At 40.6% G+C, this 122,458-nt stretch overlaps 6 protein-coding genes, 1 long non-coding RNA gene, 1 other non-coding gene and 1 pseudogene across 15 annotated transcripts; 6 read left to right on the forward strand and 3 right to left on the reverse strand.

Moving 5' to 3' along the window:
• Positions 1 to 28,970: 28,970 nt before the first annotated feature.
• crygmxl2 (crystallin, gamma MX, like 2) lies at positions 28,971 to 30,338 on the forward strand. Its single transcript, XM_084937610.1, has 3 exons — positions 28,971 to 28,979; positions 29,341 to 29,583; positions 30,063 to 30,338. Exons 1-3 carry the CDS (start codon positions 28,971 to 28,973, stop codon positions 30,336 to 30,338), a joined length of 528 nt encoding a protein of 175 aa, XP_084793736.1.
• Positions 30,339 to 30,427: 89 nt separating this feature from the next.
• Positions 30,428 to 32,979, forward strand: crygmx (crystallin, gamma MX). The gene is made up of 3 exons (XM_084938621.1): positions 30,428 to 30,443; positions 31,945 to 32,204; positions 32,421 to 32,979. The coding sequence occupies exons 1-3, from the start codon at positions 30,428 to 30,430 to the stop codon at positions 32,694 to 32,696; spliced, it is 552 nt and encodes a 183-aa protein (XP_084794747.1). The 3' UTR covers positions 32,697 to 32,979.
• A 3,209-nt stretch (positions 32,980 to 36,188) lies between these two features.
• aldh18a1 (aldehyde dehydrogenase 18 family, member A1) lies at positions 36,189 to 54,323 on the reverse strand. 3 transcript variants are annotated; one of them, XM_084937612.1, is made up of 18 exons: positions 54,228 to 54,323; positions 50,430 to 50,535; positions 48,213 to 48,364; positions 45,983 to 46,132; positions 45,459 to 45,563; positions 45,225 to 45,377; positions 43,974 to 44,064; positions 43,214 to 43,338; positions 42,646 to 42,790; positions 42,478 to 42,551; positions 42,254 to 42,353; positions 41,692 to 41,912; positions 41,200 to 41,337; positions 40,886 to 41,081; positions 40,684 to 40,805; positions 40,318 to 40,504; positions 38,489 to 38,584; positions 36,189 to 38,353 (listed from the first exon to the last, which is right to left on the reverse strand). In XM_084937612.1, exons 1-18 carry the CDS (start codon positions 54,321 to 54,323, stop codon positions 38,157 to 38,159), a joined length of 2,454 nt encoding a protein of 817 aa, XP_084793738.1. In that variant the 3' UTR covers positions 36,189 to 38,156. The 3 variants fall into 3 exon arrangements, with proteins under 3 accessions (XP_084793738.1, XP_084793737.1, XP_084793739.1); XM_084937611.1 differs by having other exon boundaries at positions 45,219 to 45,377; XM_084937613.1 differs by lacking the exon at positions 54,228 to 54,323 and adding an exon at positions 50,709 to 52,225 and having other exon boundaries at positions 45,219 to 45,377.
• On the forward strand, positions 54,283 to 56,758 carry pnmt (phenylethanolamine N-methyltransferase). Its single transcript, XM_084937614.1, has 3 exons — positions 54,283 to 54,457; positions 54,811 to 55,021; positions 55,437 to 56,758. Exons 1-3 carry the CDS (start codon positions 54,283 to 54,285, stop codon positions 55,873 to 55,875), a joined length of 825 nt encoding a protein of 274 aa, XP_084793740.1. The 3' UTR covers positions 55,876 to 56,758.
• A 2,729-nt stretch (positions 56,759 to 59,487) lies between these two features.
• Positions 59,488 to 71,115, reverse strand: LOC146381517 (protein phosphatase 1 regulatory subunit 1B-like). 4 transcript variants are annotated; one of them, XM_084937616.1, is made up of 6 exons: positions 71,025 to 71,112; positions 70,751 to 70,942; positions 63,926 to 64,009; positions 63,033 to 63,111; positions 60,812 to 60,931; positions 59,488 to 60,705 (listed from the first exon to the last, which is right to left on the reverse strand). In XM_084937616.1, exons 2-6 carry the CDS (start codon positions 70,844 to 70,846, stop codon positions 60,593 to 60,595), a joined length of 492 nt encoding a protein of 163 aa, XP_084793742.1. In that variant the 5' UTR covers positions 70,847 to 70,942; positions 71,025 to 71,112; the 3' UTR covers positions 59,488 to 60,592. The 4 variants fall into 4 exon arrangements, with proteins under 4 accessions (XP_084793742.1, XP_084793743.1, XP_084793741.1 ...); XM_084937617.1 differs by having other exon boundaries at positions 63,033 to 63,108; positions 70,751 to 71,115; XM_084937615.1 differs by having other exon boundaries at positions 70,751 to 71,111.
• trnal-aag (transfer RNA leucine (anticodon AAG)) lies at positions 61,818 to 61,899 on the reverse strand. Its single transcript has one exon. It is a non-coding gene; the product is annotated as a tRNA-Leu (tRNA).
• Positions 71,116 to 74,471: 3,356 nt separating the features above from the next.
• Positions 74,472 to 78,308, forward strand: LOC146381519 (neurogenic differentiation factor 2 pseudogene; annotated as a pseudogene). 2 transcript variants are annotated; one of them, XR_014801106.1, is made up of 2 exons: positions 74,472 to 74,804; positions 76,918 to 78,308. The product of XR_014801106.1 is annotated as a neurogenic differentiation factor 2 pseudogene, transcript variant X1 (transcript). The 2 variants fall into 2 exon arrangements; XR_014801107.1 differs by lacking the exon at positions 74,472 to 74,804 and adding an exon at positions 74,812 to 75,738.
• A 10,680-nt stretch (positions 78,309 to 88,988) lies between these two features.
• On the forward strand, positions 88,989 to 94,030 carry LOC146381520 (uncharacterized). Its single transcript, XR_014801108.1, has 2 exons — positions 88,989 to 89,794; positions 92,004 to 94,030. It is a non-coding gene; the product is annotated as an uncharacterized LOC146381520 (long non-coding RNA).
• An 8,757-nt stretch (positions 94,031 to 102,787) lies between these two features.
• On the forward strand, positions 102,788 to 114,278 carry med1 (mediator complex subunit 1). Its single transcript, XM_084937619.1, has 16 exons — positions 102,788 to 102,985; positions 104,617 to 104,723; positions 105,330 to 105,408; positions 105,490 to 105,544; positions 105,869 to 106,001; positions 106,324 to 106,352; positions 106,520 to 106,591; positions 106,902 to 106,976; positions 107,345 to 107,508; positions 107,596 to 107,707; positions 107,871 to 107,995; positions 108,103 to 108,230; positions 108,460 to 108,661; positions 108,763 to 108,858; positions 109,610 to 109,715; positions 109,799 to 114,278. Exons 1-16 carry the CDS (start codon positions 102,865 to 102,867, stop codon positions 113,619 to 113,621), a joined length of 5,427 nt encoding a protein of 1,808 aa, XP_084793745.1. The 5' UTR covers positions 102,788 to 102,864; the 3' UTR covers positions 113,622 to 114,278.
• Positions 114,279 to 122,458: the final 8,180 nt, after the last annotated feature.

Below are 122,458 nucleotides of genomic sequence, written 5' to 3' on the forward strand. Positions count from 1 at the left end.
ACCGACCATAAAAACAGTTACTGCTGCTCCTCCAGTTAATCCAGATGCTTTCCGGTGAAAGTTTTTGGAAACTGTCCTGGGGAATGGACACTGCAGATGTGAATTCTTAAAGCTGCTGGCTTCCAAAATGTGTATTTTCTTTTATTTAGTTGTTTTTTGTTACAACTACCCAGCTACTAATTGATGAACTGTCAAACTGAGAAGCTGGTATGACTATCTTAATATTGCTGGATTGTATTTCTTTTCCGAGAGACAGGCAGGTAATAAACTAAAGAGCAGGGCCAGCAAAAAAAGGAAAAAAAACATGTGAAATTCAAACTATGTGAGGAATCTGTTATGTGTGTCAAACTGCTGTTTAGGGACTTCATTTGGTTTCTCCGATCAGAACATGCGTTTCGTGGGATGAGGATCCTGCAGCTTTCTTAGAAAAAGGGAGAAAAAAAATATTTGCAAAGATTGTCCAACACCAAACACACATAACAAATTTAAGGTGGATTAATATTTTCTGGCAGAAAAAGAGATGCACTCTTTAATTAATCTGAGTGTCCAAAAAAAAAAAAAAAAAAAAAAAAAGCTAGGGGGGAAAAAAAGTGCATGGTATGAAATCAGTGAGGGCAGTAAGCAGAGTTGATAGGTCGCTGCTGTTTTTCAAACTGTGTTACACTGTCCCCTGCAGAAACATTAGCCACTGATAGTGGTTTTAGAGCAGCTAATGTGCTGATAACACATTACATTTGAAGGTTTCAGTGCTTTGAAACACTGGAGGGATGAGGTGTGGGAATCCAATCCATTAGATAAAGCCAACAGTAATAGGTATCCAGTATCAAAGGAATATAGTCTAAACTGCAGGGGCTTTGGATGCACTCATTGCTATTTATTGTTTTAAGTGGAGCTTTATGCACAGGAGGTGATATCAACACACTAACAAAACCCTTTCAACACCAGTGGGCTTTGAGTGACATCAAATGTGTCTATTAACCAACCTCTTGACAAGCCAAGGTGATTCATCTCTACTGTGCTGCCTGTGTGTGTGTGTGTGTGTGTGTGTGTGTGTGTGTGTGTGTGTGTGTGTGTGTGTGTGTGTGTGTGTGTGTGTGTGTGTGTGTGTGTGTGCACACATGCACGTGCGGATGTTCTCATCCCAGATACTGATTTGAATGTAGCCTAACAACAAACCGAAATCCCAACATTAACTATTTTAACAACTCGTTAGAAGTGATTTTCAAAGTCACTTTCTTTTTTCTTTTCAAATTCTACCCTCCAAAATTTGGACTTTTCTTCTAAACCGGTGCCGGATAAAAAACAAAAACAATGAAAAAAAAAATTTAAACACAAAATCCTAAAAAGACCAAACCTAATTTCTTCCCTTCAAAAGAACGGACTATGTGACTTGCTTAGTACAATAAATTGTTAAGACCGAATCTCTTTTGTGTATGGCTTTTGGTATATTAAAAAAAAAATTAAATAAAAATTAAAACAAAAGTTAACCATCATTCGCTGACAGCTCACCAGATTCCTGAAGCCTGGTGGCTAAACCCAATGCCATTCGGAAAAAACAACAAGAGGCCCTAAAATCAAAGTCCCCCTTCAGCTCAATCACTCTGGCTGCCTTTCCCAAACACTAATAATCACTTTCCTCCCTTCCTTTTTTCTCCCTTGTGTGAAACATCGCATTGCCTTTGATTGGGCTGTTTAAATGATTAGCACACCACCTCGGCTGGCAGTGGCACCGGGGAGAAGGGGAGCGCGAGCCCCCCGCTGAGTGTGCTGAGATGCACGGTGTAGAGATGAGGCATGGACCCCCTGTCACATCACAAGAAGATGGCGTCCAATAAAGGCTCACAATGGCCACAACTCTCCCGCAGTTTGTCTAGCTTACCTACATGTTTTCACTTAGTATTTGTTCCCTAGAGGCTTGTTTTCAATGTGTGTGTGTGTGTGTGTGTGTATGTGTGTGTGTGGTGGTGGTGGGGGGGGGGGGGGGGGGGGGGGGGGGGGGGGGAAGAGTATGTGTGTGATGCAAATATGGGTGCTGTGTATGGCTTCACATCTACCACCTAAGCGTAGTGTAAAATTTAATGTCCAAAGTAACAGATGCAAAAGACCAGAGAGAAACGAGGTATTTTTCAGCTGCAAAATAATCCCTGCTTTTACCTGATCTGACACTACACCAAAGTACAACATGAGGACAGTTTTCAAGGAGTTTATTCTACCCAGAATCCTCTGTACTGGCGAGCACAAAGGGTAACAACACCGTCATACAGCGCGCCTTTGTAGAGGAAAAATACACGGCCTTCATCTTTGACTACTTAACGTCTAAAAGGGGTGAATTGTGGTGACCGTTGGTATTCAGTGGCCATAGTTCCTGTGGGCAGACTGGAAAAACACAAGTGGGCAAACAACTGGAACAAGCAAAAAGATAAAAATTAAAATATGAAGCCACTGCCAGCGCCAGTTATTTTTTTCTTTCCCTCCTCACTTTGAGGACACAACTTTGGTCTCGATGCCCAGAGTCTTAAATGAATAGCATGGAGAGAGACTTTGATGTGACAATCATTCCCAAGTTAATTTGTCTTCAGTCACAAGCGCTCAGGGCATCTAGTGTGCAATCAGTAGAAAGACAAAGAATCACTATAGAAAAAGATGTTTTCCACATAATGTTCTCACTTTGATATGCTGGCTGATCAGTGCCTACCTAAAGGCGAGGATGAAAATTTAAGAAATCAAGACAATGCATCAGTCAGACACAATTATTATGCAATATGTAGCCATTCTTTAATGTCTCTCCTTTGCGTTTGTTCCTGGAAACACACACACACACACACATAATTCACACAAATACTCACGCGGATGCATCCAAAATTTTACACCATGTCTACACTATCTGAAAGGGAACAAGCTACATGTTGTCAGTGTCATCAAATTGTGCCTTTAACTGTTATGTTTCTAAGCGTTAATATTCAGGCAGTTTCTTTTTAGATAAATGTGTAAGACAAATATGGCTGAATCTAAAGACATTTAACTAGATCTCAGATGCAAATCGTGCACATAACTGCACAGAGTCAAATAAAACACCATGTGCAATGTGTTTGTTTAAAAAAACAAACACTTGGTAGTTAAAAAATGAATGGAAATGTGAGCTAGTTTAGATAAATTTTATCCTCACCTGCTATGAGCAAGCCAGTCTATTTCTTGTTTTCGCCTTAATGCACTGAATTGTTATTGAATATTGCAAATTCTTTAAATTATGCCTTTCATCATCTCAGTCCTCCAACACTTTTACTTGACTCTGCCTTTACTTTAGTTCATCATAGCAATTCACCAACTCGTTTTTCACAAAGAGTCCTTTTAAGAAGAATAAAGGGGTTGCCTTTTAATGCGCTTGCATGTGTACAGCTGCAGCCATGTGATCATGAACCATATCTGTAACTTTAACAATAATTTTGGGCTGCTGGGGTAGTTTATTTTTTATTTTTGCAGTTGGTTTGCTCATAGGGGGAAAAGCTTCTTCTACTCCTCTGTGGTATGAGAAGACGAGCAGTTTCAAAGAGCTCTGCGTTCCTTGTGCTCTTCTGCCACCCGGTGGCCACTGGGGAGAACAGAGAAAAATCTCCAAAGAGGTTTTGCCTGGAGAGGTTGATCATGTCTCATCCTGCATCAAAATCTCATGATTGCATCTTAGGAGATTCTTAGCCATCAGCCTGGAAGGCAAAAAATAAACCTCTCTTAACTCTCTTTTCTTCACATTCTTCTGTCTTCCCTTCTCTTTATGTCTTTGTCAGTGGCATGACAGCTGATACCCCTTTAAAGACTAAGACAATTAACTTTCTTGCGGGTGCAAAATAAGCAATAAGGGGCTTGCAGTAGGGGTGGGCTGGGACTCTTAAAGACAGAAAAGGAAGCTGTCTGTTTACCCACGTCATCATTAAAGTGACGACCAACACTCGCCCAATGGGCTCATCTGCATAATTGAATAGAGTTAAGAGTTTCACCAAAGCCCATGATTTCAGGCGCGCGCGTGTGTGTGTGGGGACTCTGGAGACTCAGTTTCTTCCTCTTGGTACAAACGTCATCATTAGACCTCCTTAGCCCAGCGCATAACAAAGAGTTAGCTCATTACTGACAAAAATATCTTTGCTAATGTCCCCCTCGCTTTGTCCGTTTCTCTTCTAATCTCTCTTGGCACAAGTGACGTCAAATTCATGATGATAACATGGAGGAGAGAGCGAGAGAGGGGAAAAAGAAGAGAAAAGAAACGTGCACAGAGGAACTGGAAGAGAAAAAGAAACAGCTTCAGTGACATGGCCACACTGTGTGTACAGAGATAGGCATGCCAAAATACAGAGAGAATAAAAAGAAATGAAAGAGCTTTCTTGCTGGCAATATTCCTGCCAACATCTGTCACAGGCAATGCTGGCTGTGTGAAGGTGTGTCTGTGCGCTATACACTATGTGTCTTCCATGTGTATGGCTGTGTATTTGCTCCTTAATGCGAACGGAATACATATTCATGTCGCGCGAGAGCGTGTACATCTGTGTACGTATCCAGCAAACGTGTGTTTACGTGATTCCATCTGAATGTCTGCAGGAGTATGCATTCACACGCATGGGTACTTGTGCATGTACCTCCAAAGCCTCCCCTCCTCATTTCCTGCATATTTTTGTATACGTGTGAGAACGAGAGACTGCAGTTTCTATGCGCGCGAGGCCGACCCATACATCCAAAGCTTCCTCATTTACCCCGTATTTGTAGGTGTGTGTCTGTGTGTGTAGGTTTTGCGCGTGGCGACGTGCATATGTGTGCGCACACTCCAGTATGCCATTAAGATGAGCTATGACAGCTGTAGCCTCTTCACCCTGCAGCCCTCCTTTCTGCTTCTCGAAATGTGCCTCCTGCTTGTCATAGAGGATCTTGGCCTCTCGCTACCACCACATATCAAACTGCTGAACAGAGGTGGAGAGAGTGCAGCAATATTTTACTCAAGTACAATCACTGCAACTTCAGGAAGTGGCCCTTTTGAATAGTGTCGCAAGGCTGGCTTCAGTCAGAGCTGAATGAGATGATAGAAAAGTGCTTTTAAATGAATCACGGACAAGTAGGCAGGAAAAAAAGGTTGTGTTACACTCAATATAGCTTTTCAAGGAAAATAAGAGATGAAATAAGTAGTTAATTTCTACCTTTGGTCTTGAGTGTATCTAACAGACGAGAGGGGCTAAGAGGGGAAGTGAGGAATGTTGATCGCGCACATCAGAAAATACAGATAAAAAAGTGCGCTATAAACGAAAGAAAAGGATCTCATGAGAAGCATTGGATTTGTTATTTAGCGGCGATGTGAAAACAACTTATCACACCTTTTCTAGCTCTGTCACAATACCTGCAGCCAAAGGAAAGAATTTTAAGGTCAGTTATCAAAGACGTCAGAACGTCTGCTAAGCCGTTACTCAGAAATGAGGTATAAATTCCACTGAGCAGGGAGACGTTAGAAAATGACAATTACAGCAAGGACGGTGGAATAACATCGGAAATTTTTAGGGCAGTAAATATCAAGCTTTCAAAACAACTTTTTTGTGTATTCTATCAAAACTACAAGCGAGTCTGGCACGGATTACAGTATCTCTGACCCTGGATAGCCTTTACTGGGCCAATTTTTAATTTGACTGGCCAGATCTTTTTGTCTGGACGTCCTTATTTGGCCTTATATCTGTTTGGTAGTGTTGGAGTAACAGGCACGCAGGTTATTCCTCATCAGGTCATGCATGTACCAACCTTAATGCCTCTACCTCCCTCTGGGTGCTGTTCCTGCCCAGTTTGATCCAGGATTTTTTATCCATTTGTACCTTGCTTCTGATGTCCTGAACATCAAGAAGGACTGACATACCTTCATCTTCTAGGGTAGCCAACTCTTCCCTGTTCAAGGTGCTTTACTACATGTGAGACTAACTGACCACGTGTTTTATTAGTAACATACTCTTTTCCTAGACCTGAGATTTAAAGTGCATCGCATAGTTTACCAGCTGTCTACAGTCAGCAGATTCGGTGGTAATTTAAATTTAGCGTTAGCGGAGGAGTTAGCATAAGCGGTGCAATGACGTTTTATCGAACTTAACTGGCTTTTACTGTCCCCTAATGGTCACTTTGCTAACTTCAGAACACTTACGTCAGTCTAGCAACACCTCAGCTGTTTGCTGTGCTCCTTTCTGATGTCTGGATAATCCGTGGGGATGATTGACATGAAGGTTTCTCTTACAGGTCATGAACCTAACAACCAAGCAGTGCCTAAAAAATGTGGAAAACAAATTTTACACTGTGGGCCACATGCAGCCCACTTTAATTTTGAATGGGCAGGTGTTCTGGGAATCCATCCTACCTGACAAACCATCCTACCCGTTGTTTCTACGCACGTGCACAACAAGAAATTCAGTGGCGAACCGTCCTACCTTTGTTAATGTGACGTACAAGCGTACTTTAACAGCTAGAATTCAGTGGCAAATCATCTTACCTTTGTTAATAAGAGCTACAAACATACTCTGACGGGTAAAATTACGTGCCAAACCATGCTACCTTTGTGAATGTGACCTACAAGCATACTTTAACGGGTAAAATGAAGTGGCAAACCATCCTGGCTTTATGAATGTGAGCTACAAGCATACTCTGATGGGCAAAGTTAAGTGGCAAACCGTCATACCTACTTACATTTGTGCTGGAATTACTCTGTGACAGCAGAAATGTATATAAACTACTTACGGTAGGACGTTTTGCCAAAGTAGGACGTTTTGTCAGAACACTGGACTAGTGAATTTGCCGGTTTGGGCTTAAATTGTAAGAAATAACTGTAAAATTACAGGAAAAGTTCTCCTGTAATTATAAAACACAAATATTTTGTTAATTCACAGAAAAATCTTTGTTTTTATTTTTACTGCAGTCATAAATTTCTATAGTTTATAATTAAAAAAAAAAAAAGTTTTTCTGTAATTGTTTAACTGTTACTTAATTACGTTGTTGTAGTATGAATGGCAATGGGAAAGGTCTTTATAAGAAGAAAAGAACAGTAAAAAGTCCAAAATTTATGCACTCACTTTTTCCAAAGCCGTCAAGTTAGTCTTTGTCTGGCCGATTCTAGCCCCCTGGGCCTTATGTTTGACACCCCTGCCTTAAACAGTGAAGAGAGATGAATGAAGAGCTGCACACCTCTCAAGTTTCAGTCACAAATACTTCAACCAAATCCAAGTTTTCTCTGTATCTATACACTTAGTCTCAGGATCACAGTTTCCAAACAAAGTTATCCTTCTTTTCTCTTCTACCTTGTTAGCTAGCACACATGAACTGTAACGTGAAGTAAATACATTTTTTAACTTGTGTATTTTAGCTAACATATTAACGGACTTTTCACAGTAAAGGGCATTTTTTTAAGTACTGTACTGCTTTCAGTAGCTAAATTAAATGCAAACAATGGCAGAATAACTGTCATACAATATAGTGAGACAATACCAAAAGCTAGCTTCCACAGCGAGTTTCTCTGAAAGTGCTTGGCAAAAAAGTTCAAAATTCACCACCTTCTCGCATAAATGAATGAACATAAAGAAGTAACAATTAACCATAACATGCTGCTAAGCTTATCGTGCTTTTTGTGCGGTAATTACCTTCAACAGGGGAAAACCAGAGAGGAGATGAGTGAAGAGATTACCACTGAGCGGAGATTCCTCCTACTGGAGCCCTAAGGCATTACCAATGGGTCAAAGCACAATCAAACCAGGTAAAACCCTGTATTAGCCATTTCTACTCTTTGAATTCTGGGTGCACACTTCTACAGCAGCACAGTCAAAGTAATTGTCAAGGTAACAGTAAAATTATGTTATAACATAAAAGGAACAAAATTATATATATATATATATATATATATATATATATATATATATATATATATATATATATATATACACATACATATATATATATACACACACACACACACACACACACACACACACACACACACACACACACACACACATATATATATTTATTTATCCACCACACATAAGTGAATAACAGAGAGCGGTTTTCAAACGCACGGTGCTTGACATGGATGATGCTGAAACTTTGTTTTTAACACTTCGCTTCACTTCAGCTCATCTTCATCTAGCACACAGACCAGGTGTACCGCATTTCTGTACACTGCATCCATCAATAGATGCTCTCTGCAGGTAGATGCAGGCACTGCCACCACTGAACAACAATTTCTCCCGTTCATTGCTGAATTTCTCCTTGATTCATCTGACAAATTTAACATAACTATAATTTGGAGCTGTTGAAGACAAGGTAATGATAACGTACATACTACCTCGGTTCAGCCATTTAAAAATGAAAACAAACAAACAAAAAACAAAACAAAATTCCAAAACAGCTGAGTTGCTCTTTTTTCATTATTATTAAAATAGCATATTTATAGGTAGAGGCCTGATCTACCTTCCATTTCATTTGGTGGAACTATAATGTTGTTTCCAAACTGTCATTAAATTCAAGAATAAGAAGAAAACGGGTTAAAGTTTACGCAGACTTTATATGACCCTATACTCTTTCAATCGGTGAATGAGTTCCATTTACCACATGGTTCACTCGATATACTGTCAGTATTTACTGTCAGGTTGAGTTCAGTTACTCTAAAAGTAAGTAACTGTAACTGGAAAACACCGTGCCTACAATGTTACACACTATTGAATGGCCTTAAAATGTTTATGCACACCGAGAAGCACATATCCAAGAAAGCTCTGGACATGTATTCACTGGAAAATAATAGATGCAGTTCTAGCAATCAATGGTAATAATGTTTTGATGATACCTGAGCATGTTAAGTTAATTTAAGCACTCTGTAATTTAACATCATTATTCTTTATAAACCTCTGTCACTGCGGTAAAATTTCAGCAGATTATAAAATTAATGTAATTACTGTTATTTCATTTATTGCAAACCCTTCTGCTGTTACAAATAGTAATCCCATATGTGAAGATCGAGCATGAACTCTAATCGATCATCATCGTTCACAAAGAGTCAATCAACACAGTGTTAAAATTAACATCTGATCCTGGTCACCAGATCAGGTTTTAAAAATCCACACTCGAGCCTTTCCATCTATAAAAGCAGCCTCCTTCAACCCCAACCTGATCTTCTACACCCGGGTCGCCCATCGCAGAGCTCTTCAGCTCCAGCCGAGGTCTCTCTCCTCTCAGCCATCTCTAGTAGACAGCTGAGCTTCAGCTCCTCCTCTAAATGTCCATCTAAAAAGAGCAGACCTGGTGATCGTCTGGTGTCCTCTCACCACACATCTCCCCTGTTCGAGAAAGCCTCAGTGCTTCCGCTGGGCTGATTGGCCGGCTCAGTGCAAGGACCAGATAGGATCTTTCTATTTGCCCAGCGGCAGGGCTGCCTCTCTATCAGCGCTACCTCTGGAGGGGGTTTATCTGGCCTGCTGATAACAATGTTTTCCCCTGCCTTGTTCCTCTCCCTGATGGTTTGTTACACTAGTAAATGGGAGTCAAGGCTGGGGCTGAGCTGCAGCAGCAGTCTGCAGTCCTACGCTACTCCTTGTAAACAAGATTGGCTCCGTTTGCTTTTACCGCTCAGTCATGTGTGTGTTTGTGTGTGTGTTTAAGAGAGAGAGAGAGGGAGATGGAGTGAACAAGAGATTAAAAGAGAAACTGTGAAGAAAAATCATCTTTTGCACAATAAACAGTTCTTCAACACCAACACAAATTAGCCTGGATTACAAATTTGTGAACAGACTTATAATTCATTCAGCATTATTTTTACACTCCTGCGCGGCGCAGTCTAAGTTCTGTTTTTGCTGCGCTGCTGCCAGTACATCTGTCGCTGGAGAGTCGCCAGCTTTACAAATCTGTGCAGAACAATATGCACCGGAGTTCACAGAAGCGGCACTAAATAGCGTCTGTGTCAGATGAAACCTTGGCCGGTGCAGGATATAGTACTTAGCAGAAGTGCACCAGAGTATAAGTTGTAGATCACTTTCCGAGCTTGGCTGGAGCAAAACCTTCAACATGCTTTTTCATTCATGGCGTGATGGGAAAAGCCTCGTGTTCTCTGCATGGCCGAAACATCTGTAAGCTGTTGCAGAAACAGAGCCCAGTGGAAAACATTTACCTAACAGAATACTAATTCTTTCAGGCCCTCGTGTCAACACTTCGTAAATAAACTTGCACATATGGTATTGTTTTCTTAAGGTTGGTCTGGGAGAACCATTCTGGCTGCTGTAATCTGCCACATCTACCCATGAGGTTTTCTGAATGTTGCTGCTAAGGTTCTTTTTTTTTACTATAAACTGTCTCTCATACTGTGAACACCTGTCTGCTGCTCACAGTTCCTTCATGGATTGTTCTTGCTAAGACTGATTTAGAGTAAATCATAATCCTGTCTCTAGATGTGAACATAGTGAGGGCAGTGCCCATATAAGATGATGAAATGCTTATAAATGTAATTAATTAATCAAAAGAAATCTACCTGCCACAACTTTTCCCTTTTTTCTTAAAATAAATGTTTAGCTACGCCACTGTTTTCTGTCCAGACGTGTATTATTTATATGTAAGAAAAGCTTTTGGTGTTAAAAAAAAAACAGTGCAAATTCTTTCAAACATGTGGGGTGCCAAAGAAGTCTTCACAGACTGCAAGAATGGCATCCAGCTAATGGCCTACCATCACCATCTCTGTTGTAGCACAGTTAAAACTCTGCTTTTATGTTCCCACAATGAGTATGTGCATTTCTCTTTGGGATGACTGTCCTAGATTTAAAGGCTTGTCAGACACCACTAGCCCTTTTATTTTTCCATAAACTTTTTTTAATCTTTTGCATTTTACACTGGGGGATTGTTTCTGCTGGGATACTGTTGCAACGGATTATACGAAAAATGTCCACAACTGGGAGTTAAAATAGAAGCCTCCTTCATCTTTGCCTTGCAGCATCTTTTGTTGTGATGCCTGTGTGCTGCAGCACTGGAGTGCAAAAGTATTAAAATACACACGAATTACAGAGCTGCAGGTTTAATGTCAGGCACTGCAACGCGAGTAATCGCTTTACTGAAGGCATCACCGTGCAGCTGATAGTGCTAACAGTTAACAGCCTTTCGGTAAATGTCATAATTAGTTGTGAATCTGCAGCTAATCAGCGCTCCTTGGGAGCCAACTAGGTCACTGTTTGTCTGAGATGGAAAATGGAGATATTCAGCGCTGACAAGTAATTCTGTGATTGTGTCAGCAGCTAAGATACATAATTCAGTGCATTTAAACTGGACCTGTCTGGTGAAGTGAGTAGCGCCTGTGTTGTTGCTTCAGTACATCTGTCTCCTCGTCACTTCGGGAGTCTGACATCTCTCTCAGCGCCGTGGCACAATGGAGGAAAGTGCACTTCCGTGGCGCAGGTAAAAACCCGCCAAGGGATAGAAGGCCCCCTCATGAATAAATGATTGTGACACGCAGCAATAATTTGCATCCGTGTAAAAGTGACGCATCAGCGCTTTTGTCTGCCAAGAAGTCTAGAGGTGTGTTTTTTATTTTATTATTTAATGGAAAATGGCTTTCATTAACAGTGGCAAAGCAAAAGGTGTTGACAGTGATGCACCGACTTGTCAAGCCGATCACAGCCTGTTTTTCAAGCCGATCACAGCCTCTGCCTTTTTTTCTCTAATTAGGCATATGCTGGAGGCATCATAACAAACACTGAAACAGGTTTGTCCTTGCCTAATCCGGGGAACTAATTTTTAAGGTTATTATGCAAATCGATACTGTTTACAAACATGAAAGCCGGCGTCCTATTTTTGATCTGCCACATCGGTTTTCGATGGCTTAAAGCCCGCCTCAGCAGGTGTCATGTCAATAACAACCAGCAATCGATCAGCGGCCGTCTGAGGGTGATTGGGACAGCAGGGCCTTGAGGTGTGGAGGGGGATTTTCATCAGCTAAAGGCTCAGGCACAGCCACACCATTACATTTTTTCTTTGTGGACACGCAGGCGACACTGTGGCCATTGTTATGTTAAAACAGCACAGATGTTTATGGGTTTGTGGGACTTTTCATTTCACTGTGGTGACTTAGGTCTAAGAAGGAATAACATCATTTTAGGGTCACACAATTACGACTCTATGATCAATACTAGCCCCATGGCCTCGCATAGTGCTTACACGGACAATAAGATCTAGTCCAAGGTCTCAGGAAGATTAAAACATGCATTTGTTTGCTTATAAAATAAAGATAAAATTACATAAAACCACATAAAAGTGTTAAAAAACAACATAAAACAATGCAAAACTGTGTTTTGGTGTGATATGACTTCAAATGATAAATATTCAAGCTAGCCTTGGTACTCTTGGCAGCTCTTCTGTGGAGTTATCAATATCACTGGCCCCTGTTTCTTAGTGAAATCTGAGATTGACTCTGTGATCCTGACCTCAGAGTTCAGCGAGGACTATACTCTCAGGTTCAGGACATCTACAGGTAGTTATTGCTTCACAAAATATGCATCTGTTTAGAAAAAACTGTCACCCAACTCCTTGCTCATAGGGGATCATATGATTGTTGGACTTTTCTCTGTATATATTATTGTAGGGTCTACCTTACACAATAAAGCACCTTGAGGCAACTATTGTTGTGATTTAGTGCTGTATAAATAAAATTGATTTGAATTGAAAACTAGGCTAAATTTGAAATATACATACAGCAACAAAAATGCTCCACCATATAGAAGAATGGTTTGTCCCATCAAGCAAATGTTAAATATTTTTAAAATTCCCAGACAGAATAGTCTTAATAAGGTTGAAAGGAAATTTAATGGCTTATATAATAGTCCCCATTTGATTTACCTAAAATCCTCTGTTCTTATTTGTATTTATGTTTAGATTTGAATGAAGAGGAGAAGGTGGATTTTTAAGTACCTTTTACAAAAGAAATAGAGAAAAGATATTTAAAGTCTGACTTAAAGGCTTTAAATAGTCCAAAATAGGAGACGGCACTTCTGAGATTATGGTCCATATGGTAATTGTTGAACCAGCACGAGACCTGGCTGTATGCCAGTGCTGTTTGCATTATTCTTTGCCCTTTGATGTATACCACATTAGCCATGTAATGCACTCGGAAAAGGTTTGAGGCAGGCATGGGAGTCAATCTACACTCAATTTACAACAAAACAAAAGCGCAAGTTGGGTTTGCAGCTGGTCTTTTTCTGAATTCTTGGACTTTACCTGTTGTCAATTGTCACATGTGACGACTAAACATCTTCCTCGGCTTTTTCGGTTCTGCGAAAAGAGCAGAGCTCCTTTTGATCTGTGGTGCACCACAATGTGCACCTGCCTGTCACATGAAGGGATCAACAATGTATATCCATGATCAACACACACTGCAAGCTGTGTTGGCCAACGCTCAGCCTCCACTTTCCCTGGATCATACGTACCAGCCTTTAGCCTTCAGAACTTCAAAGCTCTAAAGGCTAAAGAGAGATGTATTGTGTGTACTTCCTGCCTCCAACATGTTTGCCCTCCTTTCCCTTCAATAGGCCTCCAGTTGCTGAACGCATTTGGTAAATACATGTTGATAACTTTTTTTATTCAGCCTGGAAACAAAAGGTCCAAAATGGGTCATGTTTAACTGTTAGTTTATCCTTTATTTTAAATAATATATATTACTTTACTTGAATATGTTATTAAAAATTTGGCCTGAATCCTAATGTCAGTGTTTTATGAGTTGCAATATTGCTGCAGTAATCATGTCTTTTTACCTCTCTGCTATGAAATTACATTTTTAGTTGTAAAAACTACAGATCAGTTCCCAGGTTTTAGCCTTTTCCTTAACTTCGATGTCAGACATTTCCTTGTAATTTCAGTAGAGCTTTTCATTAAATCAACCAAAACTCTGCTTTTCTGAATTTTTAAACTGCAAGTTTTCAAACTGAAACAAGAGCACTTCTTCTTCTTCTTTTTTTTACCCCTGCCTTTCCTCTACATGCTCGGTCAAGTTCACATCTTTGGTTTTCCTCCTGTGATTTCAGTCTAGCCATTCATTTATCAAGTAATTTATTCATACATTTTTTTGAAGCATCGCTCAATAGCATCTGACCCTGGTGCCCCATCATCCAACTCTCCCTTCTGAGACAGAGCACAAGTGTTCCCTCAAGAGTGAGGGAATGCGGGTCAGAGGCGGCGTTTACTTGGGGAGGAAGGAGAGGGGGTGTGTGCACAATTTTCACATTGCGCCAGCGTTAAGCGGGTAATCATAATGTGATAGTGCTCTAGCTGCTGGGGTCATGTATGCTTATGAATGTTAAGGAGGACTGTTTTAAAGGCCTTCAAAATTACCCCTGATATCAAACACTGACCTTTTGTTGAGACTCCAACACACTATGATGATTAGAATTACAATGTGTGCAGTTTTTTTTGTTGTTGCCAAATTTCAAATCAGGGAACGCTACCCCCCCCCCCCCTCCAAACTTCCTTGTATTTATATAAAAAAACTGTACATAGAAACAGATATTGATATATAGCTAGGTAGACACCTACATAGCTAGAGGGATATGGATTTTAAACAATGTAACAAAAGTTGTAATAGTAGTTGGAAAGATATGCCCCATTAAACATCGACACATATTCACTGTCAACATGGGCATTTACCAGAAGTAACTAAATGATCTCTCATTTGACACGGAGTGTCGGTACCGTCGCGAGGTTACCAATTAAGCTCCATGTGTCTTGAAGGTTTTACTCAACAGATCAAAACTCATGCTGCTATGTTGCACTTTAAATTAAAATACAAAGAGATTTATAGATCTATTTATAATATTCCGCATCACCTTGTTTTCTTTTTTTTTTCCCTTCACAGTAATCCCGCCTTCAAGTGCTATGAAACTGGGGCTTGGAAGTTAGAATACACAAGACTTTGTCACCAATGAAAACTTTCAGTTAACTCGACGAAGCACACTTCCAAAGGAGTTCAGCTCTTATCAGAGAGCAGGATAATTGTTGAAACAGGTGTAGCTGTCGAAGTGTCAGCGTGCCGCTGTCTGTGTTCTGGTCCCTGAACCAACCTCTGCCTATGACTCCATCTCATAAGTCTTTCAGACAACCTTGGTGTGATTTCTTGACAAAAGCGCGCTCGCTCTCAAGGTGCACTCGAGAGCGATATAAAAAGGGACAAAGACAGAGCCTGAGAGAAGATAGGAGAAGAAATGGATTTCTTCTCTAATTATGCAAGAAAAAGAGACTTTGTGAAGATAAAGTTGGGTGACACAAGGGCATATTGAGGGACACACTCACTTTAGGAAGATTTTTCAAAGTGGGAGGCACAAATGGATGTTTGTGCTATAAGCTATTGCTGCTAATTGGTACAAACTTAATGAATGCAGGGTGCTGTGTGGAGACAGATGCTTTGTGCAATGTGGCAGATTTCAGTGGCTGCGCGTCTCTCTCCATCGCTGGAACATCAAGAAGAGGAGAACATTTGGCAGGTCACGAAATTATGCGAGGAAAAGGGGAAGCCCGGGAAAAAAAAATGTAAACAGTTGTTTATTTTTTCGTTAATTTATGGGTGACTGTGTGTATGTGTACATTTGTGTGCGTGCGCGCGTGTGCGCTGAGCGTGAGAGTTAGCAGTTCTCAAGCGCTTGTCTATTTGTTTGAGCCCATAGCTTTTGTTTTGGCTTTCTTGCCTTGCCAGCTCTGTGGCTCTCAATTAGCGTGCAAGCCTCAGGGACCTAATTAACCAGTTCAATTAATAAATAATTTTCTTAAAAATCCCATACAAGCCATTCTGACATTTGTCAGCCACTCAGGAGCTGCTGTGTGTGTGTCTGTGAGAGAGAAAGAGAGAGGAAAGGAGGGGAAAAAGGACAGAATGATTAGCTTGTTTGCAAGCTCTGCTTATCCCCCAGGTGGCTTGATGCAGGGGACAGTGCTGCGTGTGTGTGTTTGCATATGTGTGTGTGGCTGGATGGAGAGGGGCTTACTCACAGCGCTGGACCCCATAGCAGAGGAGGGCCCCCGTGACCTTTTATCGAGTGTCCAATCAATAATGTGCGAGCGTCCATCTCTTTGAGTTGCAGCCTGAGCCTGGGCTTCTGAAGGCCTGTGGCCAGCAGCAAAGCAGGATGGGAACAGGCTACACAGTGGGGCAAAAGAGTCCTTGGGGGGCCACGAGTGGAACAGAACCAACCGCCTCATGTCATTTACTCATAATGATGTCTTCCTTTGGTCGAAAAGGGAGGGGTGCATGGGATGGAGGAGGGGGCAGTGTCCCCCTCCTCCACTAGACACCGCAGATTCAGCCTCTCTCTTCCTTTGTCTGAATGGTGAAAGCATCCTCTTTGGTCTGTCACCGGGCTCTGTGATTAAGCAGCAGAAACAGACCCCGGCTTTTTTCACATTAGAATCCCATTTAGTGGTTCTTATCGCTGGCATCTATCCGGTCACATGTTGGGATGGAGTTATATTTCATTGTTTTGTGAACTGTAACGTATATTCCCTCGTGGGCACAATTGGACAGATGTGCTTGTTTAATTTGTAGCATTATCTCAAAACATCGACTTTACAGGATCCGGTTGTCACCGCCAAAGAGGCAGCGCTGATGGATCTGACTGTGTACCAGTGTTCATTAAACACACTCCAAACAGCCTTCAAACCGACTCTATTAGTGGCTGCCTCCAGAACAAGAGGCGCCTGAATGCAATTTTTGACCATGAAATGCTCTTTAAGCAGATGAACGAGACTTGAAAGATGAGCGGGACTTGAAGTTTCCTTTTTTTTCCCTTGAAAATGCCAGTGAGGAGTCAATCACTGGATATCAAAGCAGCGGGGACACGCACGCAGACACACACGCAAGAAAATCCAGTGATAATAAAACGTAAGGCTTCCCACACCCACTGAAGCCCGCTAAGATGGCCATCACAAGTATGAGCGTCGACACAAAGAGCGGACATTGGCCTTTCAGCGAGCAGCTAGCTGTCGCTCTGCATTAGCTGCAGGCATGCGACGACAGTTTGCGTGGAATCGAGATCCGGTTTTCCACGTAGCTGAGCAGGAAGAGACCAGAGACTTGTTCAAGATACTTGGCTGACCCACACTGCCTACAGCAGGCAACATATGGCTCCCTGGTCTGGCATTGCCTTGTTTATTATGTATGCTGCAATTTATTTCTGCACTGCTCTACTGAGAATACCCACACAAAATGAAGCTGCCTGACTAAGTGAGAACTATATTCTGGCAGCCAGATGAGATAAAAAAGTGAGTTAAATATACCAGCAGACAAATAACTATTAAAGTCTGCATGTTCATATTAAGCATCATCTGTGGTAGTCATTCCTTATCACAGCTGAGCTAGAGAGATTTCAGCCTATCGATCGGTAAAAGTAAGTGTGTGAAAAAGAGTATGAGTCAAAAGGGGATCTGAAGGTGGGCTGACAGATGCAATACACATGGAGGACCTAAAGATGGAGAGATCACGTTTGTTCTCTGTCAGGTTTGACCGAGGCCTTCTCTGCTCAGAGGTGACTGTTGCTCTTTCTGGTGCCCTCTAACACCCCCCTGGGATCCTTCCACTCAACTCCACTGCCTCCACTTTGATGCAAAAAAAAGAAGGGGGGTGGGGGGGGAGTTATTGTGTAAATATTTTGCTTGAGCATTTGAGCATCTTAATCTTCCATAAGGTGATCTTTGGAGTGGAGCAACATGGGGTGCTGATGTTCAGAGGAGCTCCCAGTTGTAGAAAGAAAGAGGGAGCGAAAGAGACAGAGAAGGGAGGGAGAGGAAGAAGAAGAAGGTCTGTGTACTTGCTGGAGTGCTGGGAGCTAGAGTTCACTACGGGGGCGTAAGTGTGTCAAGAAGAGCGCTTTTCCCCCATCCGCAAGCCCCGGGCCCTCTCCACAACATTAAAAAGCATAAACAGTCAATACTGAATGTAACTCAGAGAAAGAGCAAGAGAGGGAGCGTGGAAAAAAAAAGAAACAAGTACGAGAACGCAAGGGTGTTTCAAGCGTTACACAACATAGTGAGATCAGAGAAATGGAGGCTGGGCTATAGTGTATAGTTGCAAAGCTTTCTGATGGAGGAAGGGAGCCTCTCCAAGTGAATCATTCATTGCGGGCGGCAGGGGTGTAAATATGAAGGGGAGGGTTGAAGGAGAGCGGGATCAAGGAAATGCACACCTGGTGCAAGACAGGGGTCAGATTGGCCCTACACAAAAGGAAACGAAAGAGAAAAAGAGAATGAGTTGTTTGGCATACCTCTGTTTAGACAGCAGCAGTGCTTCTATCGGCGCGCTTGTGCAAAGCAGGACAGAATGGAGTAGGTAGAAGGTGCATATGGTGGTAGGCTGTCTGTGTCGATACACATGCTGAAAACACATGCTTTCTATGCCGATGAGAGGGAGGCTCGTCTTATTTATAAGGAAGAAAAAAAAAAGACTTTCAAACGTTCAACATTTTAGACTTCCAGTTTTGAGATGTGAGGGCTTGTTTATCTGTGGCACATTGTTCCTGCTCATAATCGCTCAAGAGTCTCAATCAGTCACTCCCTCTCTCTCCGTCTCTCACAAGTTTTTCAAACGACATCTCCCAAACACTCGACACCTGGCTGGCTGACTTCAGAGCCGAAATCAGCGGAGAAGTCTGTGTGTCTCTGTGTTTCTTTTTTTTAATCATCCATTCAGTCGCTCCTCACATGTTCAAGCCTATGCATTCGGGGAGATCTTCCTCTATAGACAGATCATAAAGACTCAGAGCTTACTGGAAAGCAGGTGTGGGCAGGTTGGTACGTGACGGTATTGAGGACATGTGAATTGTTTGTATGTTTGAGATTAAAACCAGCCTCTGTTTTTATTTTTTCTTTAATTAACTAAAATGCTCACCATTCATTTTTAGCCCTAAAAGGAGATCTAAACTGTGAATACTAAAGGACGTGTCAGGTGAGAATTATTTAACGGGAAACTGTTTCTTTAAAAATAAAAAGTGCATGTGGCATGTGTGTTTATTTTCAAGGTTCTCCAGTTTATAGAGAACTTATGAACCGCTGCTTTCCTCTTAAAAACCAAGGACATTGAGACCACATGCTGTTTTTTTGTTGTTTTATTTCTCCTTGAGAGAATGTTCTCCTGGTTTATGGCCAAACAAAAGTTGCTTGAGTGCAAAGTACTGTTTGAGCCACTTCCCCTGCCAGAGCAAGACTCCATATTTTAAACATTTGGAGGAGGAAACAATATCTATGAAAAGTGTGAAATTTGATTTCTACCCCATGGAATAGGCCGTTTCCTTCTGTTGTCAAACAGAATGACTAAACATGCTCATTCACATGCTCCCATGGTAGGACGTTATTAATTTATCACTTCAGAGTTATCTGTGCTCTGTCTCTCACATGCACGCACACACACACACACACACACACTTTCGTACACGTTTGCTTCTTGATGATTGACAATGTGATAAATTTTATTTGAATATGGCTAACATGAATTATGTAACCATAGAGACTGGTGGCTTTGTTGCTTCCCTCTTGCTCTTCGCTTTTCCTCCAAGATAACATACAGTTGATAATTTACAGTAGAACACATTCTGAAACTATAAAGAAAGATATAGCGACAATGCCCCGCAGAGAACAAAACAGAGTGCTTCAGTGCAACCAGCCGAGCTGATTGTGAGAGTTGCAGAGGAGAGGAGAGCCGAGGTTCATATTGTGGCAATGCTGCCATAAGATTAGGTAGTTGACACTTTGACACTGCTCTGATGGTAGCGATGAGGTCTCAGGGGAATGGGTTAGGCCAAGAGAAGAGAAAAAATAAACACAAATGAAAGGAGAAAAAAATCAGCACAGCACCCACGGTATCTGATGTTGATAGCTGTGGCGAAAGACAGTTTTTGAAAGGCTTGAGGGAAGTGACAATACAGTATGTTTTTTTCCTTGTTGATGCTCTTCCAGGCGGCTAACAAAAATACAAAAAAAAAAAGAAGAAGAAAAAGAACTCGTCTGATTGGTCTGAAAAGGCTGTCAAATGTCAAGCAGTTATCAAACAGAAGACTTGTTTTCTTTTAAAAAGATACCAGCAGAAGGAAAAGCCTAACCTTTCAGCAAGTGAGTGGAAGTCACTCAACCCATCATGTGCGGTACTCTATACAAGCAAAAGCCCTCGCTCTTTACAAGGCTTACACTTTCCCCTCTGATTCAAATCCATAGCTGCTGACACAAGTTGTCGATGGCTGAAATAAATGGAACTCTAAAAATACCCGGTTCTGGGGAATTATTTATCGGTAGCTCACAACCGAGCAAAAGAAAAAAGAGGCCAAACTAACATTCACGCACAAAAAAGGGAGTTTTCTGTAGATGTGGGCACATAAAATTAAGTAATTTTACAGTAAGTAACCCACCCAGAACTCGTGTTTTCCTTCACTTCACGGTCACATTTAGATCTCAGATTTCAAGGTCCTTACTGCAGGTCCTTGCTCTTCCGTCTCGTGTTTACATCTCAATAGGGCCCGTGCAGGATTTCACAGCACCGTCGACGACCCAGGCTGACAGAAACAGCTTGCTTAACACTGCACATACAGTTGTATTTCGGTGTTCCAGTTCCTGCAGCTGACGTTGTTCAACTCCCTTCACGCCGAGCCGCTCTTGCGTGAAAAGAGAGATGGGACGTTTTTTTTCTTTTTTTTGTCCTTGATTTTCAAAGCGCTGAGACTTGTTAATGCCCTCGTTTTTATGTAAACCACTGAATCAATCATCACCGCTCCATTGTACCGTTCAAACAAACTTCTGCACAACTTTCACACGAACCTGCGCTTCTGCTCTCATTATTTTTTGATTTTATTCGGAGGAAGTCTGCAGCTTTGTGCTCGCTGCACGGGGAGGTCAGAGATCAGGCTGGAGCTGGCAGCGATTCAGTGTCTTGCTCAAAGACACTCGAGCAGACTGGGTGCTCTGCTACTGTGGGCCCCGAGCTCAGCTACGCTGCCCTGCAACTCCAACACTGGCAGTTGATATGAATCTCAAAGACTGAATATTTTTATCCTAGACTTTTATTCTTGGGCTGTCTAGGGAGGCAGAGCGTAATCAGTGACTTTTATCTCAGAATAGGAAATTACAACATCCCTAGAAATGCTTAATCTGACCTGCAATTCAGCTACACAACAGCTCGAGTGAGGTAATTACCTAAGAAAGCAAACAGAAGCATCTTGTGTATCTGCCAAGTTTAAAAAAAGAATACTTTTTACTGGCGATGGAAATAGAGGTGAGGAAAATATCAGAGGTTTGTTGTCACACTCTTCTCCATCTATTAACTGGTGCATCACATCAGGTGAAGAGTTTTCTTCCTGAAGATGCTATTGTTAAGAATTGAGTTGACTCATATCCGTTATTCCAGTTATCAACACTCTAAAGAAAGAGGATTTTTGTATTCTTCCACCAGATCTTGGCACTATCGAGCTTTTATTTAAAAGGGAAAAAAACTACTGCAGACAAGGCCACAAGCATCACATCTTCAGTTTCAAACAAAGGTGAGTCCAGTACAAACTGTGTACTTTGGAATTTCTCTGCATTGAAGGGAGGTGAAAATGAACATTAATATGTACAGCTGGCTCTTTATATCACTCGTGCTGTGCTGCCTTTGGTGTCCTGTTGAGAGAGTGTCTAAGCAGTGTACCATCAATAGCAGGGAACAAACCCAGAGAAAATATCAAGTCTTTTTCCACAACTGCCTCCCTGCCTTGCTCTGCCTTAAGATTAATCTAATTTGGTCTTTATTGAGAAATGGGTAAGAGCAGTTTTGTTTTATTTATGTATGTTTTTTTTCCTCCTCTGCTCCTTTCCTTTGTTGCTTCTCCTCGGCTGCCTCTGACAAAAGACAACCAGCCTGCCAAGCCCGGTGTTGCTCTGGGACGGACCTGTCAATCACTCCTGACGGCACCCTGACAACATGTACGTTAAAATTTCAAACGGGACTCAAAGGCGGCGCGTGACAGCCGAGCCTTTGAAAGTGGCTGTAGCGCTCGGCGACAGCCAGAGGAGTACGGATGGAAAACAAACTAGAAAACAACAGTGCGGAGGGAAAAGAGAAATAGAGTCAGAGACTGAGAGGGAGAGGGGAGAGAGGAAAAAAACAAACCAAAAGTTAAAAGCAAAACAGTGAAGAATGTGGGTCTTGATGATGGGAACTGGCATTAGTTTCTCCCTTAGTGTATCATTGTTTTTTAATTTGGTTGAAACTCCCCTGAGTGGAGCTTTCGGTCTTCCAGGGACTGTGGCGAGGGCCCGTTCTCTCCGCAGTCCAGGGACAGCAGCATCTCTCTCCTGCTCCTCCGAGGCCTCACTCAGATCAAGTCAAGCCTCACGTGCGTCTCGCTGCTACCCTTCAACGCAAAACAACTGTGCACCGATCTTAATAATATTCTTGATTCCACCTCGCATACATGCGCTTCATGGCTGCAATTAATTCCCAGTAGGAAAGGGAAAAACCAGCAGTTTTCACAGAGATAGGTATAGAATTTATAACTCTAAAACCTATAGTCTTCAATACCAACTAGAAAACGGAGAACTCAATTTGGATTCTTTCCTTGCTATCCCAGAATGGTCAGGACAAAACACTTTTAAAGCAACATATCTGTGAAAACCTTTGCGGTTGCCATATGGAGTAAAATGCGCACGCACGAGCTTGAGGATGCACTTTTAAATGATCACCTGCCACAAAACAGAGAGAGAGAGCACCACCAGTCTCTTTACTGTGGCTAAATGAACAGTGTAAATGGTGTACGACACAAAAGGCCTGGGCTGTGCCAGACCCTATGGGAGAACTGCCATCTCTGCAGTCCTGCAGTTTGTGCACTGATCCTTCAGTCAGCATCCACATCTGCAGTTCAAAAACACACAGTGGCTTGAAACTGCTACAAAGCTAACTGTTCATTGTCTATCTGAGACTTTGTTTGACCATGCTGTGTGGGTGTGTGTGTGCACACAAGTGTGTGCCCGTCTAGTCAAAGTTTGTTTGAAACTAGCATTGTAAAACCAACTCTAGAGCGTGTGTGTTTGTGTGTACAGCGTGTGTGTTTGACTTCTACAAACAAGTGGACAAGCAGTGTGTGTGCTGAGGGACACAGGTCATGTCAGCCTGTTAGTGATTTTATAAAGTTCTCCCCTGGTGGAGCCATGTTGGACCACTGATAGGCGTCAGTACAGACACGAGTCGTGGCACTGACTTACACGGAGCCGTACCACATGAAATTGTGCCATTGTCTAACTCGTGTCTATATACATGTGAGTCCAAGCTTACCTACTAATGTATAGATGCAAGCAAACAAACACACATCGAAGCAGCTCTGAGATATGGCTGTTGTATAAAGGACTTAAAAACAGCCACCAGGCAGCCAGATAATGCTTTAGCTTCCAGTGCCCTCTAGTGCTTGGAGCTGATTGGCAAATATCTTCTGAAACTGGCCAACTATCAAGACAAACTGAGCCCCACTGAAAAGTCCCAGTATAACAGAAAAACAAATCTGTATGTGTCTATAGATTTAATAGTAAAGTTTGAAAATATGTAGTCTTTTAGTGGATTAGAACAAAGAAGCAGCTATTGGAAAATTCCTAATAAGTACACTGGCATTAATACAGGGAATAAAGCAGAGTTTTCAAATAACAATAAATATATGTATAAATATGTTCGCTGTGCAATAATATAAAATCTAATTATCACGTTTCAGGCAAACATCTGATTATTAATAGATTCAGATCATGAAGCAATCAATCGTTTAACTGGTTGTTAGTGTGTAAAATATTCTTAAACTTTAAAATAATCATTTCTTTCTTACTAAATTGCTGCTAATAATAAATATTTGTCTAAAAATGATTTGGAAATTTTAAATCAAAATCAGTTTAAAAAATATACAATGTTATTTAAACGAAAAAAGTCTGTTTCATCTGTTCACTTTGTGATATTGATCTAATTTTTTTAAAAATCACATAGCTTTTAATTTGTATTTACCTTTCTAAAAGGTCAGATTTGGGGCTTTTTTTTGGATTTGACATTAGAACATAAAATAATCAAAATAAGCTCTCACTTTCTTTTATATGTTAAGGTGGGAAAATCTTGAAATCAAATGAGCCAAAATCTTGTTTAGATTTCAGTAACTTAAATGCTTCTCAAAGCTGAGATGTAGGCAGTAACATAATAATACACATAAAATAAAAAGGCTTTATTAGCTATAACAGTTTGTTTAAACTGAGTGTAATAGAAGAGAGTCATCTAGGACTTTAGGTTATTTTAAACCATGGGCCCGTAAGCATACGCGTGAGTCGCGACAGAAAATAGACCCTGTTATTATGCTCTTTGTTGTCTATTATTCATGTGCTATGCGCGCACACACACACACACACACACACACACACACACACACACACACACACACACACACACACCAAAATACAAAAAAAAAATCTAAAAGAAGATTGGAGTGTCCGAAAAGGTAATGTTGTTTGCTTAATCATGAAACTCATAGTTTTATTGTTTTTCTTTATAGCTTTATTATAGAGTTAAATAGTTATAATACACTTAAATCTCACTTTTTGTCTTCAATTTCTTTATTCCTTCAAATGATTGAATTCCCTCACCTTTCCTCATTTTTGACACATTTGACATGTAAATATAGTCAATTATACTAAGGTCAGGTGGGCCAGTCACTTTACAGCAACTGGATCCTCCACGTGAAGATATTAACATAGTTTTATATATACTGCCTAATTTAATATAGTAATGACAGGGTTTAGTAAATGATATGCATGTATTTTTGTGCATGCATGACAAAGCTGGCAGAGGTGGGATTTGAGAGGCACCTCAAAGATATGATTATCCTGAGTGTCTCTGCCCAATAATGTTACCTGCTGGGACAGCAGCACTGCTGCTCTAAATAAATTGCAAGTGGCCTTGGGCAATAAGAGGAACCCTCCTTTGATCTGCCTGACTGCCAACGAGGAAAATGTGCAGGCAGTCAATCAAGCTCTTAAGGCTTTGCAACAATGAAGCTGACCCCACTTTATTATTTATTTTCTAAATTGATGTATTTCATTATCACAAGGTGTCGACTTGGTGGGGTAGCGGGGTGGAGGAGAGAGAGTGGGGGGGGGGGGGCAACATGATCAATAATTGATATGCGGTGTGAAAAAGCTGATTTGCTGCCTCTCCTCTGGTGCACTTGTCACTAGCTGTTGTCAGAACACATTTGCTTTGATGACAAATTTGAAGAAGTGAACAACAGCATCACATCTTATTATAAATTTAGTGAGTTGGTGAAAGGCATGGGGCCCTTCTCGCTGAGGCTCTGTTTGTTCAGGGCGCTCTGGAGGAATGACTACCAAGCTCTGAGGTGAGTTACAGTCTTGTAAGCAAAGAGATGAGAGGGGGGTTGAACTTTTTTGTCATGTGTCAGTAAACAGCGTGACTTGTTTGAAAGGCACCTGGATTACAGGGTGAAAAGTTGCTCTTTAAACCTTTAAAGCTCTGGGATACGGGAGACACGCCACGTCAAAAACAAAGTGTGAAGATGAGGAGTGAGAGCAACTAAAAGCCATCACATCCCAAAGTGCGTCTGCTGAGAGACGAAGGAGTCGTCCTGCTTTTCACAGAGTTTGGGTCATGGCGGAGCATCTCAAACTGATCTCGTCAAATAAAGAAAGATGCTCGGTTCGTTCGATCGACACAGATTTGTAAAAAAACAAACAAACAAAAAACAAATATACAGATAAGGGAAATCAAACACTGAAGAGTGCTGCGAATAACCTCTAAGCTTAAATTTAATGTGTAAGCACAACACAGAAAAGAAGATCTGACATAAAGGTTGCCCAGGTATGAGAAAACTGCCACAGTAGATAAAACAGAGGTCATAAAAAAGTCATAAAAAGGTATAAACCAACATTAACAGTTGTATCTTTCTAATCACCTGTGGGCCATCAGCATTGCACTAAAACAAAATCTTTATGGTGATTTCATTGCTAAGAGAAGTTCTTAATTAGCCTACATATATTTTTTTTAATTACATGTAGAGTCTGAAGATTTACTGCAAACTTTAAAACTAAATCCTGATGGAGAACAGTTCAACACAAAATCTCAGAGAAAGGAAAACAAACATATCAACAATTCAACATAATTGACAGCTGCATCCATTTGCTCATTCCAAGCCCCCGGCCCCTCCCTCCTCTCCTGCTTTTCCACTCTGTTCTTCCAACACCATTTCCTCTTTTAATTATCCCCCAGCAAAAAAGATGGAGCACATCAGACGCATCGCGGTAAATCCTGGCCCTGGCACGGGCTCACAGTGGCTTCTGCGTCTGGCAATCCCGATAGAGCCTGTGCGCTGGCAGTGACAAGACAGGGAGGATGCCTGGAGATTTTCTGACAGAAAGAATGGAGAGGATGATCTCTCAGCAAAAGAGAGGTCCTCATTCTACTCCCGGCATGGGAGGCTTTTTGGCAAGCGCTTTCCCATCATACCACATTTTCAGCACCAGATTAGCCAGTTCTCAGGAGCAAAACTCACATAGAACCCTTGTTTACACCTCAGTACATAGTGTTTTTGTAATGACTGCACACTGCACACAAGCACGGCTGCTCTCCTATCTCCACCAGCAACATTTTAGGGGTGACACTTATTGTATGTATCAGGGTCAGAGAGACTATGGTCTGGATTAAGGGAGTATGATTTGTTTCATACTGAAAGAAGTCTCCTCTGACCAAAAAAACTGTGTTTTACTGACTGAATTGCTCATTCAGATTCTAATTAGGTATCAGCAACACGAATGGGTTTTGCTTTGGGAAGCCGGATAGATGAAAAAGGTTGCAAGTTAACTAGTGTTGGGCTGCTATCTGTCAGAGTTTCTCCTCTATTCGTGGAGTGTGCATCAATCACTGAGGTCCCCAACTGACAGTCGTTCTGTGGGCTGATAGTGTCGTCATCTCCCATGCGATTACACAGATTGCGCAACAAGATCCTCGGACACAATGGAGCAGCGAATACAGCCCCCCCGTCTCCACCCCCATTCTGTTCCCCTCTACTTTCCTTTTCTTCCATCATTCTAAGATGAAGAGTGGAAAGCTCCGCAGCGGGTAGCTTTCTTCTCCTCCGGGGGGAACTAAGAAAGCAGGCAAGGGTCTCTGTGATGTTAGTTTCCCTTCAGGGTGGGGAGGAGATGTCTTGTAGCACAGCTAAAGATGATCATTTGAGAGCCCGTGAAACAAAGTGCCAAAGAGACATGGCGAGGTCCCGACTAATGAGTTAGGGTTAGCTGATGTTCCTCAATGATGAAAATGAGAACAATGACAGTAATGACAGTGGCAATCACTTTTTTCCCTCAGTTTAGACACTGTATTGCACCACAGTTACACGCTTCTCTCTGCAAATAGGTCAGGGGTCAGGCTTAGCTGTAGCCCAACTCAAAGACACCTCAGCACAAAAAAAGAATAAATTCTAGCAAATGCATCACGGTCTTAAAGCTTAAACGAGCGTTTGACGGAGTACAATTTCTTGCCCTCTTGCAGCTAAAAAGGCTTTACGTTTAATTAGCGTGATGAAAGAAATGATTAATCTGTGAACATATGAGAAAAATCTAAACATGTTTCTTATGCATTCCGATAAAAACCTTTCTCCCAAAGTAAACATTTGCTCCAGAAACTCACAAAACAAAACAACATCCCATCTGATAATCCGCCACAATTACGCTACACAGCATGATGAAAGGATATCAATGGTCTACTTATGTCACAGAAAAAGAGAGGAGCTTCAAACATGAAACCTATTGAAGCCTATGAGAGTTTCGAGTCGATCAGTGATCAAAGGAGCAAAAGCTTATCAGTGCCGTTTCTTAGCATTGAAATAGTGTCATGTGGCTTTGGATATACTACCAGGGTAGGAGTGTTTATGCCTAGAAACATAATGGCTATTGTGTTTTCTGAAAACATTAGCCCTTTTTTTTCCAGAGTTAAAGCTGTAAAAAGCATACAGAGTGGAGAGGGGGCACGAGCTCTTTATCCCCATGAAAGGCTAAAGGATGGAACTGACCTTTCTGGCATCAGCTGGGCTTTGGGAGCACAATACATGGCGGCAACTCTTTCTGGCCTTTTCCCCTTCGGCTCTGGGCTATGCTTACAAGCCAAAGACTCAAGTCCAAACATCTATCATTTTATACAAAGACTCAAACGCACACATGCCCCGAACCCCTTCTTTTATATCATAAAAACACACACACACATACAAAAACAGACACACACTGAGCAGTCCTGTCTGTTCATCTGCAAACAGACCAGTCCCGTCTGACATCACAGTACAACTGCAGGCTATGGAAGCAAAAAGAGACAACAAATCACTTTAGATTACATCAACTCAAAAGCCCAACTCAGTATCAACATCAACTCCCTTTAATGGATACTGAGCAACAGTTAAATTAGAACCTAAACCTCGTCGGTAATGCCCCGATCTAAACTTGAGCTGGGACCGGATGAAAAGCAACTGTTACAATGTGACATCCAAGCAAGACAAAATGAAAAGCATGACCTCATTGAGTACAACTTCAGCGAGTGCTCCGCAAAAATGACCTGAGCTGCTGTACACTTTAGACGCTTTGTTGTCAGGGGGGCCTCACACCCAAAGAGCCTTTGTGTTATATTTGAAAAGGCTACATCACAAGGTCATGGCGGAACAGGGGTCACGCAAATACAGAATAGCACTTGTGTGGTGGTCATTTTTGTGAGCGAGGGGGGGTTGCCAATTCTATAGGTAAACTCTAGCAGTTTGGAGATAAGTTACCCATAGGATATGAGACAAAAGAGAACAGTAGCTGGCATCTGAAAAGGTAAAGATAGTAGTCCCCAATGTGTCAGAGGCCTCATGGTCAGCAGGAGAGTATAAAAGGACCTGTAAGTGTGTCTAACTCTACGGTGCGCAAACATCCACAGTCCTACAACCATGGGAAAGGTATGAGCTCACCTGCAGTAAGGCAACAGCTTTGGACAGGTGGTGAAGGAGAAAATAGCATTAATTGAAAACATGCAGTCATGTATAGGAAGGAGATTCAGTGAAGGAGAAGACAGGGCAGCAGAAATACTCTTTTGTCTTTGTTTTGATGTGTTTGGATGGGACAAGCAGACCCCCCCCCCCTCCCCCCCCAGCTCAAACAGTGGTTTTAGTTACCTTGATTTTCATCTGTTAAGCAGTGCAAATAAATGTGTAAAGAAGTGTAGAGGGCTGGTAAAGAGAGCCTATTGACGAGTCTATGAGATAGCATTTCTTTATGCCGAACATAAACTGTATTCTCTCTCTCCCTTCTCTCCTCGAGATCGTCTTCTACGAGGGCCGCAACTTCCAGGGCCGCCACTGGGAGTGCAGCAGTGACTGCATGGACACCTTTAGGCACTTCAACTACTGCAACTCCCTCCGTGTCAGCGGCGGCCACTGCGTGCTCTACGAGAAACCTCACTACATGGGATACCAGTACATTCTCAGCCCTGGCGAGTACCCTGACTACCACTGGTGGATGGGCTTCAACAACTGCATCCGCTCCTGCCAGATGTTCCCTCCTGTAAGTCAATCAAGCAGACAGATAGAATTGGTAGCACCCTCCCACCCTCCCACCCCCCGTTACACTCACCTTGTACATCAAAAGCTGCTTTGGATATGGATGTCAATCACTGGCTTTTTGATGTCATTTACAGATACTCACACAGGTCATAGCATAAAAGTCTCTGCTGCAAGGCCCACAAAGGAGACCGAGTCAGCCTTTAAAAAGAATATGACATACCCCCCATAAGACTTGGGGCCTTCACTCTAATTCTGTTTGTCACATTGAGTGTTTCTGGCAGTTCAGGGAGGAGGAAAAAAAAATCTAATTCTGTCATGCTCCGAAAGAGTTGTTGCTCAATCTCGTTTGTAGTTAAAGAAACCGAGTAGTGCGAGTACTGAATGAAAAAGTTATCTCGTTGTGGGAAGAGTTCTCTAGAGATTACACCTATTGAAAATAACATAATAGTCATAATTACCCTGTTTTCTTTCACAATGCAGTATAGGGGATCCTACAGGATGAGGATCTACAACAGGCCAGACATGATGGGACACTCAATGGAGTTTATGGATGACTGCCCCAACGTGTATGACCGCTTCCGCTACCGTGACATTTTCTCCTGCAACATCATGGAGGGTTACTGGATCTTCTACGAGCACCCCAACTACAGGGGACGCCAGTATTTCCTTCGCCCTGGAGAGTACAGGGCCTGTGGCGACTGGGGCTGCCACAATCCCATGGTGGGCTCATTCAGGAGAATGAGGACTCTCATGTAAACTGCACCCGTGTGCATCTCAAATGAACATTAAACACAAAACTTTAAAATAATGATGTCCTTTGTGAGCTTTCTTTTTTGAACGTAGACATGAATGCAACGTGCAGTGACACTCTAGCAAGGCAGCACATTTGCTTCCTGATTATATTCAACCAACAAAGGCTGCTGCTTGAATGGGTTTAAAATACAAGTCAGATCTCAGACTGTTTGCTGCTCTGTCTAGCTTCACAGTCTGCATGCAGGTTTCAAACATTCATGCCATTAAAGGCAGATGTTTGCAACTCTTATTGTAGGCCTTTGAGAAAATGCAGTTGGACAGTATTTTCCATAGACAGACAGAGCTTTGACAGAGACAAAGCGGCTGCGGTGGCTCAACAGTGCCATAGTGTTGTGCAGTCTATAGAGCGCACTGTGCTGACACGACAAAGCTTTGTTTCACTATTGCAAAGCCCTGATCTAAGCAGGGTCTATAAAGAGGTCTGGGAGAGCCCCGCATCTGGTCTGGTCTGAACTTAACGCAGTTACAATGGGCAAGGTAAGGAAGAAATTTAACAAATGTAATGTTTCACTGATATTTGATGTGCGGTATACCGATTTGTGTAGTAAATATAGTGCTTTACAAATTTGTTAGATCACCTGTTATATATATAAAAAAGAAAAAACAAATATTTAAAAAGCATATTTTTATTTATTAGGAAATACCAAACTGAATTCACTTTTTCCCACTGGACTTCAAGCATAACATTTAACCACTAAAACAAAAGTTTCTTTTCAGGAATGCAAGTAAATACCTATAATTTGGTAAAAAAAATAAGACTTAATTTGGCTTTTTAGTAAGACTGTAGATTTAAAAATTAATGGAGAATAACAATAACTATATTTTAGCATTAAAAATATCATTTTATCATTACCAACACTGCCAATTTAGGGTAGCTGTGACAAAAAACTTACTTTGAGTCATGATCTAATATATTTGTTAAGCACTATAGATAAATAATTAAGTTGAACTAATATATTCTGATAACGAGCAGTAAAAATATATACATTTTTTGGTCATATGAAACGTAAAAGACCTTTAAAGAGTAACAACGTATCGCTCTCTGGGTTAAACATACCATTAGTTCTTTAGGACTATTTACCATATTTACATAACCTATAAATTAATGTAAGAAATGCTAAAAGTGCAGGGAAATGTAATTCTTCTCTCAAGGATAGTAGAAGCCTCAAATATTTAATTGATCTTATAGTCCTATTTCCTGTGAAAACAGACAAAGAACTTGTGAAAAGTATAACACAGTTCATTCATTAAAATGTACCAAATGCTATACTTTATTTTATTCGGCTTTGCTTCTAGCACATCTTTTGGGACTTTTTTGTACTCCCTTAAGCTTATCTTTTTTTTCAAATTTCTCCACTTACAAATTTTCTACTCAGAAACTTTTGTTAGATAAAACTAACTTTAAAAGTCTGGCTCAGAATACTGAACAGTGAACACTAAGCGTTCATGTTATTAGTGTTTAAGAGCCTGAAAACCTGACAGGTAACTACACGGTTACATTTCTGCTGTGGTCTTTGGAACATCTCTGTGGTGATACACTAATGCTGAGCCATCTGTTCTGTGCAGATTATCTTCTATGAAGACAGGAACTTCCAGGGTCGTCACTATGAGTGCAGTACTGACTGCCCCGAGATGCAAAACTACTTCAGCCGCTGTAACTCGATAAGAGTTGAGAGCGGTTGCTGGGTGGCCTACGAAAAGCCAAATTATGGCGGCTACCAGTATATGCTGCACAAGGGAGAGTACCCCGACTACCAGCGCTGGGCAGGCTTCAATGACTGTATCCGCTCCTGTCGTATGGTGCCTCCTGTGAGTTTAAACTCATTTTCTCTTCAGGATCATTTGGTTCTGTCTACTGCTGTTACTTGAAGCATCAATGCCAGTAGCCAGGATTATTTTAACACATCTCGAAGTGTAGACTGGGTAACTAGTCAGGATAATTTATCCTGGCTGACTGCAACAAAAAAGCAAAGACATTTTTACCTTAATTTGTGGTATTATCTTATTCTCTTATTTCTTCCCTAGTATAATGGGAACTACAGGATGAAGATCTTCGAGCGATCTGACTTTGGCGGTCAAAACATGGAGCTAATGGAAGACTGCCCAGACCTGAACGAGCGTTTCCACACCCGTGATATCTCCTCCGTCAATGTCATGGAGGGCTACTGGATGCTGCACGAACACCCCAACTATAGGGGACGCCAGTACTTCTTGCGTCCTGGAGAATACAGGAGGCACAGCGAGTGGGGAAGCGCCAGTCCCACCATTGGCTCTCTGAGACGTGTCACTGAGCTCAACTGATTCCCATTACTTTTATTTTTAACCCTTATTTAATCCCATCATTAAGAATACCACCCTCTTGTTCCCTTAACTGTACTGTTTCAGTGTGGTCTCAACACTGTGATGTTCAAACCTGAAATCATACATTTTAATGATGCGGGTTTGGATGCGTCGGATGTTGGGGTTCCTGTTTTGTTGTGTTGCTTTGCATTGTTGGGTAAAATTACTACCCAACTTAGTGCTCAAGCAATGCTTTGGTCGTTCCATAGCAGAATGTTTTGCCTTGCCGGTCCCTAACCTCCTGTCCTCCTGGAATCATAATAAATGAAAACTTGATGAAAGTCAACTAAAGGAAGCCTTTGTTAATTTTCTATTGACTGCTACAGCTGTCACTGTCAAAAGATCAGGGGGATATAGCTTGTCATAAATCTGAGGGGTATTTTTCTCTTTAATATGGTGATTGAACTTTAGTTTCATCAGGCCACAGAGTTAGACACTGTAGTGGAATCACTGAGGCCCTAACAATACCAAGAGTTTCTACAGTTTTTCGTGATATTACAGATCCACATACACAAAGAAAAATTATCAAGGAAACAGAAGCTTATTCTTTGAAGTTCACTATTAAAGACCATAAAAAAGGGTATCTGAGGATGGGCATGTTGGAGTCTTTATGAGATCACATGGTACAGAGTAAGCGCTTTGGGTCCATGAAAGATGCCCATATTAGATCCACATCACAAGGCCAGTGCCAACTCAAAGAGTTGGAGTCAAAGTGGCCTGGTATTAGCCCCGAGCATCAAGCTCTCTCAGAACAAAAAACAAAACCCAGTCCATATCCCCGCTCATGCATTTTTCATCAGCCCAAGATACTGAACCCTTTCAGAAATAAATATCAATTATTGAAATTGTTAATTAGACACTACGTAATTGGCGAAGATACACATGAATAAATAACACTGACCATTAATTATTGATTCAAAAAAAATTTAACCCCAGCAGAGAGTGCATTTGAGAATCTCTTAAGATCAAGCACAACAAGAAATATGAGTTTTGGCCTTGAGTAATGTCCAATTAAAGGACTGTCAGCTTTGCTGTTCAAGTCCAGTGATTTGCCCTTATCATATTTTTTTTATATCTGTGGACAACAATGCCCAGCAGACAACACAACATCAACAGAGTGCAACATGGGATCTGATCACCCGGGGTCTCAGGGCAAAGCCAGATAAGAGATGAGAGGAAATCTTACAGGCTGCCTAGCCTGACACATAACTGGAAGTTAATCCGAGGTCAAAAGGAACATCGACATCAGATATTTACAAAATTCAGTAAGGAAAGCATTTCAGGCATACACAGAACTACAGAAATAGCTCTGCATATAATGTTGCAGTTAAAAAAAAAGGGTGCATGCTAACCCCCCCCCCCCCCCCCCCAAAACAAACAAACCCAAAACAACCATGCAAACAAACAAACAAAAAATAAATACTGAAAATGATCTTGCATAATATTCCGTATAGTAAATTTTACTTCACTGTCTACTTTTAACATAACTGAAAAATCTACTTGGTAGATAAGGACAAAAGTTACAATACTTTCTCTATTTTTCTATATTTTCATCCATCCTTTTTATTCCACTTTTCCAGTTCAGCGATATCACAGTATTTTCATTGTTGGTCATCCCAATATTTCTTCCTTTGAAAGCTTCAACCAAGTCAAAGCTTGAATTCAAAAACAAACCATACCATGGAAACATTTCAACCAGGTATCTGTAAAGGGCAAAGTTTTATCCATCCATGCATTCTTTACCACTTATTTGGGTTTGGGTCGTAGGGGCAGCAGTCAAACTAGAGATTTATGCTTCAGTGGGAAATCTAAACCGTAGGTATGTTATAACTGCAAACCCTCTGGGCACCCTACTGCCTGATTTAAACTCCTGGGGTGAATCTTTGCAGAATCTACGATGTAACCTACACATAGTCAGGCTGACCAATCCAATCAGACCCTTTCTACAGCCTGACAGCTCCTTTGACTTCCAGTGTGACTGGGATTACTGCTACAATTGGCACCAGTGATCTTGCAGTTGCAGCTCCTGATGACACGATCACAAAACTCGATTACTGACTTGCACCTTAGCGTGTCTTGCTGCAACGTGCACTAATTGACATCTTATGCTTGATCAGTAATGGAAGGCAGTAACTCCCAATCATACCCTGAAGTCAATCAGCAAGACAACGAAATCCCCACATTAAACACTCTGACACCCCACCAAAGCTGGGTACTCTGAACTGTCATTTGGCAGGTACACAAGAAAAACAATCAGGACCAGTCCTCTGACCTGAAGGTACAGGGAAGCAACCATCTTGTCCACTGGAAAAAATCTTAACGTGCTGGCACCAAATTGGGGGGATACAAGTATACTCTGCCAGTCGCATTACGCTTGGAGCAAGTCCAACCCCTCTCCACAAAACTGATTCCAGAGCCTAAATTATGCATTGAGCCTGACAATATTGAATTAATATCCCTCAACCTCACGTACTGCACCAGGGAAGTGACATTGCATGCGTCACAATCCATATAGTACTGAACCCCTACAGCTCCTGTAGGCAGTGGGCCCACAGGAGGGCAGACCCATATAGCTGCTTCAGGCTAAGGCCCAGCAACCAGACGTCTCTCCCATGTTAACCCTGTCCCAGGAAGGGTAAACTGGTCCTGCAAAGGTTTATGTCAATGCAAAATGGAAATTATATTTAAAATAGCAGTTTCAGTTAGTAACCTCCCTGGTTCATAACAAAAACACTCCTCAGTGTTCCGTTACGTAGAAAACTCCTGTTACTACGTGAACTAGATGCACACACCTGCACTTCAATAGCTATTGTAACAAACAACTCTTTACACTTAAGAGATGGTAAAATACAATTCTATCAAACATTATGTATCAAAGAAGCAATACTGAATGTCCCTAGATTGTTCCTTCTCTACCTCCAGTCATTTAGATGATATTTTCAATCGCTCCACACATAAAAAGGACAAAAGAGTGAGATCCGAGTTTTGTCTCCCTCTTCATCTCTGAACCCTTTGGACTTGATGATGGGAAGCTGATTGAAGGGTAAGTAGTGCGTTTTGGAGAATGAATTCTTTAGATGATAGAAAAGAAAAAAGGAAAAAAGAAGAAACAGAGAAACCCAGAACACAAGACTGTGATTCCATTATTAGTCTCAGTTCTCCTTTTCTCCCTTTTCATTTCTGATGGCTGGATAATTAAACCTCTATAGTATTGTCTTCCATGTTACTTGCCCCACTTCCAGCAATGCGAATTCCCCTATGGGCAACTTTAAAAAGGGCCTTTTTAGACATCTGTTTTTCAGATCAGTATGACTTTTTTCCCCATTAATTTGTGTTCTTTGTGAAAGTAGAAAGACTAGTGCCAGGACAGAGATGAACATACATGTGAAAATGCTCAACATTTCATCTGCCAAAAAAAAGAAAAAAGACAAAAGAAAGAAAAATATCCAAATATTCTTTTTCAACTTTTTATTCCACAATACTGCTATTAAATAACCCGAACTAATCCTTAAGTGTGCATTGCAAGACATCTGATAGCAGCTCAGAGGCTGGAATGTTACAAAGCTTAATTTAAAGGCAGTCGCATTCTCCCCTCCAGCTTGAAGGAGGCAGCTTGTCAATTACGATTCCCGCTCTGACAGAAGCTTTGGGCGCCAAAAGGAACAAGCAGGAAAGCAACAAAGCATGGAAAAATGAACACAACATGCAACAATAATCAAATAAATAAAAAAATATGGGAATAAATGTATGCATGTAAATTGGAGTGTATTTAAGTGTCATTATTGCAGAGCAAAATCTCATTTTCTGATGTCCTAGAATTGCATATTTTTAAATCCTATTAGGTAAGATTTTACGAATACATTTACAAGCTGCATGTCTGATAATGTCACGGGTATTTTCAAAAGACAATAGATCAGAAACATACAGAAAGTTCATCCCAGAATTAAAGCGGGGGGTACAAATATTGTTTGAACAAAGAAAGCACTTACAGTACAGTCAGTGTGAACCTCGTGGGTAATGAACCGATGTAATCCACTGAGCCCTTAGTCACTGAGAGGTTACAATATTAAATGTAAATTTAAATTAAATGATCATTTTACCATAGTAATACTGTAGTGGCTAGAGAGAAGCCATTAGCTATGTGTATCCATGACCACACATATAATAAAGTTGGGATATCTTCTAATGATAAACAAGTGCATTTTGTGATAAATATTTTTGGATATTTTTGATCAAACTGAAAAATCATGTTCTGTGATTGTTTAAAACACACTGCTAGGGGTTCTTTTTGATATATCAATTATAGCAATGAAGTGTTTTTCATAGGTTATTAGAGTAATGTGTAACTGTGAAGGTACTAATGTCCATTACTAATGTGTGCTTAGAAAGATTCTTAGTTTGCACAGTTACTGTCAGAGTAATTAAACAGGGGCTCTGGCTTCTTGGTACCAGACATATGTTAGCTAATCAGAGTCACTGCAGACAGATGCATGGTAGTTATCTGTAATCAGCATACAGCCACACTTTTCATATAGAGAGACAGGGACCATATGACCTGTCAGCTTAACCTCCTAAGACCCGAACTCTTCCACGTCATGCATTTTTAATTTCTCTTTGATATATGGGCATATTGGGGCCCGATGGATGTAAAAACAAAGAATTACCAGATTTATTTATTTTTGTTTTTAAGAAAAATAAGAGCCACATATGAGGATATTCGTTTAAAATTTTGATATAACAGTAGCAGTATAATGTCCTCATAAGTGGATATCAGGCCCATGTAGAGCAAAATTGAGTATTTTGGTCTAAATAACCCAAAATGTGATGTCCACATATGTGGACGCCAGGTCCTAGGAGGTTAAAGTGGCAGAATAGTCAGACAACCATTATTAAAGTGAGATATTACCAGGAAATAAAGGAAAAAGAAATGACATCAAGCAAGGAATTTAAAGTTATTAAATAGATGTGTAAATAAATGAACAGTTTTAATATTGTTTTCTACCAAAATCTTTAAAAAATAAATAAAGTAATTTAATTAAAAGATACCATTACTAAAATTAGTTTGCCCAGTACAAATTCAAATGAGAAAATAATGACGAATCTCAATCTGTGTGAAGTATTTTTTTTTGCATGGTTTAAACACCGTTTGGGGTTTTTGCATAGTTTAATATTGGGGCTTATTGACTTACCCAACCTAAGCTGAGGTAGAATATTTTCAGACTCTTAGTCCTTAAATAGGAACATCTTTTTAAATGTAGTAATAAAATGAACCATTGCTGTTTTGAGCAGCTATGTGCTTCAAAGGTTGAAGATAGTGAAAACAGTCAACCATCATCTTGAGAAAAATCCGAGGGAGCTTCTGGATGGTGATGCAAACAACGTTTGTAATAAGGCCAAAGGAATGCTGTCAGACTCTCTGGCCTAGTTGCTGTCTCTCTGTCCAGCTAAAGGCTGCCCAGCAGGCAGGTTTTCATGCAGGTACTTCATGGTACCATGCTCCGAGAAGTCGGCTACTGTGTGTCCATCACCTCTCAGGACCCACTTGGTTGTGAGCAGGCCCTCCAGGCCTACAGGGCCTCGGGCATGTATACGAGCCGTGCTGATACCTACCTCTGCTCCTAGAGAAAAGTACAGAAAGAGTGCAAATAATGAGGACTACATGAAGAGAACATATCAGTGAAATATGAGTAAAAATATTCAGGCAGGTTTAGAGAAAACAACACAGAGGATGTCAACACAAGACCACCACATACCCAGTCCAAAGCGGTAGCCATCTGCAAAACGTGAACTAGCGTTCCAGAAAACACAGGCGCTGTCCAGCTGCTGAAGAAACTTCTCTGCTGTGTCCTCTGACAGAACAAAACATCTCATTAGTGCTATTGTGTCTGTAAACACTTTTGGGGCTTAATTTAAAGAAATGAGAATAGAAACTGAGCTAAACTGACACATTAATGCAGCGGTCTCCAACCTTTTTTGCGCCACGGACCGGTTTATGCCCGACAATATTTTCACGGACCGGCCTTTAAGGTGTCGCGGATAAATACAACAAAATAAAACTAGTACCGGTACCGAAAAAAAGAAGATTTATTCATAACACACGTGAAAAGACCCAGGAAAACCGAGTTAACGATAAAAACGATAACAAAATAACGCTGAAAACTGATAAAAACCCTGAAAACCGATAAAAACTCTGAAAACCATACATTTCACACCTGAGCCTCAACTCTCGCGGCCCGGTACCAAACGACTCACGGACCGGTACCGGTCCGAGGCCCGGGGTTTGGGGACCGCTGCATTAATGCACTGAATGAGACTGAAAGTTTATATAAAACCTAAACCCATCATTTAAAGCAGGGGTGGAGAACTCCAGGGCTCAAGGTGTCCTGCAGGTTTTAAATATCACCTTGTGTCAGCACACCTGAATCAAATGATTACTTCATTGCCAGGCCGCTGGAGAACTTCAAGACATGTTGAGGAGGTAATTTAGCCATTTAAATCAGCTGTGTTGGATCAAGGACACATCTAAAACCTGCAGGGACACCGGCCCTTGAGGCCTGGAGTTCCCCCATCCCTGATTTAAAGGCTTTCCTGAAAACAAAGATATGTCCCCTGACATAATCTTTAAAATTCACGTGAACCGTGCACATCCATCCAAAAATATATCTACAAGCAGGTTAATAAAGACAGCGTATTCACCATTTTTATCAATCTTCCTCTCTGATAATATCCAACTTTGATACAAACTGATTAGTCTGGAATTCACTGAGGTTCCTTCTGTAGTCACTAGATGGCAGCAACACATCCTCCACTGCACGTGAGATCATCCTCAAGGTGGAAATCTTACCAGTAAACACTTTGCTTTATTTTGTAAAAGTTAATTCTGACTGCCAGAATAAAAGCACATAATGTTTTTAATATTTATATTTTCAAAGGAACGTGAACCTGAGTTTCTTTGCCTTACTGAAAAACTTAAGCTCCCACCATTCAAACGATACTAAATAGTGTCCACATGTGAATAGAAAATTGTAAAATATATGAGACATCAGTTTTGTCCACATGGTAATGACCACAGCCTTAAAGTGAGAGAACACACTGGAAACTGCACAGGATACCTTCTTTCAAAATGAGTTAAGGACACACAGCATGACGGCTCACTTCAAAGACAGAAGTGTGTCTGAGCATGTTTCAAAGTTATGAGAAGTCTTTTAAACTGTTAATCAGCTGCTATACATTTTAAATGGGCTCCGTCCACAATCTAGAGTCACAAAGGGAGGATGTGCACTCATCCTGACAACACCTTGTCACTGCTCATTAATCGCTATGGCAGAAAGTGAGACGTAAGGTGGACTGAATCCAACAGAGAGAGAAGGAAAACTTGATGAATATTAAGACACGGAACAAAAAAAGAATGACCAAACTGACAGGTGCTACTCAGTCATGGTGAGGTAAGATGTGACAGAAATTGTGAAACTACAAGGCAAAGGAATTAAAAAGCAAATTGGTAGAATGTATTTAAAAAGAGGGAGAGAGAAAGAGACTGGGCATGAACAAAGTACTAACAGCGAGATATTGCATCACCTACCATTTTCCGTGATTATAACGTCTGTGTGAGAGCTGCCATACTTATGTATGTGCTCTACGGCCTCCTGCATGCTGTCCACCACCTCCATGCAGCACTCCAGCTCACCATACTCTGTCCGCATAGACTTTGCCTCTGAGGGGCTGAATGTCAGGTAGGAGGCAAACCGAGGGCCTGCGTGAATCTTCACCTAGTCACATCAGACAGAAATAAATTATTTCTAACTTTAATATATTATGACAAAAAACGTTTTCATTTTATTGGATGACTAGTGATGTATCTAAAAATGAGTAACATTGAAAGTCAGCCGCAGTTTTCCTTAATTTATCAATCAGAATATTGACTTAGTGCGTGTATTTGGCATTTTACCCGTTCAGTGCGGAGCATGTCAATAATTTGGTCGAACATAGGGGTCCTGAGGATGTCCCGGTGAATCAGCAGAGTTTCCATAGCGTTACATGCAGCTGGGTAGTCACACTTGGAGTCTCTCACTAGAAGAGGAAAGCATTAGTCAGTCGCTGGCATGTTATGACTGACAGGCATTTATATGGGGGGAACTGTTCTAACTGACCGATTTTTATGACTTTGTCAATGCTGGCTTCTGAGTCCACATAGACGTGACAGATTCCCTCGCTGTGACCCAGCACAGGAATGCCCTTGGCCGCTCGCTGAATGTCCCGCACCAGCTGGGATGAACCTCGGGGGACGATCAAGTCTATCATCTTATCCAGTCGGCACAGATCCTCCACTTCCTCACGGGTGCTCACCTGGGAAGAAATACGGGTTTGTGAATCACATCAGATAGAAGAGTGTGCTGTAAAGTGCTATAAAGATGACACAAGGTTTTCACTGCTTTTTAATAAATATGTAGGAAATCAGTTTTACCATCTGCACAGCCTCCTTGACTCCATGCATGGAAAGAGCTTCCTGGGTGAGCTGGTGGAGGACATGGTTGGTGTTGGCTGCCTCTTTTCCTCCTTTCAGCAGGAGGGCATTGCCACTGGCTATTGCCAGTGTTGATACCTAGTTATTACAGGTGTTCCAAGAAAGTGACAAAGTACATTTATAAAAATGGAAACCAAAAAGTTAGCTAAGCATATAAAGCAGAGGATGTGTTATGGTAAGTTCTGCAGAAATACAAGGTGTTATTATTTATTCATATGTTAATGTCCTATTCATAGTAACTTCCCCATATATCCATTAACCTCTAACATTTTAGTTTTATCTCAGTCTAATACATGTGTGTGATGAAATACAAGGACATTAAGAGGTCAAATATCAGCCTTGTCTTGATATTGTCCCATATGTAATTTTTTTCAACAATGTTCAAGTGTTTTATATGTTTTTGTTAAGATTTAAGTTCTTCTGCAGCAATACCTGCGGCAGGCAGTCGGGTCGGGCCTCAAATATGACCAGAAGCAACCCGATGGGTACAGTAATCTGCTCTAGCTCTAAATTATGAGCCACTCTGGTCCTGCGCAGCACTCGACCCACACTGTCCTGGGCGGCCATGGCTATCTGGCGGAGACCTACTGCCAAGCTGTTAAGTTTGGCCGATGACAGACTGAGACGCTTCAGCATGGCTGGAGGCAAATGGCCTACAGAAAGAAGGCACAGCAGAGTTACACTTTGATAGCAGGTAGTGAGGTATAAAACTCATATGTAGAGAAAGGGAAAGTCGCCCTCTGGTGGCAACACATGAGAATGTCATCCCTTAGGTTCAATGTTGAAGTTATTGTAGCAATATACATGCAAAAGCTGCTGAAGTCTGGAAATCAGTTACATACATGGCACATGAATTTATTATCCTTATTTTTTTAAGAGAATGTGAAAGCACTAGCACTACAATACCAACATAAAACATCAAACAAAGAAAATGTCTCTGCAAGTCTAGTTTATATTTCAAAAACCAGACAGACTTGATGTGGTGTCCTGTTACCTGCACTGACAGCCAGGTCCATATCCATCTTGTTTGCAGCCAGAATCTCTTCCTTCCTTTCAGTCAGCAGATCTGCTAGATGGCAGATGATCTCACTCCTCTGACAAGTAAACAAAATAATTCAGTTTTTCTCTTTAAGTGATAAAGCACCCAAAGAGCTGTTTACATTTTTAATGTTTATAAAAGATATTGCCCAAGTCCTTTATCTAAAAACACTGTGTCACCTGGACTGGATGCAGAGATGCAAGGGTTCTTCCAGAACGGCGTGCCATTTCTGTCTGTTCCTCCACAGATGGGCCTGAAGGAGAGTCAGGACAGAATTAAACATCAGAGCCTGCAGATGCAGTTTTACAGCAATAAAAAAAACAATTATTCAGCTCAGGTAAACTCACCGGCAGGTTTAAATTCAGAGAAGAAGGTTCCTACTTTCTTGCCCTCCACAATGTCAGTGATGACATGGCCTGTTACTTTGGGGTTGGTGCCATTTGCAATAACCACTGAGGTGCCACCGTGCAAGGCCCAAAGGGCAGCTTTGACCTGCAGCCAAGCAGAGATTAAAAAAAATATTTTGTATAAGATTTACTTAATTTTAAATACTCAGTCCAATCAAACGTACAATCTTTTATCGCGTCCAATATGACATGCAAGCATTATCATAAGACACCATCTGAGAGTTGGGTCATTCCAACACGTTACATGTAATAACAAGCACAATCTGACCTCTTGTTGTTCATCTTATTTTATATATCACCCCTCATACTTTAAGGATTTTTGCCCCCAGTCTGTGATATCTGCCCTGAGTTTTGTTGGTCGCTTGTATTTCTCATTTAGGTTTATGTAAAAGAATTTTCTGAAGAAAACTGATGCAAAAAAAAAAAAAAAAAAAAAAAAAAAGAGAAATGTACAGGAAAAACCTGAACTTTTCCTTATTGTAATGACTTGATGGGCAACTTCACCAACCTTGGCCTCCATGCCTCCGATCCCAACTCTAGACTTTGTACCATAGGTGATGGACTGCTGGTCTCCAGGGTAGAAGATGTCAATGAGCTTGGCATCATCTGTTCCAGGGGGGCTGTTGTATAGTCCTACAATATGACCATTACGCATATGACTTATTTGTTCGAGATGAAAATAACCAGCATTTACACATCAGCCTAAATTGTTCCCACATCCATTTTATTGCTAATGTTACTAAAGCCATAAACAAAGCTGGTGAATATAGTTTAGTTAGCAACAACAAAGCAAAGGTTGTATCCTCAGAAACATCCCAAACACGTAATAATACAGATATAGAAAGAAACTGCCAGATCTCTGTTGATAAGAAAGCCCTATGTGATGATTGAAAGGTACTATTTTTGCACAAGTCAACCCCTTTTAAAAGGAAAATCCTGGATAGTACCCTTTTATTGTGCATAATCATATGATAATTTACTATGATCACTCTTCTCTGCTGAAGTTTTGTTTTATTTAATATTCTAAAAGCCATCCAGATGATGCTGAATGACTACAGCTGTGATTCTGTGTGTGCATGGATGCCATGTGTCAGCTCCATCAGCATTAGTTTCAAACACGAAGGCAGAAGGTGTGTGTTTGTCTTTCTCATATGGCTCTCCATTGACCCTGAGAGGGATGTTTTTTTCCCCCCGTCAGCAAAGTGAGCAGACAGATGGTGTTGTTACCTAACAGCTGACCCAGAGTGTTGTTGCAGTGACACACATACCCTCCACATCAGAGAGTGCGATGAGCAGGTCAGCCTTCATCTCTACAGCTAGCCGTGCTGCCAGGCTGTCGTTGTCCTTAATGCTGATCACCTGCAGAAACAGAAAATTGCTCATGTAAGCTCCTGAAGGCAGAAAAGCGGTAGCAGAGAGTAACCCATGAGCTTATTTTTTAAAGACAGAACTAAACAGATAAACTGAAACACAAATATGTTAATACATATGACTCTGCAACACTGTTGGCAGCAACATCTGGAAAATGTTAAACAGAGCTGATCAACTCAGAGATATGCTTGTGAAGAGCTGTTTTGATGCTTGAGGTTTGGCCTTTTTTGTTGTTTTTTTCCCATCAGATGTGACTGTATTTGGACAGAGCTGTGAAGTTAACACTGACTCCTTTCAGGACAACCTAAAGTTAAACGATACAAAAGTAGGTGTGGCCACTCTAATAGCTGATTTAGACATTGGAGATGAATCTTTGTAGAGATTTTGGAAATCTCCCACCAGAAAATTTGTGTCCTTACATTGATGCTAAGATTATTATTCCTTACACTGAGGTAATGATTGTTATCTTCTCACTGATAAATTCAAAAACTGCAGCGGAAATGTAACGAAAAATGCACAAAATGAATCACAAGCACTGAACAGGCCAAACATTGTGATTACTAGGGAGGTGCACGCCAGGTTACAATGTAAGATTTGTAGTTGTGGCATACATACAGTGTAGATTTCTCACCACGGCATAAATTTTAGCAGATAAAATTACATAAAATAGGTAGTTATTTTTATTAAAATATCGATTTTGCTAGAAAGTTTTTTTTTCCGAAAACAATTGTTTTCTGTTAATTAAAGAAAACCTAAAGTTATACCACTGACTTATAAGTAGTAGTCGTCTTCTAGCTGCCTACGTCAATAATTAGTAATATTAATAATACAAATACAACGCAGTAGAAAGTGAAGCTAAATAATCTAAAGTTATCCTCACAGGATGCCCGGTGATCACATGCACTGCTGTCTATCCCCTCCCTGCATACACATGCCTTTATGGTTGATTGCAGAGCTGACAAGGTAAGGTGGGGGTGGCAGAGGTGTTTCAGCGTGCGTGTGTGTATGAGTGTAAGATAGAAAATGTTGTAGTTAATGAATAGTGGATGTTAAAAAAATAAAAATAAATCATAAACACCGTCTGCCACCCCTGCTGCCACCATCACTACAACCAGCGGTGCCCCCATGCTGTCTGTACCCACATTTACCCCCTGCAGGTCGCTGTTGGGCTCCGGAGGGGGCACCACAGCATCATTGGTGTTGATGATTGGCACGATGTTCATGTGCAGCAGCTCCCGCAGTGTGCTGTTCAGGTTCTGCCTCTTTTGGTCATCGTGGAAATCCAGATTTGTCACCAGGACCTGACGGCACAAAATCAGAAAATGTAGTGAGGGAGAAATTTAAACTGTAGTAATTAATTAAGCAAGAATTTTGCAAAGCACCTGTGCTGTACAAGTGCTGTACTGGGTGAACATGGCTTCATACAGGGCCATCAGGCCGCTCTGTCCAGCTGCAGCACAGGCTCGGGCCTCCAGCACCGGCAAAGACTGAAACACAAACAAACACAAAGACAAATTACACCACACCGACCAAGTGCAATTTATAAGCTAGACAGAAAAGTGTGACCTACACACTCTATACACAAAGAAGAATAAATGTAAGCTAGTGCAACATATGATAGTATTTGCACTGAAGTGCAGGTGTTTGTTCAAGTGAACTGTCTGATAAAGCTAACTGCACCATAGCATAAACATAAAGTTTTAATTAACTGTAAACAATGAGCTTCACAATAATAGAAATTATCGTGGGATTATATTGGGATGATATTTCATTGTATTTTCACACTGAAGAAAATCTAAAGCATTTGGTGAAGATTTGACTTACCTTGTCGGCAAAGTGGCAAAGTTTTCAGCTAACATCAGCATCTTTATTTTCTGAGATACCCTAAGTTCCCATCTTTTCTCACCATGTCATTGAGTTGACTGTGTCCAGAGTGCAGCGCCTGCCGAACACTCTGGGACAGCAGGATCTCATGTCTCAGTCTTTGCTTGCCGAAGGCCACAGCTCCACTGGTGACAATCATCATCTCCCTGCCTTGATTCTGCAACATAGCCACCTGCGCAACAACGGACCCATTTAGTTTCACTGCTGGGGCTATTTTCTTCCTCTTCAGGCTCACTAATTATTTTGATTTAAAGCTCAGTTTTAACCAATTATGAACCCATACATTCTGTAACTTGGTGATAAATGTCCATTTTGTACTATCTGTAGCAAGTACTACAGTACATGTGTCTACAGAGAGATAGAAAATGAGTTGAAGCAAAGGAAAAAGGGACATTAAAACATCATCAGTAGATGGAAAACATCATGAAAACCCACAGATTGGTTTACACGCAGGGCTCGCAAAATCGCTAGCCCGACGTCCCGGGGCTAGCGATTTTTCCAGTCGGGCTACCAAAATCTATCTCTGCCCTGCCCGTCGGGCTATCGTAGGAAGGGAAAATATATGTCAATGCTTTTGCATTCTTTCGGAAATTTCGTTTGAATTTGCTTGTTTTTTTTTCTTTCACTTTGCAATCGCGCGAACTGTGTATAGAGAGGGACAGTACTGATTGGTGAGTGACGATAATTTGCGCACCAATTCCTCTGACATCGTCTTATCAATCGTTAGCTTACTATGAAAACATGACAAGTGAAATCTCCCGCAGCAAGCTTAAACATGTGAGAGGTTGATCGCGCAGAGAATCGCTGAGCGTTAAGTGAGTGCGTGTGTAAAAGCAGCAGGATATATATTTTAGTTCTGCTGAGCCAAATAAGACAGGTCAGGGTGAAGAAGTGACAGCCAAAGAAAAGGTTACCACAAAACGGAAAAGTTATGACAAATCAGACTATAAGGCAAAAAATAAAGTGCAGCTTTATGGTTTCATGGACAAAAGAATTTCTGTGGCTGCAATATGACAAGCTAAATAATAAACAGGGGTGCACATAAGTGGTCCGCAGGTGCATTCTATGTCAAAATAAAAAAAGGCGCACAAGATAAGAAGTTGCAAGGCGTGTTTGCGTACATAAGATTTTCTGGAGGAGGGCAGACATTTGTTTAGAACTCTTAAAGATGTCGAAGAAGCAAGCTCCTTTAAGCAATTACTTTGGTGTTCCTCCACCTCCAAAGAAATGTCAGAAGGACTCCGAACCACAAAAGAAGCGCGTATTCTCGGAAAAGTAGTTGCAGGAGGTGAGCTGGCTTCAAACAAATGATGAACGCACAGAGATGTGGTGCGGAATGTGCCGTGAAAATCCCACTCTAGCGGACAAAAACAGTGCATTTTATATGGACGCAAACACGCGTTGCAACTTCTTATCTGGTGCGCATCTTTTATTTTGACAGCAAATGCGCACATGCGGACCACTTATGTGCACCCGTGTAAATAACATAATGTTCTGCCGGGTGTGTTGTTGGTTTTCCCTCGATTTCTGAGTCGACAAGCGCCTTTGTTACTGGGACCAGTAATTTTAAGAAAGACCCCCATTAGAACCCATGAGAAATGCAAGAAATGCATTATTGCTCAGTCTGCAATATCTTTCCCAGAACAAACACCAATTGCAAATAACATACTAAAAAAAAACCTGAAAAATCTGTTTAGAACAGCGTACTATGTTGCAAAGAGTGAACTACCACTGGCAAAATTTAGCAGTCTTTGCAAACTTCAAAAAGCAAATGGCCTAGATCTTGGTTCCACTTGCCTCTTACCTTCAGTGACTTCAGTGGAAATTTCAAATTCAGGATCTGACACAGGCTGATTCATGTTCTACACAGTTCTTACAAGTTCATAGAAATTTCTGTTCAATTAGAACCAAGTATTTGAGTTGATGATTGTAATTTTTTGTTTCCGTTACAATATTATACTTTAATGTATAATATTGTAAAGGAAACAAAACAGGAAACAAAACATCAATCAAAAAATTGCTCTCTTTTTTTATTCGGGCTACTTAAATTTATTTTGGGCTACCAAAAACTGAAGAGTCCCTGCCCGAAGGGCTACCAGGGATTTTGAAATTTTGCCAGCCCTGACACGTCACTGAATTTTAAAACAGTTAGGTCAAAGCTTGTGTTACCTGATTTTTTCCCCCGTGTCAAGAATTTTCTACACAATAATCTGTAAAATGTATAGAGTGCATCATTTTATTTGTTTTTTCACCTGCTCCACAATCGAGGCCAGCCTCCCAAGAGCCAAGCCACACTCATCTCCACGTGTAACGACGGCACTGCCGAGCTTAACTACGATCCTCTTGGCCTGACGCAGCTCACTGCGGTGTGCGAAGGAGCTGCTATGGGCCCTGCCCTGGCCACCTGGAAGATATTTTTCTGATTATTAATCACACTTAACTTTTCAGTACTGTGCTTAATAAGAGCCAGCTGCCAACATAATGTTCATGATGCTGCCCACTAGACTAAATACTAAGATGATCTCATAACGCCTGATTACATTCACTCAGCATTCACTTTGCGAGGTACAGCTAGCAAAATGCAGTTACCTAATCAGCCAGTCACATGGCAGCAACTAAATGCATTTAGGCATGTAGACATGGTCATGATGACCTGCTGGAGTTTAAAGTGAATATCAGGTGATTTAAGTGGCTTTCACTGTTGCATAGTTGTTGGCGATGGATGAGCTGGTTTGAGTATTTCAAAAACTGCTGATCTAGTTGAGAATGGTCAGAAAAAGAGAAAATATCCGGTGAGTGGCGAGTTCCCTGGGGAAAAAAAATCCCCTGTTAATGTCAGAGATCAGAGCAGAATATCCAGACAGTTTTGAGCTGAAAGGAAGGCAACAGTAATACAAATAAATATTTGTCACAACCAAGGCATGCAGAAGAGCATCATGAATGTGGAGCGGACAAATCTGCAGCAATTGCATGATGCTATCTATGCCACAAAGAATTAAGGCAGATCTGAAGGTAAGGAGTCCAACTCAGTACAAGCACGGTGTAACAAATATGTGGCAAGTGAGTGTACATCTCTTTACTTATTGTAGTTTAAAAATGTCTCCCTTCCACATTTGCTGATGTAACACTATCTGGGTAAATATTTTTCCTTTAACTGACCACTTCAAACAACCATTTTTTTTTTTTTTTTGCTGGGTTTCCGTTTCATTGATTACATGAATGAAGCAAACAGTGTGAGGCCCTTCCACACATCCATTTGCAACCTGGGAAACAGATAATCACAGCCTTCAAACTGCCACATCAGCAGGACACTCAGAGAAAGCCTGTGCTGACATTACACATCTCTGTGGAGCAATCAGGCGCGTGAGAGAGGTGGGCAGAGAGAGCGCACCAAAAAAAAAAGAAAAGAAAGAAAAAGGAGGGAAAAAAAGGAGAAAGAGAGCAGCCGGTGACATCTTTTACAGAGTAGAGCAGGTCAGAAACTGCCCTGACCTACAAAAGCAAATCGTTTAATGTTTGAGCATGTGACCAATACACTATAAAAACTTTTTAGCTTGCTAAGATCACTTTAATTATCATTTCATTTGTGATTATTTGTTTAATTCTGGATCAATCGCTGGTCTATATGTGTGATGATTAACCGAAACAACAGTCACAATATATAGTTATTGTCTTTAAAATGTCTGTTTTCATAACCAATTCTTAGACAGTCCTCTGGGAAAAAAGATTTGCATGAAGAATTATTATTTTGAAGTGATTTACCACATATCAAAAAGTTTCTGTCCTGGGATTAATAAAGCAATTGACATATTACATTTACTTGCTGGTGTTCGACTGCCAAAAAGAGATTTTTAATGTTTCTGTGTGTTTTCTATGTGTAACAGCTTTGCTTATATTGGTAAATAGACAGTCAACAGGTTTTACAGAGGGGTTATAAATAAAATGAGGAAAACTATTTGTTATACAAGTTTTTTTTCATGACTCTGTGTTATTGTACCTACATTATGATCAATCCAGTCCTTTTTGGTCACTTAAAATATCTTTATAGCACTGTGATGGTTTATCTGATGTCATTTGCCCTGTTTTCATGGACGGATTTCCATTGAAAAAATACATTTTATATGTCAATTTACACATTTTACCCCCCAAAAATAAAGGATATATAAAAGTGACTTTGCCAAAAACCAGTTGAGGCTTCTATATTGAGAAAAAAATGTTCTTTCTGGCTCAAAATGCTTTTCATCATTCATTAGAGATAAATATGTTTCACATATGTTTGACAGATTACAGGCCATCAAGACACAAGTTTAAATTTGTTTTGGTTTTTTGGGGGGGCAAATACCAGAAATAACTTTTTTGATACAGCCCAGACTGCCACAATATTATCATAACACATAGAATAATCTATTCCTTTAACTGTCCCACAAGGGGAAATTTGGTTAAGGCACATAAAGCACTGGATTACTTGCCTTGTGTCAGTTTTCTGGAGAGCAGCTGGCTTAAGTGTCTTGGTGAATCCGGGGGAATCTTTGAACACAGGGTGAGCCTCAGTAGCAGCATGGTCATTTTTATGGTCTTTAATAGAGACAGAAACACCAGTGCACATTAGGACAAATACATCAACTTTTTCCATCCACCTAAGACGTCTTCTTGCATAGCAACATGAAACCTGATTCCTTGCATCCACGTGCACAGTCAAAATATAAATAAACCTCCTGCTCCATGCATATTAAGATGTTTCTTCTTACTTAACCTCCTGAAGTCCCGGTATATGTTGTCCTGCGTGCGAACCAGCCCCTGTCTTCTGTTAATTCTTGTTCACCTTCTTCTTCTTTAAGCTTTGATTCCTTCATTTATCACAGCAGTGCTCTGAACACAGACGGACACGGCTCCTCCCCTAAGTGATGAAACTTTTGCTGCAGCTTACAGCAAAGAGAATGAACACGGAGCGTTTCGCTAACGTTTAAAAAAATATTCGTTAAAAATATTATACTGATAACTACAATAAACTAATAACTCTCACTCTGTAGTCTGTAGTCTGATATTTAAAAATAAAAACCGACGCCTTGTACATTGGCTGTGAAGTGGTAGGAGATGACGTCAGGCCGGCCGGCGAAATGCGGAAGAAGAACGGAAGACGGTAATTTTTTTCACTTTTCAAAATAAACCCCTGCCACCCGACAGTCATGCTCTCGTACAATGCTGTTAGTCACTACTGTAATACTGACAGTGCTCTACTCCAGTGGCATTGGTGGAGGAGCACCAGAGGTAAGGGGTGATGAATAGGTAAGAGTTTCTAGTAAAACAAAAGATAGATCATCAAAAATAAATTGTGTTGTTTAATAAAAATCCTGACTTGTGTGTTGATGGTGACTTAAGGAATCTATATATTCTAAATGCTTTTCCAACCCATAACCTCACATTAGGACTTGTAATGATACAGAGGGCCACAGCAGTTTGAAACGAAAATATTTATTAAATTAAATGCTTCCTTTATTATTCTCATTTAGTCAATTTAAAAGTAACTGGAAGTGGTGGATGCTGAAATCATGTCCTGCACTTCTATAATTACCTTGTCACCTATATTTCAGTTACTCCATATAGTTAAAAAATATCAAAACATGACTTTATTTTGCTTTTGTATTTTTGTAATTACACTATTGTGCTTCAACAAAATAGAGTAACCCAGAGGAGACTTGACTCACACTGTTGAACCCCCACTGCCCCTGGGACTATAGATAACTAAATTGACTCCTGTTGTTCTGGCTAAGTGTGTATTATTCCATTATACCTGACCTGTTCTTTTCTCTGTTGTCTGTTTTATCCCTTTTATCTGTTCTTCCATGTTCCTCCTCTCCTTTGCTCTATTATCTGTCTATCTGACTCAGGGGAAGGAACTGACCCTTACCGTACTCCTGCCTGCACTAATCCACAAACGTGTCTGTGTGAGTGGGTGGTGCAACATTTTAATTCTGTTTATTTTTGGCTCTTTTTAACTCTTTTTAACTATTTTTGTGTTCTCCACAACGATTTCATGGAATTATTAGGACATACACATTCACGTCTCCCTCTTGATAACTACTAGGGTATATCAACCTCAGGTGTACTTTGTCTTCAGTTCTTGTTAGAAGTGTTAGCATCGTGAAATATTTAACAGTTTTGAGCAGACTGCACATTATACCTGCATAACATCAACGTGTTTTTTATTCACATTTACCTCTAAACATTGAGTATAGCCCGAGTAAAAGTGCACACTGATATGATTGAATCTTGTCATGTTCAGAATACAAAGCAATAAGACCCTCTCCTCCAAAACTTATACAGACATATACAGTAGTGTTAGGGAATAAACACTGGTCAAAAAAAATTAAAGAACACATTTTAATCAGTGATCAGTGTAGCATCAACTTTGTGTTTCCGTCTGTCTGACCCCAACAGGTTGCACCTCAGACCATCCAGGAGTAATAATAATAATAATAATGGATTGGATTTATATAGCGCTTTTCAAGGCACCCAAAGCACTTTACAATGCCACTATTCATTCACTCTCGCATTCACACACTGGTGGAGGCAAGCTACAGTTGTAGCCACAGCTGCCTTGGGGCAAACTGACAGAAGCGAGGCTGCCATATCGCGCCATCGGCCCCTCTGGCCAACACCAGTAGGCAGTAGGGTAAAGTGTCTTGCCCAAGGACACAACGACCAGGACAGAGAGCCCGGGGACTGAACCGGCGACCTTCCGGTTACAGATACACTTCCCAACCCCTTGAGCCATGGAGCCATTTTTGATTGCTGCTGAAACTTTGGAATAAAAAAAGCCTGGTACATCTTTTTTTTCTCCACTTTGTTTTTCAAGCTATCTTTTAACTTAGCCACTGTAGGATGATCATTTTCATTTCCTTTAAACATCTTAACACATTACCCAGTCATACCAGTACATAGATATCCAGCAGGATTTTCTCTCCCATTGATATCTGTTTTCAGAGTATTTGTTTATTTTTTTAAGTAGTAGAAACTTAGTTACAGAATGTTTAATGTGCATTTTATATATTATTATGTCTGATAACTTTAGTGGAAACATATTTTTATATTTCCAGTCCCGGTGGTTTTTATATTGTTATGGATTGTGTGTGATTTAGCAGCCCTGATGCATCTGATACCTTTGCATTGTTTTTTCTGGTTGGTACTGGACTTTCTCAGTCATAATTAACCATTTACATATTCTAATGAATTTAAATTTAAAGGATTAAATTGCAAAGTATTTATTAAATAAATCTTTCATTACACTGCTGATTAATACCCACAAACCTAATTAGCTTTATTAAAATGGGGCTCTTACATGTGTTAGACTCAACCTAACGATAATAGCAGAGCTTCACAACTATTTACATATTTTGAACTAATAACAATCCAAATTGTCTCAATGTGTGTTACAGTCTCCAGAGTGTGAAATGTCTGTGGACACTCAGGGGACAGAGGAATGCTTTGAGGTGAGCAAGAGAAAGATTTTCTGTTTGAGTGTATATATAAAAATATTTAAAGAGCATTGTAATTATATTTATATTATATATATATTATATTGTAATTATATTTTTTAAAGCTTTATTTTAAAAACCATAAGATTGTTTGTCTTGCTAAGATTGTTAGCAAGACAACAATCTTTGCATTCTCCTTTTTTTGTGAGTGTCAGTGAAAGACTTTACAAGTTTCAAACTTCTTTTTGAATCTTTGACTTCCTATGTGAGGCATACGTAAAGAGGCAGTCTTCCCCACCTTTACTTTGCAACCACTTGATATTTCTTATCTCTGCAGCTCAGTACCAAAATCACAAAGTGAAATGGCCAATGAAGACAGACACAAACTTGTTTGTCTTTGAGACAGACCTGTTTGTATTTTCGAAAGGGGTTGCCTAAGAACAAACCTGCTCAGTGCCATTTAACTCCAAAGGGCCCTTTGGAATGATTGTGTAGATATGAGAGGCTTTTGAAAGGTGGGTGAAGGAGCTAAAAGCCATATGAGGAGTCCATTATTGGGTCTAGTGTTGGAGGAAGCCCCCTGATCTGATGGTATCAGTGCCTTAGGGCAGGGAAAGTGAACAGAACAAATGCTATCAGGCAGCATCGACTAAAAAAAGAGGATCTCTATCTCTGTCCATGAAACTCAGAGTAGCCCAGAGCAAAAGCACACGCATAATACCACAGATACACCCACACAGAGAGACACAGACACAAGTATATAATTCAGCTCAAGGGGTCTCAGCAGCTTACCTGAAGACTGACCAGCCAAAACAGACGTGCAAGGTATCGCAGCAGAGAAAGCAGGATGATGGAAGAAAAAGGAAGAGAGAATGGAGTGGCAGCCATGAAAGCCTGCTACCGGAGATTTGATCCTGCTGCGTATCTACAGTACAACTACACTCCACCACGGGCTGACTTCACAAGAAAAGACAGTATTGTGCCGTGGAAACTGGCATGCCTGCACAGAGCTTTTACTGAAGGTAAGGAGGTTCTGGCGTATTTTGTTTCTGAAATGCAATAAAATTTTGCTTCATCACTCTTTTGCTTCTTCATCTCCCCATTTTTCCTTCTCCTAGTTTTATAGCAGAAAACAAATAGAGCCTTGGGTGGGTCCAAGCACCGCTGAAGAGCTTGTCCCTAATAAAAATAATAATTTTTAAAAAGGCAACTAAACCTCTTTTTCTTTTCCTATAAGGTTACTTAATGAATGATCACTTTTATTTTACTGAGTGATTCAGTGTCAGGATCTTTACATCTAATATGATAATGTTTTAACCAAGAAAACTTTCCTTCATGATCTCACTTTGCTCTTTTTTTTCTCCCCTCTTCCCAGGTGATATGAGTGGTGAGCTCCTCGTGGACATAGGTTCAGGTCCCACCTTGTACCAGGTGATGAGTGGCTGTGAGGTTTTTAGTAAAGTGCTCCTGACAGACTTCCTGGAGGTGAACCGGCAGGAGCTGAGGCGCTGGCTGCAGGATGAGGGACAATGCAGTCTTGACTGGACACCATACCTACAGCACGTCTGCAAACTGGAGGGACGACGGTATGGAAAAGATCACTTTGAACTATAGCTAAAGACTTGGTACAGCTTAAAATGATGGTTACTAAGATTCAGTGAACGTTAGATACCTGGTATTTTGTATGGCTAACCAAAGACAGAGAGAGAGAGAAAAACAAGATCACATAGATCACATATTTTCCTCTTTCTTTTTGATTTTCTTGAAGCAACACTCTTTTCTTGCACAGTCCTCAGAATGAAGTTGCCTTCTGTGTCATAACAATTTATTTTGGGTTCTATCACGGAGCGTTCTTCTTAATAATAAGACAAGAAAAAAGTGTCTAAGTTAGAGTAAAATACTTGCCAGTTTGATGATAATGATAAAAAATCATGCACTGATTAGAATATGGTGCCAGTCTGAAAGAGCTGTTTTATACAGTTTGATGATTCACTCAAACAGGCCCTCAGCGTGGACTGAGAAAGCTGCAAAGTTACGTCAGGTCGTCGCAGACATCCTCCCCATTGACGTGCACTGCTCTCAGCCCCTGGCTCCTGACGCCCTTCCTTCGGCAGGGGCCGACTGTCTGGTGTCCTGCTTCTGCCTGGAGAGTGTCAGCCCTGACCTCGCTGCCTTCACCAGGGCCCTTGGCCACATCGGGAAGCTCCTGCGCCCTGGTGGTCACCTCATGCTCATCGGAGCCCTCGGGGAGAGTTATTATTTTGCGGGGCCTGGGGTGAAGATCCCAGTGGTCCCGCTGAATGAGGCCCAGGTCTGTACTAGTTTGAAGGAGAGTGGATACACTCTGATCCGACTGGAGGTTTACACACTGACTCAGGATATGAGGGTGGGGGTTGATGATGTGACTGGAGTGTTTTTTGTAAAGGCAAAGAAGGATTAACAAGGGAGAAAGTAAACAAGTGAGAGAAAAGCAAAGAAGGCAGACAAAAAAAATCTCAAAGAAGAAATTAAATAAGTCACTATTCAGACTGAAATAACATAGATTAAGCCTGGGTAAATGTTTAGCAGTTATTTAGAAAGTGGATTGCTGATAATGCTGAGAATAAAATGCACACATATTTCTGTTTTGAGTTAGAACCTGTGCTTTAGTCATTTTAAGGTATTCCAGTTTCCACACGAATGACATGTTTCACTTTATTCCACCACATTTTGTCGCATTTTCATCATGTTACTCTGGACCTCCGTCTGTCTTTCTAAGAGGGAAAGTAAATGAGAGACTATTTTGCTGCAGAAGCACTTATTGGTTTAGTAAAGGCAGCCACCTCCTGCAGTTTCTACAGCATCAAGAATGTAAACATTAGTACTACAGTAGGCATATCACATAAAATCCCCACAGGAATTACCCAGCCGTATGTAAACAGCATGTGCTTATCTTCGTTCAGCTGCTAATTACTCAAAAGGTTGAGATGATTTTTGATTGTATGAATAAAAATGCAATGCTTATTTATTTTTCTTGGTACTATGTGCTAATTTAGGGAATCATTTTATATTGCCATCTAGAAACGTCTTTGTGTAATTAGAAGGATTGAACACAAGGTGTCGCTACTTGATCATCTTGAGTTGCTCCTCAAATCTCATCACGGGCCTTAACACATCTCTTTAGTAAAGAGATATCATTGTTGTTGTTATTATTATTATTATTATTATTATTATTGCTGCAAAACGGTTACTAATTGTACTCTAAATTAATTACAATGTGTAAAGACACTATTAATAGCTTATTTTGTGTTCCCCTAACATTAAAAAAAGCTTAACAAAACTAACTTGTTGCCTTGGGTAATACGTATTACACTCACATGTTCATTTTGCCTTGAGAACTGTTTTAATTTGTCATAGTAAAGATTCAACAGGATGCTGGAAACATTCTTCAGAGATTTTGGTTTTATGTGTGAGGCAAATCTTCTGTTTTACCATATGCACAGGACCTAACACAGAACTCTGGGCCCTATACACCACATTTAATAATAATCTAGGATATATATATATATATATATATATATATATATATATATATATATATATGCACAGTTTGACAGTTTGAAATCTCCATCTTCAACCCTTGTTTCTCAGCAAATTCTGTTGTTTGCGTCACATTGTCACTATCAGCAACAAAATAAGTGTCCAAACTTATTTGTGTTTATGAAACACTAAATTAGAGGTACCTTAGTTGAGAGCAACTAATAATAGTAATTAATTTTATGAAAATACACTTAAAAGTCCAAAGTTCTGGGCCCCGGCCTTAAGTTTGATACCCTTGTTTTAAATGTTATCACAACACAAATGTTAGTGATGCCATATAGTAGCAGTAACATTTATAATCCAGAAATTCAATTTGCCCCTTTGGGCAGCTTTCAGATAAACAGAACCACAACAATAAAGATGTCACAGTTACAAACATCACAGATATTAACAAGATGGGCCTGAAACATCACCCAGAATCAAAGCACAGCTATGTGCAAATGACACTCTCGACGTTACACCTGGATTTATTCAACAATTACACTGCAAAGCATAAAAAACTTCTGGCACAAGAAGTTTGCAGAGGTGGAACCCCATACATTTGTCCTGATGGTAGGAAGTTATACTCACTATAAAAAAGGTGCGTCACTGAGGATGTCTCTCCACTTTTATACCTCTTAGGACTCACTAACTTTTGTCATACCGTGTTGCTACTGACTTGCAATCAGACTGCCCATGTTCACAATGTTATTGAATTTGCTCTTGTTGACTATAGAGTGAAAAATGCTAGACAATAAAGCAGAAATTAGAATTACTCTCCACCACTGAATAATAAAGACAAACCAGAATGTGTCAAAAGTTAAAAGCATATAAATCAAAAAGGGACAAATATGCACATTTTAGTACATTTATCCACTTTTGAAATATTATGCAGGGATCTGCTGCGCTGTAATGCTGCCCCATGGTTTTTAATTAGAACTATTTGAAGTTTAATAAATGATACCTTGGCGATTAGAAGATATAACTGACTACCTACAACCTTTTCTTTTCTTTTAATTCATAAGAAGTGTCATTTTATCAGCATGAAACGCGGTGGCTTCCTTAAAATACCTCACAGTTAAGAATTGGTGGTCCAACATACAGTAAAGCGTAGTGCTAAGCTTTTGGTTGAGACTGCACTCGATATAGATGAGAACACAAGCTCCCACTGCTTCACTTTTTGGCTGTTCCTGGAATTAAGGACCTTGAGTTTCCTGGAGTTAAGTTGTTTTTAACAACTGCTAATAGCCAAACCATTCTTAACCCATTAGTTATGGTCCGGTCACATCTGTTTTGAAAGAGCTGGCTTCCTTCAGCTTGTTTGTAAGTGACGAACGTTTGAGGAATCAAAGTTCATTCACCCAACTAATTTATTCAAGCAATTTAATTGTAGCACATATTTATTAGGGGCAAAAAATTGCAAGCAAAAGCTTTTCATTCTGGGTTTACACGCTCTCTTCTACTACTGGGGCTCTGTGTAGTCGGTACCACTTTTCCTCCCACATCTGGTGACTGTCGAGATTATTTTAGTACAGGAAACTCATTGTCATGTCAACAAACCAGACTTGGAATATTTCAGCTTTGTGACATGACACGTTATCCTACTGAAAGGAGCCAGATGATGGGTACACTGTGGGTACACAGAAAAGGATGGATATAGTCAAAAACATTATTGAGGTAGGCTCTGGCTTTAAACAAGGATTCATTGATACTAAAGTGGCCTGAAGTGTGGCAAGAAATATTACCCATACTATTACACCACCACACCAGCCTGAACCATCAACAGGTTGGATACAGGCTTGTTTACACTAAATTCTGAAAAATCAGTACTCATCAGATCAGACAGCATTTTTCCATGGTGAGCAAATTTTTGCCTCAGTTTCTTGTTCTTAGCCGACAGTAACAGCACAGGTGTGGTCTTCTGCTGCTGTAAACCATCTGATTCAAATTTTAACCTGTTGTGCACTCAGAGATGTTCTTCTATAAACTTTGTTTGACAACAACAAGGCATTTTCACCCAGAGCTGCAGGTCAGTGAATATTTTCTCTTTTTCAGACCATGACTGTATCCTCTTGAGATGGTTGCATGGGACAGTTCCAGTAGATCAGCAGTTTATGAAATATCCAGATTCACTTATAATCAACCATCTTTCCTCCTCATTCTGATGCTCAGTTTGAACTTCAGCAGGTCTTCACGATTATGTCTACATGCCTAAATGTATTTAGTTACTGCATTGTGATTGGCTAGTCAGATATTTGCATTAATAAGCAGTTGAGCAGGTGGACGCAATAAACTGGCAGGTGAGTGTGTACTGATAAAGAACACAAATATTCTTGGTTAAATCCCACAAACATTAAAAAAATGTTTGAGCTTAAGCTACATATGACCTAAATATGGTGACATGGTTTGGTTTGAATAAAAATCAAATGAAATATGTCTTTCAAGGAAAAGAAATGTTTGAAGCATTAGGCATACAAATACACAAACACCAACAGCCTCATAAATGATTTATTATCAACCGGCACGAAACAGTGTTTATGTACAGCGTCATGAATGAACCTTCATATGTGATGTTTCTGAAAATCAGGTAGATTTTATTTCAGTATCAAGCTAACATGTGTGGCATACCAAACATATCATGTCCGCTAATCTCCATGTTACAAAAAAAAAAAAAAAACCCAGTTTAAAATATCTAGCCTGAAACAGTTTGCTGCATTATCGTGATTAGTTGGATTAATCTGTTAGGATATAATCTGGTCTACTGTGACTGCGCTGAATTCGTCTGTAATCCTCCGTCTTTTGATTTCTTGACCTTGCAGACAAATGTCTGAAAGACTGAGGAAAGCAAACTTCAGAGATGGACATAACTTTGAAAGCAGTGTCACAGTTTCTGAGCTAAATTCCAGTTGAAACTGGCTATGGTCATCGCACTGCAGTCTGTTACTGTCTGCACTGATACTACATACAAAATATAATCTTGTGCATTTGTACAACACACACGTTAGCTGCAGATGTATCTTCATTACCCACTGTGACATTTGGCATTTGATTTTTTTATGTACTTCTTTTGCTTCTAATCGGACATGAACTGTAAATTTAGCACCGGTGTCACTTCAGCTCATGCCCCTTTTACATGATGTCAACAAAGGCTATTTAAATTCTAATTCTTCAAACTCAGATGTCTCACAGTATTCCCAGACCTTCAAAGTGAATAAAACAAAACAAAAACAAAACACTAATGAATGCTTTGTGAAAATATGAGAGTTCTTAGCTATTCTTATATTTCTTGTGCAGCGTCCTTGGCTGATTGGAATTTAGCCCTCGTTTCTTTGGCTGACGGAGACACAGTTTCCTTCACAAGTCTCCAGCTAAAGATTTCCTCTGTCAGCTCAATGATATTCTGACCTTCATCATATAATCTCTGTTGTGTTTCTCTTTTTTCTCCACATTCCTCTTTTACACTGTATGTTTCCACAAACCCACAGACCCAATTAATACACACTCATACACATATCCATACACGCATATGTACGGCACACACATGTGCTATGCATATTGATTCATCATAAAACTGTCTCGATCAGGGCTCTCTTCATTTGTCATTCTGCATTTCCTTCCTCTCTTTCTTTGGCATCCTCTTTGTCTTTGTTGCGATGACCTTCTGTCAGACTGTCCAGGAGACCACGCTGATCCCTCTGTGCCTTGCTTTCTTCTTTTAGATCCAACATGAAAAGAAATTTCCAAAGTGTAAGTGTCCATACTTGGTATAGTTGCCAGCAAAAATCCAAAAATGGGAAAGCCTATCCTAGCTTACCCACCTGAGGCTTTCTGCTGCCTTTCCTCATCATGTTGCTCCTCTTCTTCCCCTGAAGAGGACTCTGTGTCTACAGACTTCATGTCAAGTGAGGACAAATGGGCCTGTGCCATCTTCTGGACAGCTGAAAATACAAATCAGTTATGATGAATGAAGTTGCACTGCAAACATTTTACTAACAAAAATACCAAATTTTCCAATCATCTGTCCATTGTCCTCTAGAGGACAAAGAATAGGTTGATAAAAGAGATTATTGTGTTTGGATTTGTATATCTAGAGTTGTAATGTTACACATCAACTGTGTACAATGCGTGTGAAATCCAACACTTGCTCTTTACTAATTTTGGCTTTGATTGATTGACTTAACAAATAATATCCCCTTTGCTCTATTACCGCTATTACAGGATCTTTTGCTTATTATAGTATGAAACTGGGTGAACAGAACCAGCCATGTGGACCTCATTTAGTTGAGCAGGGTGTGTGTTGTAATTCTACTAAGGGGAAGAGGCTGGGTTTTTGGTATTCCAATGGTATATAGGGAGTCACAGAGTCATTTTGATGACTACCACTGTTTAGATAATATTTCTGGATGAACTTCCAAAACTAAATCATCTATCAGTTGCCCTAACCTCCCATCTACAATAAGACCTGTACCATGTTTAAATGAAATACCCTCTCTGATTTTTATTGGGTTAGTTGATGAGGAAGAAGATCTGATGATGTTTTGTCTCCAGATGCAGATTCAGACTTTGAAGATCCATTATCCAGTAGTTCATTTGTCCTCCAGTTATTCACTAAGCCAGAGTTTAATGACTTAGTAAGAGATTCGGATATGCCAAAGGACGCACTTGAGTTGTTTGTGTCTATGCTTTTTCTTTTAATAAGAATCATGAAAAGGATCCTAATCGATTCTTTGAAATGTTCTTTAGATAGCAATAGAATAGCCCTTTATTGCGAATGTATGAGAAAATAGAATAACCCTTGAATGAGAAATTCCGGAAAATGTGCTTTGGCAGCGGTGGGATTCGAACCCACGCCCCCGAAGAGACTGGAGCCTTAATCCAGCGCCTTAGACCGCTCGGCCACACTACCGTTGCTGTCTGACCACTGGGTGCAATGTGTTATAAGTAGAGTATGAGTAGAGGTTATTCATTGACAGCTCGAAACAGAACCTATAATGTGTCCTAGTGCATGCATGCCAAATGGCTATTATGTCTTGTTAAAAGAAACATATGAAAATTTGCAAAATATTTTGGAGAAGCAGAGATACAATTAGCACAAATGGACCAAATGTGAAAAAAGGTGACAAAAAAGATTTATTATTTAAACTCAGCATCACTGAATTAGGTCATTTCAACTATTTTCTGCACATGTCAGATTTTTTTTTAATTTTTTTTATACGGGTTAGTATAATCATTTTGGAGTTAGGTTTCTAATCACTTGTCTGGTCATTTATCTAATGATCAATATCCACAGGAAAGGACTATGTCATCTGCATATAGAGACAACAACTTATAGCCAAGGTAAAGATAAATAATGTTCTATGAAGCAATGAGAATATAACAAACTCATGAAGCTGTTGAGCTATTAAAATAAAGTAAAAATCAATCTTAAAATTTTATTACATTTTTTTAATGTGGATTTTCAATTTTAAAATATACATGCATGTCTTATGAAAGGAAACATTTTTTGTTATATAAAATTATAAATGCTAAACATCACTCAAATAAAACGAGCAAAACCCAGTTAATATTATGAGTGGCAACTGTCATGACTGCAGGTGCCAAAGCCACAATTTCCAACAAAATAGAAGACGCATAAAAACGTATGTTGTATATTTATAACAACCGAGTTGTTTTTTGTGTGTGTATTTAAGTCTGTGTGACTCTGGTTGCATCTGATAGTGTGTGTGCATGTGCCAGCGAGTGGGTGAGACTGTGTTACAGCTGTGCAGCCATTCTATAATCCAGGATGATCCAGAACAGACTCACAGCTGCCACTGCTCCTAATCTTACATGACACACACACACACACACACACTCTCATTGTGGTTTTTGGATATGTGCGTAGTCCAGACAGACAGAGACCACATGGTGGTTGCCACAGCAGAATTAGGTCTCCCAAATTCTTTCATTTGGTGTCATTTGTTATATAAACAAGAAAAACCAGTGTGTGGGTACAAGGGAAAAACACACACAAAATGATTTGAGTCAGGGTTCATTTACCTTTAAGAGATGGCGGCTGGTAGGTTGACATGTGAACCAGTTTGGCTTTCAAAGCTCCATTTTCCCCAAGAACCCACTGCTGAAATAAAAAATGCGAACCAGGGTTTACAGCTAAAAGTGTACGCAACACTTTTTTGTCTTATTGTTGCCTCAAACAAATGATACAATATAAGAAATCTAATAATCGCTCCTTTCCAGTTGCAAGGATTAGAGCAGAAAGGCAGTAATGCACAATGTGCAGGTTTGTCAGCAAAAGTCAATGAAAAGATAAAACAAAATGTAAAAGCACTTTCATACTTGTAACAGGTAATTATGGAGTAAAACATAAATAAAAACGTCATCACTTATTCACATATTTGTTGCGTTATTAAGTGAAGATGCAGAATTAGTTGTCACTGTAATGTACATAATGTAAATAATCGAATTTGACATTTCCTATGAAAGCTTTTCTGCAGCTGTTTTAGAAACAGCTTGAAAATGTAGAAGCTGGTTTCAAAACAGAAAAAAAATATTTTTCATCATCAATAAGTCAAAATTTCAAGTTATTATTTCAATTTAATAACTTGGAAATTAAAGTTATTTTTTCAGTCTCTAATTCTTTTCTCAGACGTTTGAGTTAGGAAGTGAAATGTTTGAAATACCTATCTGGAAATTTTGATATAATAACCTGAAACTTTGACTTAAATAGCAAAATGTGGGCTTAATGATAACAAAAAAAAAAACTAAAGAGACATTCAAAATGCACATAGAAAGTCGAAACACCACCTTTCCAATTATTTCATGATTGCATTGTACTGTGGTCTTTTGGAACTTATGACCACTGTATCGCTGAAATTTGATTCAAACCTTTTACTACTGGATCTTTAACTTGTATAATTCACATGCATATCTACCTGATGTGGGCTGCTGTCTTCTTCTGGTGATGGTGGGTCCGTCAATCTGAACAGCGTGGCAGGTGTCGGCCTCCGGCGACGAATCTGCAGAAAGAGAGAGATACAAGAGGTTTTTTTCTTTAGGGCTTCACTGCTTCAATAATCAGCATTCATTTATTCTAAACTGTGGTATATGGCATGTATGCAGAGGACTTGTTCTTTGAAAGTTAGATGCATTAAAAAATAAATGCATATCATTATGCAACAACATTCAAGAGAGTGTCCAGCTTGTTTGTGAATGAGGATTACGTTTTATGATAGAAGGCAGAAGGATTATTTAAATTATAAATAAATCTAAATAAGGATTATTTAAATTTATTTCCTTTTCTGCTACAAGTTCCTATTGCTTGGATGAAATCACAGTTCTTTTGTAACATGTTTACAGTATGTCTCCATCATACAAAGCAGCCGGTACTTCTTCATCTCCTTGTCTTTTATGTGTGAAGCAGGGAGAGTCAAAGTAACCACAAAACACACAAAACATTAAATATACACCCAACTGCCAAATTGTTAGGCACACCTGTTCAACTGCTAGTTAATGCAAATATTTAATCAGCCAATCACATGACAGTGCATTTATGCATAAAAACATACGTAAATAAAGTTCAAGCCTTTCTTTACGTTTCTTGAAGAAAGATGATTTAAGTAACTAGAGTTAAGTTTAACTAGAGTTTACAGAGAATATGAAAAGAAAATATGCCTTGTTAATGTCAGAGGTCAGAGCGAATAGTCAGACTGCTTTGAGCTGAAAGGAATGCAGCAGTAACTCAAATGAAAACTTGCTACAACCAAGGCAGCATTGAAGAGCAGAAGAAGAACATGTTGAACCTCGAAGCAGATCGGCTGCAGCAGCAGACCACACCAGGTGCCACTCCTGTCAGCTAAGAGCAGGAAACTGAGGCTACAGTTTGCACAGGCTCAACAAAATTGGACAACAGAAGTTTGGAAAAATGTAGCCTGATCTGGTCAGTCTTAATTTTAGCAGCAGCAACATTTTTTCTTTTCTAAGTTTACCTTTTTGTGTTTGAGTCCTGCATTTGGGCCCACTTCCTACCTGCCACAGCAGTCATGACACTGCTGGAGTGTAATGGTGTGGGAATATTGTCTTGGCACACTTTGGGCACCTTAGTACCAACTGAGTATTGTTCAAACACCACCGCCTCTGTGTTGTTGCTGACTGTGTCTGTCCCTTTATGACCACATGTGTTTTCCAGCACCTTGTAAGGTCTATTCAACAAAAAATGAAGGCAGTTCTGAAGGTATAAGAGGGCCCAACTCAGTACTAGCAAGTGTCCGATGAGTGTTTATCTACAGCATATCCCGACCTGTCACATTCCTCTGATAGTTGGGCATTGCAAAACTAAGCCTGTCAGTAATATGACTTGTAAACGAACTCTCTAACTTTTAATTCGGTTCAAAAAGATGCAATTTGAGGCCACGGGGCAAAATTTTGCTGTATTCGTCACCTCCTGTGACACGTGAATACATTGTATTAGTAATGCTCTTGTATTCTTGGACCTTCAGTTTATATTTTACTTTCCCATAACATTTCAAAGTGAAATAATGTACTTTTTCACGCACTATTTCTGGATAGTTTTCAGATTAAGATTTTAAAGAAGAGTTGTTAAGGTCATTTCCAGGTTTCAAAGTTCCAAAAGCAAAATACATAACAACTGGGTAAAATAAATTACTGACTAAAAATACCATATTTACAAATCAATGAATCAATTTGCTCCACACTAAATAAAGTAGGCACAATTAAGAATTTATTTTATAGAAACAGCAAAAATCCAATAATATAACACTGTTAGGATCCTTATTGTGTCCTTTCATAGAATTTTTACTTTTATTAGATTGATTACATTTTCTCACCATTATTTTTATAACTTGTTATTTATGGAAAACACACACTATACTCATCGCCGGCTCTATTTTGTGATGTGTGATGGTGATAACATTGTTATGAGATACAAGTGGCTGCCAAGCCAATCACAGCGAAGAGTGTAGGCATTGAAATGTGTGGGCAGCTTTCACTCTGGAGTAACTCTCACAGCTTCTGCTTCCCTTTGTGCACTGCATTCATCCATATTCATGAGTCACACACTAGAATTAAATATGCAGCCCCTTTTTGGGGGGAGCATCCTATTAGAGGTTAAAGATGTGTTAACATGAAAATATGAGTGTGGCAATCCAATAAACACATAAAACATGTGCACACAGCACTCAGGAGGGGAAAAAAGGCATGTGGGGCCAAAGGACCAAACCACATTTTGAGCACTTGTCTGAGAGCCTCTTCAGACATGGTGGCCTATGTTTTGTTAACACTGTAGCCGGAAGGTCAAGCACCTGCAGGGAACATATTTTATTTTCATCAGATCCTTGTTGTGCATGTCTGAAATTCCTGTAAATACCACTGATTGCTCAGTGTGGCTGCAGTGGACGTTTGATTTCACTGGAAACAAATTAATGTTTCATAGTTCCTCCTCACATGCTGGGCTTATTGTGTTTGTTATTTTAGAATAATAAATAATTTTAATATTGTATTTTATAATATGGACCTTATTATTTAGGTGATATTCTGTTCTTCAGGTTTTTAAAAACTGTATTACCCAAAGCGTTTTTTGAAAATGCATTTTATTGGTCCAATAATGTCTTAAACCAGTGAGGTCTAAGTTATCATGTTATCATTGATGATAAGAAGTAACCTTAACCCTAAAAAATGTAAAGTTTGTTTTTGCCATCAGCTGTTGGTTTTATGATATTTATCTTTTATCCCCTGATTGCTTTTTGAGACTTCTGAGGAGATTTTTCAGGGGACAAAGTCCCTCTGACATGTTCTGATAGCATAGGGTTAAGGCTGAGGATTAGGATACTGATAGAGGGACAATAAAGATAGCAACACACAAAACTGAGTGAGGGGTCTGACAAAAATTTGGAAAACAAAAAGCAGAAGGAGAGTTCTTTAAAGAAGTTTGGGCTATTGTTTAAAACATAACAGAAACCTCTCTAAATAAATTATGTCTAACATTTCCTTTTAATAGCTAACTCTTTACTCTGTACTTATCAATATCCAGAAAAGGTCAACTTATTGATCATATTTTTCAGTCCACTTAGAAATGTAATGTGTTTTAAATGTTACTGGAACTCGTTGATAGATGCTTTGGGGTTATAAGAAGCCATGCAAAATAGCTCTTTTTATGTTGCAGCTACCATCAAAACACAGACACGTCTAGAAAGGCAAATTTAAGCAGCAGCATGGGTTCTAAGTTTAGTGGTCACGTAGTAAATCATTAATCCCACACCCCATTTTTTTGTAGGTCAGATGACCTTTAGTTGCATAACATTCAACTCCAATGCGTCATACTGGATGTTTAAATGAACAATGACAACACTGGGTGGGGGGTAGTGACCTAAAAAGCCTTTTACGCAAAAATAACTTATGTGCTTAATGATTAAATGCATGCAATAAAAGTATAAAACTGTGTACACAAAACACTTTTCAGGGAATAATCCTTTGCAGAACTTGATTTGACCACAACACGACTCATGAATTCGGACTTTTGACCTGTTTTCTTTCTTTCTTTGTAAATACACTTTAAATGGTGTAATCTTGGTGTAGCGTTGGCCTGGATAGTGGAGAACAGGAGCTGCACCCACACAAATTAAAGGAAACATAATTAATGCACTTGAAAATAGAAACTTCCCATTGGAAGACTGGAACTGTCTTGTTTATTTTATTCTCCTGCTACCACCTCCCTTTGTCAGCAACAGTCACTTCATCTAGGTCTGAAGATTTACCAATATTAAGACCAATATTAAGCCATCAGCCCACTCTGTAAATAGCATTAATGATTAACAGGGGTGCGTATGCTGGGTTTGTAAGAATAAGACCCTATTAGACTTTAGAGCTTTTTATTTGTGCTCTTGGCAATAGCTGTCCTCGACCTTGATTCATTCCTCAGTCATCCACAGCTAATCTCTTTCTTTTTAATCAGTCGTCTCCTTGGCTGATGATTTTCCTCCTTTTGCGTGTCTTGTTCGGCTTCTGTCAGCTATCTTTGTCTCTTTTCTTCTGCCGTTTTTCCCTTTCCAGCTCAATGTGTTCCGTTTATTCCTGCCTTTATTTTGATTTATTCTAGATGTTTCAGTCGCTATCGACGGGCGGCATTTCTCAAGGACCACAAAAGGACAAGAAAGTCTTGATGAGACCTCACAAGACAGTAAGAGAAGGTGGCTATCAAAAGTGAAAACAACCTTCTTGGAACCTAAAACCTCAGTAAACCGAAATTTCAAGGACAGAAAAGAAAAAATACACTTCAGCACTGCTCCTGCAGCTCTCCACTTGTTTTTTGAAGCAAATTCCACCACTGGATGGAAACAGAAGTATTACAAGACAGATCGTATTAACTAGTCATGCTGTTGCACTCACACATGCATACAGTAGAGGCTCAAGACTGTTTGGTGGCAGCTCATCTACTTGTTATAGTAGAAAGATTTAGGTAAGCAAGCTGATATTGTCCATAACATGAATTAGCATGGTGTGCATGCTCTGATGTGCTCTGTTGGCACACTGGAAGAGCTGTTAATGATGCCAAAATATCATGTGACTTTGTGCATGTGTAGCTCAGGTGTAACTTATAATCAAAACGCTTTTAAAATCAAAGTAAGCACAATTTATTTTTAAGCATTAAAATTATGCTTATTATGCTCTTGCAATTTTTATGTGCTGAGAACTATTGGATTTAAAGTTATTACTCTCTCCTCTTTCACTCATGGGACCTTAAAAAAAACTGCCAAAATAACTGCCTGAGTCATTACTAGGATCGCTGCCAGGGTACAAGACTTCCTTACAGAGGAAATTTGCTGAATATAAGTCATTGCTGAGGTCTGGCCTCACAGGATTTGAATCTCCTTTTTTTCTACTTGTTGTTGTGCCACTTTTACTGTATGTATGAATTTGGAATCACTTCCTTTTATGTGTGTGTACACTGATGCCGAAGATGGTCATTTCTAGTTTAGCTTTTTAAAAAGTGATCAAGAAATTCAGCCGATGAGGTGCTATCAAGGTCTTTCGAGCTAGGAACCCATTCCCAGAAGGACTTGCTACATGTTGGGTTAAGTTATCGATGAGAGTTGTGGTTTTAAGCATTCCTACAAGTCTCATTCCACATGATATGACCACAGGGCATTTTTGGTCAGTTAGAAAGAAGAAATTCGAAGATTATGATACAGTTTTCCAAAACTATGGATCACAAAGCTCTTTTTGCAGGTGAATATTTATCTCCTCAGACTGTTTCCTTGTATCTCTTGTACATTGCAGGACTTCCTTAGTTTGATCCCATCCCTCTTATTTTCATCAACAGATGCCTGAGGATTATTATTTTGTGCACACTGTTCCAGCAGACTTATGGTCACTTTGGTGACGTGATGGCTTCAGAAACACAAAAAATGAAGCCCTGTAACCTTATGTAGCTCCTACTTTGGAGGAAATGTGCTTCTTCAGGGTCCTCCTGATATATAATGTCTCTGGCTTCTTGCAGTCTTATTTAATCAGTGGAGGAAGATTGCCATAATCTTACTAAGATCTGAGCTGATAAAACTGCCAGAGCATCTTATAGACAAAACGAGTGAAGAAGTGAACAAGTCTATCAGGTAGAGTATAGCAACTAATTAGCATCAGACTGTATTTAAGTTAAAATATCACTCAGAATTGTGCCATCCTAATCAGTGGGTTAAAATGCATGGGCTTGCTTAGAAAAGCAAATAAATGATCCCTTCTGTACTGGACAGGGTATGAATCAAGCAAACAGAAAACCCAGAGACCAAGAGTCGGCTGTAAACAGCAGATGCAGCAGAAAATATCTGCCCAGAACTTATTGATTTGTTAGGCTGAAACAAGCTTTCCAAACAGATGCCATTTGAAATTTTCCAAATCTCCTACTTGGAAAAAAAAGAACATTTCTTACTCTGCACCTGGTCTCCAGTGAAACTTCCCTTAAGGGAGCAACTGAAGAGATGAACATCTCCTGCAGAAGGAATGGATAAGCCTGTCATTTGCTGCTTTTTGTGTCCAAATATTACCTCATTGGCAACTTTGTGACCTTTATGGGCTCTTGTCATTAACACCACCAATAACATATGCACATCTCTGCTCATACTGTACAGCATAATACCTTCCCTCTTCACCCTGTCCTGCACTGTTTGCATTGACCAGCGCTCGCTTTGGGATGATTCAGCATAAGCAACAGATAACGGATCTGACTTTACATAATATGCTCACCACCTCCACGAGCGTATGAGTAATACCTTCTACATTTTGCTTCTTGTGTGTGGTAAAGGATTTATTACTCAGGCGCAACTAATTTTTAATGCCACAAATGGTGCTTTATCCCTCACTTCCTCCTCCTCCTCTTCCTCCTCCATTCGGATAGAAGGGCAAAGATATCTCATCAACTTTAAGGACTCCAAAACAAATCTGTAGCTGCAGAGCTCTGCTTAATTCCAGCACTGCCCATACCCTGCTGCCCACAGAGTAACATACAAACATCAAAACACAGTTTTGCAAAGTCTTGCTAGAGCAGTCTGTCGCCTCCGTGTTAAGCACTGATGCCCCTGAAGAAGCATTAATGATGGAACTGCAGGCGAGCATGTCTTAGATATTTACTTTTAAAATGTACAGATGCAGTTACCCAGTCTGAGCTTAACAATCCTTCCACACACTCACTCCATCTCCACAACCACTGTCATCATCCGTGTAGGCTACAGCCACACTCCCTCAGATCTCACCATCTCCACCTGTCGCGGGTCCAGCTGGGTGGGCACGGAGGAAGGCACGGAAAATTGGATCTTCCTCCTCGCATCCGCGTCTGCCTCTCGGTCCATCACCTCCGTCTCTGCGGGGAACAGCACCAGCAGCAGCAGCAGCAGCAGCAGCAGCAACGAGTCCCGCCTGTCACCTCCGCAGCCGAGCGCACAAACCTAGAGTCCAGACGAGGTCAGCTTCAGTGGAACCGCCTGTGGAAAAACTGCAGTAAAGTGTTTATACTTGACAAAAACTCGCCGTCAGTGAGTAAACAGCGGCATCTCTCTCTGTCCCGGCGATCCTCTGGTCTCTGTTTAACAGCAGCGATCAGCTCCTCTTCCCCGCCTCCCCGCCAGTCTCCCCTCCCCTTCCTCTCACACTTTGTCCGCTGACCTTAATGCGTGAGGAGGAAAGAAGAGCAGTGAAGGTTTTGTTGCCTTTACTGGAGCCGGAAACTTTTGAAGTTTGCATTTTGAAGTTGCCCGATAAAGAAATCTACGCGAATGAAGGGGAAATTGAAAAAAAAAAAAAAAAAAAAAGCAGAGATGACGAGGATGTTACACAACTTCAAAGAATTTCACAAACTGATAAACAACTAAAGTCAGCATCGAGTCATAGTGAACTAAAAGAAACGAATATTAAGATAGTAAGAAGATGCCACTCACTGCTATCTTAGCAAAAATGTGCTGAATCCTGGTTGGGAAGAAATAGATTTTTTAATTTTAATTAATTAACGAATTAATTAATTTTAGGTAGGCACTTAAGGTCGTATTTTTATTGCACTGACGTTGTGTGTGCAAATTTGCATGCTCACTTTGAGGACGAGCAACAAACTGGAAATATAAATAAATAAAGATCTAATCGCTCCCCCCTTCCAGAGGCAAAAATATTAACCTCTGCTTTCGCCGGTGCCCACCTTGGCTTTACCATATGCACAGCGAATATATGCGAGGCACTCAGTTGCCATGACAACAGCTTTTCTTCTTAGAGAGCTGGCAGTGCAGGAAGTGTGTTGGAGTGTGTGCTTCGGCATAAGTTCGAGGAGAGGAGAGGCAGGGCAAGAGAGGACAAATGCATTTGTCAGCGCGCAACACAATCAGCGGCCAAGCTGTCACGAACTGTCATTTATTTGTACGTGGGATCCCCCCGAGCATGTAGGCTATTTCAGGCGGAAGTGTCCTATTTTTCATGTGTCATGCAATTCGTAAAGAAGTGGAAAAAGGAAAACTTTCACCCAAATCATTATGTTTTCCTAAAACTCAAATAACAGGATACATTTGGTGACTAAATATAACCAAAAGGAGATTGAAAAACAAACTTTTCTAAAGGCTTTCTCCTTGTGGTGTATATTGTGTGTATATTGGAAAACGAGCCAGATGCCCCTGTAAGCAGAGGGCCCCATGCTTGATCCCACTTGCCACAAGCCCAAGGGTTCACGCTCTACTGAAGTACTGGACTTGAGAAAAGCTCTGGACATCTGCCAGATTCAGGAAGAGTTGCTAATGACAGCAAACTCAGGCCTGCTGCGCGAGGTCTGCAGATAAAAGAGCTCGCCACCTTGGAAGAGCCCATCTGTGGCTCAGCTCCGTTTCAGTTCGTCTGTCGTCCTTGAAAACATAATGTATGTTTGCGAGCACTTTCAACAACACGTGACACCAAGCAACACTGGGGTGACAAGTCAGCACCATCTTATGGCCAAAAGTAAAGAAATCACTTCACTGAGGGGAGGTTTGAATGCAAGTAAATATATGATAGTCCAAACTCAAGACACAGCACAAAAATGAGCAGAGCTGAAGGTGAAATATTTATAAGATTATTGTGTTATTATAAATGTAAAGTAGAATCCACTACAGATCATATATGTGAGCGTTCCTGTGTGGCACTGTGTAGTTCCTGAAACCACCAGAAGGTGGCGACAAACTGCTAAGAAAAAGCAGCCATTTCTAATTTCTTATGACTGACATTTGCACACAGCAATATTTACATTTTTACATTTATAGTTCAAAGTATTGAAATAACAAAAATATTTATTTGCAATATTTAAAAATATGAATATTTTAATATATTTCACAAAACCTCAAAGCAATCAAACATGATGCAAATATCCACAGAAGACTGATGTCTTTACTTCTGCTGAAGAAGGTAATTATTTGGCTGTGTTTATTTACAACACACTCTAAATTAAAAACGTCGTTCCATCCTCTTTTGGAAAAGCTGAAAATGCGTTAATTTTATTTTATTTTACCGAGGACGTCGTGTATTTGCTTTCTATTTCCAGCAGGTGTCACCCACACATAACTGTGGAAAGAGTAGTCACTGAGAATTTCAGTGATATGTGAACCGAGCCGTAAAATATAGATGTTTATAAGATTGATAAAACCAAAGGCTTGGCAGTTCAGGACATATGAGGCCAAATTAACTTTAAAGCTTCTCCTAATCTCTTCATTTTCCTCTTTAAATATAACAACTCAAGGCAGATATAAAATAAACAATACTATACAATACTCTTCTCCAGGTTTTAAACCTTTTCAATCATAGCAGAGGGGAAAATGCATTTATTTGTTCATTTAGTTCTTACTTTTAATCTGAGCTGTGACATGACGCCTTTGGTGACTCCTAAAACCGAGAATCTCGAACTCTCCTTTTGCCTGTAGGATAATGTAATGATATGATGATATGCATGATGTGTCTTCATTATTTAAATGTCCATTTGATGTAAGTGTATGTTTGGCATTTAATAGTGAAAGAAAAATAGCATGAAATTCTTCTTATTGGGTTTGAGCTTTTGTTATGAACCTAAAGGACTCCTGAAATGGCACATAATATCTCTCATTAACCTCCATTCACCCGTGTATGACTTTTATCAGAGATTTAAATGTGTGAAACAATAAAAAATAAAAATACTTGTCTGTCAGGCACTTTGGTTTTTCCATTGAGAATGCACAAATTACACAGCGGTCAGTCGAGTGAGGCTCAATAGCATGATGATGATGATGATGCTGATGCTGATAAGCCTCCCCACCACCCACCCCGCCTTTCGTTTTTAGTTGCTTCTCTCTACCTCTTGCCTTGCCCCATCTTCTGGCCCCTCTCTGCAATCTGTGCCTTCGCCACCTTTGGCGTCAGTCCGGCCGCTGGCACCTGTGCCAGTCCTGGCAACCCAAACCAAGACGCCTTGCTAAGCTCAGTTCAACTGATTCGTTTAGGCAATTGCACTCTGACTCTGATCTGTATGAACGGCAACTTACTCATCCCAGACCTTTGTGTGGGGTGTGGACACGCTGGTTTGCTCAAGTTTCTGTTGATGGAATCGGGGATGAGTTCAGTTGCTGTTTGTTTCTTTGGGCCAATATACTGTTTCACTGAAATACTTCCAAAATGTTCCCATATGTGGATGATTTCCATCATCATGATTTTCTTATCCTACACAGTTAGCTCATTTTAGATCTCCGCGATGGGGATATTTGTTGTGGCGTAGCCAACTATATGAATGCTATTACATGTATATTACAATTAATGCTATAAGGGGATTTTCCTACATCTTCTATACGAGATTAACCCAATTTTCCCCAAAGATGGAGGTTAAGAGAAGCAGCCTGAATCCTACGTTTCTTTTTTTTTTTTTTTTTGTGCCATCCTCTCCTTATTCCATTTTCTCTTTCAGCTCAGTGACAGATGGCGAGTCCCTCTCCCCCAGGGGAAGCCAGTCTCTGTGAATGCGGCCGCATGTCAATCACCGGCTCTCATGTGATGGCTCTTGCCAATGACGTGCCAGCCATATGGGCCTGGCATCAGAGCTGGTATGTAACCCACCCAGTCCTGCCTCTGAGGTGCCACACGGCTCCCTCCTCGCGTTTGGGCTGAGGATAGCAGCAGCAGACAGAGCAGGGTGGCAGGAGAGGAGAGAGAGGTGTGAGAGCAGAACGCAGCGCCTCGCTCGCACAAGCATCCGTGCAGGGCGTGTGGATGTGATGCCCACCCGGAGAGAGATGGTGTAAACAAACCCGCTTTGCCCCGTCACTGAGCTCCACCACGGAGGTAGGTTGCACAATTCTAGTCAGTAGACTATCAGATAATGATCCAGATTTGTTTTTGTCTTTGTGCTGATGTCTCTTACATCCACGGTTAAGGGAGGGTAATTTGGGTTTCGATGCCAGATTGAGATAATGTAATGCTTGAAACCTGTTTTGGAAGAAGGGTGCAGTTTTCCTCGCTCTTTTTGATAATTTTATCGCAAGCGATATGATCAGATTAGGCTTGTAATCTTTTTTTTAAGGCTTTTTAATTTTTGTTATATATATATATATATATATATTAATGTTTTTATTACCGGAGGACATCGATCATTCTGTTTTTCATAGATTTCGTTTAAATAAATCCACACTGACCCTCAAGAGATAGGTTCTACTTGTCACTTTTGGCATTCATAATTTGCATTTTATTGTCTTAGAAAATGAGCAGCATGCGTGTGTGTGTGTGTGTGTGTGTGTGTGTGTGTGTGTGTGTGTGTGTCTGTGTGTGTGTTTGTGTGTGCTCTTGCATGATTCACGTCAGAGCACTGTGGGGGTAGTATTCTCCACAGAGATACATAGGCTAATTGACAAGGTATTGGTAGGCATTAATTACATTGTGCTTACAAGATTAGATAAAAAATACGCCCTTGGACACCAAACGCACAGCTGAGCTCAGGGTAGTGAGAATCTGAGGAGATCTGTGGATGTGGCAGCTTTTATAATATCTTTAAATTTAATTTTAGCACAGAACTTGTCTATTTAACCCGTGTCGTCGGTGAATGTGGTGACATGAATTCGGAGAGGATTTACATTTTGACTAAGTTGGTTTCAGAAAAAAGAAAAAAAGATTATGAGGAGAAATTTAATTAAAAGCTAGATTTGTGTAACTTAAAAAGAGCTTTGATCGGGCTGGGATCTCTGACGGAAAAGAAAGGTATTGATAGAATTAAACAGTCAAGGTCAGTATGACAACATACTCTAATTTTCGCTCACAAATCTATTATTTATTTATTTATTAAGTCCAGACAAACTAAAGTCCTCAGATGAGGATTTATCTGTGGCCTGCGTGATCTGCGAAGGTGTGCCAAACAGGGTTCATGAACCCGCAGAGAGTTTACTGAGGTTCTGGTGCATTTCATTTTTACACTATCTGGATATTATAAGTTAAACGCATATATCTGATTTTTTTTTTTAAGTCTTCACGATTAAGATAAAAAAAATAGAAAAAGGTGTATTTTAAAAATGTAAATTTTAACAAAAATCTGTTTGCTCTCTTGGTCCTGTGTGCGGCCTGCGTGTAATGGAATTCCTCCAAGTTGGTAATTTATTGGACAGAGGAGGGACCCGCACCCCAGTGAGCCCCTTGGGGGTTCAGCTGAAGCAGGCCAGTCTGCGCCGTGCTGCTGGAGGGAACAGATCGAAGCACATGCTGAGGCCGAACAGTGGCCTACACTGTTACTTCATGCCTGAAGAATAAACCAAATGCATCTGATTTTCTTAAAAAAAAAGAAAGTACTAAATTATAAAGTTTTTATTAAGAGAATCTCCCATAAATATGTTTTTGCTATAATTTTTTTTAAAAGGTGGAAACATTAAGTTTTCGTGACGAGCAATTTTATACGACCAATTTAGTTAAGCACAATATGAAACTAAATCGATTCAAATTGAACTAAATATTAAATGTATGCATTTATTTTTTTTACACAAAAGATGACAGTTTTTTTTTTTAGCAATTGAACAATATTTCATGGCATATAGATAACCTGTCTAGTAGAATTTTGAACCCTAGGTGATGGGATAATTTTACAAACTGTCATAGCTCTAGGTTGTCTCTTTTTCAAACAAAGATGTAACCCACTGTGGAACAGCTGGGATACCCTGCTTGGTGGATTTCAGCCTGAAGAAGCCTTGACGTTCAACGCAAAACTCGGTGATATAAGCCACAGGGCACTCTCACTGCTTATAAAATAATTAGCGAATAATAACTGTTTTTTTGTTTCTTTCTTAAGATTAGGGACGTCTATAAGCTACGACCCTATGAGGGCTCACCGGAGATTTTTTTGCAATGCGTGCTTGTGGGTGCGTAAAAAGCAGGGCGCCCAACAGCCAGGCTGAAGCGCTGTTTGTCTGTCTTGCAGGTTGCATGCCACAATGTTGAGCCGTCTGTTCAGCGAGGTGCTGCCAGACGTCCAGAGGCTCGCAGCCGACTGGGTGGAGGACAATGAGGTCGAGGACTGCAAAGCCAAGGAAGATGACCACGAGCCCTGCCACCTCGAGGAGGACGAGCTGGACGAGCCACAGGAAGGCAGCAGTCGAGCTGAGTCTGAGATGGCCGGCGACGATGATGAGGACGAGGAGGCCGAGGAAGAGGAGTGTGGGGATGAGAACAGCGGGGACAAACCCAAGAAGCGCGGCCCAAAGAAACGTAAGATGACGGCGGCTCGCGTGGAGCGCTCCAAGATGCGTCGGGTAAAGGCAAACGCTCGGGAGCGCATGCGCATGCACGACTTGAATTCCGCGCTGGACAACCTGCGCAAGGTGGTGCCCTGCTATTCAAAAACCCAAAAACTCTCCAAGATCGAGACTCTGAGGCTGGCCAAGAATTACATATTAGCCCTCGGGGAGATTTTACGCAACGGAAAGCGTCCAGATGTGGTGACCTACGTGCAGATGTTGTGCAAAGGCCTGTCCCAGCCCACCACCAATCTGGTGGCAGGCTGCCTGCAGCTCAACACCAGGAACTTCCTAACTGAACAGTGTTCAGACGGAGCCCGATTCCACATGCCGAGTTCTCCTTTCTCGGTCCATCCCTACTCGTACCGGTGTTCGCGCCTCTCCAGCCCTCATTACCAGCCCGGAACCGGTGCTCTCAACGTGCGAAGCCACTCCTACGGCTCTGGATACGAGGCCGTGTACCCGCCTGGAGGCACGTCCCCTGACTACAGCAGCCCGGACTACGAAGGCCAGCACAGCCCTCCCGTGTGCCTGAACGGCGGACTCTCCGGGAGGCAGCAGGAGTCCTCTGAGACTGACAGGAACTATCATTACTCTGTGCACTACTCTGGACTGACCACTTCTCGACCCAGCCACAGCATACCCTTTGGGCCCTCGGGTACGCGCAGTGGTGGTGCGCACTCAGAAAACATTCCACCATTCCACGACGTACACTTGCACCACGACAGGGCGCCCCCATACGAGGATCTCAATGCCTTTTTCCACAATTGATTCCATACTACGGTCCAACCAGGCTTATTGACATTCTAATGACAATCCTATAATGTTTAATATTGTTTGGGAAACAAGAAGAGTCTCTAAAGGGAGGTGATGGAGGTGGCAGAAAGAGTCTTTTGATTATCTTCTGTATTCTACTGATGTCATCCCTATACTGTTGTACATCATATCAAAGTGTGTCCAGTATTATCCTGTATGCAGAATGAGTGCAACTGACATAAACAATGTATAGGCCAACATGAAACATGTTATGACTCAAACGACTTAAAATAAAAAAGTGTTTTCTAATCGTCTGAAATGAGCGAACAAATCTTCTTTCTTCACTAGGGGAGCTTTCATTCAGTTACTGCAATATATCATGAAAATAATTCATAAAAAAGGTTCCTTGAAAATAAAATAAAAAAATAGCACTTAACGGTTGTAACCCAGTAATATTTTTTAATATAACTGGGTGCAAATTTTCCCTGTGGTCAGCAGTCGTGACTAAACACATTCTGGCTGTAAATAACACATTAAAGTCGCTTTTCGCAGGATAAACATGTCCTACAGCTCACTCGCTCTCAGGGCAGTGAAAGATTTACAGTAGACAGATTAGAGCAGTAGGCTAAAAGCCTTTTATCTCTGCTCAATGCCAATATGTACTTGATCTCTGCTTTATAAATTAAGAATTTATGTACGTTGCTAGACAACAGCTTATTAGAATCAAACGCAGAAAGGAAAATCATTAAATTTTGGAGTGAAGTCTGTGACCCTGGCTTTTAGGTCCCAAAATATCCAACGAACAAAAACATTTTGAACACAGCTGATAGTTAGAAAATCTGGACTGCTGAAGGCGGGGGTTAATTAGGTTAACAACCACTTGTAACAGCCTCTACGCATGCGCATTGTAAAGTAAAGGCTACGATAAACAGGTATAGAAATCAAACAAACCTGTTACACAAACTGAAACAGCACTTTGAGTAAAAAGAAAAAGAAATTGGGCTGTATTTCACTGTGCCATAATGTGCACTCATTAAAGGCACATTCTCCTGCCTTCCTAGCAGGATGCGTCCTTGAACTTTGAAGAGGCCTGGAACAGAATTATCATCCATAAGGAGTGATGTACCCTGCTAAATGGCAAGTATGTAATGCTAAATCTGAGGCCAATTCTTTGAGGCGATATGTAACCCAGCCACAGGGGAGGGGGGCACAAGCCAGTGTAATCCTAGTGCCGCTCACAAGCCCAGAAAACGGGGAGAGTTGCGCTAGGAAAAGACGTCGTTGCCAAATCAAATATGCGGATAATATACTTGAGATGTGTTGCTTTTCAAACGCATTTTATTTTATTTTATTTTTAGCAGTTCACACGGCAACCTTAACGAAACCCTCAAGTGTTTAGCGATAAAATCGTGCCACATCTTTTTTGGCTTCCATCTTTTTATTTTGTGGGTTGCGTTTTTTTCCTCCTTATTCTTCTTTTTTAACTCCACGGTTTTAAATTCTCAACAATGGAATGCAAGGGATTCGTTCAAGATGGGTACAGTTTAAAGGCCCCTGAATGCAGAGCGTAGGAGGAAGAACAAGTGGTCTGCAGAAACTGGGCGCCTGGCATTCAGATTAGCGATTCTCTTTTCCAGCACACCGCGCATGGATCTGGGCCCTGTCACGCCACTGTGGTTTGATTCTCAGGTGAGTGTATTTGTCCAACAGCTTAAATAATAGAATGACCTCATTAAAGATTCACAACACTTACTTAATGCAAAACAATAATATTAATATTAACACTGACCACAAATAAGTTACTGGTAAAGTTTTTAATGCTCGCTTTAAACCACGTTTTGGCAAGAGCTGAAGTTAAACTCCTCCTTTTGAGCGAATAGTTCACAGTTTAATCATGTGTGGTCGAGATCGTATTTTTGGTGATTTCTCATATCACTGGAGAAAGCAGCCACCATCTTTGGACCAGTGCCCTGGGTCCCATATGTTGCTCTGGACATCCAGGGGAAATCAGTACCGGGCACCGCAGGGTGGAAACGGTCCCATCCAAGCACTAACACAAGCAAAAAAGAAAAAAATGTCAGCAAAAATGTACGTAAAAAAGATTTGCTCTGCAAAAACATCGATTTGCTGCTGTAAGAATTTCATTTTTGCATTTTAATTTAATTACATTTTACCATTAAAAAAAAGCTCATCTGACGTCCTAAAACGGTGAAAGAGATGTGCAGGTGCAAAATCAGGTGAGTCAGTGGCCCGTTCCCCTGAAGATCAAGTCCGTGCCAGAATAGACATGCACGCGTAAAGTCTAAACCACCAACATAAATGATACATAGTATTAACATATATCCTGTATAAATACAGAAAATGCAAAGTTTTGAAAGGTTTTGGCAGGGCCGCAGTTTTGGTGATCGTGGAAGTGCAGACAAGCAAACATGGGTTAAAAGGCCATTTTTGGTCCGAGAAAGTTCTCAGATAACGAGCTTGATGTCTTTTAGGAATTTAAATGATTAATTTATTGTAATTTATTTTACTTTAATATTTACTAAACGGATGTAACCCTTAAACATAATTTTATTTATTCATTTATTTATTTCTACTTTTGAAGGGAAAATCGCGCAGTTTTGTATTATGCGTGCACTCAACTATAAACTGACTTAACCTAAACATGGTTAAAAGCATTTGCACGCTAAGAAAGATTTGATATCAAAGTGATTTTAAAAAATCGTAATTTGGGGTTTGCATCTTTTCTTTTGCATCCGGCATTTAATATTTATTATGTGGTGTTGCCCACGAGTGCGTAAAAAAACCGCAAAAACAATTTCCAGAAAACGATTTTGATTAATTCAAGTAACGAAAAGCTTCTTAATTTTGGAAACTCTTAGATTATATATTAATTAGCCAGCATTAGAAAGAAAAGGGAAACTCTATGTCCCTTGAACGCTTGTATCCTACAAGTGGCTGCATGCCTGAAAGCGACTGTGGCCACACAGACGTATATTTTTAATGTTTTGCATAAGATAAAATTAGGTTGCATAAAACAATCTTGGGGAAAAAAAGTGATCACCACCTGATATTTCCGGCATCCCCTCGCACCAGTTGACCACTGTTCTGTCCCGGGTGAAGGGCAGGTCTCAGAGGGCAAGGTGAGAGGGTACATTTTTGACTTTATTTTCCGCTGTAACCTGACAGTTCGGTGGTGGACTTCTTTTAGCGAGGAGGGTGTCGGTTGGCAGTGGATTTGATGGCTGAGCTCAGTGCCAAGTCGCTAAATGTCTGAGCACCAGTAAAGCCAGAGACTACTAGAGCCCACCATCACCAACCCGGGTGCCAGCTGCGCCACGTGGCAGCCAGGCGGCCCCTGCCAAAGTGGCCCTTGTGGGAGGGACCCAGTATTTCTTTCCTAATTCACTCAGCATCTGTTCATTATTCTCCGCCGTTAAAGGAGGCTGAGTGCCCCGGCCCCGCGCAGAAAGGGACCCTTTTTCCCCGGTCGTGCACTTTTGAAGGAGACTGCAGAGAGACCGAGCGTGAAACTAATCGGACACTGAACTGGGTTAAAGAGGTGTCCGTTTCACCTCCCGTTAGTCCCTCCTGCAGCACTCTTTTAAATGGTGCATGACTTTTAACCCTTTAAACTCACCTGTGGGTCCAGGGGCATTCAGAAAATAAAAACAAATAATAATATTATTATTATTATAATCATTATAAATGTCAAATTAGCCCTTGAACAGTGTTCCACTGACACCCATACGTCTGTGGGCCTCGGTCTAAAACAATTACCCGATTAATTATTTATCATTACGGGTTTCAAGTCAGATTTGCCAGATCTTAATAAAATATATTTTACATCTTACATTATCGTAGCTACACGTGGTAGTTCTGGATATCTATGACAAATCGGGTTAAGTGACATTACTAATGACCAAAAATAATAATTTCTCTGGTATCGCGTTTAGGCGTAATTGTTCAAATGAGTGTTTATAAAATACCGTGCAATTACTGTAATTAAATAATCCAGCTCAGAGCTCCAATTTGGCGATTCGCTAAAGTCGCCGGACACCACACAACACTCGCGACACTGCAAACAGGTCACAAGGTAGTCCCAGGCTTACGGGAGCCTACACAGATCTCCATCTGGACCGCTTTACTCCCATTTATCAGATTAGGTAAACATTTGTCGGATTAATTGTATTGGGATTAATCTCGAAAATGTATTTAATGGTTTAATGGGACTAATCAGTGTCATAGCATAGAGTGTTTGTGCGTTAGAGGAGAGAGAGAGAGACAGGCGGAAGGCACAAATAAATCAGGCTTAAAATAACTTAGTGCTATTAAAAGAAGAGTGACAAAGTCCCAATGCAGCACCAGGATCACTCACTGGAGAGCTTCTGTGGGGCCCAGTGTGTGTGTGTGTGTGTGTGTGTGACACATAGAGAGAGAGCTCTATATAATATGTAACATGTTTTGTCACTTACTCCCCAACAGTTGAAGAGAAGGCACAAGAACAAAAAAAAAAAGTGTCTTTTAATTTTTCATCCTTGATCTTTTTATTCCTGGCTAAATTCTGCACTCACCTCTACTGCAGTGGGCACTGCATCATATTTAGCCACCGTGCCCCCTCCCACCATTACCACCCTGCCAGCCTGAGCGCCACGCCCAGCTCTGTGAAAAGAGATGAAGCTGGCATGGGGTGAAATTCCACTGCATCTGCAGAACAATAGTGTTGTGTGCAAGTCTGTGTGACTGGGTACAGCATGGATACCCATGTGCATGGCTGACTGTCTTTGTGTGTTGCAGGATTATTACATTTATTATTTTTCTTTTTAAAATGCAAGTGTAAAAGTATCAGACCTCGAAAAAAAAGATGCACACACAACTCAATCACACAGATACCCAACCACTCACACACTTGATGGTGAGTATGAAAGCACACAGAGCCCATCATTGAGGATTTGTCATGTTTGATGTGTGTGTTTGCCCCAAGTGCCTGTGTGTGTGTGTGTGTGTCTGTGTGTGCAGTGTACAGTCTGTGTTGTGCATGGTAGGCTATAGAGGTTGTTGTCACTCTGCACAGATGGTGGGAGTGTTTTTTATTTATTTTTTGGGGGAGTGTGAGGAAATGAGAAGGGGAGGAGGGGGGCAGAGGAAGAGGGAAAGGAGAGGCGAGGAGGAGGGTTGCGTCTCTGATGCTGCCATGCCACGGTCACACGGGCAGCAGTAATTGGCCTCCATATTGAGGGGTTTTGCGGTGCTGCAGGGTGGGCAAACTCCCAGCTGGACCTGTCAGATGGTATTCAATCCAGCTCATTGCCCTCGCTCCTCTGCTCCTTTCTCCTCTCTTTCCCTCCATCTCCTCTCCTACTCTGGCATGTTCACTTCTTTTTGTTCTTCTCCTCTCCTCCCTGCCTTTTTACCCATCTTTACTTCATCCCACACACAAACTTACACAAACTCTCCCTCACAGCTCCTATTTTCTTTAATCACACACTCATCGCATATTTCTTTCTCTCTCTTTCTCTCTCTCCTTTTTTTTTTCCACACAGCACTTTCTCCTCCCGGCATATCACTTTTTTCCTCACCTTTCTCTTCTCTTTACTTTTTTTCGCCTCGGTTTTTCGCACTAATGGCACATGGTCACTTCTATCTAACACGTTCAGTATCTAAAAGTACATCACACCCTTGCCTATCTCCTCCGTCACTGGTCACCCACATTCACAAACACACGCACACATGCAAAGTCGTGTTTTCATAACTTCGGAGGACATTACAACTCACAGCGAGCACTCACTTCCAGAAGATTTACCCTAAATTGAACCAGAACTCCTACTTGCCTAACAACGTGTGAATGCAAATTTATGTCCCCACAACATGAACAACACAAGTACACTTTTTCATACATGTACACACCTCATGCAAGCATTCCTTCTAAGATACTCAATATAGTTCCCACCCTCGCAGTTGTGTCTCTCTTGCTAAACATTGACTTCCTATTAAAGCAGTCCTTTCTTGAAATTTTATCAGATGCTGATGCAGCCAATAGTGTCTGGAAATTTAGAGCTAGGCAGCTTCATTTAACGGTGTAGTAATAACTAGTAATTTTAAGTGAGAGGACATCAGGGCTGCTTTACAGGACACCAGCACATAGATAGCGACATGACAGGAGTATGAAGTAGCTACCCATACACTGTACTGGATTTGTTGAGTTGAATATTCACATTATAATTTCCAGGCTTTCTGCTGAGGTTAAAGTGAGACAATCAACCATATGGATGATGCTTTACGCAGGTTCAGTTCTAAAGAGGTGATAGACTTAAGATTAGAGGTCAAATCTCTTCCCAGCTGAGGAAATCTGGGCCTGGATCCAACAAATAGCATCCAAGTGTCCTAACTTAACTGACCTCTGCAGTTTGTCTTTGTGGCTCCTGCCTCTCCCACATAATAACATGATATTCAGGAAGATTAATTGTATTATTAGTATTATTATGATCAATATTATAATAAACAGCAGAATTTGGATAAATGGAAATGACAAATTATATTTAATATTAAATATCCACAACATGTAAAACGATGTAAGATGTAAATTTCCTCTATTCTGAAATGTTTTGAGCATTTAATTCAATTACAAATGATAATGTGGTTGTATTGTAGTTGTTAGCTGTCAGTGTGGCTAAATCATCTGTGTATGGTGAGGTCACAGTGACAGTGCTTGGGTGTCTCTGTGCACGTGTGTGTTTTTTATATTTCCATATTACACAGACTAATATTTTAATATTTAACCGTAACATCAGTGTATCGCTGATTTTATAAAACCTGAAAAATGCTGCACAAACTGTCATTAACACAGACAAAAAAAAATCCAGTGTCTTTAGTGGATTCCTATATATTAAAATATGTAAATGCAACTACCAAAGACCTGATTTTAGATACAGTAAGACGAGAATCTGCCAGGTGTGCAGATTTCATTTAAAGTTCAGTGAAATAGACCCGTGCTGGCCGCTGTCCATATGTTTCTGCATTCTCCCACTCACACATTAGACATCCCCCAGATGTACACGCAGCATAACACAGCAAACACACCATAACAGAAGGAAAACTATTTGCATGTCCACAGGAGAAGCTCAGACACTCAGTACTCGCTCACGAGGATGCAATTAGGTAGGGGGTCAATTTTTTAAATAAAACATACGTTTGTTATATGCATGCATTTGAAACACCGATGCATTAAGAATTACACCTTTTATTTCAAAAGAAGCAGTTTCAACTATTATTAAATACTCTTTTTTTAAGTGAAGGGTGATTAGGTTACAAAAAAGACCAAAATTAAAATAACACCAATGGAGATTGTTATCAGTGAGATAATATTATGCTGGCCTGAAAAAATCAATCAAGATAAAAATGAAGACAAAGAAAAGATAGAAGGTAAAGAAAATTAAAGAAGAAGCTTTAATATTTAGCTAAAATTTAGATTTGTCAAAAACAGCAATGTATAAAATTTCCCTCTTTTAATACATAAACCTGTATGAAATATAACGCCAGAGGAAAGACAGGTATCATAAGAACACACACACACAACAACAATTAAGATGTATGTATTAGAAATGTGGCCCGTCCTTCTTGTTGTGTCTTTCTGCTTGTATGTGCTGCTTCGAGGAATCAGCAGTGTGGGGTTGTAATGGACTAATGAACAGCTGTCACTGAATTTAAACACTCTCTCACACATACTGAGACTACCACAGTGTCTCTCATGCATGCAGATGCTCACAACACACACACACACACACACGCACATACACATATGTGCAGACATCTATACACATACAACCTCTTCTCTCTCTTTAGTCGCTGGCCTTGACTTAGCAGCCACCCACAGGTTTCGACTTTGTGTGGCTCTGACCTCTAAGTGTGCATTTGTACCTGAGTTTATTGCTTGATGTGCATATAAAACACTTGTTTTCCCCTGGTTTGAAAAAAAAAAAAAGCCTTTGATCAGAACAGCCCAGATGTTAAATTTGAAAGAGTTCTCTGTCATGTTGTAGACCTGCCCCTGATTTTATTTCACTGTAAATACGAGGCTTAGATTTACAGGGAAATCATGCTGTGTACAATGATTTCAAAATCAGCGGTATGATGAGCTGTCTTTACATATTCTTATGTCCTTAGAATCACATTTAAAGGAATGCATATTTCAGAATTGTAAATTTTTTTACATGCTGTCAGCGCTTTTACCATTAGCATCAGTAATCAGTTTCAGTGTAGTATTTGGCAAAAATAAAAATATACAGTAAAGAAATGTCAAAATCTAGCTTTGGTGGATTGGAACATACTGAAATTATTAACAAGTTAAACATGTTCAGACTCAAAACAACAGATTTACACAACACAATCAGATATTAAAACAGTAAAAACACATTCAGTTATTTCCAACAAACAACGTGCTTTCAATCCCTTTTGAGAAAACAATAGCTTTTAATTAAATATCTACTATGTTCCACCTAACAAGAGATTTATAATCCCACTTGTTGTGATAAAGAGGAAAATTCAAGACAGTTTCTACCTTTAATTTTAAATGCTATACTTCTTTTTCGTCAAACATAAAGACACATAACAGCCCAATGAAGCAAAGAGTGTATTTGTTCACATTGTTAAGGAAAGAAACAAGAGTTTAGTATTTGGATCAACATAAGCGGGTTTTTTGTGAACTTACTGAAGATTAATAAAGGTTTCTGCTCTTGGTCCTCAGAAACATGTACATAGTAATATCACATTGATACATGACTGGAAATACTTACTGAGCTGACACAACATACAGATGCTTTGATTTACAGTTTCACTATTTTGTGTGTTAAGGTATTTTGGCAATTTAGTTTCACGTTGCACCCAGAGTTATGTAAGATCCACAATGTTTATTGTGTTTACTTGGTGTAGCAGCTTACCATGTGTAAAATGTCAAGAGTGTGAAGCGTTGCATGTTCTGGCTTTGCATGAAACAGTTGCATTTCGCTCTATCCTTGTTTTGATTTTATGATCCTCCACATAGACATGGAGCACTCTGAGGTAAGTGCTCTTCACTTTCATGCTGATTATGATGAGTTTGCCAAAGCTTTATAATTTGAGCTGTTCGGCATTATGTAAAGCAACAACTGGCAATCATGTCCTGATAATTACTGTGTATTGTTGACCTTTATTAACATAATCTCAAATCTCTCAGGCTGTTTTGCACAAGTCAAATACCACGGTTTGAGGCTGAAGCCGGTGGCGAAGTGCAGTGCAACCAACAGTCGCTGGGTGCTGGATTCAAATCAAATCTCAATCTGATTTAAAAAGTGTCAAATTTTCAAACCAATTAGTCATTTCAACAGTCGGTTTCATTGTGGTTTCAACAGCTAAATTTAGAGCTTTGATTAATGTGCTGGTGATCATATAATATTGACTTCTTGCAAATGAGCAAAATGACAGACTTCATCACGCTCTTCGGCTTTTACAATGTGTTTGATTTCATTAGGAAGACGGCATCAGCTAGCACTTTCTAGGAAATGAATGCAATGGATTCCAGCAGTAGCTGGAGTTTGTAAGGGTGACATTTGTGAGTAGCTAATATCCGCCGAAGGGATGTTCGACTAATGCCACTCACCAGTGACATGCGGCGAGTGCTATGCTGTGGGCTCTTGCTGAATGAAGCTAGGACAGCCACTGATGTTTCCTCATTAGTGACAGACTAGTTGGCAAATCCAACACTGAACCAGTTTCACGAAACTTAGCAAGCAGTTTGCTAACTGTAGCATGGGAGATGGGTGGTCTCGTAGGATGTCTTGCATTGAAATCTGCTGCAATGACTCGGTTACTGCGTTCACCAGATACACAATTTCGATCTGCTCCTCACGTGTTAACCTCTTCGACATGTCAATGGCTGTGAACAAAGAGAAACTTGTAAATAACTCATGAAAGAATAAAGTTACGTTGAAACCAAGCACACCATTGTTTTTCTTGTGACATTACCAATAAGTTTGATGTGTCACATGGCCCTCTTCCTATTGAAAAAACAAAAGTTGTATCCAAGATGGCCGACTTCTAAATGGCCACCATGGTCACCACCCATCTTGAGGCGTTTGCCCCCTCACATATACTAATGTCCCACAAACAGGACTTTAATATCACCAACCATTCCCATTTTATTACGGTGTATCCATATAAATGGCCCCCCCTGTACAATAGAATTGACGTGGTGTTCATGATAGTGGCTGTTTTGTGTTGCTTGTGTTGTTTTGTAGTTCACCTAGCTACACCAGCAGATTCCACTTTATTACCCCTGAAAGGCTGACAATGAACACTTTTCAACTTATTAGAAAATGCTAACATGCTAATCTGCCTTTTGGAGTTCCAGATATGGCATCAGTTTGTGTCCATTATGACACATGTTGCAAGATAAAGTTGTCATGTCAGTTGTCATGCACGGCACCCATTTTTGTTTCTGACCCCAACCAAACCTCTTTGTCATTTTCATGGTTTGATTTAGGAGTTGAAGCTGTATCACGACTGCTTTAGCGCATAGTTCAGCAGGTTAGATTGAGTTCTTGCTGGCAGAGTTGGGACTACATCTGAGGAGGCAGAGAAATCGTTTCAGAGAGCTGATTGACCTGGAGCAGTATCTGTGTCTTACTACTATTTTAATATTTCCATATCAATGTATATCCACACAGCAAAATCTCCAGTGTTAAATTAACACTAGAGAGTGTCTATATGGGTCCACACCTCTGAGTGTTAAATACAACACTGTTGAGTGTTAAATTAACACTTTTGACAGTGTTATATGTTTAAAAGTAATCTAGTCAGTTTTGAAGATTAACAATGGCTAACACTGAGCAGTGCTGATTTTCTAACACTGGAATATTTCTAACATTTTGAGTTATTTTCCAGTGTTAGAAAATCAGCACTACTCAGTGTTAGCCATTGTTAATCTTCAAAACTGACTAGGTTACTTTTAAACATATAACACTGTCAAAAGTGTTAATTTAACACTCAACAGTGTTGTATTTAACACTCAGAGGTGTGGACCCATATAGACACTCTCTAGTGTTAATTTAACACTGGAGATTTTGCTGTGCAGCAGTTGTGCACATTTGGAGCTTTTAGTGCACTTGTTGCCAAATGCAGTGGTCTGATTGGTCAGATCTGTTTATCGAGTTTAGTTTGAAAAGAATAAATGACGCAAATTCATCCTGCAAAATGATGCGGCCTATCTGAACAGCTATGTAGAAAACAGGACAGTCTGAAAATATTTTTAACGCATTTAATATTGGCACGGATTTTATGGTTCTGGTGTGTAAAGGCCTCTCATGCAGTAGCTGACTGTGATATTATTATTATTATTACTAAGAATTCCTCATGTTAGTGTTTCCATTTGAGCTAGAGGTAACTCTAAACTTTGATAGTTAGGAATGTTTTTTTGTGGAGGGTGAAGGGTAAAACCTCAGGTGGAAATTCATGGTTTCAAACAGATGAGACCAGCACCAGCTGAAAACTGAGCCCATCTGGCTCCAACGTAAACCAATCCATTAGGTTACACCTTGTTACAGCCATCTTTCCTCTATCTACATGTGTACATAGACTATGGCACTGACATGGCCTCTCTGAATATTTGCAACCATCTCTCATAGGTCAATGTCACCTTTCTCTGCTCTTCCCTCTAGTTCTATATCTCTTTTCTTTTTCTGCTGATCCATAGCCCCCATTCCCTCATCCTTCATTCTCTCCCCACATGCTAAAAACAAGATGGAGTGCGTATCCCAGTGGAAACCTTGAGACAAGGTAATGCCATAGCCATCCATGCTTTTTCAGATTAAAAGAGATTATGAGGAGAGGAATGAACAGATTAGCTCTCACGACACATCACAGCATGTGGGAAGGGGTGTGGGTGAGGGGCTCGATGGGCATCCATTGAATAAAAGAAAGACACGAGGGTCGCATTGAGACATGCTGGTATTAAGCACATGTCCATGCATATGCACACATGGATGCATACTAAATGTAAACTACAGCACAGACCTTGCATTAAATTCATTTGCGAGTGACGTATCAGTTTCAATTATAATATGGGTTTATCTCTGCTGTGTATATTAATGCGTCTTTTCACTACATCTAGTCTCATGCTAGGAAGTGGTATTAACAAAAGGTAATAAGTGCTTCCTATCAAAACTACAGATGAAAGACTTGTGTTGAGCACCTGGGAAAAATACACATTTATAAAGCCGCTTTGTTAAAAAGAAGATTTCAGTGTGCAACAGCTGTTTGTGAAATGATGAATATTAAAATCTTTGAAGGGCAGTACCCCCCACCACCACAACTTTTTTTTTACACCATGTGTCACTCAGTCCCAACTCAGTTAATTCCCATAAATGATAGTGAATATAATTTAAACATTATGTAAATTGTATGTTTTTAGTTGACTGTTTCGAGTGCAAATTAGTATACATTTGATGCTCCAGTGAGCATTTATTGCAGATTTATGGCAGGGGAAGAGCAGAAATCTCACTCGATTGAGCAAGTGCATCAAATAATATTTCTTTAGGCTCAGACAAACAAAATGAGGAGATGGAGTTGTGGCGTGATAAATAGTTACGGAGGAGTTTGGGGCGGAAGCATGGGTCAACAAAACATCTGACTTTTTCACAGGGGTCTTCTGCTTGCTTCCTATTTTCTACTTATCAAAATATTTGGTTTTGAAATGTTTTTTTCTTCTTATCTGTGTTTTGTAATGGTTTATGACTACAGTGAAAGAAGCACTGAGAATGAGATTTCACATCGAATGAGACATGTCTATGTGTCATTCTTAGGCTGCGACTGCAGGGAATGAAAAAATGAAGCTAATATGGAAGTAATAAAAGCTTACATTTTATAAATGGCTCCAAAAATGAGCCATTCCTTATGGATTCCCACTTCACAGCAGAAATAAGTATGCTTGCAGCCTGCAACTTCATGACAACTGCATTCTAATCCTCCTGTTTAAAAGGTATTAACTCTTACAGGCATGCATTATTAGGAAGCTCACTTATGTGATTAATAAGTAGTAATAGTAGATGTCTGCAAGATGTTACCTCACCTAATTTGACTTATTGAATGTCCTTGTGGTTTTGGTGCATTTTGGAGCATTTTAAATCTAACAATCTGATAACTAACAGGTCGTCTGTGCTTAAGTTCTTTGTTTGTGCTTTGTACCTAAATTGGCTAGATCAGGGGTTTCAAACATGTGTCCCCAGGGCCAGAACTGGCCTGCTGAAAAGTCCAATTTGACCCCACTGGTAGGGTTTTCACAGTGTGAAAATCGCAGTGAAATCACCAGTTACTCCATATGTGGATTGACCTGAAAGCAGGCCTGCCTCAGCTAAGCATGACAGAACCTGACATTGTTCCCTAAAATGACAGGTCATGCCAATAGCTCTGAATAGCTGTCAAGGAATCCTGCACTCTATATGCCAATAAAAAATTTCCATCCTACCACACCATCTTCTGTTATAACAATGATACTAACCCCACGGTACTGCGATGGTTGCTCACTGGCCAGTGAAACTCTGACCTCCCTTTATTGAGCAATTTGAAACCTGCCTCATCCACAACAATACATTTATAATGGTTTTCACCAGCATCAAAAAAGGACACGTTAGCAAGAGAAACACTGATTACAGTACAATGATAAGGACTCTCACACACAGGTTTCTTGAAATTGAACATACCTGTGCAGTTGTTTTACTCTGTCTACAGTTTTTTTTAAAATGCACACTGCGTAGCTGTTTTAGGGGCATTTGTTGAATTTTAAGGATCTGTGCAGTGGGTGGCAAACCTATTGTTTCCACATTGTTAAAGATGTCTTTATTGAATCCTCCCGTAGTTACGCTGCAGTAAGTCTAGGCTGCAGGGGGCTTCCCATGACGCGGAGCGATTCTTCTTCACTCACTATGTGTTTATTCACCACTCTGCATTTAATCATTAGTTATTATTAATCTCTGGCTCTCTTCCACAGTGTGCCTATTGTCCTGTCTTCCTCCCCTCACCCTCAACCAGTCATGGCAGATGGCTGCCCCTCGTTGAACCTGGTCCTGCCAGATGTTTCTTCCTGTTTAAAGGGAGTTTTTCCTTGCCACTGTCACCAAAGTGCTTGCTGACAGGGGAGTCATGTGATTGTTGCCTTTTTCTCTGTATTATTGTAGGGTCTTTATCTTACAATATAAAGCACCTTGAGGAGACAGTTGTTGTGATTTGATAAATAAATGAAATTGCACTGAAAAATTGAATTGAAATGTCAGGGACATAAATGTATTTTTAAGATTTTGATAAATTGAATCATAAAGTGTAAAATAAGTAAAAACTTGACGTGTGACGGTTTTGCGTTTTTGATGAACCACTGTGACGCGCTAGTCACAGATCACATAGAACATAATGTTTATGATGGACTTTTTTTTAAACATATCTCTGGCTGTTCGTCATCTGATTTGGAAATGTGGTGGTTCATTAAAAGAGAATGTTTTCTTGCACATCTTTAAATTAAAAAGATATGATTATTATGCAACTCTTTTACTATTTCAGCTCACTTGAGATCAGATTGGACTCAAGTAAGGCCCAGTAACTTAAGTGAGTTTGACACTCCTGGTCTAGCTGCACCATGCTCACAGCTTCACAACAATCTTCAACGACTGTTGCCATCTTTCATACACATACATGTTGCAGTATATATGGGGATTTTTTTTAAATGGCACATTATGAAGAATTATGGCAGCAGGCTGGCATATTTATACTGGCTTAACATAAAATACAGTGACCATGCGCTTTGTAATGAAATAAGACATCATCCAGCTTAAAGGTGACATATGAATGTGTTTGTTTCTCCAACAAGAGAGCTCAACTGCTATAAAGAGCAACTCTTTGATCTGTTGGCTTAAAAAATGTGATGATTACAAGAAACACTGAAAATATCATTAGACTTAGCCTTTGTCTTATCTGATGATGAAGATGGAAAAGCCCATCAGCAGGCCCAGCAGCCACGTTTCAGCTGTGGTACGGTTGAAAAATCAAAACCAGTCAGAAAATGGGCAGCCATCAGAGCTGAACATCAGAGCGAATGAGGAAGTGCATCAGTAGCCACACGGATGAATAAATCAACACTTTCCCCTAAATTAATCTCTCTCAAGTTGAAATTTTATTATAGGCGAGCTTGGATATCTCCATGGTAACAGGAATTCCACCGCCATTCCCAAGTGGATTCACAATCAGCACTTACGGACTGACAGCGTGACATGCTGTGCACACTGCGTACGCTGTACACCTGTGCACAGAAAAGGAGACAAAAAGCACGCAAACTCACAAATGATCACACACGCGCACAGTTCCATCTCCCATCAAACTGTACAGGACGTCAGAGCCGTTGTTACGTCGCTTGAAAGTAAAAATCAATTCTTCAGTTTTACAAAAATTATTGCTCCAAAAAACTGACAGTTGAAGTTTTCTGCAGGTAGAAACAAATGCACACACACACTCTCCCAGACAGCACACAAAGAAAGAGTGCACTTTGAGTCTGCTGTTTTCTTAGTCTTTCCAGTTGGCGGCGGCCAGACGCGGCAGAGTTGGCACAGCCAGAGTCAGAGTGCCAGGGGGAATGGAGCGCCACATGGCATGTTCATGGCAGGGCCAGCTGGGGGGAGGGAAAGTGAGGGTTGTGTGTGTGTATATATACATGCATGTGTGAGTTGCATGGGGGGTGATGGAGGGGTGGTTTTGCATCTTAAATTCCACAACATCTGTTCAATAGGCAGAGCCATATATACCACTGAAGCTGGTGTGCTCACAGGCAACCATTGTAATTGGGGGGTTGGTGTGTACATGTGTGTGGGCATGTGTGCCTTCTGTGCGTGCCTAGGTGTTGTAGAAGAGGGGAGATGAGGATGGGAGAAAGAGATGATGGGTAGGGATGCAGAATATTGAGGGTAAGTTTCAATTGTTCTCCTCTTGGCTCAGCAGCTTTCAATGAAATAAAGGCTGGCCCAACAAAAAAAAGGAAAAAGCACAAAAATCAAACGAGCGCTATTAAATTCCCCTCACATATGGCCGTTTTGCTCGAGGCTGATTTATGGTGTCTGACGTGAGGATCACAATTTGTAGTTCATCACAACAACTGGGTTACGAGTAATTTCAGCATCTTCTTCATACAGCCTTGATGCCAGCAAGCTAGCTGTGTACTGGCACGTGGGGAGTCATCACTCTTCTCCAACGCTGGAAGTCCACAGACAGACACTGAGTGGGCACAAGGCACTGGGGCAGCGGCTCCTCACCCAGCTCGATGAGAAGCGGGAGTCTGAATATGGCCCTTGCTTCACACATGCACGGCGGGCACACACATGGAGACGCAAGCACACTCGTACAAGCACGCTAACATACATCTAGTCCCCCTCCTCGTCATCCCTGCTGGCACTTTGGGGAAAAAGTACCTCCTCCCACTCCCATTTATCTGCCCCCACTCTACACCCCCCACCCCCACCCGTGGCAGCCGACGTCCCTCGCAGCGTGGCGTACCATCTGTTGCCCCCCCTCCACCCCGCCCACCCCCAATCTCTCCCTCCAACACCATCCCAACCTACTCCCCCAAACTTCCTCCGCCTTCCTGCGCCATCTTAGCCGTACGACACCTCTCTAGACCGGATCTGGGAACCACCAAAACAGGAGGACTTTTACTATACGCATGTATGGATGCACCATGACTGAGGAAACACCTTCATGTACTATGTTTCAAAAGGCAAATAATTACAAAGTCATTGCATAAAAAGAGTGCACACGCCACCCAGGCGGATAATTCAGCGACATAAACCTTGACATGCAACACTATATTGCAAACTACAGATGAAGTTGTACAGCAGGAGAGAACACATAGGGTTTCCTGATTGCTCTCATGAATGTTTAATCGGTGAGGCTCTAATAGGGATGAAGTCTGTAAAACCTCCTCCAGCACCTCCAGGCGAAAAGTGAAGCCATGCCAAAAGCCTAATTAAATGTTTTTTAAACCTTTCCCCTTGGAGAGGACACAGAGTAGTTTCACCCCAGAGTGTGCTTGTGCTTCAAAGAGGTGGGTTAGTATGGGCTGTATGTAGCCTACCAACTACATAAGGGCAGTCTGTGGTAAGCTTGTGCATCCAGGGTGAGAGCAACACTCACAAAAACATTTTAAGAGTCAGTCTTTCTATAATGCACCAGAACTAAACTTGTATTCATGACATTGAATTCCACTGTGTCTGAAGGGTATTGATCACATGACAAACTAGCACGTGTTGGCATTTTGCCTCTCTTGCCTTTCTAACAGAGTGCAGAACACACAAAATATTAAATGCAGTTACTGTTATAACTGCTGATATCCTACTATCCTAACCACAAGGTCACCTACTGTCCTAACAGCATTAATTTACAGTATTATTTGATTAATTCTCTTTAACCAAAATGATTAAAAATGAAAATTCATGTAATTTTGTTAGCACCTAATGCATTGCAATGAAAGTTAAATGAAAAAATCAGTTAAAACCTTCCACTTTGTGGTATAATTTCCACAGTGTAAAGAGCTCTGGTTATCCCTGGTAAAATGCTGGCACTCGGGCTAAGGGTCATTCCAGCTGATTCCACAGATTAACGCAACAAATTCAAATTTATATGCCACATTTGCCAAATCAGAAAGTGGCATGACTCCTGACCTCGGTGACCAGTCCACCCTATTTCTGCGGGAGCTGGAAAAATGGGCTGGAATTTAATATGCATGTTTCGGTAAACCATTTAGACTGACATACTGATTTGGCACAGATCTGATATTGGCTTTTAACATAAACATTCCAGTCAGTGTGCTAACATGCTGTATTGCAGGTTCTTTGAAAGCTTTGTATGAACAATTTCTACAATGTCTGTTTTTTTAAATAAATAAAACAAAAATCCAACTGTTACATTTCTTGCACTTTTGAATTATTTTCATCATTCCAGCAACAAGCTTGGCAAACACACAAGTATTGTCTTCTCGAGTCTATAATTAGACATTCATTTTGAAAAACCAATATCTGAAAAGCCCTTTGCATGGGCGGATGTAGGGGACAAGTGTGGACAGCAGAAGGTACCTAAACAGAGGAAGATGGATAGACAAGGAAAGAGCCACTGCTGTTTGTCCATTCATCTCAGGTGTATGTAGAAGAACTCAACTATGACAACTCATCCATCAGCCACAGGGAGACTACTGAGCCTCCTGGAACGGAACCAAAAACCACCTCTATCCATCATGCTTCTCTTCTCTTCTCTTCTCTTCTCTTCTCTTCTCTTCTCTTCTCTTCTCTTCTCTTCTCTTCTCTTCTCTTCTAAAAAACAAAATCAGGTTATTTTTACTTTTGACTGAGATTGTGTCCGGCCAAAGCGCAGCTCTCGTGTGGGGTGAAAAGATTAAATATGGAAGGGGAGCCAGAGAGACAGGGCAACAAAAAGTGACAGGCCAGGAGGACATGTACAAAACAATGACTAAGGAAAAAGCCTTAGAGCATAAAGAGTGAAATAAAAAGGAGAATGACAATAAGAGTGTGAAAAACGTGTGTACATATATGAGGAAAGGAGAACGCGGGAGCAAGGTAAGCAGCTAAACAGCAGCTGTCGACCTAATTCCTTCTTAACGCAGTGCTTGTGCTCTGATTAAGAAAGCGATCTGGCCTTTAATTTTCTCCTGACACTGGCTAATGCTCTGTATCTCAATTGCCCATCCTGGCTCTCCCTCTCACAACTATATGAACACAACAGCTTGCACCGCTTGTCGGCATCCTCCAAGCTGACTTAAAAAGTGTAAGAGATATTTTACAAAAGGAAATCTAAAACTCTCTTGCAACTGTGTTCAATCTTTAATCAAAAGGGAGTAATTGTATTATAACAAGATAATGTTTTCCCCCAGAGAGTCATAATGCACAAAATGAAGAAACATAACTTAACATGCTGATAAAAATTATGAAAGCAACAGAAGTGGAATGACGTGACAGCTAAACCATCTCATACGGAAGGACACAGATTCAGGTATCTAAGAACAGTCGCGTGTCTTGTAGTTGTTTTCTTTACGAATGTGAGTAGAAAATTTTACTCTGGAATAAACAAAACTCAGCAAATTCTAAGATTTCATGGTCATTTTATGGTTATCAGTGTCAAACCATTAGCTGGTACCCTTTGAGTCCCTTGCGCCAAGTTAGTTGTACAGGCAGCCAGATCAAAAACTGCAGTGTGAGTGGGAAGTGAGAAAATCAATTAGGAAAAAAAAACATTCTCACATGCTGTGGGGGGGGAAATCTCATAGTATAAACTGCTACATGTGTAAATAGTTTTGTACCGATACTTTTTAAATGCTTCTAATTGAGGAGGAATAACTTTTTATCTCCAATTCTGCAGCTCCACCAGTTGAAGTGTGTAGGGTGCTATATGCTCCAGCAAAAAATATCTGTGTGTGGTATCAGCTCCAGTAAAAGACATATAGCATAGAGTAAACAACAACAGAGATAACTGCACGTGTTGCTCTATGCAGGAGAAACCCAACACAAAACAGCAAAATTTAAACAATGTCAAAAACAAGTAAATATGACACAAGCTAAATAAATGGAAATGTTTCCTCAGTCAGAGGACTTCATCCGTGACGCTTTGCATATGAACAGAGCACTGAAGTGACTGAGAGTACTGAAAATTAAAAGGTGGAAATAAACCCTAAAATTCGGTCAACACAAAAGAATAGATCTACCGTTATGACACACATATTAATTTGATTAATTACATGCTTCACAGAGAGACATGTTAGAGTGTTCGAATACAAGAAAGAAACTTGTCAGCTTCCAAAACAATCCCAAATGGGACTAGGAGCTTTCTAAATTTATGTGTACGCACATTTGTGCATGCTCATATAAATGCTAAGGAGAGCAGACGGAAGAGAAGCCAGAGAATTACATGCAACCAGCATCAGAGCATAATGTGATGAATAGAAAAAAATAAAACTGACAATAAATAAATAAAGTAAAATCCCACAAATTTTGTGGAAAAGTAGTTTGTTGCATGTTGCAATCTAACAGTGATGCGTCATGTGATATCAGACACTGATTTCTCCTCAGTGTCTGATGTGAAATCAGGTGCTTTAGATTTGTTTGAAGTGAAATCACACAGAAACGTGAAACTCTTCTTAACAGTCTCTGTTACCATAAGAAGTGACTGAGTGACGAATCAATTTCCAAGTACACAAAATTAATCTGCTGGAGGTGAAAAAAAAAAACCTGAATAACATTTTAAAAAGACTAAAAAAAAGCTAAGTTTAGGATGAAGCTGTAAACAGTAAAGTATCATACAACCTGTAGAAATGTCAGTAAGTCATCATGATTAAAAATATTATGCTATTGAAAAGGTAAAATGATTGTAATCATTGAGAAGTAATAGAGTTGTCTCACATGATTTAGTAAAGAACACTGTTCAAGGCGGCATGTGCTTGAAACAAGCTCAATGATTCCAAACCGGCAGCCAATCAGAAGTCGAGAGAGAAAGAGGGTTTATTGAAATTGACATTTTTAATTTTGTTTTCTTTTGAAGTGGCAGAATAAACAGTGAGCTTTCACACTGTGGACAAAGGATTTACGATACGACAAACAAACATAAGAGCGGCGATAAACCTTCGTCAAACACGAGGTGTGTGTGTGCGTGCTTGGTGCAAACACACATGCCAATCGGACTGCCATGTGGAGTGTATGCGAGAGAGGTGGCGTTGCTAGGAGCACCAGGTTGTGTGCAGACAGTGGTAGCAGAGTAGAGACGGCAGCAGCAGCCTGGCAGTGGAGAAGAAAGGAGTGGAGCAATGCCAAGAAGATTCCCCCAGAGAGACCGTAGCAAGGAGAGAATGAGGCAGACAGAGAGGGAGAGAGGCACGGAGAGGGCATGCTGATATGATCATGTGTTTCCACCGAATGACGGACGAACAGTTCACTATCAGCAGATAAACATCTGAACCCTAGTATTAGTGTACTGTGACTTCACTATGAGGCTAAGAGGGTCATTAAAAAGCAAAAGCGCACTTGCTGCAGCTTTGAGGAGATATAATGTTAAGGCATTAATGCTAGGAAGTGGTGATGATGAAACAGCAGGAGAGGGAAGCTACAAGGTTGACTGGAGGGATGAGAAAGCCCCTTCATCTGGGCTCATTTTTGTCACCGCTCCTCATGTCACCTATCAGTCAAAATATAAATGTTTGCCTATTTCCAACCAGGCTGCATCACTGCCTCACTTCTGCGTGTTATCCTGCTGAGCCTCTCCCTTGTTTTCTACGTGTCATCTCCTTTTCCAGTTTCTCTCTTCCTTCTTCCTCCCGCGCTCTTCCTTTCCTTATTTTGTCTTTAAACGGAGAGTCGTGTGAACAGGCTATGCAAATGAGATGGTTATTACCCCACTGCTCATCAAGCCGCACAGAGGAGACATTAATAGGCTGATGAATATGCATGTGAATTTGTTAATTAAGTTAATTATTCTGCTGAAAATGCATTCGTCTTCCAAGGACATCTTCCCCAGGATTTCAACCTGCTCCACTCATTAGTCATGCGATATTTCATACACAGAGTGAGAATGAGAGAGAGGGAGGCAGACAGTGGGAGGGAGAATGAAGGGGAGAGGAGACAATGCTGTTTTTGGAAAGTGGGTGCCATTAACATGTGGGGTTATAAAAGTATGGGGTAAAAATAATGTATTTTAATGTCATCAGCGCTCACAATGGGATGCGTCATAACTACCCATAATAGCAAACCGCATCCTGCTTTCCAGATATGGCACATTATTCCCAAAAAGACCTAGTTGGAAGTTTATACATTTAGAGTTTTTTACGTCTATTTTTTGCGCTTGCTTCTACCTCACTGGTTACTTCTCCCTAATTGCTTATTAAAACCCTCTTAAATGAACTTTTTGTGCCAACTTTCCAACACATTAATTAATTGTTGTAGCCAATTAAGTGCCGTTGTGCAAATGAGCCTCATCACAAATGGTCCTATAGGGCTAACCCCTCCTTTCTCTCTCCCGCTCCTTGTCTCTTACTCTTCCCTCACCACCCTCCCCCCTCTAGTCTTCCCAGCTGCCCGAGCACTTCAAGGCACTCGGTGCCAAAGAAGCAGAAACTGTGTCCTGATAATGCTTCACTGTTTTCTGGACTGCTTCCAGCCTTCAGGCTCACTGATCTCAAACTTGTACGATAGGTGGAAAGCAAAAAGCTCAGTTGATTCCTTTTTTGTCTGGCACATTTGTACAAGAGCATCTTAATAAGGCCGCTTCTAAACCCACCGCCAAACCATATAGAAAGTGCGCTGATTGCATTGTATGCTTAATTTGTCTGGTGGCTATGAATTTTCAAGGAGGCATGCATGCATCAAATAATTTATCTTTATTCATTGCAGGTAATATGAGAGTTCACCAAGAGAGGCTGTGGGGAAAAAAAGAAGGAGGGTAGTTAACTTCAAAGCGCTCAATAAGGTTGCCAAGCTGTTCACACATCTTCATCCCCTGTGTTAAAGCTGGAAACATGCAGAGGAAATCAAATACATGTGTATAAGGAGATGTTCTACACAACAACACTGTGAAAATATACAAAATGTAAAAACACTGAAAATTTGTGGTTGACGTACAGTGTATATATGTTCACCACCCCACACATACAGCTTATATGTAGGTGTATGCATACATATAATATGTATATTATATGTATGCATACACACATATTATGCAAATCTTTTGTGTACTGGATGTAAAATCAGGTTTCTTTTAAAATAATGACACATCTTTGCACCGAATGCGGAAAGCAGAAAAAAGCTGAATCGGATCAATGGGTATGTCTAACATTTGCCTTTAAGCATGTGCCAAGGTAAGTATCTTCTGTTGATGTAGGCTGTCTCATTAGCTTCTGCTTCTTTATTCAGTTCCACCCTGACTCAGTGATGTTGAGACCAGTGTTTTGTGGAGGTCATACCATCTGTTGCAGGACTCCTTGTTTGTCTTGCTGAAGAAAGTTCTTCGTGACTTTGGTTGTATATTCTGTGTAGTTGTCAAGCTGCGAAATGATTTTGGGGCTCTGTTAGGCTACACCCTAATGGTGCCATATGATGAACGAGCATCTAAACATTTAAAGTGTGTAGAAATGTTGCATAGCAGTGCACTTGGAGCGTATGTATGTGTTCACATGTGTGTGTGTGTGTATGTTTTATCTATTCATAAAATAATAAAATGTGATAATAAATGGATCGGAGGACTCAAGATGTGCAAAGAAGCAATGTAAATTTGGCCTAAATGTAAAATTTGTAATGTGTAATAATGTGTCAAAAATGTACTGCCAATAATGCCTCATGAGATAATACCTTTTCTGATTAATGTGACAGTTCTTAGATTATTATTATTTTTTACTGCTGTTGTTGTTGTTTTACTTTGGGGATTTTTTAGCCACTGTGGCATTCATTTTGTAGTTGAGACAATGCGAACATTTTTCCATCATGTTAACAACATGCAGAGAAGCGTTTCTCAGCACAGGGGTTGAACTTTCTCTTTTTTTCTCATGCCTGGCTCTGCCCACTCTGCTGCCATTCGGACGTGGCACTGATACACCCACCAGGAGGATTAGGGAAGGTTTAACACCGGTGCCAGCCTCACTCCCTGTGCCACGCCATCCCTCGGCACAGAGGGGGGTCCCGCTTGGCATGGCAAGGTGAACTAGCCTCTGATTGATGGGCATGGTTTCAGCCTGCTACTGTGCTCCCTAAGGCCCGTGCCTCCTTTTCCTTTTTCCTACTGCTGTCTTGGCAGCAGTGCCCAACTCCTCTTCCATGCCAGGCAGCCAGCTAAAGCTCCTGGTGGGCACATCAATTACATAGCGGCACCTCCCCTCTTTTCTCATGTCTATCTGTGGGTCTGTCTACTGTCTCAGACGATGCCAGTCTGGTCCCACTCCATTTCCACTGCTGTCTATAGCTATCTCCTGTGTTTGTGTGCGTACTGCTTTATAGCCTACCCATGTTCACAAATACATCTTTGCATATATGCACAAATGCACATGAATCCTATTCACGCACACACCCCGTGCTTTCCTCTTAGGCAGGTCATAATGGTTGGTGGGAAAATCCTCCCTAGAGAGCACTCTGCCACAGGCTCAGCTGTACAATAGGCTCAGGTGTGTGCCTGTAGTATGTGCTTGTGTGTGCAAGGCATGGATGCTTTTGCTCTTTAATCTTTTTTTTTTTTTTTTAATCTACTGCTTGATTAAACAGCCTATTTCTCCGACTGCTTTATAGTAGCGGGCAACAGTAGGAAAAAACAAATAAACAAAAAAACATTAGTAATGTAGTGCATTATTTACATGATTATTTCAACCTTCCTTTGGATTTTGCCTGTTAGTTGCTGTTGGCAAATCATGAATCATTTACTCACAGCGACCGTACGCCATCTGCAGTATTCATTTTGCCACTGTCTTACTATAAGCTGAAAAGGCTTTTATTTTTGAAGCGATAAAGGCAGCTGTTTTGTTTCTCCTGGAAACGTTGTGATAAATAACCCAAAGTAATTGTTACAACGTGCAAAATGGTAAGTCGGAACCTTAAAATGTTTATACTATTTTAAATGTGCTCGTGTATGTTATATATACACACAAGCATGCAAAAAAATGATACATAAAATTAAAAAAAAAATAGTCTGGAGAATACACACAAATAGAGAAAGGACTCACCCAGGAGAAAAAAAATCGCTGTTCCTCGCTTGCTATGACGAGTTTATAGTAGTACGGAAGCCCGGAAGGGATGCTAGGAACCTGAAGCGGGGAAGTCGAAGTGGAGCAGGGGGGTACAATGGCGGCGGGGCCTGGTGTTTCTATGCAGAGCTGCAGCCCTGCGAGGGAACTTTCTGTTTCAGTTCAGCAGGGAGGAAATCAGACTCATGGTGATCGGGTTAAAACCGAAGAAGTAACGGGTAAGAACGCGACTCGTGCTTTATTTTTCGTTGCTTTACTGATAATTTATTTTGGGACTTGGGCTATCAATGGCTAACTGCTAAATCCGCCCACTATGTTGGCGAGTACTGCTGCTTTTTGTGTATGTTTTATATATTTGAAATCCATCTGTGGGTACCATATACACACAGTAACTCCAGATTGATAATTGCGGCTTATCTGTACAAGGATTGGTGTTGTTTTTTGGTGCGCTTAAAGTCACGTTAGTTGCCTATCTGTAATCAGCTAACGGCTAACGTTAGCAACTTGCTAACGTCAACTTTCTGCAAACACTGATGATAGGTAGGTCGTGCAAAACAAGGCTCTGAAAATATAAACACCACACAAGTTTTGCTTACCTATTCAGTTTGTAGAGCAAAAAATGCCAGTCTGTCCATCAGTTTGGCAAACTGTGTAATAATCTGCAACATTGTAATAGCTCATTATCGACATGTTTTGACAACACTAGACATCCTAGACTAACAGCCTGGTAAAATGATCCCAACACTTTTATTAAAAGTTGTTTTTTTTGTTATTTTTCCAAAGAGCTGACAAATCCTACCACCCAGCTAATGTATAAAAATCATGCCAGTCGCCTACCTACGTGACACATCTGCCTGGGACACAAATAGTACAAGTGGGAGATAGATGATGATAATGATGTTGTTGTCATGCTCTCAGGTCACTCTTTAAAATATAGAGGAAAGAAAGTATTTTTATATTTGTTACAGTACACATTTGGCTTCCAGTTTGTTTGGAATACGTAAATGATGATAATACCTACAACTCTATTAGACCTCGGGCCACCAGGATCGGCTGAGCTATGTCTATCTATCTATCTATCTATCTATCATTGATCAATGGTCTTTGATTAGTGGTCATGTCATTAAACAAATGTACTTTTTGTAGGGTTGAGGAAACCTGCAGTCAGCTGAGACTGAAGAAGTCACTTGGATGAGTGACAAACTGTTTCTCCCGCTGAAAACGCTACATTCAGAACAGAATCCACTTTTTGGGATTCCTGCTGATCTACATTCAAAAACACGCACAAAACTTTTTTTTTTTTCCTCATAGAGTTAGACTAAAAAAAAAAGTGTTTGTGCGTGTTAAGTTGATATTTTATTTCTTTAAGTTTTGTTTTGTTGTTTTTATTGCCTTAAAACATTGAAGTTACCACATGTAGCTTTACAATGTTTACCACTTCTTAGACAAATGCCACATAGAAGTTTGAACGGGAAGTTTTTGTATAGCCTTTCACACAGGTGTTGATTAACCCAAATTATTTCTAAACAGTATAGTTTGTGGTTGTGTTTTTCTCAGAATAACAAGGATAATAGAAACGCCCATAAAGATATACAATATAGCTTAACAGCAACTCAAACTGCAGCTGTTAAACTGACAAAAAAAATGTGTTTGTTTGATGAAATTAGTTTTTGCCTAGAGGAATAGTAAAAACTTTGTCTTGTTCTAGTTTAAGTACTTTTATTACATAAATATGGTTATTCTGGGTGGCAAAAAAGATCATAAACCTCTCCTTTAAAATGCAGAACAGAATAAGTGTATGAAATTTGCTTAAAAGTTATCTAAATGCATGTATTTCTTTTTTATTTAGAAGCAGAGAAGCAGAGTCGCATGGCTGCTCTGCTGGAGAGGCTTCATGCCAAACACAATGCTTCCCGGCCATGGCAGGAGACCTGCAAGGTTGTTCGTCAGGCTATGGTGAGAGAGAGACCTTTCTACAAGTGATTTGTACAAATTTCAAAAGCATTATTTTACATCAGTAAAGGCAGGAAAGAGGCATCTGCAGCAAGGCCCTTATGATAAAATCTGTGGTGCCTTTGTGAATAGAAAGCCAAAAACATCCTCAACTCCATTTCTTGAAACAGTAAGAGGCACCACCTAGTGGTGCAGTTTAGCTCTGCAGAAAAACCAAGTGTTTTCATGACTTAGAAAGACTTTAAGGGGAAATTCATACAATATATTCTCTACAGTTGTGTAATATACCAGTTTTAGAAGGCCTTAACAACATTATAGACACACACAATACCCATCATGACCCATCAGTTTACTTAACAATCCCACATCAGGTCACAATGTAACAAGTAATCACAACAGAGAACACATTTAATGTCATTAAACATATAATTGCATAAAAGGTATTTTCTTCAGTAACTTAGCTTCTGGATAAGTAAAGCTGTAATGGTGGTGGAATTTACATTCTTGAACCCAGTGGAGCAGGTGGAAAACAAATTTTAGATCTTGTTGATTAAGCACATTTTTTGTTTTATGAACTGTTTCTCTTTCTTTCCACATAATGTGTCCCAGGAGAAACGTGGTGTGATGAATGCAGCAGGTCACCAGCTCCTGCTCAACTGTCTGGAGACCCTGCAGAGAGCTTTGAAAGGTGAGGACGTCAGTTGATTGAAACACAAGGGAGAGCGAGTTGACCTTTTTGTTTAGAAAAACAAACTGCTTTCTTTTTCAGTCTCATCACTTCCCTCCATGACAGATCGTCTGGAATCCATTGCTCGACAAAACATGTGAGTCTCTTACGGTTACCGAGGCCGGTAAACCTAAGCACTGAAAGCAGTGGAAGCTTTCAGTGCTTAGGTTGAAAAACCTTTAGTTTAATATTTCAAATGAGAATGAGCTTCTTTATTGGTTAGGAGGGCTACATACAACACATTGCATGATGTTCTTTATTTTACAGTTTTGATGGCATTTATCCATTGTGAACGTAGTCAGCAACATTATTTACATTTTTGCCAATATACTAAAACTGTTTTAGCTAAAGCACAACAGGAAATTGAGTATAGAAACGTCATAGCATTATTTTGTCAATTTTTTTTGCCTTGTTTGTGCAGGCTGGGCTCCCACCTGAGTCCCTCTGGAACAGAGTGCTACATCACAATGGACATGTTTTACGTGGAGGTGCAGCTAGACACCAGTGGCCAGCTAGTGGATGTTAAAGTGGCTCATCAAGGAGAAAGCCCCACGGTCAGTCTAATCACTATGTAGTTCCATAAATTAGTAATAGAAGGCCTTGGTGACACAGGTCTAGAGACCATTCAGTGCACCATTGCAACCTCCACCTGCTGGGAAAAAAACTAACCAATCACAAGGAGGTTTCCAATAAAGCGCAGTGCCAGGAATCTTTGGCAACCGTTTGGAATACACATATTTTCCCTTACAACCAGTGGTTGCCGTGGGTTGCCAACTGGTCTCTAGGCTTGTGTGACTGGGAGAGGCAAATTACATTAATCTAATTCCACTAGTGAAGATTCAGTAATCTTTTTTTGTATTTAATTCTTGGTCACAGAGTTGTCCTGAGCTTTTTCAGCATTTAAGGTGAGTAGAAAGCACATGTGTAATTGAAACTCTTGTGGATGATAAGAGACAAACCTGTAGTGCATGGTGTTTCATTTCTGTTAATGATTAAAAGTTAAAATTGCAGTTACCTATTAGAGATTCCTGTTTAATAGCTGATTGAGCCACTTTTGTTTTCTTTTTAACAGGGAAAAGAACTTTGAAGAGTTTTCTAAACATCTCAAGGGACTTGTTGATTTATACAAGCTTCCTGGAGACAAGTAAGTAGGCTTGCAGGCTTTGACATTTGGTTTAGGCTTATCTAAAAGCACGAGTAGATATTTTGTTCCACGTATAAAATTAAATTTACATGTGCTATCTTCCAGATTATGAAAAATTATCTTTTCTTAAATTGTTGAGTTATGAATATGTAATGTATTTAGGCTTTTTAACTGCTGAGAGACAGGAGAGCTGAAAAGAAAGCAATCAAAGACCAGATTAGTGATATTATTTTTTTTATAAGATGCATATGCCATACATCTCTGAATATTGTTTTCATATGTCTAATAATATTTCCTTTCTGTATATCAGTAAACTGAAAACCAAGATGTACATAGCACTCCAGTCTTTGGAGCTTGATCTTACAAAGATGATGCACATGTTTAGGTAAGTTCAGTAAGTCTTTGATTTACTGTTTAAGTTGCCTTTGGGATCTTTGGACTTTTCATATTCATCACATTTCTGAGGACTTTGGTTGTATGCTATATGTATGTGCTTCTAGAAAATGTATGTTAAATAATAAATCCCTGAAGATTTAATCAGTTTGAACCTGTGGTACTGTTAAAAGACTAAGTACACTAATTTTATGAGGTGTTGGGACACCTATTGTTAAAGATCGCAAGGGTCATCTCTTATTATAAGAGACTGTATCTCTGTACATTTGCCTAAATTGTATAAATTAATAATTATGACCGAAGCACTTAATTTGATCATCTCTATTTTAATGCAGTCTTCTTTGTTTTTATGTTTTCTAGGTTAGCTACCAATGCTAATACAGTAGAAACTATTCTGCATGGGAGTGTGGGCTTGCTGACAGCCAGAAGTGGTGGTCACCTTGTTTCTCTCCAGTGCTATGTGTCCCCTTATGACATATTTGAAGAGGGAACAGGCACACAGCTCAACCTAATGGACAACAATGGCAAGTGCATGCAGGACATTGATGACCTTATCAAGAATCATCTACCAGTCACGACCTATGTAACTTACTGGATGCTTGTTGTTACAGTGCCGCGCTCTCTGGGTGTCAGTGTCTCTGTTACAATTGAAGGAACCTCCTCTGTCTATAAGCTCCCAATTGCTCCACTGATCACAGGATCCCACCCTGTTGACAACAAGGGGTAAGAACATGTTCACCAGTGTTTACAAAGTCCTCCAGTGAGCAACTCTAATCTGTGTAAAACCTGCAATTATGCTATACTGGGAATTGTTTACAAATTCACCACTCTTGCAAATATTAGGCAGTTATCATGGGTAATTGATTTTTTTTTCTCTTTATTTTAGGACACCTTCCTTTTCCACTGTGACCAACTCCAACTGTGTGGACCTGCCAGCTTGTTTTTTCCTTAAGATGAACCAACCCACACCCTTTTCACTCTCTTTTATCCAGAGGATGGGCAATGCTACTTGTGAGTTTACCTAATGCATGTTGTATTCACTATTCATTAACACACATAGAAAATATTATTCTTTATTTGAACGGTTTAACCTTAATCTCTGTCAATTTTTTCCCCAGCCATCCCAGTGTTTGAGACCCCACCCATCTTGTCACCTCTCTACCAGTTAATTGTCCAGAGCCAGCTCCAACGTCTTGAGGAGGGCAGCTCCCAGCCTCCACCCCCACACAACATGCACTTTTATTCTGTGAGCAGACATTACTTGCCTCCACAAATATCAGCGATGTGTTGTAAATCTCTAGAATCTTTTAACTTGCACGTTATTTGGTTTAGTTAAAGGTCTGTCCACCCTCGGTGGTTACCCCCAACCTCTTCTTTTGGCTTTAGAATTGTCTCCATTACTTGTATTTATATATCACAATTATCACAATTTCTGTCATTGGAAGTATCTGAAAACTTCTGTTCTGCTGTCTAAGGTGTTACCTGATCAGCAGCACTGTTACTTCCTGAATGGCGATGCTCCAGTGCAAGATGGTCGATCTCTTCAAGGAGCACTGGTGTCCAAGATCCCCTTCCGCCACCCGGCACAAGTACCATTCTTGTTGGATATCATTCGGCATCAGGCAGCCTATAACACCTTGATTGGTAGCTGTGTGAAGCGGACTTCCATCAAAGAAGGTAGGTGGCTTCTGATTTCCTGTATTTATCTCCCGTTATTAACATGTGCTCTGTTTTCTATTATATTAAATTACTTATAATAAGTGTCATTGTTATTTCAGACAGTGCAGGCCTGCTGCAGTTTGAGGTGTGTCCTCTTACTGACTCAAGTTTCAGCGTTTCTTTCCAGCATCCAGTGAATGAGTCCCTGGTCTGTGGTAAGCACATACTTTTGCTCTTTTTTTTTTTGGGAGGTTTCGGGGAATAAAGTTGTTTCACTAAAATAGATACATTTAAAAAACATCACAGCAAACATGATGTTTTGTAACAAGTGCATTTGACACAAATGTCTTTATACTACTTTTTTTTCCTCCCCAGTAGTCACTTGCTACAAATACTTGAAATCCTGATAGAGAGCTTGAAGTTGAACTTTAATTTGTTTATATTTCATATATTAATTTTTAAGTCAGAAGTTCTGACTACTGAAATTGATGTGACACTGTTGGAGTGGTTGATATTAATTAATTATGTGGGAAATTGGTCTTCTCTGATTGTATAGTGGTTTTACAGAGAACTGTTTTTTTACATGGTAAATTATCTTTGGTTGAGTATATAAAGGTTTCCCCAACTCATTGCCCAGAAACACAAAACCAACAATTGCAAAGTTTTTATAAAATTGCCATTGGGTTAAAGTTCAGCTAAACTGGTATTTATTATTTTAACTGGAGGACTCAACACATGACTGCAGCATGTTGAACCTTTATCTCAAACCTATGTTTGCTGTCTGTCTTTTCACTGTTGGCTGAAAAAAAAAACATCCTTTCAGTCACTTCAAGGTTGATTAGCAGGCAGCCACTTTACACTTTTAGCTTTGGAGTAGATTGCAGTCTACAGGGGTTCATGTGTTAATCTGCTGGAATATCTTTTGTTTTTTGTGTAACTCTATTCTATGTGATCTTTTTCCTTTAGTGGTGATGGAGGTGATTGACTCCAGACAGGTATCCTGCAAGCTATATAAAGGAGTGTCGGATGCTCTAATCTGCACTGATGAATTCATCACCAAAGTGGTCCAGAGGTGAGATACTCACCATAACACCATAACTGTGTGGTTATGCACGGTTTAGTACATGGTTGGTAATTGTTTCCTTCCTCTTGTAGATGCATGTCCATCCCTGTAACCATGAGGGCAATTCGAAGGAAAGCAGAAACCATTCAAGCAGACACTCCAGCCCTTTCCCTAATTGCACAAACCGTGGAGACTATGGTGAAAAACAACCTTCCACCCTCTGGTAGTCCCACCTATAATATGGTAACAGCTGATGGATCTAATCCCATGGGACTGCCTGGGCTTACAGGGGGCAACACACCTACTGGAGGAGGGCCCAATTTTACAGGTCCAATCACTTCTCTGTATGGGATGTCCCGAACTGACAGGCAAGCTCAAGGAGGAGAGTGCCTAACCCCAGGAGCTGTGGCTAGCCAGCAACAGATGCAGCAACAACAGCAGCAAGGTCAAGGCCATTCAGATGACTATAGCAAAGTCACACAAAATCCCATACTAACAAGTCTGTTACAGATAACTGGAAGTGTGGGTTCTAGTCCCAGCTCCCAGAATGCACCACAGCCCCACCAAACTCCACCTCCAACATCTTCCCCTGCCAGCAACACCAAGAATCACCCCATGCTGATGAACTTGTTGAAAGACAATCCCACTCAAGATTTTGCTTCACTGTATGGATCTAGTCCATTAGAGAGACAGAATTCTTCTGGTTCTCCACGGACAGAAGGCATGGGTGGAACCTGCCCTGGAGGTAGCACGAAGGGAAAAAAGAAGCGCCCACGGGGGAATGAAAAGGGCGGCATGCTGCCTGGAACAGCTGCTGGTGTTGGAGGCGGTAGCTTAGGCATGAAATCTCAACAGTCATCTTCCATGCCACAGCACCACCAGCACCATCAAGTCACTCACGAGGATGATTTCCACCGTGAGCTCCTCTCTATGGATGTGGACGCATCTCAGAATTCTATCTATGATGTTAACCTGACTAGTGATGGCTTAGACACGCCCCATAGCATTACTCCTGCACCAAGCCAGTGTGGAACACCACCATCTGGTCCCAGCATGCCTTATTCACAGTCTCATGTCCAGTCTCAGCAACAGCAGCCACCAGGTACCGTACCACCTCGTATGGTCCGTCTCTCCAGCTCTGATAGTATTGGACCTGATATCACAGAAATCTTGTCAGATTTACCTGAACAAACTGGCAAAGGCAGTGGTGGGAGCCATGGGCAGCATCCAATGGGCAGCGGTGGGGAGGATGGAGGCGCACTAGGTACCCCTATCCGTGACTCTTCGAGTTCAGGTCAGGGTAGTGCAGTGTTTGACTCAGCAGATATTTTCAATACCAACAGCAATGAGAATCCCTTCACAGACCCCGCTGACCTGATTGCTGAGGCGGCTGGAACTGTTACCACTCCCACCAGTGACTCTTCTTCTACCAACTTCTTCCCTGATGCCGCGGACTTCAACCCTGACCTTCTTACCTCAGGCCATGGTTTCTCCCAGAGCTACTTTGATGACAGTTCTCCAAGTGCTGATGGAGACATGGACCTTGTCAAGGGTTTTGGGGGAGGTAGCCAGCAGAATACCCCATCAGGAACGCCTCAAAATCCTACTCCACATGGACAGAGCACTCCAGAGCCTTCACTAAAGGACCCTTTTGATATTGGGATGGTGTTTGGAGGCAACAGTGGTAGTGGTAAACCACTTCTGGGACAAGCTCCTGATTTAGGAGACACACATGGTGGAGGGTCCCAGAGCCCCCTTTTGAGCATGGGCCTTGGAGGAGCATCTGGTGAACCAAAAGTTAAACAACAACAGGTTCTCATGCGGCCAAAAGATGAGAATGGGGGCAGCGGTGGGAGCAGTTCTGGGATGGGAATGGGGAGCAGCTCAACAGAGGGAAAACAGGTGAAGCGTAGCAGGACGCCATCCAGTGAGGGAAAATCTAAAGATAAACCTCCCAAACGCAAAAAGCTCGATCCTGATGGAAAATCCCCTTCTCACAGCTCAGGGGGACGGCCTTATACACCACCTAGTGGTGGCTCAGGCTCTGGTAGCAGCATAAGTGGAGGCGGTTCCAAGTCTCCTGGTAGCTCAGGACGGTCACAAACCCCCCCTGGAGGTGCCACACCTCCAATTCCCAAAATCACTATTCAGATCCCCAAAGGGACCATAACTGGGGGCAAAACCTCTTCCCATAGTGGATACACCTCCAGCAGTTCAGCCACAAGCAGCACAGGAGGAACTGGAGGAACCAGCAGCAGCAAAAGCCATCATTCACACTCATCGTCCTCTGGAAAGATCAAATCCAAGGAAGGCTCCATGACACAAGGCAACAGCTCCAAACCAGGGAGTGGAGGAAGTGGGCCATCCCAGTCTAAAGGCTCCTCCCAAGGGATGGGTGTTGGCAAGCCAGGATCTTCACCAATCACCAAACATGGCCTGTCTGGGCCTGGAGGTACTGGCGGAGGAATAGGAAGTGGTAATAAAGTTAAGCCTCAGGGGGGCAAGCCTCCTGGTTCACTTATGAATCCCAACATAAAGCCCAACATTTCACCTTCCCATTCTCGTTCCAGTAGCTCTGGTGAAAAATTATCCTCCCCTATGAAGATGCAGCAGTCCCAGGTTCCAGGAACTCCACCTTCTTCCAAGGCCAAATCCCCCATGGGCTCAGGAGGTGGCAGTTCCGGAGGGTCCAAGTCTTCTTCTGGTGGAGGCATGACCTCACAGAAACCAGCTGGGGGAAGCTCTTCATCTGGTTCTTCATCTTCTTCATCATCCTCCAGTTCCTCGTCATCTTCAGGTTCAGTTGGCTTCTCGGGAGGCTCTCAGTCTCAGTATGGCAGTGGTGGAGGAGGAAGTGGAGGTGGTGGAGGAGGCAGTGCAAGTGGGGGTGGAGGTGGCAGTGGTGGAGGGGCTGGCCAGAATAATGCAAATAACCCAAACGCCAAAGGAAAGTCTCCTAGCCGTAACAAGAAACCCTCTCTAATAGCAGTCATAGACAAGCTGAAGAGTGTTGGAGGAGGAGGAGTAGGGGAGGATGGTTGTGAGGTAGGGCCACCAGTAGGGGGTGCTGGTTCGGCATCTACTCCTGGTGGTGGGTCTGGAAATGTTCCCAGTGGGCCTTCAAACATGGCACCGTCCAAGCATGTCTCATCCTCTCAAACTAGTGACTATAAGCGGGAAAAGTCTGATAAAGAGGCAAAGGCAAAAGTGTCAGTGTCAGGGGGGAGCAGTGGGGATAAAAAGTTGATGGACCCAAAAACAGGTGGGGTAGGTTCGACTGCTTTGGCCAAGATTATAATTAGCAAACCAGACGGTGGCTCTCCAAGTATCAAGGCTAAAGTGACCCTACAGAAAGCAGGAGAAGGCTCTGGTGACAATATGCGTCCTCAGATTTCTAGCCTGAAAGCTTCTCCACTCTTCAGTGGCTCGACTCCCAAACATGACCGCTCCTCCCCCAGTCACAGCCGCTCACCAGGATACACCCCACTTAACCAGGATAGTGAGAGTGAGTCAGGAAGCAGCTCAGTGGCTGAAAAGTCTCACCAGAACAGCCCCAGCTCGGACGATGACCAGACCATGCGCCCACTTCCTCCCCAGGACTACATGAGCTCTATTCCCCTTAGCTCAGGTGAGAAACATAAGAAACACAAGAAGGAGAAAAAGAAGCAGAAGGAGAGGGAACGGGAGAGGGACAGAGACCGAGAACGGGACAGGGACAAAGAGAAAAAGAAATCTATGTCCATGGGGCCGTCTTCTCATCCAATAAAATCGGACAGTTGGTCAAGGTCTCCCATCTCAGCTTCAGATTCATCTTTGTCCATGTTAAGTTCAGATCGGCCTTCCCGGCCGAGCCCAATGTATATGAGAAATGAAGATGATGACCTCATGGACTCAGCCCTCACCGGCAACCTTTAATTTGATGTAGAAAGTGCTTTGATTTCACTCATTTGTTGTCAAATTTTTACCCATTCCTTTTAAAACGTAAAGTAAACTTCTATTTATTTTAATCAAGCTGCAGATTAGAGCTGGATATAGGAATATTAAAGCTCTGTAGCTGATCATTGAACTGTTAAAGCTGTATTTTAGTTTTGTATTTTACTGTATGAATACCGATGTATGATGTCGGGGAGGTTAGGATGCCAGGTTTATGTGAATGTGAACACTACACATAAAAAGCCACCTCCGAATTGAGAAGTTAACCATTTTTGTCTTTCCTGTGATGTCAGATGTTTTTATTTTTTTTAGTACATGTTTCCCCATTTCTTTATCCATGTTATCCATCTACATTCTGCTTCTGTCATAAAAAACAATGGGTTGCTATTATACAGTATGACATCTATTGGAAGTTATTGTAAAGACAGAAGGGTACAGCATTTACTTGCCTTGTTTTTCACAAAACCTTCAAATTTGTAGATTTTTGATACATTTTAAATTGTTAACGAGTAAATTAGTGTAGGTAAAAAGACTAACTGATAATGATGATGATGCCGATGGTGGAGTAAAAGAGACATGCAGTTATTTTTTATAACTGGAATTGTTTTTGAAGGTTGGAATAAAAATTTCACATGTGAACCAATTTCCTCATATTAATGTGTTTTGGGAGATTTGATTACTATAAGTTTCTGTCAAACAAAAACACCAGTCGCAACCATGTAGAGAAAGCGAGGAAAGTGTCCGTGGCACTAGATGGCAGCAGTGTATCAGGCTCTATTTCTGGCTGCAGAATTACAGGGTGCGTTATAATAAGTCATTTTCCCAAAGGTAATGTGTGGAGGTTAAATGGATTTTCACATCTTTATTCACAGGTATTATAAAGGATGATTTGTAGATTCAGAGTGCAACTAAAGGGTTTTTCTTTGCTCACAATGGGCTCATTTTGAGCCTCCAAATTGACACAACTAAGAGATGTTTATACTGTCATGTTTAATATCAGCAAAATACTTGTGTTGAGGCAATCTTTCTAGGAAACTAACCGGCATTAAGACCTAACAGTACAGATATGCCAGAATGAGTTGGTGTAGTTTTTTGATTTGGTGCTATAAAGAAGTATGACTTTGTAGCACCAGATACATACCTTTAAATCAAAGCAACGTCTGTGTATCACTGTATGCACAGTGGCCATTTAATCTAAAGAGATTAAATGGCCACTGTGCTTTCTTTTTTTCGTCATTGCATTTTCTGCATTGTCTTTGCAAAATGATTGGATGTAAGACATACAGTCTTTAACAAGCAGCTGAGGTGTACTTAGTAAAGCAAATATCTAATCAACCAATAAGATGATAGCTCAACTCCATGAACTTATGCATGTAGATGGCCTGCTGAAGTTCAAACTGAGCATCAGAATGAGGAAGAATAGTGATTGAAGGGACTTTGAATGTGGCACAGTTGTTGGTCTCGAGGGTTTAAAGTGAATGGTCTGAAAAAGAGGGTGGCGTAATGGTGTGGGAAATATTTTCTTGGCACACTTTGGGCCCCTTATTATCAACTGAGCATTACTTAAACACAGCCTAGCTGAGTATTGTTGCTGACCATGTCCGTCTCTTTATAATCACAATGTACCCATTTTCTGATGGAGTCATGATGGAGCTACACATAAAGCAAGGTGATCACCCAAGACTAAAGTTGTGGTCAGACCAACATCACCATCCATAGTAGCAAACTTCCAGCACAGCTCAAAAATGTGTTTGCTAAATTAGACTTTAAAAAATGGGGCAGTCTGAAATGTTGGGTTGCTGAGTACTCTGTAATAAAATTTGAAATTGTCAGGACTTTAAATTTGTATCTACATTGCACTGAAGAATGGGATTATTCATGCCAAAGTAATCCATTAATAGAGGAGAAATATAAATAAATATTATGTGTCACGTGACCAGTTCTAAACCTTCCAGTAACACTGCAGTCAAAGGAGCTTGGAAAAACTGACTGAGAACCTTCACAGACATATTCCAGAAACATCACATGGACCTTTAGTCAACATCAGGCTTGTGCCCGAGAGACAATAAAAGACTTTGCACAGAATGAGAGGATTATGGGAAGAAAAGGAAATATGTGGATATATTCCAAGCAGTCAGAAAGTGTGAGTGACAGGGTCAACAATAGAGAAATTAGCTGTGCTGGAGAAAAAAGGCAGATCAGCAGTTTCAAAAGGTTGGCAGGGAATATAAAGTCAAAGAGCTACAAAGGGAGGAATGGAGAGAAGCTCGCAGCTGGAGGATGGCGAAAAGATGGCCTGGTAGAAATGAGAATGTTGATTATAAAAACTTTGGCTGAAAATGCCACTTTAGAGGCTCAAAAAGGAGTTCCGCTCTGGGCTACTGTTCCCATAATGAGGGCACACATTCAACATATCGTTTTAGGATGCTGTTTTCTCTTTTGGTGTAAATGCAATGATTTACATTAATTCCCATGACTAAATATATAAACTGTGTTTAAGGCTATCAACAAACTGTCTCTACAACATGTCTCTACATATACTGAATTAAAAAAGGTGAAAATAAATGCATCTCACAGTTTTGTTTAGTTTTGAAGCCAAAATGTAAAAAAAAACAAAAAAAAAACACAAGTCAAATTCCTAGCAGTCATGAAGAAAAGATGCAAATAGGTGCTTCTGAAAGCTGAGACAGAAGAGGAACAGACTGTGCTGCAGCTCAATAGCAGAAAGACTTGATTCCTTTATTATTCACAAGGACATGATAAACCACATTGGCAGTAATGACATTCAAGCAACCTCCTGCTGTGGTGTCGTAGGGTACTTAGCTGCATATGACACTCTGCATTTATCCTTTGCAAATATACAGTACAAAGGATCAGATGACTTCGCTTTGGGGCCATTCAGATGGGGCACTGGGGACATAGACAGGAATGTGAAGCCAATCAAGGTGCACATGGTTGACAATAGCATTTTTTCTTATTCTTTTTCTAAATCATTTTTTTTTTAAATCATAAAATAACCCTATTAATTTGTGGAAGCTATAAAGTTTAGCAATGGCTTCTGGGGGGGGGGGGGGACCTTCAAAAAACAGCCCAGTCAGCAAACCCAAGGAAAAGTGAGGTAATGTTTCAGAGGATCAACTTGCTAAAAGGTTTGTATCAAAACTTGGTTTCATGTGTTGTCATTTGAGACATGAGGGGAGGCAAAGGTTAAAAAGATATTGTTTCCATCCATACAGGAATATGTCTCATTGATTTTGTAGAATATCAGCAAAATGATGAAGTGATTTGATTCATCAAAGTGCTGAAACTTACTGAAAGTTACTTCAGATTTGTTGGCTGCACATCTGTGATGTGAATCTCCTATTCACCACATCCCAAAGGTGATCTATTGGATTCAGATATGGTGACTGTGGAGGTCATTTGAGTACATTGAACTCATAGTCATGTTCAAGAAACCAGTTTGAGATTATGAGCTTTGTGACATGGTGTGTTATCCTGCTGGAAGCCACCATCAGAAGATCGGTACAGAGTGGTCATAAAGGGACAGACGCGGTCAGCAACAATACTCAGATAGACTGTGGTGTCTAACAAATGCTTAATCTGTACTAAAGGAGTCAAATTGTGACAAGAAACTATCCACCACACCATCAAAACACCTGGAGCCTGAACCACTGATACAAACTAGAATGGATCCACACTTTCATCTTGTTAACACTAGATTCTTAACCTACCAACTAAATATTAGACACTGAGGTAGACCAGGCAATGTTTTTCCAGTCTTTTGTTCTTAAATTTGGTGAGGCTTCAACATGCATACCATTCTTTCTCCTTTGAGATTATTATGTGGAAAAATCTCAGCAGCAGTTCCTGAAAAATGAAACCATGCTACATTTAACGTCACTAAAATCACCCTTTTTTATCCATTTATCCTCAGTTTGAACTTCAGCAGGTTATCCTGACCGAATCTATATGCTTATAGTGAAAACACCAAATGTAAAAAGGCTCATTTACGCCACTGAACCCTGCTCTCAAAAACTGACATAGACATAACACTAACTTTCACCACTTATTTCTCAAATCCAGATACACAAAGTTTTAAAAACATGTTTAGTGACTTCTTCTGTAAGTTTGGAACTTTACGTCACCGTCTTGGTTGGTTGGTTGCGGTCAATAGACTTACATCAGCTAGCTTCTGTTACCTAACTAGTAACAGAACCAGTAACTTGGGGGAATATAAGGACACTAAAACTAAAAATCAGCTTAAGGGGATCACTTTTGTGCTGTCCCTGGCTGCAACAATGAGTTTTATATTTAACCAAGGTTAAATATAACCTTGGTGTCCACTTTGACACTCTGTCTCATAAGCAGTAAGTGTTGTTTCGTTGTTTGGCTAGATGCACTGACAGGGGAAAATCCACCTGGATGATTAGATACTATTTTGTGTCCCCTGGAGCTTTATTCTTTTACTCTGCAGCACCACCAGCAGCCAAAGGCTTAACCCTCTCGGGCTCAAATTAAGTTTTTGTTGCCAATGCACAAAAGAATACCTGCAGTGGTACTTCTGAGTAAAAAAACCTCATAAAATATGTATGTGGGGTAATCAGGTTGTTAGCTTTTACTTGTTGCAAATCTGCAACGCCCGCCTTGAGAGGGTTAATGACAAGATACCTGCCAATTGTTAGCATTCTGATGTTGTTGCTAAGCTAGTGCCACTGTAGCTGATTGCAGCCTGGGGTGCTAAGAATCTTTGCAGCCCAGAAAGGATGCTGGCCAGATTTCATGTTCTGCTGATTCTCTTCACTCGGATCCCGTAGTACTCATAATTAATTTCATTTCTAATTCCACCATTATTCTGTTCTACATAATATGATTAAGAATTCACTCTCCTCTCCTTTAGAGTTCCCATGTCTGTTTTGTTTCTTCCTGTAGCTCATCCTACACCATCCCTCTCTCCTTCAGTGGCTCTACTTTTGGTTTCTTTTGGACTCCTTGCCTGTCTTCGTGTGCTGCAGTCAGGCTCATCTGTCTCACTTGCTGTTATGCAGCACTGTGCATCATTTTCTTTCCTTCCCAGTTGTAGCAGATTCCTTCAATTTCAGGTGTGTAAGACACACAAGGTGCAGCTAGGGAGATGACTTCAGCAAACTGCGGTTTACCCTCGAGCACACAAGGAAGAGCTGCAGTTCACGACTGTTGATGAGCTGTATAGCATGGAAATAACCTCCCAGCTTATCCTGTAGATAAGCAAGCAAGAGGGAGGCAGTCATTTGCCAGTTAGTTAAGCTTTATAGCTGCACGCAGTCAGCTTTTGGAGGCAATGGAGGAGGAGAAGGGGTTAGAAGAGGGTGAAAAGAAGTAAGAAGTCAAAGGAAAGATGGAGGAGAAGAGAGAGATTTATTTATGCTGCATCCTTAACTAGGGATGTTATTATAGCACAATAAGAGCTGCAGACAAAGTCCAGATTATACTGTTTGGAGTATGCAGCAGCTTATAGGCTGAATCATTTTATCAGTACTGAGCGTAACCCGCCAAAAAAAAAAAAGAGTTTTATATTTATCAAGAATATTTTTAAATTTTCTCCATGTTGCAGTGGTTTCACTGTGCCAGTAATTAACATATTTGTGTGTGCGGACATGTAGATCAGCATCACTGAATATTAATTGTTCTGTTGAGAAATGGTAACTGAATGGGCTGCAAGTGAAATTGAATTTAACCGCTTTTCTTAGGCAAGTTGCTGCAACTGAAGCATGAAAGCTGTGGATTAATTTGTTGATGCGAATTCCATTATTCAAACCGCTTATGCAAGTTCATCAGCAGTTTGCAATTTCATTTTCCGTCCGATAGTAAAGTAATCATTCTTGCTTTGACCGAAAAACAACAGCGAGCAGAATCACGTTTCCTTCATGGCTTAACATGCTTTGAGGGAAAAATTTATGGTTGTGTAGCTTTGCAGATCTTTTTAAAATGCTGTGCTGAGGAAATTTTCCCTAACTGCATCAAGTTTTCAAGTAATGCTGAGGCAAACTGAAGTAAGCGGCTGTAAAACTGTGTCGCTTGTGAAACATCAGCAAAAAGGAAGGAAGTGAAGGTACATCTACAGTTCATAGCCACCGTGTCACTATGCATTTCACTGTGTGCTTTCCCTTTTTTAAGAGCTGTTTACAGTGAGAAATCAGGATGAAATATGCACATGACTCAGTTAAGTGACTGTAATACTAGTCTATACTGTCATGAGTGGCAGAAGAGGACCTAAATGTAGACTTCTGAGGCAAAAAGCAACAAACAAACAAACAAACAAACAAACAAAATCAACATTTATTTAGCTGGACTATTGAGTCCATAGAAGAAAATTAATTGCAGAATCCAAAGAAGCCTAACAAACAATAAGACAAAGGCAGACAGCAACTCTGCAGACACAGAATAGCAGTTGGGGCAGAGTGGAGACATCTGAGAGACACAGCTGAACTAAATCAGATAACAAGACGTGGTGAGGTAAAACTAAAACATGGCACCGGAGACAAATGACTATCAAAATAAAAACAGGAAGTAACAAGACAGAAAAACACCACACGGAGACTCTAAGACTTGACAGGGAACAGAGAGCAGGTAAAACACAATGTAGCCTCAAGGACTTAAATCTATTTTATGATAACACAAAAAACCCCAAAATGGATAATCCAGAAACACAATTACACAAATCACAAATAAGAAAACTCTTAACAAAGGACTAAGAACAGCCCAAAAACCCAAAGCGCTGGGTCAAAGAACCCAGGACCACATAAACACACAGAATCATTAACAAGCTCTAAGAGTCAGACTCATTACACTTTTTCTCTTGTATAGTGCTTAACAAATTTGTTTGACCACCACACAGTGGAAGGCTTATATCACATCGGCCCCAAATGAAAATTTTAATGATTCTGTGATGGTTAATCCTATACTACGTGCTGAGCACATACTAATGCACTAATACTAAAATCTAATAATTATCGGTAACCACAAATGTTCAAATTTACTGTTTTACAAAATCCTAAAAAATGGTAAAGCACATTATTTCTTTTTAGTAAGATACTTGCATTTCTGAATAGATGAACTAGTTTTACTGGCTAAATGTTGTGCTTGAAGTCCAGTGTGCCGTCTCAAATTTGGGTATCAACACGTGAATTCAGATTGTTTTTTGTTTAATAAATAGCAATATATGTCTTAGTTCTGAACACAAATGTTCAGAAACCTCTGAAAATGTTTGCATTTCCTGTTTTTATTACAGGTGGTCTAATAAATGAATTAAGCAAATGTTTATATGCAGCATTATATCTCTCTATCTCTTTCTCAAAACCTAAAGAGCTGTGGGCACCTGTTTAAACTAAAAGGCAGGTATTTGTGTCAGAGTGGGTCACTTGGCCCTTACACCACTTGTTTGGGAGTCTATTGTCTCTATACTCCCAGTGAGGCTGGGGTGTGAGTCAGCGAGTGGCAGTGCCAACCCTTTTTGGCATGTTGAACACAAATCTCAGTGTCATTCTGGCCAGCTGCCTATCCTCTCCACCTAGCCTTTTCTTTAGCCATCTCATCCCTGACTCGCTCACAGAATCACTGCTGCTGACAATCTGGTTTTTCTTTCAGTTGCTCTATTGCTGTGTACTGCAGACGCATAATGTACTGTGTCCTGCTCCAGAGTGAGTTCGATCGACTTTACAAGAAGACATCTTTTGAAAGTCTATCATATTAGTTATATTTTGCTCTCATGAAAGAGATTAAAGAAAATATTGCTAAAATGTAAAGATATATTAAAGCCTCTCTCCACTTAAAATTAAGTTTATAACTTTTCACTAACATAGTGATACCAAAAGCTTGTGTTACCTACAGTTAGCGGTGCTTTTTAGGTACACAGCAAGTATATCATGTATTTTAAAAAGCTGTTGTGATTGCATCTCATAATGTCTTCTGCCAGCATTTATCAGACTCATGGCTAAAATGATAAAGATTCCTACCTTCCACTGCCAACATCACCTCAAAACGCAAAAAGGAGTAAGAAACCGAGTGGGTGTAATTGTGGATGTGACAAATTTTCACTTAGTTATGACCTTACTCAGTATGAGCAAATGACATTTTGTTACTGTTGACACACACACACACACACACACACACACACACACACACACACACACACACACACACACACACACACACACACACACACTGTAAACACTTTCATTCCACATCTCTAAAATGTTTTCTTGAACCCTCAGCCTTAAAGCTGTAATGACCAAACAAAATAGCTTTCATATTGGGCTGGATTTTGAGCTGGATCTCACAGGGAAAGAAAAACACATGTAATCATTGGCATTGAGTAAATAGAGTAAATCTTTAGGCAACAGCAGTCTGTGAAGAGACACTGTTTGGCACAGTAGAACTGCCTGTGAAGCTAAATATAGCTGCCACATTTGTTTAGCGAATTATTCCTATGCAGCATCAGCAATCGAATCTAGTTTTGTATGTCACATCTTCTTCTTCTTCTCCCCCCTTTAGGGATCACCACCGTGGATGATCTGCCTCTGTCTCACTCTGTCCTTAGCGTCCTCTTCTGTCACACAACCCCTCTGCATATCCTCCTTCAGTGCATCCATGAACCTTCTCTGATTTTTTCATCTCTCGGCCGCTCCATATTCAATCTATCCTTTGTCCAGTATATCCACTACCCCTCTTCTGCACATGTCCAAACCATCTTAACATTGTCTTCAAACTTTGTCTTCAAACTAGCCAACCTGAGCTGTCCCTCTGAAATATTGATTTGTAAACTTGTCCATCCTGATCACTAC

This window comes from Perissodus microlepis, chromosome 8 (assembly GCF_051167445.1).
Source record: "Perissodus microlepis isolate ML-2025 ecotype Zambia chromosome 8, ASM5116744v1, whole genome shotgun sequence".
NCBI classification, from domain to species: Eukaryota; Metazoa; Chordata; class Actinopteri; order Cichliformes; family Cichlidae; genus Perissodus; species Perissodus microlepis.

Excerpts from the sequence above, each read along its gene's own strand:
- crygmxl2 (XM_084937610.1), top strand. Across the intron at positions 29,584-30,062 it reads CCTGCCAGATGTTCCCTCCT|TATAGGGGATCCTACAGGAT; the intron begins GTAAGTCAATCA and ends TTCACAATGCAG.
- crygmx (XM_084938621.1), top strand. Across the intron at positions 32,205-32,420 it reads CCTGTCGTATGGTGCCTCCT|TATAATGGGAACTACAGGAT; the intron begins GTGAGTTTAAAC and ends TTTCTTCCCTAG.
- pnmt (XM_084937614.1), top strand. The coding sequence starts at position 54,283 with ATGATGGAAGAAAAAGGAAGAGAGAATGGAGTGGCAGCCATGAAAGCC. Across the intron at positions 54,458-54,810 it reads GCACAGAGCTTTTACTGAAG|GTGATATGAGTGGTGAGCTC; the intron begins GTAAGGAGGTTC and ends CCCTCTTCCCAG. Across the intron at positions 55,022-55,436 it reads TGCAAACTGGAGGGACGACG|GCCCTCAGCGTGGACTGAGA; the intron begins GTATGGAAAAGA and ends TCACTCAAACAG.
- aldh18a1 (XM_084937611.1), bottom strand. The coding sequence starts at position 54,323 with ATGGCTGCCACTCCATTCTCTCTTCCTTTTTCTTCCATCATCCTGCTT. Across the intron at positions 41,338-41,691 it reads GACCCGACTGCCTGCCGCAG|GTATCAACACTGGCAATAGC; the intron begins GTATTGCTGCAG and ends TGTAATAACTAG. Across the intron at positions 38,585-40,317 it reads CGTTATAATCACGGAAAATG|AGGACACAGCAGAGAAGTTT; the intron begins GTAGGTGATGCA and ends TTGTTCTGTCAG.
- LOC146381517 (XM_084937616.1), bottom strand. The coding sequence starts at position 70,846 with ATGGACCGAGAGGCAGACGCGGATGCGAGGAGGAAGATCCAATTTTCC. Across the intron at positions 64,010-70,750 it reads ACCCGCGACAGGTGGAGATG|ATTCGTCGCCGGAGGCCGAC; the intron begins GTGAGATCTGAG and ends CTCTTTCTGCAG. Across the intron at positions 60,706-60,811 it reads AAGGCAGCAGAAAGCCTCAG|AAGAAAGCAAGGCACAGAGG; the intron begins GTGGGTAAGCTA and ends TGGATCTAAAAG.
- med1 (XM_084937619.1), top strand. The coding sequence starts at position 102,865 with ATGGCGGCGGGGCCTGGTGTTTCTATGCAGAGCTGCAGCCCTGCGAGG. Across the intron at positions 105,545-105,868 it reads TCCATTGCTCGACAAAACAT|GCTGGGCTCCCACCTGAGTC; the intron begins GTGAGTCTCTTA and ends TTGTTTGTGCAG. Across the intron at positions 106,977-107,344 it reads AAGATGATGCACATGTTTAG|GTTAGCTACCAATGCTAATA; the intron begins GTAAGTTCAGTA and ends TATGTTTTCTAG.